Source organism: Callithrix jacchus, chromosome 7 (genome assembly GCF_049354715.1).
Source record: "Callithrix jacchus isolate 240 chromosome 7, calJac240_pri, whole genome shotgun sequence".
NCBI classification, from domain to species: Eukaryota; Metazoa; Chordata; class Mammalia; order Primates; family Cebidae; genus Callithrix; species Callithrix jacchus.
In genome coordinates, this window is record NC_133508.1 from 54,055,229 (window position 1) to 54,196,639 (window position 141,411).

General features: G+C 50.9%; 2 protein-coding genes, 1 long non-coding RNA gene and 1 pseudogene across 3 annotated transcripts; all 4 read left to right on the plus strand.

Moving 5' to 3' along the window:
* The first annotated feature begins 6,969 nt into the window (after positions 1 to 6,969).
* Positions 6,970 to 8,179, plus strand: LOC100414775 (elongation factor 1-alpha 1 pseudogene; annotated as a pseudogene).
* Positions 8,180 to 10,534: 2,355 nt separating this feature from the next.
* LOC144576941 (uncharacterized) lies at positions 10,535 to 17,089 on the plus strand. Its single transcript, XR_013519816.1, has 4 exons — positions 10,535 to 10,681; positions 13,460 to 13,647; positions 16,175 to 16,328; positions 17,004 to 17,089. It is a non-coding gene; the product is annotated as an uncharacterized LOC144576941 (long non-coding RNA).
* Positions 17,090 to 25,913: 8,824 nt separating this feature from the next.
* PADI1 (peptidyl arginine deiminase 1) lies at positions 25,914 to 72,470 on the plus strand. Its single transcript, XM_002750333.6, has 16 exons — positions 25,914 to 26,095; positions 48,748 to 48,928; positions 50,081 to 50,153; positions 50,815 to 50,876; positions 52,204 to 52,321; positions 52,421 to 52,546; positions 54,962 to 55,134; positions 55,293 to 55,396; positions 56,409 to 56,532; positions 56,903 to 57,010; positions 58,928 to 59,079; positions 63,751 to 63,895; positions 65,047 to 65,140; positions 66,117 to 66,196; positions 67,062 to 67,187; positions 70,455 to 72,470. Exons 1-16 carry the CDS (start codon positions 26,004 to 26,006, stop codon positions 70,686 to 70,688), a joined length of 1,992 nt encoding a protein of 663 aa, XP_002750379.3. The 5' UTR covers positions 25,914 to 26,003; the 3' UTR covers positions 70,689 to 72,470.
* Positions 72,471 to 74,864: 2,394 nt separating this feature from the next.
* PADI3 (peptidyl arginine deiminase 3) lies at positions 74,865 to 112,307 on the plus strand. The gene is made up of 16 exons (XM_035307918.3): positions 74,865 to 74,999; positions 85,316 to 85,496; positions 87,876 to 87,948; positions 91,348 to 91,409; positions 92,409 to 92,526; positions 93,527 to 93,652; positions 95,922 to 96,100; positions 96,681 to 96,784; positions 96,869 to 96,980; positions 99,643 to 99,750; positions 100,964 to 101,115; positions 102,377 to 102,521; positions 102,632 to 102,734; positions 106,105 to 106,184; positions 108,645 to 108,770; positions 110,940 to 112,307. The coding sequence occupies exons 1-16, from the start codon at positions 74,908 to 74,910 to the stop codon at positions 111,171 to 111,173; spliced, it is 1,995 nt and encodes a 664-aa protein (XP_035163809.3). The 5' UTR covers positions 74,865 to 74,907; the 3' UTR covers positions 111,174 to 112,307.
* The last annotated feature ends 29,104 nt before the right edge of the window (positions 112,308 to 141,411 follow it).

Here is a 141,411-nt window from a genome sequence, read left to right on the forward strand (position 1 = left end):
TAATATCCAGAATCTACAAGGATGTCAAACAAATCAGCAAGAAAAAAAACAAACAATCCCATCAAAAAACGGGCTCAAGACATGAATAAACAATTCTCAAAAGAAGATATACAAATGGCTAACAAACATGAAAAAATGCTCAACATCACTAATGATCAGGGAAATGCAGATCAAAACCACAGTGTGATATCACCTCACTCCTACAAGAATGGCCATAATCAAAAAATAAAGAAATAAAAGATGTTGGTAGGGATGTGGTGAAAAAGGAACTTTCACACTGCTGGTGGGAATGTAAACTAGTACAACCACTATGGAAAACAGTGTGGAGATTCTTTAAAGAACTGAAAGTAGAACTATCATTTGATCCAGCCAGCCCACTACTGGGTATCTACCCAGATCAATTAGTAATTTTAAAACTCATGAAAAGAAATCTCCTGACCCAGATTGTTTCCCTGGAAAGTCCTACCAAATGTTTAAAGGATTTACACCAGTTCTACACAATCTTTCCAGAAAACAGAAGAAGAGAGGTCATTTCTCAATTTATCAAACTATTATTACCCTGATATCAAAAGATATGAAGCTAAAGGTAATTGAACTCCAAGAACTGGACAAATTTACTAATAAGGTGGGAGATTTTAGCATGTCTCAATCGATAAATAAAGCAGACAAAAAATGAGTAGTCAATAGGAGATCTGATGAACACAAATAACAAGCTTCATCCAATCAATGTACAGGTGACCCTGCATGGGCAATTATACGTTTTTCTCAAGCACATGAAACATACATGAAAACTGACTTATGTGGTTATTGGCAAAAGCAAGTCTCAACAAAACTTAAAGTGCATCATCCAGGCTACATTCTCTGACTCTGATGCAACTGACTTACAACTCAGCAAGGATAATAAGAAAACCCTATTCATTTGGAAATTTTAAAAACCAGTTATTTACATATTATTCATTGATCAAAGGAGACATTATGATGGCAATTCCGAACTGAGCAGTAGAAGCGTCACATACGAAAACTCATGAACTCAACTAAAATGGTTCTTAAAAAGAAATGCATAGTCTTGAATGTTTACAGTGGGGATGAAGAAAGGCAGAAGGTTAATGAACTAAGCCCCAGACTGAAGAATTTAGAAAATAATGAAATTAACCCCCTAAAAGGAAAGATAAATGTAAACGTGGGAATTGGTGGAAAAAATAGGACTAAAAAAAAATTCCAAAAGTTGGTTCTTGGAAAAGATTAATTAAATGGATGAACTTTTGGCAAGGTTCTCTGGGAAAAAGAGGTCTTAAAAAAAAAGAGCTTAACAATATATATTCCTATATCTTTATACCACAGGAAACAGAAGGAAAGCACCTCAGTTTCTGGAGGAGACTGGTACCGTCTCAGACCTACTGGCCCTTGGAGGACCTCAAGAGAGGGGACACTCATCTCCTGCAATGTTTTGGGGAGCCATGCTTGTACCTTCAAACACACAGAGCCCAGACCTCTAGAAAAGTGCCTGCATCCTCCCCGAAGGAGCCCCCAGGGCAGCAGCCCCTTCCTGTCACATTCCCCTCCTCCCCAGAGGTAGAAGAGCTGTCAATCTAGCACAGCGCTGTAGCTACACCTGTGTTTCCCAAAGTGGCTGCACCATTTTACATTCCAACCAGCAGTATACGAGGGTTCCAACGTCTTCAACTCCTTGTCAGCACTTGCCACGGTCTGTCTTTTTGATTTTAGCCGTTGTAGTGAGTGTGAGGTGGTTTGATTTTCATTTCCTTCCAGACTAAAGGCGTGGAGTATCTTTCATGGGCTTATTGGCCATTTGTATATCTTCTTTGGAGAAACAGCAATCCAAATCATTTGTCCACTCTGTAAATTAGCTTACCTTTTCATTGTTGAGTGATAAGAGTTCTTTACATATTCTGGACACTAGAGCCTTATCACATTCACAATTTGCAAATATCTTCTCCCCGTCTGGGGCTTGTCTTTTTGTTTTCTTGATATTGTCCTTTGAAGCATTAAAGTTTTACATTTTTATGAAGTTCAATTTATGCAATTTTCCTTTAGTTGCTAAAATGAAATTTATGAGACTGACATGCTGCCTATTGAGCTGAGGAGGCAACTTAATATGAAATTTAAATTAAAAGAATGTATGTGCCCCAAATATGAAAACTTATATAAAAATGGCAAGTTTCTAGGAAAATCTGACTTATTCACACAACCAGTGCGGTGTTCTGATAAATATTTAACAATTGGCTTTCCAGACCAACCAATCCAATGCCACACAACTAAAAGCCCCTTATGTGTAGTGTTAGTTTCCATGGTGGAAATATTCCCACCATGGCCAGCGTGACATCCCTGAGTGTGGTCCTGGGAAGAGATGTGCCCGACCTGCTCTCCAGAGCTCAGCCACTGAGCCGTAGCACAAGAAATGGAGAACCCGAATTGTTCCATAACCATAAAGTAAGTGGAACCGGGGTTGAGCCCTCGGTCCTGCACCCATAAACTTCAGGGCTTGCCATGACTTTCTGCAAGAGGCACCACCAAGCCACCCTCCACCCTGGTAGACTTGCTGATGTGGCAACCAGTGAAGAATGCTATCAGCAAAGTCCCACCAGAGAGGCCCAGCCCAGGAGGTCATACCTGCTCCCCGCCCAGCTCTCTTCCCCTCCTCTGCCTTCCTGCTGAGCAAAGGTTCTGCCCGAACCTTTGGATCTAACCAGGCGCATGCAGATCCACGTATCACAGGATGTCAGTGACCAGCTCCTGGCAATGAAGGCTCAGAAAGGGCCGGCAACATGCCCAAGGTCACACAGCAGGTCATGGCAGAGTTCAGCTGGAGCCCAAGCCTCAGAACTCCCATGCCAGCCTTGGAACTGTGACACCTGAGTCTTGCCCATGAATCCTCTTCAGCTGAGCCCTTGGGCCCCCCGTGCAGGCCTGAGTGGGCCTGGGGATCTCAGTGGGCTTGAATGTGTGCCAAGGCCAGGTCTGCCTACGCCTGTCCCATCGTTTTTCCCCAGGGAGTTTAGGGAGCCCCACAGCTGGGGCTACAGCTGGGGGCACGGCCAGCTCTGAACCATGGGCAGAGGCTGTTCTGCAGGACCGGGTAAGGGGCTGAGGTGACAGGATGCTCTGGGTGCTCCCCAGAGGAGGCGGGCATCGCCTGGGGCCCTTCTGGAGGTTGCCAGGACAGTGGCAAATCAAGTGTGGGCTTTGGAAGCAGACTGAGCCAGGCTGGCATCCCAGCTCCCCACGTAGGTGCTGCATGACCTCAGGCAAAGTGTTTCAACACCTGGAATCTCCTTTTTTAACTCATAAAGATTCCTGGTCTCATAACCCTTGAGACTTGAATGAGGTAATGTTATGTTCAAGTGCTCTGCCCTGGGCTGGCACACAGGTGGTGCCCCACAAATAGCAAGTTCCACTCCTTCCCCAGTGGGAGCAGCTCAGCTGTCTCAGCAGAGCCCTTTCCCCTGCCTGGGGAATCCTGGTGGCTAGTGGGTATGGGGATGGGGAAGAGGGGTGGTACAAACCTCTACAGAGTGTGTACATTTTAAGCGTAGTGCTCTGGGTCAGATGCCATGGCCAGGCCCTGGGTTAGCCTCCTCAAGGGATACCATAGCGGTGGATACAGAGCCAGAGGGGGACAGCCTTACAAAGGGCAGCCCCCTAGGATGGAAATGGTGGCTCACACCTGTAATCTCAGCACTTTGGAAAGCCGAGGTGGGCAGATCACCTAAGGTCAGGAGTTTGAGACCAGCCTGGCCAACACGGCAAAAACCCTCTCTACAAAAAATACAAAAATTAGCTGGACATGGTGGTGGGCGCCTGTAATTCCAGCTACTTGGGAGGCTGAGGCATGAGAATTGCTTGAACCCAGGAGGCGGAATTTGCAGCGAGCTGGGATCGCGCCACCACACTCCAGCCTGGGAGGCCTTGGGATCTAATTGCTGACTAGAGCCAGAGACTCCATCTCAAAAAACAAAACAAAATAAAAACAAAGGGCAGCCCCCCAGAAACCCGAATACAGAAGACCTTTCCGACACCCTGACTGGTCCCCACAGGACAGCTGGAGGGAAGGGCTGCTCCACGCGGCTCTAGTGCTGCAGAGAGCCCTGGCAGGGGCTGGGAGCCAGTGTTGGTGACTTTGAGCAGGTCGCCACCCTTCTCTGCTCCTCACCATTCCCTTCTGTGAAAGGCAGGGGTTGGACCCACTCATCCCCATGGTCCCTTCTGGTTTTGACCTTTGGGGATTCCTAGCCCTTTCCCAGCCTTGCCTTTCAGAGAGGCCGTGGGCTGGCCAGGGCCACACTTTGGCAAGTGTTTCCCTTGGCTCACGCAGAAGCTGTGCCCCAGGCTCCCTAGTGCAGACCAATAAGCCAGGCTCATAAATGTATGGCGGGGCAGCCGGGCTCCTTCACATAAAAGTCATTATCCAAACAGGATTGAGAAAGGCCAGCTCCAGACAGGCCATCTCGGGGGCACTGGGGCAGAGGGTGCCGACTGCCTGGGTCTTCCCGGGTCAGTGTGTGGGGAACCAGCTTCCTCTGTCATCTACCTCTTCTCAGTGCCTCCCTCCCTCCCTCTTACCCTCTGAAGATAAACCTAGGCACCAGTCCTGTCTTCTGTGTGGCCTTGGTCCTGTCACCTCTCCTTCCGGGCCTCAGTTTCCCTATCTGTCAAACAGGGAGGCCCATCCCTGGCTGGTCTCACTCCTAGACTACGACGAGGCCTAAGGGAGGCAGCGTGTGAGAATGCCTTGCCAGGACTGAGCAGCGTGCTTGTGAAAAGTGGCTCTCGGCCCCTGGGTGACCCTCCCCATACCCCCTGCCTGGACCTGTCATCTCAGCTCTGGCCTCCCACCCTGGCCCAGAACCACAGGACCAGAGGGAGCCCTGCACACATGGGCAGAGAGGCCTTGGAACTTGGCTGCTGACCGCATCTGCCGGGTGTGCTACCTCCCACATCAGACAAGGAATCACACCAGAGGCTGCCCAAGGGCCAGAGCTGCAGCTGCATCTCATCCCACAGACCGACACTCTGAGGATAGAAACAGCTTCATCTCCACCCTTGGAAAGAAGTGGGTCTTGAGGGTAGGGGTGGGTCCCTGCTACCTGCAGGAAGAGTGTCCTGAGGGCTCCTCCATCAAAAGACTCCAGGGCAGGGCTGTGTCTCCCCCATTAGGTTAGAAGGTTCTCAGAGGAAGGAGGGGCATTGCCTACCCCTTAACTCTTACACGATGGGAGCTGTGTTTCCCCATCAGACTAGATGATCTGTGCGTTCCAGGGCTATGCTTCCCCATGAGACTGGAAGCTTCCAAGGGCAGGGGCCGTTCCTCCCTGATCAGAGAGGAGGCTCCTGAGGGACAGGCATTTTGTCTTCATGCTCAGTCTGGGGTCCCACTGAGCATGACCTGAGTGTCCTCTTCAGGCGGTGGGCCCCCCTGTCTTCCTTCAGAGCTGGCTCCTGGGAGGCCTGTGCTGTAGGCGGCTGCCATGGGCAGCGGGCAGGTGGGACAGCACTGGGTGTCTGGGAGAAAGGAGGATGCGTGTGGACTGAGGGGAAGTGGGGGACTGAGGGGCAGGAAGCATGTATTAAGGAACAATGTGGCTCAGAACGGGGTGCCCGCCCTGCCAGACCGTGCTGGCACCTCACGCTCCCAGGGCACAGGGCCAGGGGCCGATTGGGTAATTCAGGGCTAGATTGGAGCTGGTTTTCTCTCAGACTCAGCCCACCCCTGGCTGGCCTCACTGTGGGTTACTTGGAGGAACCCTTAGGGGGACATGGAGGCTGGGGGAACTGGGATGTTGGGGAGAAGTGGGGAGGGGCCTCAGGAGATGTAAGCCTCACCTGGTCTCACTGAGTCAGACAGGCTGACTCAGTCTGAGCATCAGCTATCCAAGCCCCTCCTTGGAGAGGGGGCAGAAGGTTGCACAGCTTGTCCCCAGGGTCTTAGGACAGGAACCTGGGGATCCTGACTCCTGGCCAGGTACCTCTTCCAAGCTGGTGACCCAGCTTGTGTTGTTAGAGAGGCCCCTCCCATATGAGTGGGGAAGAGAGAACCTCCACTTACACCTAATTGTTAGCACTGAGTCCAGATAACCCAGGGGGCAGGGCAGGGGCTGCCTGGGAGCCTTCCCGATCAGCCCCGGTCCTTTCTTTCGGCATCATCCCTCCTGCTTCCCTTGTATTCTTCTCCAGCTTTGCTAACCCATCTGTCTTAAGGTCTCACGTAAAGGGTCACTTTACATTTACATTTACAAGGTTGCAGCGGCACAGGCTGGCTGTGAACAGAGAGTCTCCCTGGAGGTTCCTGATTAATATCTGTGCACTTGTGAATTGAGTTCCCACTCCACAGTACAGGGCTGCTGGAATGGTTGGTCAGGTTGTTCACTGCACAAAGAGGAGGAGTTGGGGCTGACTCCCCATCTGAGTGCCTCTTGCCAAGCTTTGTGCCTGACGTGGGGCTGCATCTATCCCAAAGAAGGGGAATGCTTTTTTTCTACTTTGCACAAAGGTGCCTTATGGGCCAGCAGGGGCCCCGCCATGACACGGCCTTATTTGTCTTAACATTTTCAAATACGTTTTCTCTCTTAAATTGTTGGGTAAACAGATGCTGCTGCAGGGCTCTGGGCCCTGTTTCTTAGGGGCTTTGTGGCTCTAGAGCACAGCTTGAGGAGCTCAAAGTGACCTCGGATCACAACTTCCCAGATGGCAAATTCAGATGATGAGTTGGCTTTATCTGTAAATTAAAATTGGGGCTTTTAAATGTCATGTAGCGAGCCTGGCATGGTGGCTCACGCCGGTAATCCCAGCACTTTGGAAGGCTGAGGCAGGTAGATAGCTTGAGTGCAGGAGTTCAAGACCAGCCTGGGCAACATAGAAAAATCCTGTCTCTACTAAAAATACAAAAATTACCTTTTTCACGAGTTTGCTGCCAGAACACAAGTGTCATGAAAACTCCCCCTAAAAGCCAAAATGGGAAAACAAAAGACTCATATCAACTTTGTCTTCACTGGACATGTAGATTGGGCAAGTCCACCACCACTGGCCATCTGATCTACAAATGCCATGGTGTCGATAAAAGAACCATTGAAAAACTGGAGAAGGAGGCTGCTGGGATGGGAAAGGGCTCCTTCAAGTCTGCCTGGGTCTTGGTTAAACTGAAAGCTGAGTGTGAATGTGGGATCACCATTGATAACTCTGAATAAATTTGAGACCAGCAAGAGCTACATGACTATCATTGATGCCTCAGGACACAGAGACTTCATCAAAGACATGATTAGAGGGACATCTCAGGCTGACCGCGCTGTCCTGATTGTTGCCACTGGTATTGGTGAATTTGAAGCTGGTATCTCTAAGAATGGACAGGCCTGTGAGCAAGCCCTTCCGGCTTACACACTGGGTGTGAAACAGTTAATTATTGGTGGTAACAGAATGGGTTCCACTGAGCCACCCTACAGCCAGAAGAGATATGAGGAAATGGTTAAGAAAGTCAGCACTTACATTAAGAAAATTGGCTCCAACCCCGACGCAGTAGCATTTGTGCCAATTTCCAGTTGGAATGGTGACAGCATGCTGGAGCCAAGTGCTAACATGCCTTGGTTCAAGAGATGGAAAGTCACCTGTAAGGATGGCAATGCCAGTGGAGCCCGCTACTTGAGGCTCTGGACTGCATCCTGCCACCGACTCGTCCAACTGACAAGCCCTTGCACCCGCCCCTCCAGGATGCCTACAGTATTGGTGGTGTCAGCACTGTTCCTGACAGCAGAGTTGAGACTGGTGTTCTCAGAGCTAGTGTGGTGGTGGCCTTGGCTCCAATGTTACAACTAAAACAAAATCTGTCAACATGTACCATGAAGCTTTAAGTGAAGCTCTTCCTGGGGACAATGTGGGCTTCAATGTCAAGAATGTGTCTCTTGAGGATGTTCGTCATGGCAGCGTCGCTGGTAAAAAGCTGGAAGATGGCCTTAAATTCTTGAAGTCTGGTGATGCTGCCATTATTGATATGGTTCCTGGCAAACCCGTGTTTGTTGAGAGCATCTTGGACTATCCAGGTCTGGGCCGCTTTCCTGTTCATGATATGAGACAGACAGTTGCGGTGGGTGTCATCAAAGAAGTGGACAAGAAGGCTGCTGGAGCTGGCAAGGTCACCAAGTCTGCCGAGAAAGCTTGGAAGGCTAAATAAATATTCTCCCTAATACCTGCCACCCCGGTCTTAATCAGTGGTGGGAGAACGTCTCAGAACTGTTGGTTTCAATTGGCCATTAAAGTTTAGCAGTAAGACTCGTCAGTGATAATGATGCACTGTAAAATCCTCAGAAGGAAAGGAGAATGTTTTGTGGACCAACCTGGTTTTCTTTTTTTGCGTGTGGCAGTTTTAAGTTGCTAGTTTTTAAAATCAGAAATTTTAATGGAATGGACTTGACCGAAAATTTGTCACAGAATTTTGAGACCCATTAAAAAAGTTTAATGGAAAAAAAAAATACAAAAATTAGCCAGGTTTGGTGGTGCATGCCTATAGTCCCAGCCGCTTGGGAGGCTGACGTTGGGCGGATGGCTTGAGTCGGGGAGATGTAGGTTGCAGTGAGCCGAGATTGTGCCAGTGCACTCCAGCCTGGGCAATCGAGCCAGACCTTGTCTCATAAATAAAATAATAACAATAAAATAAAATGAAATAAAATAAAAATCTTGTAGTGAATGCTGTTTCTGGAAGGTTTTTGACTCTAATCCCCACCAGCTACACGTGTGGTTACCTGACAGTGCCTTTTCTGGTTTCTATCCTGATTTGGGTGTGTTTTCGCTACATGGAAAAAGAAAAGTTTAATTGCTTATTGAAGTTCCTATACATTCAGTAAAGTATATAAATTTTAAGTGTATAGTTCAATGTATGTATGTTTACATATAACTACTCAGTGTAATCACCACTCAAGTTACAAGATACAGATCAAGATACAGAACATTTCCAACACCCCAGAAAGCCTCTTCATGCCTGTTCTAAATGTACTTTCTAACCTTCATTACCATAGATTAGTTTTGCCTGTTCTTGAACTTCATATAAATGAAACCTCATAGTATTTAGTCTTTTGTGTCTGGATTCTCCTGCATATCAATATGTCTGTGAGGTTTATTCCTGTCATTGCATGGAACTGTAGGATGTTCTTTTTCATTGCTGTATAATATGCCATTTAACAAAGGTGCTACCATTTATGTATCCCTCTCTCTATTGGTGGACATTTGGGTTATTTCCAATTTGTGGTTATTGAAAGTAAAGTTTCTATGAATGTCCTTGTACATATCTTTCGGTGGGAAATGGTCTCATTCATTCTTCTAGGAGTGGAATTGCTGGGTCATATGTGTATTAGTCTGTTTTCACACTGCTATAAAGAACTACTTGAGACTGGGTAATTTATAAAGGAAAGAGGTTTAATTGACTCACAGTTCCGCATGGCTGTGGCGGCTGCAATCATGGTGGAAGGGGAAGTAAGCACCTTCTTCACAAGTCAGCAGGAGAGAGAGCTAGCACAGGGGAAACTGCCACTTTTAAACCATCAGATCTCATGAGAACTCCCTCACTATCCTGAGAACAGCATGGGGGAAACCACCCCATGATCCAATCGCCTCTCCCCAGCTTCTTCCCTTGACACATGGGGATTACGATTGGATATGAGACTTGGGTGGGGACACAGAGCCAAACCATATCACAGGGAAAGTATGTGTTGTGCTCCAACTCTAATAGATACCACCAAACAGCTTTCCAATGTGATCCTACCAGTTTCCATTCTCATGGGCAGTGTCTGAGAGTTCTATTTGTTCCATATCCTCGCCAACACTTGGTATTGTGAGGCTTTTTAACTTTGGCCAACCTGGTGGGAGTGTGGTGGAGTCTCCTTTTGGTTTTCATTTGCATTTCCCTGGTGACTAAAGAAGTCGAGCATCTTTTCCTATGTTTATTGGCCTCTTGGAATCTTTACTGTTTTTAAGTGAAGTGTCTGTTCAATTTTTTTCCTGGGCGGATCTGGGGGGGAGGGCAGCAAGGATAGAGTCTCACTTTATCACTCAGGCTGAAGTGCAGTTTTGCAGTCTTGGCTCACTGCAACCTCTGCCTGCTGGGTTCAAGCAACTCTCCTGCCTTAGCCTCTGGAGCAGCTGGGATTACAGGTGTGTACCACCATGCCTGGCTAATTTTTGTATTTTTTGTAGAGATGGGGTTTCGCCATGTTGGCCAGGTTGGTCTCGAGCTCCTCATCTCAGGTTATCCGCCCGCCTCGGCCTCCCAAAGTGCTGGGATTACAGGCGTGAGCCACTACATCTGGTGATTTGTTTTTGCTCACTAAAAAAATCACGAGGTCTGCTTTTTTCACATTTATTTGTAGGTGTTCCTTATAAATTCTGCATGGGAGCTCTTTGTCAGATATATGGATTGTGAATTACCTCCTCTATTAGCAAGTTTAGCTCATTCCAAGGGCATCCGTAAAGAATGGGCCGGGCCCAGTGCTGGGTGCTGGGTTACCAAAGTGCATATGAGGTAGCCCTCATTCATGAAGAGAGTTGGACCCTGGTGGAGGAGACAGGCATTCAGAATGATCAAGAAATAAAAGTGGCTGTTAAGGGGTCAGCTCCCTTCGCCAAAGTAACTTTTGATTTACTTACAAAAGTTTTCTTAAGATTTCTTCAGGACCCAGTTCAGGCGAAAAGCAAGGTTTCTCCGTGTTTATTTTCTGGGCTGGGCTTTTAATTCCTTGCAGTGAGTGCTGCTGTTAGAAGTGTCTCTTGACTTTTTTGCTCATCAGCTGATCGCTCCCTTGGTTTCCACCCTGTTTGGGGGAGTGTTAGGCTGGACCCACCAGGATGTGGTCAAATTCTTGGCCCTGGAATCCAGTTCCTGGTGCTCAGGGTGGGTAAGTCAGACCCAGCCAGCAGGGCGGAGGCTTTGGTGGGGAGTGGGGGTGGGGCCAGGCTGGTGAATGCTCTGGAAAACTGGGTCCAGTTTCGAAGGCTTCACCCCTTCTGGGAAAACTCGCCATGTCAGGCAGAGCCAGGCTTCCCCTCCCACCCCTCAGGCTGCCAGCCATGACGGGGATTCAGGAGGCTGTGAGTGGGACGGGGGCAGAGGCCAACGCATTGGAGTGAAGGGGCTACAATGAGGTCACAGGGGGTGAGCCAGCATGAAAGCTGGGCCCAGGACATGGGAGAAGCCCATGGCCAATCAGTGCACAAATGATGGGGACACTTTGGGAGGCTCGGGGGGCATGATGTCCTGGAGTCTGAGAACAGCACAGAAGGGCAGTGCACAGGGCGCCAGTCAGGGCATGAGCCCTGCATTCTAGCCTGGGCCCTGTTCCCAGCTCCCCATGTACCACCCAGCTTCCTTCTCCGTTCTCTGCTCCTGTGGCCCATGGGTCATTAAGGGACCAACAGCTCTGACATCTCTGTAGCTTATCTAGGAAGGAGGCACTGTGAACACCTGGGAACGGGCAGGGGTGGGCCTTGGGGAGCCCAGAGCGACCACAGGGAAGCAAGGGGTGTTCTGGGCACAGAAGCCTGACACCCAGTCCCTTCCTCATACCGCTGTTCCACTGTCACCTCCCAGGAAGGCTCCCAGCCCTGACTGAACCCAGAGCCCATGTTACTGGGGGACCTCTCTAGTTCATCTCAGATACCAAAATAGATGCCCCTACATCAACGAAGATGAACCCCAAGGTTAAGAAAAAAAGTTACCTACAGGCAGAAGTTTCAAGGCCTGGTTGGCATGGCAACTCCCTAAATTCCTACCACTGCAGGAATAGCCACACCTGGCTGGGCACAGTGGCTCACGCCTGTAATCCCAGCACCTTGGGAGACCAAGGTAGGTGGATCACTTGAGGTCAGGAGTTCGAGACCAGCTCGTCTTTACTAAAAACACAAAAATTGGCCGGGTGCGGTGGCTCAAGCCTGTAATCCCAGCACTTTGGGAGGCCGAGGCGGGTGGATCACGAGGTCAAGAGATCGAGACCATCCTGGTCAACATGGTGAAACCCTGTCTCTACTAAAAATACAAAAAATTAGCTGGGCATGGGGGCATATGCCTGTAATCCCAGCTACTCAGGAGGCTGAGGGGGGAGAATTGCCTGAACCCAGGAGGCGGAGGTTGCAGTGAGCCGAGATTGAGCCATTGCACTCCAGCCTGGGTAAAAAGAGTGAAACTCTGCCTCAAAACAAACAAACAAACAAACAAAACACACAAAAATTAGCTGGGTGATGGTGGTGCATGCCTGTAATTCTAGCTATGCGGGAGGCTGAGGCAGAAGAATCGCTTGAACCTGGGAGGTGGAGTTTGCAGTGCGCCAAGATTGCTCCACTGCACTCCAGCCCGGGCAACAGAGTGAGTGAGACTCCATCTCAAAAATAACCACACCCTTGCTAAACTCCCAGTAATAGGAAGTAGGTGTCAGGCAAGCTGTCACATTCTTCCTGCCTTGGAGTTACAACCCAGACCACTATAGCTGTGACCGGATGGAGAAACTGCCTTACAAGCATTCTCTTTTTCTTTTTTTTTTCTTTTTGGAGGGAGGGTCTCACTCTGTTGCCCAGGCTGCAGTGCAGTGGCATGAACTGCAGCGGCTCACTGCATCCTTGACCTTCCAGGCTCATGGGATCCTTCCACCTTAGCCTCCCGAGTAGCTGGGATTACAGGTGTGCACCACCATGCCTGGCTAATTTTTTTATTTTTTGTAGAGACGGGGTTTCACCATGTGACTCAGGCTGGTCTCGAACTCCTGAGCTCAAGCAATCCACCTTGCCTTGGCCTCCCAAAGTGCTGGGATTACAGGCATGAGCCACTGCGCCTGGCCTCAAACACTTTCTTCTGATATGTAACTGCAGACCTTAACCATTTCAGCAGCTTACAGAGGCTGCAAGCAAACTGTCTTTGTGTCCTACACCTTTTGCTGTAAAGAGCCAAATTCCACCTCATTTTAGTACTAGAACCCTAGCCCAATGTGAACATGGGATGTGCGTTACACTGTTGTGCCTGTGTGCATACGCTCCCCTCCCTTCATAAATATGGGTAGTCTTTCCCCCAAACCTGCTGAATATATATGACTCTATTGCGTGATCCGGGCTCTGTGAGGCACAAAACCCAACCTGCCCTTCCCTGCCCCGGGAGAGAGAACCTCCGCAGCATGCCAGAGACTGCCTCTTCCTGGTTTGCAAACTTCTGGCACCAGCAAAGCTCCTTTCTGCCATTTCGCTATCCCGGTGGGCTTTTGGGCAACACGCTTGTCTGGGAAGAGCTGTCTTGTAATCTCTGCATCTGCCTCAGACTCTGCCAGTGCCAGATTGGGAGCTCTGTGAAGACACAGGCTGTGTCCCACCTCTGCAGCAGCATGCTGGGTTGGGGATACGCTGGGATGTGTGGTGCAGCCCTGAGCAGCCTTAGGCAGACTCCCTGCACCCTTGTCCCCAATATGCTCTTTCCTTGGGTCAGGAGGCTGGGCAGGAGGCCAGGCAGATCACAGCATCTGTGCCTCCCTGACCCCCAGGAACCTCGAGTGCTGTCTCCTGAAGGTTCTGGAAGCCCGGGATCAGCCTACAAGGCGCCAGGGGCACCTTGGAGGCTGGAAATGAGGACCCCAGGCCTCAGAGGTCATGCAGGCAAGGTGAGGGTCAGGAGAGGTGAGCCTAAGGACCCTCAGAGGCCATAATGTTACCCCCTCCACCCAAATGATGCAGACAGGAAAACAGTGGCCCAGACTGGACCACCATGGCCCAGGAGGATCTCTGACTTGTCTCACAGCCAGGAAGTGTCCCTCTCTTCCCAGCCCACTGTATCCCAGGACACAGGGCGTATGTGTGGAGGGGGCGGTGGTCCACACTTTGGCTCAGGGCAGGGATGGGACCGGGACACACAGGAAGACAGTCTGGAGGTCCCGGGGAATGGCAGGAGCATGAGCTCATGCTCGGGCAGCTGTCCTGGGTGACCTGTGGGACTCTCTTCCTCTCCCAGCCATGCTTTGCTCCCTGTCCCTTCCTTGTGGGTTGCAAGAGGCCATGCCGAGCGAAGGTGTGTGCCAGGAGCTGCCACTCAGTGTGAGTCAGTGTGCTGGCCCTCCCTCCCTTTCTCCATGGGGGCGAGGACTCTGTGGGGAGCCTGAGGACATGCTTGGCTGATGTCACTGTGGGGGGTGTACAAATGGCCATCCTGCTGCCTGTTGGTTCTATGTGAGAGTCTAGGCTGGAGGGGCCTCCAGGCTGAAGGGGGTGGGGAGACACAGATGCCACCGGCGGGGGCCTGGTTCCTAGAAGAGAGGGCAAGTTTGGGCAGTTTCAGAGGTGCACTTCCGAGAAAAGAGAGCAGGAGGTGGGCATGAAGATTGTGGAGGGGCAGGCGTTGACAGCTTCTAGAGTGTTGGCCACTGCCCATCTGAGAAGACCTGGAGCCTCATTACCAAAGACTTAATGAGTTTTGCTTTGTTTTCTTAGGAGCCAGGCAAGGTGCCAGGGGAGCCGGTTACCTGCCCCAGGCTCTGCAGCTGGCTGCTGTGTGACCTGGAGCCAGGCACTGCACCTCTCTGGGCCTCTGTCTCCTTATCCATGACCTTCCTGCCTGCACCCTAACATTCAGTGTCATTGGCCGAGTCACCCGATGGCGCCCAGCCTCAGTTTCTTCACCCGCACGTTAGGGATAAGTACAGCTATCCTCCTGGGAGGTGTCAGGGGGGTGTGGCCCCAGCACCAAGCCCATACACAAGTTCAGTGATCACTACCTGTCTCCGCAAGCCCTGCCTGAGTGCCAGGAGCAGCAGGCTTGGGACAAGGGAGCCCCCAGGGAAGCAGAAAGTGGAGCGCACATGGGCTCTAGGGCTCGGTGCTCCTGGCTCTGTCCTGCCTGCCTTGGAGCTGCCTCCTGTTCTCCCTTGCAGTGTTGTCTCTCTTCGTTCTGTCCCTCTCTCTGTCCTTCAGTTTGTCCCTCTCCAACTCAGTCTCTGGCTGTCTCAGTCTCTCTGCATCTCACTGTCTCCTCCTTTCTCTGCGCCTCTCTTCCTGTCCTGGGCTCTCGCTCTCTTTTGTCTCTGTTTTGGGCCTTCTCTGTCTCTGTCTCTCTTTCTTTTTTTCTGGGACAGGGTCTCTCTCTGTCACCCAGGCTGGAGTGCAATGGCACCATCTCAGCTCTCAGCTCACTACAACCTCTGCCTCCCGGGTTGAAGTGATTCTCCTGCCTCAGCATCCCAAGGAGGTGGGACTACAGGCACATGCCAGCACACCCAGCTAATTTTTGTATTTTAGTAAAGACAGGGTTTCACTATGTTGGCCAGGATGGTCTTGATCTCTTGACCTTGTGATCTGCCCGCCTCGACCTCCCTAAGTGCTGGGATTACAAGTGTGAGCCACTGTGCCCGGCCGTCTTTCCGTCTCTGTTCATTTCTCTGTATGTCTCTGGCCCCTGCACTCCCTTTCTCCTCCAATGCTGTCCTCTCTGGAGGCCCCTCTGGCTTCACTGAGCCACAAGCCTGGGCTGGGGTAGGAAGGAGCAGGAGCTGTGTTGTCAGAGGACGCTGAGTGCCCCATTCAGGGTGATGGTGGCCAGCCAGTCTAAGAGCTCTGCTGAGGGGCTGCTGTATCCTCTTCCCAGGGGACATGGGGGCCACTGGCCAGCTGTGGGATGGGTGGCTGAGGACTCTCATACCACTGCAAATCTAGGTGGTTTTCACTTACGTGAGCTTCCTAATCCCCTTGAGCCAAAGGCATAGAGTGTCGCTGTCCCTGTCCTTCTGGAATGTGTAGTCTTACTTACCAGAGTAACAAGGGGAATGGAGTTGAAACAGGTGGTTTCCCAGTGCAGAAGCCTGTGGGGGCTGCTTAGAGAACAGAACATTCCCTGGGAGCCAGAGACATCTGGGAGGGCTCTCTGGAAGAGGCAGATCATGAAGGCTCAGGATGGGGACTGACATGTACTGAGTGCCTCCTGGTACTTTATAAACATCAGCAGATTGAGAGATAAGCACAGCCACCTCCCTGGGAGGTGTCAAGGGGCATGTGTTGTAAAGGCCCAGAGTGGTGAAGCGTCCACCATGGTCACCCAGCTGGTGAGTGGTAGCCTCAGGTGGGGCCTGCTGCTGTCCCCATGCTCTATCCACTACTAGTGTGGCCATTGTTTCTTCCCTTCCACCCCCGGTGCCACTTCCTTTCTCCCTGGTTGTAGGGGAAAGAACATGGACTGTGTGGCCTTGGGCCAATTGCTTGCCCTCTCTGGGCCTTCTTATTGGTGACCAATCAGACACTTTCTGAGAGCATCTATGCAACCTCAGGCTCCTGCGCCAGGGCTACAGGGACTTCTGGAGGGGAAAGATGAGAAGGTAGGCTTCGACACCTGCCTGCTTTGTCCTGAGTGTCTACTATTTAATCTGTTTTAAATGCAAACCTCCAGGACTTCTGAGTTACCTCTAAGCCTTCTCCTTTCCTGACTTTCTGGGAGTGTGTGTATCCTTATTCCCTCACCCCAGTCATCAGGCCCTTCTGAGAGGGGCCTCTTCCTAGCTCTGGGTGAGGCCCCCAACCCTGGCCCTTTCCAAGGCCGACAGGAACTGGAAGTTTTGCACTCATGCCATGGGAGGCTCGGCTGTAAGGGCTGCTGGAGTGATGCAGTTGGGCAACTGGTGCCCAGAGGACCTTCATGGTGTGGGGACAGGTGGAAACTGGGTGTCTCTTGAACTCTCTTGCTACCAGGCCTCTGTCCAGGAGGGCTGCTGGGGCCCAGGGGGTCAGACACCAGACAGCCACACCTTTGGCAGGGCTGAAGTCGGGGTTGTGTGACGCAGCGGGGGGTTGGTGCCTGCAGCCTACAGGCACTGACAACCCATGAGGGGACAGAGGTGCCTGCTGGCTTCATCCTCCTTGGAGCTAGTGGGATGGAACAACTAAAATACAAGCTCTGGAGCCCCATGGACTGGGGTTGCCTCTCTGCTTCCAACCTGATTAGAAGAGACCTTGGCTGCATTCCTTAAACTGACAGACTCTCCCCCTCTACAAAGCAGAGACAATAGCAGGGCTCCCATCTGGGGTCTGTTGCAAGGATTAAGGGTGATGTCTGCAAAGTGCTTAGTCAGAGCTGGCATACAGTAAGTGCTCAATAAATGCTGGCTCCCGTTATTAGCATCCCTTCCCTCCACACCCTCAGCACATCCCTTTATCACGGTGGAATAATCAACTCCCAGCTATCGACTCCCCATCAATTGTGCTCACCTATAAGGCAGGCTGCGTCTGGCTCCTCTTCATCTATTTGTTGTCTGGCCCGTGCTAGGGGCCCAAAAAATGTCTGCTGAATAAACGAGTGATTTGGGGAAAGGTAAGAGCCCTGCTGTCCTGTGAAGGTTCTTGTGAGACAGTGTCTTGCCAGCAACCTGGCTTGTGAGATCCACAGCGGATGGGCCAGATCTAGATGGTGAGCCTCCATGGGCAGAGCTGCCTTGTGAAAGAAAAAGAGAGTTTTTCAAGAACCATGACAGGTGGCCCCCAAGAATCCAAGTCTCTAACTTGGGCCAATTTTCTGTCTTTTGCCTCAGTTTGCCTCTCCCTGGCTGTGTGGTTTAAGGCAAGTCACTCTCTCCCTCTGTCTCCGTGTGTTCAAGAAAGCAGACGGGTCCGAGTTTCATCGAAGGGGATGCCGAGATGTAAGCCCTGCATTGGGGGATGCCCCACAGAGGTGCTGCCCCCACCCCCTTTCCAGGTGTGAGTGTCCTCCAGCTCTGAGTGAATCAGTAGAAGGTGCTGGACCTGGGCTGATTCTCACAGTGGGACCTCACCTCTAGCCCCAGGTTGGCTGACTTTGGAGGACTTTGGGCGGCTGCTCTGGCAGCTACAAGGAAGACCCAATGCCAGGGAGGGCAACTCCGCATTCCCTGGCACCATTCAAACAAAGGTTGGGCGAAAACAAAGAATTCTCATGGAGAAGAGTTTGAAGGACCCAAAACACGTATTTCTGTAGACGCCTCATCCCAAAATAAACCCATGGGTCAAGCCAGACCCGAATATAAGGGTGCTGTGAACCACATGGTTCAATATTTCACACTTTCTCCATCCACGAAACCCCGCCCAGCGTGGGAAGGGAATGGATTTCCCTCAGTTCTCAGGGCCTAGAAGAGCAGGGCTTTTTTCTGTCAACTGGTTTAGTTTTACTTTGTGAGCACCATGATTCATAAAACCGGTTATATTTTCTTTTTTCTCCTGGGCCACTAGGGAACTCACAGTGAAATCTAACAACCAGAGAGGATGTCCAGACCTGTCTTTTTCTTTCTTTCCTAATTCTTTGACTTGATTTCCTCACTTAAAAAAATAAAACCTTATCCAGGGCATATTTTATGGGCAGTCTTAATTTGTTTTATTAGGATGTGGGATGTAAATCCATAAAAGAAATAGCTGTGCTGAGTCTTCCAGTGGAGCGGGTGCTGGAGGGAAAAAGGTGGAGTTAGGGAAGTGAAGGGGAGAGCAGGAAGGTTGGTGATGGGCAGAGATTCATGGAGACCCCCAGGTCAGTGAGCAGTCCCCGGTGAGGGCAGCAGGAATGCTCAGAGGAATTTTGATCAGGACAGCGGTCAGGCACTGAGTGAAGAGAGGTCCCTCAGGGGTCTAATCTCAGGGGCCTTGAGTGCCAGGCAAAGCTGCTATGTCTTGAGCATCAACTATATGCCAGGCACCTTTTACATATATTGTTTCTTACTTCTAAATTATTTCAGACTTTAGGCCTAGCGTGGTGGCTCACACCTGTAATCCTAGCACTTTAGGAGGCCGAGGCAGGCAGATCATGTGAGTTCAGGTGTTCGAGACCAGCCTGGCTAACATGATGAAACACCAGCTCTACTAAAAATACAAAAATTACCTGGGTGTGGTAGTGCACACCTATAATCCCAGCTATACGGGAGGCTGAGGCAGGAGGATTGCTTGAACCTGAGAGGCAGAGGTTGCAGTGAGCTAAGATCCTGCCATTGTACTCCAGGCTGGGCAACAAAGTGAGACTCTGTTTCAAAAGAAAGTAATAATAAAATAAATGAATAAATAAATAAATAAATAAATAAATATTTCCAGGTTTTACCAATTAGGAGACTGAGCCTTGGAGAAGTTAAATCACTTGCCCAGAGCCCTGAAATCGGAGAAGCAGCTGCACCCAGATTGGAACCCTAGATCGTAGGGCCCCTTAGTCCTCCTTCATCTTGGGGGGGGTCCAGGGAAGGCTTTTCAGCCGGGGAATGATGCAATTGGATACACGTGTCAGAGGGAACGTGACTGCCTGCAGCAAGGAATGCAGTGAGCCTGGGGCCAGGGAGATCAGGAGCTGCTGAGGTCTCAGCTGAGAGGGGGTGACTGGAATCAGGATGGTGATGGGAGAGGTGAGGGTGAGGGCGAAGAGGAAGGGACGGGCCAAGAGGTGTTTGGGAGGTAGAACTGACAGTCAGCAAGGGTGAGGGAGTGGGAGGGAGAGATTGCCTGGGCTGGCTTGGCGGCTAGGGTGGAGGCAGTGCCACTTGCTGAGACGAGAAAAGCCAGCTGGGGGCAGGGAAGGGGCCGATGTGCTTGGAGGCTGCTGAGTCGGACACCCGTGGGGATGACTCGCCTGGTCACAGCCTCCCGAGGGCAGAGGACACAAGCCTGCTCAGCTAGGGCTGTGCCATGTCCCGCCCTGCCCCACGACGCTATCATTAACACTGCTGATGCGGCCACACGGAGCCTTGGATGTCCCCAGACCCAAGGAGGGAGTTGGTAATTGCTGCAGGTCCGCAGTGCCCAGCAGAACCTGGGCCTGGATTTTGGGTGCTGAGGGGACAGTGTGGATTGAGTTGGGTGACTCATGGTCCTCCCCACTTCCTGCCGTTAGCGCCTCTGGCCCATCCTCTGGCCCTGTGGGAATCGGTGGGTGCCCTATTTTCTCACAATGGCCAAGTCAGACCCACCAAAGCTTCTCCCCCACTCACCAGGAGGTCTGGGATCCTGCCCTGGGTGCCAGGACATAGAAAGAGGTTGGAGAGATCCCAGAAGGGTGGGTCAGTACAGGGCGCTGAGCAGACTCTGCAGGTGTCGAGCACTCTGACTTCTGGAACAGCACCTGTATGTAAAAAGTGCCTAATAGATGTTTGTTGAGTGAATGAAGACTTTGGATCCGAATTTGGCTTCTTGTGACTTTACTGTGTCACCTTGGGTGCATCACTGCTTCTCTCTGTGCTGTGGTTTACCCAGCTGGAAAATGAAGGAGCTGGATTGATAGTCTCTGAGGCCCTTCTAGCTTGAAGCTGGAAGGTTCTGGTGAGCAAATGGAACTATCCCTGTGGTGCCTGGGGGTGCTGGGAGGGGAGAATGGCCTCAGACAGGGGGTTCTAAGAACTGGGCTCTGCTGATCCTCCCTACCTTTCTCCATGGGGTCCTAGGTGAGCTCAGGCACAGCAGGCAGTGTGTGTGTGTGTGTGTGTGTGTGTGTGTGTGTGTGCACGTGTGTTAGAGGGAGAGGTCCCTCAGACTGGAAGATCCCACAGCTGATGTCAACAAGAGTAGCCCCAGAACCTACCCTGATTGGTCCCAAGGCTTGAGGCAGGCAATTTCCAGGCCTGGATGGTGCCAAGGCTCACTGGGGCCCAAGTTGCTTACTGAGTGAAGAGGTCCCTCAGGGGTCTAGTCTCAAGGGCCTTGAATGCCAGGCAAAGCTTCTATGTCTTGAGCATCAACTATATGCCAGGCACCTTTTACATATATTTGTAATGATTTCTCCAGCCAGACTTATTCCCTCCACCACCCTCGTTACCCACCAACACACAATAACCAATGCTGGGGGCTCAAACTTGTGGCCCAAGAGCTGGGTCTGGCCTACCGACGGGTTTTGTTTGAACTCAGTGTTCTGTTTCTGAGAAACAGACTGAATGTGTGAGCCCAGCAGGCTCTGTCCCCTCGGCCGCAGTTGCCACCCCTCCCTATTGTCTCCCAGCTGGCAACTTCACACACTTATATTATTGCCTGCCCCCTGAAAGTGTCTGAATTTGGAAACTCTGATCTAGCTCAACACCCCATTTTGTAAATAGGGAGCTGGCGGGGGTGGGGGTGGGTGTTGTGGGTGTGATCCTAGGGTTTCCGAATGAAAAAGGTCCACCTGCTTGTTCTCGTGGTCCGATGAAGACATGCAGACAGACTGAGAAAGAATGTTTATTTCTGCAACTGGTGGCAGGGAGAAGGTCGGAGTAACTCACCAGACAACTGAAAATTACAAGTTTTCTCCAGTGCTTATGTACGTTCTAAGCTCTATGCTTACGTGTGGAGTGTACACCTTAGCAGCAGATGTTTCATTCCATCTTTATCTAATCTTTAGAGTCTAGGGTCTGGGAAGCTTTGTTTGTTTTTTATACAGAGCCTCACTCTATTGCCCAGGCTGGAGTGCAATGCTGTGATCTCAGCTGACTGCTACCTCTGTCCCTGGCTTCCAGTGATTCTCATGCTTCTGCCTCCTGAGTGGCTGGGTCTACAGGCGCACACCACCACATCTGGCTAGTTTACTGTTTTAGTAGAGATGGGGTTTTGCCGCGTTGCCCAGGCTGGTGTGGAAATCCTGGCTTCAAGTGATCCATCCACCTCGGCCTCCCAAAGTGCTGGGATTACAGCCATGAGTCACTGTGCCTGGCAGAAATTTTCTTAATCTTGAAAATTACTAGGTGTATATGTAAGAATACTTTCATTATTCATCAGACTTTAGGGTCTGAGAAAACCCAGGTGGGGTCCTAACGGGTTTGTCTTCGCATTCCAGCCCTCATCCTTGAGCACCATTTCCCCTGGTTCTCTAATGTTTAATGTATGCCTTCATCAGAATGAGAGGAAAGTGTTAGCGGCTGCTCTGGCTGCTGATGGAAACCAGGCTTGCCTCACTAGGTTCAGGGAATCTTAGTCCATAGACACCTGCTTTCCTGGGTTCTGGATCTATGGGGTAAACTTAGCCCTTGCCTTGGTGACTTTAGGGGTAATGTACCTTGCAGTTGCAGATCAATAACATCTGCAATAGGAAAGATTATTTCAAAAAGATCTTCAAAATCGAAAGTAACCAGATAAATGTTTATGCCATTATCACCACGTTCTTATTTTCCTATCTTTGCTCCAATATCGTTTCTTCAGATTGGCCTTCTCTGATCACCCCACTTAAAGCAGCATCCCATCCCCTCCTCTCCTCTGTATCCGAATCACTTCCTCATATCAGTTTCTATCCCACCAGCTTCCTACCTGCCTGTCCTCCTGGATGCCCCGTGAGGGCTGGGGCTTGGTCTGTCTTTTTCACTGTGGTATTTCCAGGGCCAAGGATAACATCTGGCACATTTTAGGCACTCAAAAAAATTGTTGAAGAAGAGGGAAAAATGAGAGCCTGGCCCTCGTAGCCCCAGCACCGGACACCTTCCCTGTAGCGAATTTCTTGAGTTGCTCCAGGGACTTCCTGGGGTTGTCTTACAGTCCCATGATCCCTGGCAGCTGGCAGGCCTCTACCCTGCCCGGGGCCCTGTTTCAGGTTAAGTGGGGCTGGCCTCCCAGCTTTATGCCCTCCTCCAGAGGGGAAGGAGGCAGTGATGTCACGGAGGTCTCCCACCCCTGCTCCTCCCCAGTCTGACCGATCAAGACTGAAAATCTCAAGTTCAAAGAGACCACAGCTTGGGTGTGCAGGATGTGCTGTTTGTGGGTTGTAGGCAGGGCAGGGGCCCAGGCAGGTCATGGTGTCTTAAAAGAATGTAGTTTGAGCTGGAAGAATGAAAAGGGGAGGCGGGGAAGGAATAGCAGAGGGTGGGCAGAGAAGCCAAAAGGAGGAAATGCATCTTATTTTTCCCTGAAGAGAGAATAATGAGGGTGGCTTCATTTTTTTTTCAACAGTAAATCTGTTGTTTGCTCATGAAAATAATTCAAACAATACATAAAAGCATGAGGAAGAAATGACCTGATATTCTGCCTTCCAGGGATCTAGTCAACCATCAGCCTCCCAGGGTCAGATGCCCTGGGCTCAAGTCCTGATGGAACCAGCTTCCAACTGTGGACATGGGAGGGTCCCCAACTTGTCTGTGCCTCAGTTTCTTTTACTGTCAAATAGAGATGCCCGATCTTCCTCTCCTCCTCTCTGCCCACCCTCTGCTATTTCCTCCTTGCCCCCCCTTCTCTTTGCTCCATCTCAAAGAACATTCTTTTTTTTTTGAGGTGGAGTCTTGCTCTTTCACCCAGGTTGGAGTGCAGTGGCATGATCTTGGCTCACTGCAACCTCCCCCTCCCGGGTCTAAGCAATTCTCCTGCCTCAGCCTCCAGAGTAGCTGGGATTACAGGCATGTGCCACCATGCCCAGCTAATTTTTGTATTCTTAGTAGAGACGGAGTTTCACCATGTTGGCCAGGCTGGTCTCGAACTCTTGACCTCATGATCTGCCTGTCTCAGCCACCCAAAGTGCTGGGATTACAGGCATGAGCCACCACATCTGGCCCAAAGAACATTCTTTTAAGACACCATGACCTGCCTGGGCCCTTGCCCTGCCAACAACTGGCCAAGGAACATCCTGCACGTCCATGTGGTCAGTTTGAACTTGGGATTCCAGGCTTGATTGACACCTGCCACCCAGTATTATTGTGAGGATTAGATAAATGAATACATGGAAACGTCTTAAAACAGTGCCTGGTACATGGTGAGTGCCATATACGTGTTTGCACTGTCATTATTGTCGTCATCCTCATCATCCCCATCATCACCATCATCATCATCATCATCATCATCATCAACATCATCATCTTCAGCTCTTTGTACACCAGCCTGCCTTTCTTCCTTCCTCCTTTTTCCTATCAGTTCACCTATCCATCTGTCTGTCCATCCACCCACCTACCCATCCACCCACCCATCCATCCATCCGTTCATCCATCCATTTAATCTTCTCTAATGGGAACACACCCATGTGCTCTGCAGGAAGCTGCTTTTGCACTCCGCATTCCATTCCATGTGAAATGGACACACTTATGTCAATAATTACTGTTAAACAAAATGACTGAGGTCCTGGTAAACTGGGGTTTGGGTGATGGAAAACCATCTCTGAACACCTGTTTTCCTGGGTTCTGTAGCCATGGGGTAAAATTAGACTTTCTCCTGATGTCTTTAGGTGTAATGAACTTTGCAGATCAATAATATTTGCAATAAGAAAGATTATTTCAAAACGATCTTCAAAATCGAAAGTAACCAAGTAAATGTTTATGCCATTTTCGCATTTCCTGTCTCCCTCATCAGGCCGGGGGCTCCTGGAGGCAGGGACTGTGTGTCCCCCACATTTTCCATCAGACCGGCAGCTCCCCAGGCAAGGCTGTTTCTTCTCTCTCTCTCTCTCTCTCTCTCTCTCTCCCCGCCGCCCCTCTCTCTCGTTCTCTCGCTGTCCTACTCTCTCGCTCTTTGCTGCCCTCCCACCCCAGCCCTGTGGACACAGGAGTTCTGGTTTGTGTGCCCTTTTTTCCACTCTGTGTGAGAGCTCCCTGGAAGGAGAGGACCACATGTCTGAGGATGGGTGCCCTGTGATTCCAGAGGGAATGCCTCTTCTCATCACCCTGATGCCTGATAGGAAGGAAACACGTCACCTGCAATTTGCCAACTCTGCTCCAAGATCTAATAGACACCTCATGTTGAACCAGTCCAACACAGAATGGCCAAGACCCTGCCCAGCTTGCCTTCCTGCAGCCCTTCCCATCTCTCTGATGACAGCTCCATCCTTCTAGTTGCTCAGGCCCCAAACACTCTGGTCATCCTTGACCACTCTCTCTCTCACCCACACCCAACTCATCAGCAAACCTCATCGGCTCTACCTTCAAGATACATTCAGGATGCAACCCTTTCCCTCCACCTTCCCTGCTATCCTGGGACCAAGCCACGCAATCGCTCGCTTGGATGAGGGAAAGAACCTCAGTGCGCCATCTAATGTCATATGCACTTTACTCACGTAATCTCACCTACGGTCTCCCCCAGAAGGTATCATCAGAGCAGGAATGTCATCAGAGCAGGAATCGTGACCTCTTTGGTTCATAGTTGTAGCCACATCACCTAAATGAGTGCCTAGTACATAAAAGATGATTAACAAACACTTGTCAAATTGACGGATGGAGTTCTACAAAGAGCCTCAGAACAGGCTGAAGCTTGCTGTGCTGGAAGAAGGAGGATTTTTCAGAAATGAATCCATATTCCCAGCTTATTGCTCTGAGCTCTTTTTCAAGTTCCCTCCCCTCTGGCTCCCCAGGAATGCTTGCCTGGGGCAGCTTCTGTTGTCTGTGGAGTCTGGGCACAAGGGCCTACCCTTGCTTGTTGGGAGGTGGTATTCTGTGGTGAGCCAGGTGAACCTGCGGGTACATTACACTCTACCACTCACTAGCAGTGAGACCTGCAGTCATGATTCTCTTACCTGCAAAATGAGGATACAAGTCATCACTGTTGGCATTTTAGTGAATACCGGGTGCCAGGATCTGTGCTAATCTTACACATAACTCACGTCTTTCCCACCTCAGGACAAGGGACAGGTACTACTGTTACAGCTGCCAACTTACACATGAGGCAGCTGAGTCACAGAGAGGTTAAAAGATTTGATAAGGATTTCAGGTGGTGAGAGGCAGAGCCCACACAGTCAGGCCTCAGAAACACTGAGATCATTGCCATAGGGGTTCCGGCACCAGGAGTCTTTGGGGCGGGGACAGGGGCTGCTGGGAAGCTCTGGAGGGTCTCCTGTCAGCAACTGAGCCCTGCTCCACCTGGGGCCTCAGCTGAAGCTCCCCTTCCCCATTTCCCAGACGGCCTTGGGCATCTCCTCCCCTGACCTGGATTGACAGCCGAGTGAGGAGGGTGTGGAGCCAGGAGGTGGGGACCATGCTCAGGCAGGCTAATCAGGTCACAGGGTGAAATTAAAAGAGAGGAAGAGACACCAACCCATCAGAACTCATACTTCGTCCTGGTGAAGAGGTGTCCAAGACAGGAGCTGGGGAGCCAGAGCTGATCTAGGAGGCTGGGAGCTGGGGGACAGGATGGCCCCAAAGAGAGCTGTGCGGCTGTCCCTGAAGACACCTACCCATGCCGTGTGTGTGGTGGGAGTCGTGACACTTGTGGACGTTCACAGGTAAGAGCTGGGAGGCACTCACCTGGCTGGAGAGCTGGGTTAGAATGCAGGGCAATGGGTGGGTGCCTGGTGGACAAGTCAGGCACGTTGGAGAGGATGCAGGCAGGACACAGCAGAGAAGGTGGAGTTGGCTATGGAGTCAGGGAGGAAGGAAGTAGAGGTCTGATCAGGTCCTCCTTGGGGCTCCAGCTGGGCTCAGGACATTGGCCTCAAGCCCCTGGGTAAGAGTCAAGGTCCCCAACTTCTCTGTGCCTCAGTTTCTTTCGCCATAAAATAGAGATGCACCGATGCCAATCGTCTTCTCTCTGCCCACCTTCTGCTATTCCTTCCTTGCCCCCTTTCTCTTTCCTCCATCTCAAAGAACATTCTCATTTAACTGTCGGCCAGGCTGGAGAGCAGTGGCATGATATCGGCTCACTGCAAACTCCACCTCCCAGGTCCATGCCTACCCATGCCGTGTGTGTGGTGGGAATCACGACACTTGTGGACGTTCACAGGCTGAGGCAGGAGAATTGCTTACCAGTTACCCCTGGGTTCTGGGTGCTGGGCTCAGGACATTGGCCTCAAGTCCCTGGATGAGAGTCCTGCCTTAGGATTCTAACTCTGAGCCCTGGGGTCAGGCTTTGGGGTCTGGGCCCTGCGTTCTGACACCCAGGTGGAACTTGTGTGGAGTATCAGATTGCTCAGGACCGGGAAGAGAACTGGTCCTCCCCTCCCTCGATTTCTTGCCAAGCCCCCATCTCTCTGAGGTGAAGGGATGCACGTATAATCCTTAAAGGTCGCTGGCATCACTAATTGATTTGAATCAGGAGGGAGTGGTTAGGAAATACTCAGTGAATTAGTATGAGGAGAGAATGTGGAGCAAGAAGACCAGTGTTTGCTGTGAGATGATGGCAATGACAGTGATTATTGTGATGAACAGTGGTGATGGTGATGTTGGCAGTAATGTTGGCAGTGATGACAGCTGAAGGGGCAGCAGTAGCATTTGCTTCTCCTGTTGACCCAAATCTCCCTGTGCTGGCTCTGCCCAGACGGGGACCCAGGGACTCTTAGCCTTAGTGTTCCTTAGTTTCCCCCAAATCCTAAGGGAGTTTGATTTGGTGATCTCTGGCAGCATTTCCAACTCTGATAGGCTGTCTATGGATTCCATCCCTGCTGGCCCAGGTGGGGCTGAACCCCTTGCAGATAGGGGGCTCGTGGTAGGAGTCCCCCTCCAAGAGGAGCCGGGAGCTGGGGGCCTGTTACCAGGTGGGATCTGAGCTCCTACCTCCCTCTTAGGACTCAGCCCCTGTACCTGCTGGTCTGGTTAATGGATGCAGGGCCCAGCTGTCCACCTGGCTCCAGTGATCTCTGCCTGAAAAGCCCTTCCTGCTCCTCCGTTGGGCAGTGGTCTGTGACCCCAGTGGCAGGGCTGGGGAGGAGAGCTAGGAGCCATGGAAACCAATCCTTATCTCTAAATTGCTGCTGTGAGTCCTGGCGTGGGGGCGGCTTCTCTCGGGTCTCGGTGGCCAGTGGAGACCCCATTGTCTCCTGCCCTGTTCACATAGGCTTCCTGGATTTAGCAAATAAAAATACAGGATGCCTAGTTAAGTTTGAATTTCAGATAAATAACAAAAAGTTTTTTTTAGCATATTGTGTGAGAGACATTTCTACTAAAAAATCTGCTGTTTACTGAAACTGAAATCTTTTTTTTTTTTTTTTGAGATGGAGTCTCGCTCTGTCACCCAGGCAGGAGTGCAGTGGCGCGATCTCAGCTCACTGCAACCTCCGCCTTCCAGGTTCAAGCAATTCTTGGCCTCAGCCTCCCGAGTAACTGGGATTACAGGCGCCCATCACCACCTCTGGCTAATTATTGTATTTTTAGTAGAGATGAGGTTTCACCATCTTGGCCAGGCTGGTCTTAAATTCCTGACCTCCTGATCTACCTGCCTCGGCTTCCCAAAGTGCTGGGATTATAGGTGTGAGCCACTGCGCCCGGCTGCTGAAGCTGAAATCTAACTAGGCATCCCACACTGTAGCTGGAAATCTACATCCACACCAAGAGTAGGAAAAGGGTCCCTGGCAGGCCCCTTCTTCTTGTTTCAGGCTTCTGCTCTCCTCTGAGGGCATGGCTGATCCAGGTGATTCCAGAACCTCTGGCTTTACACGGTGCTACTGACTAAGACCAGAAGCATTTCATGGAGAGCCAGGAGACCTGGCCTTAGCTCTGCCACCGACTTCCTGCTCGAAGTGGGCCAAGTCATTTGCCTTCTCTGGGTTTAATTTCCTCATCTGAGCCCCCGTGAGATAAGCCAAGTCCCCTCTGCAGTTCACTGTGGAGGTGAGGTGCCCAGACCCTGGAGATGAACACACTCTGTTCTCAGGCTGGCTCCATGCATGCTGTGTGACCCTGGGCAAGCTGCTGCACTTCTCTGAGCCTCAGTTTCCACATCTGAAAATGAAGAAACAGTAACACCAATTATAATGGGTTCAGGGGAAGATGAATGAGGCCATGCATGTAGAAGGCCCCTTGTGCCGTGGGTGCCCTGGCAGTGTGCCCAGCCCTGGTAGCTCTGTGGGTCCCCTTTTCTCCAGCATCTATTCTTTCACTCACACTTGAGAGGGTGGGAGGAGACGAGGACAGCTCAGACTGCGTTTGCTGGGAGCATAGGGTGTCTGTAAAGCTCTTTAGCCTCCTCAAATGCAGGCCCTGGCACAACCGAGGGGTACCGGCAGGTTCCCTGGGCTATGCATAGCTGTTGTGCTCTGATTGGCTCTGGGAGGCAGCGGCTGCTCTGGGATCCCGAGTGAGCACCGGGGGCACCTCCACCCAAGTGCCCTTCAGGAATCTTCACCTGAGTGTTGGTGGTGACTATAGTCACTGCTGCTGAGAGCCTCCCATCTAGGACACAGAAGTTTATTCTGCAGCAATAGGGAAGAGCTTCCTGGCGGCCAGGTCTGTGATGGGCAGGGAAAGAGGGGCATGGAATCGTCAACCTTGGAAGGTTTTTAAGAGGAGCCTAAAGCTCACTCCAAGCTGAGCTGGCCAGGAGGAAGGGGCTACATTTGATGACAGGTGATGAACTTGGGGCCTCCCCAACCCCTTCCCCCAGTGCCTGGCTCTAGCTAAGGCCAAGTCAGGGGTTTCTAGTTGGCCTTACTTGTGGGATGGGGGAAGCCCCCAGAAGAGGAGGTGTTGCCAGTCATCTGAGCTGTTGGAAGTCTGAGCCCCCCAGGAGATGGGTGTGAAGGGATGATGTCACAGGAAGTGATTCATTCCCCCAGGGGCTGCGTGGACTGGTTATTTGGAGAAACATTTGTGTTTGGGGTAATTGTGTGCCCCAGGGTGTCCTGGCCTAGGAAACCCTTAGGAATTTTCCACTCAGCATGTGCTGAAGGTCTCAATCCTACACCCCAGTGGGCTAGCTCACTACCCTGACCCCCACACCCCAGTGGGCTAGCTCACTACCCTGACCCCCACACCCCAGCGGGCTAGCTCACTACCCTGAACCCCACACCCCAGTGGGCTAGCTCACTACCCTAATGCTCCACACCCCAGTGGGCTAGCTCACTACCCTGACCCCCACACCCCAGTGGGCTAGCTTACTACCCTAATGCCCCACACCCCAGTGAGCTAGCTCACTACCCTAATGCCCCACACCCCATTGGGGTAGCTCACCACCCCGTCCACACTCAACGCCAGTGGGATGGCTCAACACCCTGACCCCCACACCCTAGTGGGCTAGCTTACCACCCTGGCCGCCCTGTGCCCCAGCAGGCTAGCTCACTACCCTGACCCCCCACATCCCAGCAGGCTAGCTCACCTCCCTGACCCCCACGCCCCAGTGGACTAGCTCGCCACCCAGACTCCTTGGATCTGGCTAGACTACCTTGGTTGTCCTTGTCCTTGCCTGAGGACTTCAGGTGGCTCATGCCAGTAAAGACTGGTGTGGTCAGTGTGGGGAATCCATCTGCCGCCCCACGGCCTTCCTTGACTGCCCAGAGGCCAGATCCAGAGCCCCAGGCTGGAGGCCAGAAAGAACCTTTATTTTTCGGGATGCAGAAGGCGGGCCTTATGGGGACATTCTCCTGTACTTACTCCCAAGCCTTCCCCACCCCTGCAAAAGCAGCAACGCCAGATGAACTCGGGATCAGAGGGTGGTAGACTTGGAGGGGCACAGGGAGAAGGGACTCTCCTGGCCTCTCAGATGCAATTTTCTGGAATTCCCTGTATTTCAGAAAATGAAAACACCAAAACAGAGTTATAAAACTTGTGGGACACATAATGTGCACATTGAGTAAATTAATACTTTTAACTTCCACAGAAGCACAACGAGGCATAATTGTACTCCTCAGGGGAAAATGATAGGAGTGACTCGGACACTAATTTCCAGGACTGACAGGCTGCCGGCACCTGGCTGGACACAGTCTGCTCCATCCTGTCACTGTGTCACTGCGGCAGGAAGGACACTCTTCACCAGAAGAAACATAAAAGTTCAATGTTTGTCAGGGTTCCTAGAAAATATGAAGTTAGGGTCCTCTGAAAGTTCCATGGGGCCCTCATAGGCCCAGGGGTTATAGAAACTGGACTCAGAATGGTGGAGGGTGGCATTCTTGAAACATAAAATATTGGCATCAGGAAGTGCCGCAGAGGTCAGCCACCCCTTAATCCTGTGGAACTTCCTGCTCCTCTGGGTGCCAGCTGCCACTTGCCATTTTGGGACTGGCTGGGAATCTCTCCCCTTCCCTCTGGCCCCCAGGCCCTCTGCTTTCTGCCTCCTTCCCACTTCCTGGCATTTCCCTGATCCTCACTCTGAGACTTCTCTTTCCTTCTCAGCTCCCATCCCTTTTACTCCCAGCTGGTCTTTGCAGGCTGTGACCCTGGGCCAGTCACTTGGCGTCTCTGAACCTGTTTTCTTCCAGGTCACTCCCAATATGAGTGACATCCCTTATTGTTGGTACCTGTGAAGCCTGGCACCTTTATTTTTTCCATTTTATTTTATTTTTATATTTGAGATGGAGTCTCGTTCTGTTGCCCAGGCTGGAGTGCAGTGGCATGATCTTGGCTCACTGCAACCTCTGGTTCCCAGGTTCAGCCTCCCAAGTAGCTGGAACTACAGTTATGCGCCATTCCACCTGGCTGATTCTTTTTGTATTTTCAGTGGAGACAGGAGAAGTGGACCTCTGCCCAGCCTGCACCCTCAACCTGGGCTCTCTGGGTGTGCCCCTTCCCAAGCAATGATGGCATAAGGCACCCAGGAGTGTGATTTCTGGGAATGAGGAAGAAGACAGGACACAGCCACATCATGTGTGATTCTCAACTCCTGAGAAAATGCCTGAGCCTGCTGAGGGGTCTGGGACATCAGCCATTGCCCTCCCCCAACCTCCATCTGCCCCAGCCAGCCCCAGCCAGCCCCAGCCACCCCAGGGAGAGGGCCCAGGGGGAAACCTAAAGCCAGGAGATTGCAGATTGGAGCTGCCCCTCCCACTGTCTGGTACCCACACCTCCCATCTCAAGGAAGCTCCTGTGGCCTCTTCTCCAGGGCAATCTGCTCCTGGGCAACTGCTCTGTGCTGGCACTCCGTGATTATACAGCCCTATACAGCCTGTGGCCACCTGTGATGCGCTCCCATCTTAGTCGGGAGTTAAATAAATTTCAGGAAGTGGGTTTCAACAATTGTACACGAAATCCATTTTCTTAGTCAGCTAAGAGAGTGAAGGGAGGTGCGAGGGTCCTCTTAACCATGGGGCACTGTGTCCTCTCTTGCCCAGGTCTGCCCACTCCTCCATGCCTTTCAGATGCCCTCTGCCACGGTAATGACCATGATGGCAGTCCTGCTTTAAGTGCTCACTGCACTATCTCAGTTAAACCTTACAGTTAAATAAGCCTATTAAATACAGACTACTATAATCCCCATTTGCAGACACACTGAGACACAGAGAGGCTGAGAGAGTTTTCCGAAGACACACAGCCCACACATGCCAGAGCTGGGATTTGGATCCAAGTCCACCTGGTTCTAAATTCTGTGAGCCCAGCCCTGTGACTGCCTAGCCTTTTGGGCCTCTTCCATGTTGCTGGGTGAGGGGCGAAGTGGAGGTGGGGCAGCAGATGAGCTTTGGAGTCAGACCCAGGTGGGGGCCAAGCACAGCTCTGCCTCGTCACCCTCACCCTCTGTGTGACTTCTCTCCATTTCAGCTCATGTTCTGTAAAATGGGGAGAAGAATAATCACTCCCCTATTGGCAGCAGGGACCATGGGGATGGAGTCAGAGAATGAAGTAAAAACCCTCCACAGTCTCTGATGGACCTGCCCCGCGTGGATCGCACGAGGGCAGAGCCAGGGATGATTTGTTTCTGCTTTCCTCGTGCCCAGCATGGGACCTGATGCACAGCAGGTGCCCAGGGAGGTATGTGGAGGCAGAGTCACTGGCAGCACTAATGGGGGCCCTGTGTGCCCCAGGGGAGCTGCTGGCCTTTAGCCCTGGAGCCCACGGGGTGGCGGCCAGTATCCTGGGTCATCAGCCTCCAGGCAGGTCCCTAGCTCCAGGCAGAATCATCCACAGAGCTGGTCACCCCCGGGGCATTTGCTGGGCCTTGCTGGCTGACCCTATGGTGTTTCTTGTGGCTTAATTCCAAAACACCTAGAGATTGGCAACCGTTATTAGTATAATTTTCAGTGCCGCAAAAGAAGTAGCCCTCGAATATAAATTTCCTCAACAAGGCAATTTACTTGCATTGAAGGGTGCAGCTCACATGGAACAATGGCAAGCGCACGCCTGGACAAGGGAGGGGAAGGGACACTTATGCCTGACGGAGTCACCCCTACCGCGGTGTCCTTCCCCTATTGGCTGGGGTTAGACTGCACAGTCTAGACTAATCCTGATTGGCTATTTTAAAGGGAGCAAGGGGTATGGAGCCAGAGTGGTGGGGTGGGTCGTTTGGTGGGAAGGACGGTTGCTAGCAGGTCAGAGCAGGTAGTCAGGGGTCAAAGCAGGTGACCGGAGCAGGTGACCAGGACGAATCAGGACAGACCACGGGACCAGGGGAAAGGATGTGAACTACTGATTAGAACTGGTAGAAAATGTTGTTTACTGAAACTACGAGGAAATTAAACTTTAAAATAGAGAATTAAAGAATAAGAGAGCTGAACATACTGACAAACTGATTCTTTGAAGAGAAACTTGCGGTTCACAATGCCTAACACGCCTGTAGGGCTCCTGGCAGGCAGGATCCTGGCCAGGTGTGCAGGGGAGCCAGCGCTGGCTGCTCCTCAGCCTTTTCATCTGCTTCTGCCCGATTCTTCCCCTCCTGCCCTCGCCACTCACTCAGCACAGTGTCCCAGACGACCCCCAAAGGGCACACTGACCCCCACCCCCATCCACTCAATTTCTGTCCCCAGGATCTGGCCATGTCCAAACTGCAGGGTAGAACGGTCAGCAGGGAAGCACTTCTCTGTGACTGCTGTGTTCCTCTTCTCCCTAGAGACCAGGTGGCACATTTCTGAGCTGTCAACACAAGGTTTGGCCTGTGAAGCCCCAGGGGGTCGAGGCTTCCAGGAAGCAAGTTGCAGCCATGCAAAAGGAAGAGCTTTCTAATTACCTGAGCTGTCAGAGCAAAGAAGGGTGTGAGGTCATGAGCTGTCTATCCTGGGGAGTGGGCAGGGGGCTGGCCAGGATGACCTCCGAGGCCCCCCTCTAACCCATGGCCTATCCTATGCAAGAGGCTCCCTGGTCTTTTCTGTCATTTTAGGGCAGACAGGGACAAGAAGATCACAGGCACAACCCCCCTGGCCCGTGCTGACCTTGCCCCTGGAAGATGTGGGCGCATGGGTGAAGATGTGGGTGCATGGGTGGGGCTGGGGGTGGTGGCTTCCTGCCTCTGTGCCACCATCTTGCCTAGACTTCCCTGGCCTGCTGCCAAAGAGCCATGCAGAAGAGCTTGCCTGGCACACTCTCAACACATTCCTGTTCCCTTCCGACATCCTGACCGTCTCCTCTTTCCAGTCCCGGACAGGGGCATGCTTGGGGCACGCACGCACTCATTTTAATACCAGCCAGGACAGTTCCTCCCTCTGCCATCTGTACGACCTGAGCAAAATTACTTAACCTCTATGCGATTTCTTTATCTTAGAAGCAGGACAGTAATGTGGGGTCCTCATTAGGGAAAAGGAACCAGGCTGGTGGGAGCAGGAAAAAGCAAAAAAAGAAAGCCAGGCTGGGCGTGGTGGCTAACGCCTGTAATCCTAGCACTTGGAAAGCTGAGGCGGGTGGATCACGAGGTCAGGAGTTCAAGACCAGCCTGATCAACATGATGAAACTCATCTCTACTAAAAATACAAATATTGGCCGGGCATGGTGGCAGCTGTAATCCCAGCTACTCAGGAGGCTGAGGCAGGAGAATCACTTGAACCCGGTAGGCAGAAGTTGCAGTGAGCCGAGATCACGCCGCGGTACTCCAGCCTGGGTGACAGAGTGAGACTCCATCTCAAAAGGAAAAAAAAAGAAAGCAGAAACAGCTCCAAGCCCACCTTTCTTCATGGTCCAGGACACATAGCTCTCCTGAGCAAGTAACTCACAATCTTTCTGCGCCCCGCTCTCACCAGACACCTGCAAGTGCGCCCCCTGCAGCCTTGGCGTTGTCAGTGCTGCACAAAGCCCTCTTCAGCAGACAGCAGATATATCATCCTGTAAAATCCTAAGCAAGTCTTTTTCTTTGCAGTTGGCTTCCTTCTTACACCCAGAGAGAGGCTTCTTTTTCGAAGGCTGATGGCTGTGTCTCTGGCAATGTGTTTTCCTGCTTTCTGTAATCAATCTGTTTTCCTTTACATACAACTGTCCTGGTAAATTCTTTTTTATAAAATTATACTTTAAGTTCTGGGATACATGTGAAGAACGTGCAGGTTTGTTACATAGGTATACACATGCCAGGGTGCTTTGCTGTACCCATCAACCTGTCATGTATATTAGGTATTTCTTCTAATGCTCTCCCTCCCCTAGCCCCCCCGCCCTCCAACAGGCCCCGGTATGTGATGTTCCCCTCCCTGTGTCCATGTGTTCTCATTGTTCAACTCTCACTTATGACTGAGAACATGCAGTATTTGGTTTTCTGTTCCCGTGTCAGTTTGCTGAGAATGATGGTTTCCAGCTTCATCCATGCCCCTGCAAAGGACATGAACTCATCCTTTTTTATGGCTGCATAATATTCCATGGTACATATGTGCCACATTTTCTTTATCCAGTCTGTCATTGATGGGTATTTGGGTTGGTTCCAAGTCTTTGGTATTGTGAACAGTACCGCAATACACATACGTGTGCGTGTGTCCTTGTAGTAGAATGATTTATAATCCTTTGGGTATATACCCAGTAATGAGATTGCTGGGTCAAATGGTATTTCTGGTTCTCGATCCTTGAGGAGTCGCCACGCTGTCTTGCACAATGGTTGAACTAGTATGCACTCCTGCCTGGTAATTTCTTTTACTCCTGCATTACCCTGTGACAAGTAACACCTACCTTGGTCAGGAGCAGGAGTTGTAGTGAAGTTGAGAGGAGATCATGGATAGCAAAAGCTAAGCATGTGCCTGGCACATGGCAGGTGCTGGAAGATGCAGGCTCTTTCCCTGCCCCAATAGAACAGGTGGAACATGCTGCCTTACACCATACAAGTGGGTGGGTCCGCACCTTACCACAGGAGGCGGGCAGGGGTGGAGAGTAGCTGGTTTTACACTCCCCGACCCACCTCTGTGCCACCTTTTGGGAGATTCTCTAAGAATTCACCTATTCTGCTCACCTATTCTAACCTGATGCAACTGGCCCTGCTCTGGGCATGGAGGTGGCGGGCATTGCAGGGTGAGTAGGAGGACGCTGTTCTGGGAGGCACAGTTAAGATGTGAAGTGGCACCCAGGAAGGTCTGACCCAGGGCTGTGGGGACACAGAGGAAGGACACAGGTTTCTGGCTGGAGTGAGTTGGGCTATCTGGGGACTCTGAGAAGAGTCATCGTAACATGGCGACAGTATGCAACACTGAGAGGTCATCATCTCAGGGAATCCCTCCACCAGCCTTGGGAGTAGCTCTTGGGATTATGTCCATTTCACAGCAGAGGAAAATCCAGGCGGTTAAGTGACCCAATTTGAGGCCATGCTCCACACAGAACCCAGCCTTCACTACATGGAAGAGGTGGCATTTGAAGTGGGCCTTGAAGAATGCAAAAGATCCCCCCATCCAGCCCCCGCCCTGTGACTCTGCCCAGCAGAGATGGGGGAGGGGTCTGTGGAGGGGCAGGCTTATCAGCATAACAGTGGAAACCATGATAAATATGACAGTGATTACCAGGACACCTGAGGGGTGACTCCTGTAGTGGTGATGATGGTCTTTTTTATTTGGAGGGGTGCTTTCAAACATGTTACCTCACCTGACTATGCATTTGGGGACATGCCAGGACTGTATATCTGGGGCTTGGTTAGGTCTGGGGGCTGCATCATGAGACATCACCCAAGAGAAGCATCTTGGAGAAGATCGTTAGATTCAGAGGGAGCTGGGAGCAGCTCAGGAAAGCTGGCATGGCACAACCCACTGTGGGGCAGCCTGGGGCTCACCCCAAGCTCCCACCCCTGCCTGCCATGCCTCCCAAGGGCAGCCCTTCATCCACAGCCAGGCCCACAAATCTGGGCACCTGAGAGATAAGGGAAGGCTCGTGGGCCCCATCTCCTAGGCCTGGGTCAGGGGTGGGGGTAGGATGCCAAGGGAACTTGCCTGGGTGCCAGAGAGGATCAGCAGACCCTCCTCCTGCCTCTTCCTGGTGGTCTTCAAAGCTCCTGCTGGGGTATCTGCCATTCTTCTGTAGCTGAAGCTGACCTGATGTTGGGGGATAGGAGCCATGTCTTGAAGGTAGTGGGTCTGGGACTAGAACAAGCCTCTCCCCATACCTGCAGGAGTGGCCGTGGGCCTCAGACCTGCCTAGCACATGTCTTCTACAGAAAGCCACCATTCCCCCAAGGCCCAGCCAACCCCTCTAGGCACTGGCCACTCATCTGGCACTCACAGGGGCGTGAGATACTGAGACCGGGAGCCTGGAACGCCAGAGAGAGCTCAAGGCAGATGTGAGCTACGGAGCAAGTCTGGGGAAGGAGCAGGTCTAGACTGCAGGAAGCTGGGCTGGGCTTGGAGGGTCTCAATAGCCCCAGAAGAATCTTACCTGCCATTTTTTCCCCTTCTTTCATCATCATCTTCATCATCATTATTTTCTATCAAGACTCCAAATAGGGGGAGTCCTGGAGTTGACTTGGAGATGTTAACTTTTGCCCAAAGCTGGGGACTGGCTTCATAGAGTCCTGCTTCTCTTGAAAGGGCTGTGTCTGGCACCAGTGGTCCCTGAGCGGGGTGGAGCAGGGGTCCCTGTGAGCTACACACCCTTCTGCTGCCAGCTGGGTGCCCTGGGCTGGTGGCTACCTGCTCTTGGAATTTATGGGCCAGGCCGACTGGATTCCAGCATGGCTCAGCCACCTCCCATCTGGGAGTCCTGAGTTCCTGTGTCCTTGTCCAGAATGAGTTGACTGTGTTCCTGGTTCATGCCGGGGACTAAGCTGGATGTGGAGATGACAGCAGTGAGGCGGACAGCATAAAACAGAAAACAATCTCTGCACTTTAGAGGGAGAGATGGCAATGAGCAGACACGTACTCTGTCAGGTGGCTGGGAGGTGGCCTGTGCCATGTGCTGGAGTGAGGCTGGGGTTAGAGAGCACCAAGCTCATGGTGTCATTCATGTCACAACCTTTGCAACAGGCAAGAAGGTCTCATATGCTACCCAAGGGAAGGAAGTGAGGGGCTGGGCGGACCACAGGGATCTGTGGCAGGAACATTCTGGAGAGAGAGAGCTGCAGCCCTGGCATGCTCGAGGAAGGGCAGGGAACCCAGCAAGAGACCGTGAGGAGGGAAGGCAAGGGGTCAGGGAGGCCTGGGAGGCCACACAGCCTCTGAGCAGGAGGGATGCGATGGGACTTCTGGGTTTTTTTTTTTAGATGGATCTCACTCTGTTGCCCAAACTGGAATGCAGTGGCATGGTCTCAGCTCACTGCAACCCCTGCCTCCCAGATTCAAGCAATTCTCCTGCCTCAGCCTCCCAAGTAGCTAGGATTACAGGTGTGCACCACCACACCCAGCTAACTTCTGTATTTTTAGTAGAGATGGGGTTTCACTATGTTGCCCAGCCTGGTCTTGAACCCCTGACTTGGGATCTGCCTGCCTCAGCCTCCCAAAGTGCTGGCATTGCAGGCGTGAGCCACTGTGCCTGACCTGGGACTTCCATTTAAAAAGGTCCCTCGGGCTGCTGTGTTGAAGACGGATTGTGGGGAGAGAAGGCAAGCGGGGGACTGGCCTATGGGAAAAATCTACGTGGAAGCAACTGGTGGCTTTGACGGGCATGAGCCCAGAGGTGAGAGTGGGCAGAGTCTGCCTGCAGCTGCTGTGAAGGTGGAGCTGATGGATTTGCTGAGGGACTGGCTGTGAGTGTCAGGAAACGAGAGGAGGCGAGGCTGGACTGGAAGGTGGAGCCGATATCAACTGGGCAGGGGCAGGTTTGAAAGGAGTGGGGTGTGGGGGTCCGGCACATCTGCCGGGGGGCTTCTGACCAGCAGAGAGCCTCAGCCCCACTCTAGTGTTCTCAACCTGGAAGAGGGAGTCCGTGGAAGAAAAGACAGACAGTGGGGTCTGGAGGACTGCCAGGCAATGCCAGAGCAGCGAGTTTATTTGTGCACACCATAGGTTATATACTTTTCAGTGTTTAAAGAGTGGCATACATTCCATTGTATCTTGAAATAAAATCAAGAACAAAAATCACAAGAAAAGGGGTACAGAAAGTATGACTCTTAATCATAGGGTGTACAGCAAAGGGACAATAAAGTTTGCAAAAGGGGGTCATAAATCTAAACATGTTTATCTAAAATCAGTCAAGCAAGCAAGTAAGATCATTAACAAGGTACAGCTGGACCTTTCCAAATGTCATTCTAACCTTGCCTATTCATATAGGATCATATGCAAACAATATGATTGAGTTAGCAGAGGTAAACAAAGTCATACAGTTACTGTGCAGAGAAGGAACTAGGAGGCACACAATGTCTAACCACACAATGTCTCGTTAGACCACAAAGCCTGAGCTCACCATCCTGTTGCAAATGTCAGAGGCAAAAATAAATGATTAAAGAATCAGTGCAACCAGAATTCCTCCTTTCCCTTAGCTCAACAGCCTCCAGGAGAGGAGAAATGTGTATGGGCTCAAGCTCAAGATGGTGAGGGTCCTGTCAAGGGCCCTTCGCAGGAGCGATCCCCATAGTGGGGAAGGAGCTGGGGAAGGAGTGGGCATAGGGAGGCAGGCGTTTGGCTTTGGACTTGTGAAATTTAAAATGTGCCTGTAATCCCAGCACATTGGGAGGCCGAGGCGGTGGATCACAAGGTCAAGAGATCGAGACCATCTGGTCAACATGGTGAAATCCCGTCTCTACTATAAATACAAAAAATTAGCTGGGCATGGTGGCGCATGCCTGTAATCCCAGCTACTCAGGAGGCTGAGGCAGGAGAATTGCCTGAACCCAGGAGGTGGAGGTTGTGCTGAACCGAGATCCTGCCATTGCACTCCAGCCTGGGTAACAAGAGCGAAACTCTGTCTCAAAAAAAAAAAAAAAAATGCCTGGGAGGGCTGGGCGCAGTGGCTCATGCCTGTAATCCCAGCACTTTAGGAGGCCGAGGCCAGTGGATCACTTGAGGTCAGGAGTTCGAGATCAGCCTGGCTAACATGGTGAGACCCTGTCTCTACCAAAAATACAAAAATTAGCTGGGCGTGGTGGTGCACACTTGTAATCCCAGCTACTCAGGAGGCTAAGGCAGGGGAATCTCTTGAACCCAGGAGGCAGAGGTTGCAGTGAGCTGAGATTGTGCCATTGCACTCTAGCCTGGGCAACAGAGTAAGACTTTGTCTCAAAAAATAAAAAATAAAATAAAATAAAATATCTGGGAGGAACAATCCAAGATGGCTGATTGCTAACATCTCGGGATTGCAGCTCCCAGTGAAAGCTCAGAGAACAAGAGGACACCACACTTTCAGACAAATTTTGGTTGCTCACAGAGCAGAAGATTCCCAGTGGAGGAGCTCCATGGGTCGCCAGCGCAACTCTTGTGGCCGGCGCAGCAGTTTCGCCAGCACCTTGGCGCGGCAGCTCTCGGTGCAGAGTAAACAGGACTGGTTCCCCTTCTGACTGAGGTTTGGAGCTCTGGGAAGGCAGAGTTGCCTATTATGTACTCAAGAAGGAAGCCAGACTGGAGATTCCCGGGCAGAAAAGCACCATCAGTCTTAACGCTGCTGTTTTGGCCGGCGCAGTGGGTTGCTCATATTTCGGCCTTGGGAATTAACAACTTGGACTTCCACTCAGAGACCTAATTTGAAAGTTGGTAATTACAAAGACGACAGGTGGATAAATTTACAATGATGGAAGAAACCAGCGTAAAAAGGCTGAAAATACTCAAAATCAGAACTCCTCTCCCTCTAAAGAGGATCACTGTTCCTCATCAACAAGGGAACAAGGCTTGATGGAGAATGAGCGCATCCTATTAACAGAATCAGGCTTCAGAAGGTGGATAATAAGAAACTTCTGTGAGTTAAAAGAACATGTTGTAGCTCAATGTAAAGAAACTAAGAACTTTGAAAAAAGGTTTGACGAAATCCTAATGAGAATAGACAACTTAGAGAGGAATATAAGTGAATTAATGGAACTGAAGGATACAATGCAGGAACTCCGAGAATAATGCACAGGTTTAAACACTCGAATTGTTCAAGCAGAAGAAAGGATATCAGAGGTTGAAGTCCAACTTAATGAAATAAAACGAGAAGACAAGATTAGAGAAAAAAGGATAAAAAGGAATGAGCAAAGTCTCCAAGAAATGTGGGACTGTGTGAAAAGACCAAATTTATGTTTGATAGGTGTACCTGAATGTGATGGAGAGAATGAATCCAAGCTGGAAAATATTCTTCAGGATATTATTCAGGAAAATTTTCCTAAACTAGCAAAGCAGGACAATATTCAACCCCAGGTAATACAGAGAACACCACAAAGATATTTCTCAAGAAGAGCAACCCCAAGGCACATAATCGTTAGATTCACCAGGGTTGAAATGAAGGAGAAAATACTAAAGGCAGCCAGAGAGAAAGGTCAAGTTACCCACAAAGGCAAGCCTATCAGACTTACAGCAGATCTCTCAGCAGAAACTCTACAAGCCAGAAGAGAGTGGGGGCCAATATTCAACATCCTTAAAGAACAGAACTTTCAGCCCAGAATTTCATATCCAGTCAAACAAAGCTTCACAACTGAAGGAAAAATAAAATCTTTTATGAACAAGCAAGAACTCAGAGATTTTATTACCACCAGGCCTGCTTTACAAGAGCTTCTGAAAGAAGCATTACACACAGAAAGAAAGAACCAGTATTAGCCTTTCTAAAAATATACCAGAAAGTAAAGAGCATCCAACATAAAGAAGAATTTACATCAACGAGTGGATAAAACAGCCAGTTAACATCAAACGGCAGTAACCCTAAATTTAAATCGACTAAATCCCCCAATCAAAAGACACAGCCAAAACCCAACGGCATGTTATATCCAGACCTGTTTCACATGCAAGGATACACAAAGACTCAAAACAAAGGGATGGAGAAGATTTACCAATGAAATGGAGAGCAAAAATAAATAAATAAATAAAAAGGAGTTGCAATTCTTGTATGTGATAAAATAGATTTTAAAGCAACAAAGATATAGTGGTAAAAGGATCAATGCAACAAGAGCTAATGATCCTAACACCCAGATACATAGAGACTTAGACTCAATGAGACAGAAGATTAATAAGGATATCAAGGACTCGAACTCAGATCCAGAACAAGTAAACTTAATAAATATTTATAGAGCTCTCCACTTCAAATACATAAAATATACATTCTTGTCAATACCATATCACACCTACTCATAGGTTTAAATGAAACATTGATTGGCCATCATTAATACCCATTTTTTTTTTTTTAGAATAAAGCAACATTTCCGTTCTCTCTCCCTCTTTTTCTTCCTCTTTCTTCCTCTCCTTCACTCCTTTTTTTCTTTCCTTCTCTCAAAAAAAAAAAACAAAACAAAAAACCTGGTAGATTCCCAGGGAGATACTCAAAAAATAAGAGGTCTGGGAGTTCTAACCATATTGATGTGGAAAGTGGAGAAAACCAAGGGAGTGGGTGTAGATGGAAGAGAGGAGGGGAGGAGAGGAGAGGAGAAGGGAGGGGAGAGAGGGGAGGAGTGGAGAAGGGAAGGGAGGGGAGGGAGGGGAGGAGAGGAGAAGGGAGGGGAGGAGAGGAGAAGGGAGGGGAGGAGAGGAGAAGGGAAGGGAGGTGAGGAGAGGAGAAGGGAGGGGAGGAGAGGAAAGGAGAAGGGGAGGAGAGGAGAGGAGAGGAGAAGGGAAGGGAGGGGAGAGAGGGGAGAAGAGGAGGGGAGAAGGAGAGGGAAGGGAGGGAGGGGAGGGAGGGGAGAAGTGGAGAAGGGAAGGGAGGAGAGGGAGGAGAGGAGAGGAGAGGAGAGGAGGGGAGGGGAGGGGAGGGGAGGGGAGGGGAGGCTGAACTCGAAGCCAGGTGTGCTGGGATCAGCCCCACTCTGAAGAGTACCAGTGTGGGGATTCTGCCCGTTGCTGATGCTGTCTATTCCAATTACACATTTTGGAACTTGTTGTGGGGTGGGGTGGGGGAAACACAGATGGGCTCAGGGGCCCACTGGATCCATTGTGAGATGAACCTGAGCTGAAACTCGGTGGATCACATGGCCTCCATGAGCCCCTGTTCGGCTGGGTCTCATAGGTTAGTGCGCAGGAAAACCGGGAACTGTTACTTCCTTTCCCCAGTGCACAGTCACCCCGGTAAAAAGCTGTACGTCCTCTTGGGGAAGGCTGGGAGAAAGATGAACAGTGTTAAGTTTTTGACAATGTACCCGGATTCTTCCTCAAAGAGATCTGATTGTTTATTTTTTAGGAAGGTTACAAGCCCCTCGTTAAACACAGCCATTATTTAATATTAAGCTACACACACTTACAATTAAACAAATTATATTAAAACCAAAGGCAGTAATACTGAAAACTCATCACCGCCTAGTTATTTTAGTGCATTCTACCATTGTCTGTATGTCGTGGAAACAGTGACGTAGTGAGGGGCTACTATGCATCTCTTTGAAACTCTGAGTCCAACGATGTTGGGCTGGTAACTTGAAACTGACCGTAGTGGGAGTATTTACACCACAGAAATTGGTGAAGACTACAGACCCGGGCTGTGTTCATGGTTTTGTTGAATGTCTAGACTTCAGGAAGTGATGGAGAAAGGTTAACAGTGCCGACCAAACTTAAAAGTGTATCGTGCCTATCGCCGTGACCCTGTGGTTAGCACCAGAAATGGAAGTATTCATTCCTTTTGGATTATCTCTTTCCGCAAAGAAGTTGCTTTCATCCTAGAGGAATGAATGAAGGGTGACGTGCATCTTCATTGTTTTTCTTTCATCTTATTCGTAACCACAAACAAAAATATCAACCAACGTTTGTGTCCCACATCAGATTTAAAGACAATAAACTTACGGAGGAAAGAATTAGCAGATTCAAATGCAATTGCATTGGTCAAATCATGATAAAATTGGTAACCCCAGGTTGACTGCAGTTAAAAGAGAGGGCATCGGGAAGAATCAATGGACTATATAGAATTTACAACACATTTGACAATAAAGAATAATACATATTATAGGCTGGGCGCGGTGGCTCACGCCTGTAATCCCAACACTTTGGGAAGCCAAGGTGGGCGGATCACGAGGTCAAGAGGTTGAGACCATCCTGGCCAACATGGTGAAACCCGTCTCTAATAAAAATACAAAAATTAGCCGGGCATGGTGTCACACGCCTGTGGTCCCAGCTGCTTGGGAGGTTCAGGTGGAAGAATTGCTTGAACCCAGGAGGCGGAGGTTGTGGTCAGCCGAGATTGTGCCACTGCACTCCAGCCTGCTGACAGAGCAAGACTCTGTCTCAAAAAAAAAAAAAAAAAAAATATGTATTTTGTTATTTTTACATTATGTGCTACACATTATTTACATCACTGAAACTTATAATAAACTTATATATATGCATAAGACCCCCCGACTCTGGAGAGCAGGTTGTTAAATACTTGCCAGCACACCACTGCCTGGAGTTACGGGGTCAGGAAAGTGACACAGCAAAGGCATCAGAGGAAAGGCCAGAAAGTCAGGGGAGAGGAAGCAGAGCCCGTGTCCCGGCTGCCAGGTGGGAAAGTGTTTCAAAGACAGGTGATCATCTGGGCCAAGTGCCTCCGACAGGTCAACGAGGGGAAGAAGAGAAAGACCCATGGGCTTGGCAGTAGAGGGGTTTCCCTGGTGTAGTGGGGAGGAAAGGTGATTAGAGGCAACCTGCAGAGGCAAAGAGAAGAAATAATTGGAGGGGTCTTGGGAGCAGAAGAAATGAGGGGGTCAAGGCAGAATAAGTTTGGGATGGGCGATATTCACCATGCCTGTGCTGGGTGCAAGGAAGGGAGAAGGGGAAAGGTGGGTGATGCCCTTGAGTAGGGGATGTGCTCCCCTTGAGTAGGGGCTGGTCTTGGGCAAGAGCCCAGGTAGCTAACCCCTTGACCCAGGAGGGCAGGCATGGCCGTGGGAGATGAGGTGGTGGGAGGAGGGAGGTTGCGGCCCTGAGTGATGAGCAGGAGGAGGGGGAGGCTCCCGGAGGTAGGAGAAGATAAGAAATAGTTCACCAGGGCGCTGAAAGAGAAAAGAGCCTGGAGAAATTCTGTAGGATCACTGGATGTGTCTCACATCCCTCGAGGTCAGCAGTCACAAATCCAATGAACCACAGTCGGCTGTGTGGTGCAGGTGCGTGTGGTGCAGGTGCATGTGGTGCAGGTGCGGAGGGTGGAGAGTTGGGTCTGATTGTAGCTGGAGCTCTGCCAGGCAGCTGGAGGGAGGGAAAGATGAGCAAAAGATTAGGGTGCGGGGCAAGGGAGTGGCTGCAAGGGTGGACTGGGATCTGTGCTGATGAAGGGAAGAGGGAACGTGAGGGGTGAGGGACAGCAGTGGGAGGCGGGTAGAGAGGACTCAGGCTTCAAAGGTCGTGCGTCCTGGTGGGCTGAAGGCCGGTGGTGTTGGTGTGTTAGGAGTGAGCTGCAGTGCTGGGAAGTGGTGTCGGAGTGGGTTGCTCACAGGGGAGCTTGTAGTGGGTGCAGTTTTTTGGTAATGACATTCTACAGGGCCTGCCCTGGGAAGGAGGGGATGAGGCCAGGTGGAGAATAGGAGCATTGGAAGAGGTCAAGGGACCGAGGGACCAAGGCGCAGCACACTATCTACATCACTGTTGAAGTATAAATCAGTGATGGCAGAAGGTTGAGGACATGGCAGGAACTGGCACCCTTAAGATGAGGACAGAGCGATAGTGTGCAGGGGTGTCCCTGCAGATGGGCGCTGTAGTCTGCAAAGCTGGGGGTTTATAGAGTAAAGAAAGATGCGCCAGGTGTGGTGGCTCACGCCTGTAATCCCAGCACTTTGGAGGCCAAGGCGGGTGGATCACGAGGTCAGAAGATCAAGACCATCTGGCTAACACAGAGAAACCCCCTCTCTACTAAAACCACACACAAAAAATTAGCTGGGTGTGGTGGCACATGCCTGTAGTCCCAGCTACACAGGAGGCTGAGGCAGCAGAATCACTTGAACCTGGGAGGCGGAGGTCGTGTTGAGCTGAGATCTCACCACTGCACTCCAGCCAGACTCAAAGAAAGATGATGATCTGGAAGGGACATTGAGGAGCATGGAGGACCCTTGCCCATCTCCAGGCCCAGGGGCTGGAGGGAGTAAGGGGGAAGCAGTCACCATGAAAATGGCCGCAGGGGAGGCCACACCCACTGTTTGAGCAGGCTTCCTTTAGAGCACAAGTCAAGGAAACTCTCTGGGACAGGACTGAGGATATCATGGAGATGATGATGGCTGGGATTGAAAGGGAGTTGGGGAGAATGGGGAATGGGGTCAGAACAGAGGATGAGGGTCCAGGAGACTTGTGGTTTCCATGGTAACTGATGTAAACGATGAGGAAGAGCAGGCAAGATGGGAGGACCCGTGGAAATAGTGATTGTAAGGTCAGGAGTGGGGGATGGGGGAGGTGGGTCTTGCCAGCAGCCTGTGCGGGCTCTGGGGCCCCTGTCCACTCCTACCTCATCTGTAAAATGGGGATAATAGTCTTGGCTTTGAGGGGTTGTGATGCGCATTAGAGAGTACCAAGTAGGACTTGGGATTGTTGGGATTAGGACCGTCTGTCACCACAGTCAATGGAGTAATGTTTTGATGGCCAAGTGGCCACGGCAGAGGTTGGGGAGGGGGTCTGATTTCTCCAGAAGGCTGAATATTTGGGTGGGTTTTTAGGGGTCTAGGGAAGGATGAAGGCAAGAGAATATGCAGAACACAAAATTCCTCCAGCAGCATCTTTGCGGACAGGTGGATGTCTGTAAGTGGACTTGACCTTGGTGATGTCCTGGTGGCTGATGGCTCTGCTGCGGGGGATGATGTCAGAGAGCCCTGACGTGCAAAGGAAGAACAAGCAGCAATGTGTAGTTCTGTGGTTTGGCCTTCCCTCTAGGGTGTGTGTGCCATGGGCCCGGAACTCCTGGAACTCTGGGGATTGCTGCAGTGCCTGGCACACAGAGGCCACAGTTCACGCTTACACAGGGGATGAAGAAGAATGGGATGCCACCCCCAGAGGCCCTGTAGTCTGAGTTTGCAGGGCACTCCCTCTGAAGCTGTGGGCCAGGAGTGCTGGCCCCGACCAGGTGTGGCTGGGAGCAGCTGGTGATATGAGGAGTAGGATAGGAGCCTGGCAGATGAGTGCCCCAGGTTGGGGCCAAGGCAGATGGGAGGCTCCTCAACACCCATTTCTTAATCCCAGAGCTCTGGTGTATCAGGTGAATGTGGTGTATTGGGTGATGGAAAGAAGTGGCGCTGGGTACTGGTGTTAGTCAACTTCTAGATCTCGCTCAAGTTCAGGGGCTTGAGAACCCCCCTGCAGGTTTGCAGAAAGTAGGATCTGTCCATTCATTAACAAGTGTTTATGGATCACCTGCCATGTACCGGCCACTGTTACAGGTGCTGTATTTGTATTTTATTGTTTATTTGTTTATTTTTTAAGACAGAGTCTTGCTCTGTTGCCCAAGCTGGAGTTCAGTGGCCTTGGCTCATTGCAACCTCCGCCTTCTGGGTTCAAGCGATTCTCCTGCCTCAGCCTCCTGAGTAGTTGGGATTATAGGCTTTCACCACCATGCCCAGCTTATTTTTGTATTTTTAGTAGAGACAGGGTTTCACCATGAGGGTCAGGCCAGTCTTGAACCCCTGACTTCGTGATCCACCCGCCTTGGCCTCCCAAAGTGCTACCATTACAGGTGTGAGCCACCCTGTCTGGCCTAATTTTTGTATTTTTAATAGAGACGGGGTTTCACTATGTTGGCCAGGCTGGTCTTGAACTCCTGACCTCAGTTGATCCACCTGCCTCTGCTTCCCAAAGTGCTGGGATTACAGATGTGAGCCATTGTGCCCAGCCTTGGCCATATTTTTAAAAGCCACGACTGATTAATAAGAACTGCTGGAAAAGTTGGGTTCTGGAGGCAGGGGCAGGGAACAAAACAGATAAAATTCCTGCCCTCCTGGAGCTGACCTTCTCGCAAGAGAGATGGACAGTTGACTGGCATTGAGATGGGAGAACTGCTTAAACCTGGGAGATGGAGGTTGCAGTGAGCCAAGTGCACCACCGCACTCCAACCTAGGTGACAGAGTGAGCTTCCATGTAAAAAAAAAAGAAATGAGGGGAAGGGAGATGGGGGGTGACGAGGGGAAAGACAGCCCAGGTGCAGCATTAAATGGAGAGATGTTGGAGCGCTTGCTGAGAAGGTGACATTTAAGCAGAGCCCTGAAGAGGGTGAGGGAGGGAGCCTTGTGGCATCTCAAGGAGGAACAGTCGATGTGGCAGGAGCAGCCAGTGCCAAGGCCCTGAGGCAGGACAACCTGGCATATTCCTGGCACAACGGGAAGTCCAGCATGGCTGGAAAGGACTGAGCCGGGGGAAGTGTAGGAGGGAGGAGGAGGTCAGCGATGTGTCAGGCGCATGTCAGAAGGGCCTTGTGTGCAGCTCGGTGAAAGGACGATTCTGCCTTTTACTGAATTAAAGCAAAGAAACAAGCTCTGCTCTGTGCAGAACAGACTGCAGGGGTCCTGGTTGGACCCCAGTCCAACAAGAAAGCTGCTTGGCGATCCAGCCGAGGAGTGAAGGTGGCTTGGGCCGAAGTGACGCCAGTGGAGGTGGTGAGAGGTTGTGGGTTAGTGGCTTTCCTGTTGAGCTGGAGAGTTTGAAAATGTCAGATCTGGAAGAGACTTGGGTGTGGGCTGGGTTGTCCAAGGGTTTGCCATTTATGCCCTGGTGCCCTGATGCCCAGCCCTGATTGGTCTCCTGGCCAGTAGTGCTGCCCTGTGTCTTCCTGGCCTGGCTATTGAGGGGTGCTGTTTGAATGGCCTGGCAGCCCAGGCCCCCACCCCACTGTGGCCACTCTCCTGAGCGCCGGGTCTCTTCCCCTCTCTCTTCTCTGCCAGTGATGTGCCCAAGGGTGCCAGCAGCTTCGGGGTCTCTGGGAGCTCTGGTGTGGAAGTCTTCATGGTCTACAACGGCACACACGTGACAAAGCCCATAGGCAAGGCCAGCTGGCCCCTGGACACTGATGCAGACATGGCCGTATCTGTGGGCACAGCCAGTAAGGAATTAAAGGACTTCAAGGTAAGAGGCCACTTTCTCATAGAAAAGGGTGAGATCTCCCCACGCCATCCAAGGTAAGACCCCCACCGTGGCAACTCCCATTCCAAAGCTCCCCACTTAACCAAAGCTCACAAAGCTTCTCACATGACGTACACAAAACATAGCCTGATACAACTCCACAGATGCCCAAAACACGCAAACCTCCACCACCGCCCCCATATCACACGTGTACACACGAGTACTCCCACAAAACACACACTCTCCTAGTCACCCCCTCAGATTCACTGACAACCTCATATTAATCGCTGTATTCAACCGACACACAGACCCTGCAGGCAGCCCCGCTCCTCTTGTGTGGACAGGACTGCACAGCAAGAACCCATGCACGTGCACACACCCGTGTCCACACCTTTGGGTGCATGGATTTCCCATGCCCAGCCAACCTCTCTCATCGCCTGCCCGAAGCTCAGACGATTCCCTCCTCACTCGCCCCAGCCCCGGGCACCCACGACACATAGTGACCCACCAAATCCTAGACATGGCCCTTTCTCCCCCACAGGGAAAAGGTGGGGACGGGGCAGCTGCTGAGAGAGGGGCTCAGATCCCACCTCCTCTGCTTGCTTGCTGAGGGACTGCTGGGACTGCAGGCAGGGCCTGGACCATCTCATCCCAGGGGCTCCCTGGGATGGTCCGGGTGGAAGCCTTGGCGTGGAGTCTGGACCATGCTATAAGCTCTGTGACAACAGTCTGTGATGATGGAGGGGGCTCTCGTTCCCATTTTATACAGGAAGCACCCGAGGTGTAGAGGGGCTGAAAGACTTGCCTAAGTCGATGGAGCCAGCTGCTCCTTCCTCATCTGCCAGCTGCTCCTCCTGGGAGCTGCCCCGCCCCTCCCATCCCTCCACCCCGCCCCTCCCATCCCTCTACCCTGCCCCCACCCTCCTTGCTCCTAACACCTGCTCCAGGAGCCAGGGTGTCCTCCACAGCCTCTTGCTGGAGAAGACAGCTCTGAATATCCCAGCTGGGCACCTTTGAGTCTTGGGACTGCAGAGACTGGGGGTCTCCATGCCTCCCATGCCTCTAAGCAAGGCTGTCAGGATGTGTCCCCCACTGCCTCTGCTGTCGCCATCTCTGAAGGTGGTGGCCGTGTGGGCTGAGGACTGTGTTCTGCAGGTGAAGGTCTCCTACTTTGGGGAGCAGGAGGGCAGAGCCCTGGGCCACAGCGTGCTTTACCTCACTGGTGTTGGTAAGTAGCACCTCCCGGGGGCCCACATATCCCCTCGACCCCCCAGGTTGGCTCTTTGAGGGTCTCAGTGGGTTCCTTGGAATGGAAGACCCATAGCCACTTCCACCACTGAGGGACTTGGATTCACTCTGGATCCACAGGGCTTGAGAGCCGGCAGTCCTTAGGACCACAAGGATCTAGAAACTTCACTTCCAGTGAACAACAGCTAGACCCACACTAGGCCTCCTTCATCTGGAGTCCCATGCAGACCCTTGTTAGATCTCCAAGACCCAGCATGGAACTGTGGAGAGCCACGTGCCCCTTCAGCCAGGGCCCAGGGAGATGGAAGGGCAGCCCCCAGAACCTCAGGACATGTCCCCAGTTGCCAGAGTTTGGGGTCATCAGCATATGATCTAGAACCCCAAGGCCACCTAGAGCTAGCAGGTGGACATGAACAGGCAAGGAAGTGACTCAAGAGCCGAAGGCCTGGGTCCCTCCAACTCCCAGAACCACAGGGCAAGCCACAAGGGCCCCCCAAGTGTTAGGTCTGGAGCCCGGGGCAGGGCAGGGCATCCTGGTCCTCACGGGCTTGGGAGGGGTAGGAGTTTACCCAGCCTGGACTTCAGGGGTGTGAGGATGGGGCTGGATGAGCCCCTGGCAGCCCCTCTCTATCCCTTTGCAGATATTTCCCTTGATGTTGACACAGGCCGCACAGGCAAGGTGGAGAGAAGCCGAGGGGACAAGGTGAGACCCTCTCGGGAACCCAGGACTGCAGGGTTGAAAGGCAAACTTAGAGTGGTCCTGGGTGGATCATGGCCTTCCTCCAGAAGAGTGATGGATCCTCAGTGTCTGTAGTATCCAAATGTGTAGAGAACCCATCCGAGGACAGCCGAATTGGCGAGTGGACATTAATCTACACCCTGTAACCGACATGTTGTGCGACGGCTGGAAAACAGCTTACCCTCTCTGGATGTCTCTTGTGCCACCTTGAAACTTGGATTGGTTCTTTTGCTTGCTGCCTTTTTTAAATTTTGAGGGCTGTATTTGGAGCCCTAAACTTTCAGGAGTGCTTCCTAGAAGGCTGAGTGACTGAAGGCAAGGAGAAGGCGTCTTCGGGTGGGGAAGGCTATGGAGGTCAGCCCCAGGTAAAGCCTGGAGAGTAAAGAGGAGGACAGGGTGGGCTCAGGGCATCACCCCACAGGAAGTACCTGGAAGCTGTCCTGGGAGGGGTAGAAGGTACAATTTGAAGGGAAAGACTCCAGAGAGTCTCCACCTGGATCACAAGGCTTTGAGGATAAGGTGGGCAGGGCTGCCGTGGATGGCTGAGTGGGTTGTTTACTGCACAAACGTGCTTGGGCACGGTGGCAACTATGATACAAATCATGTCTGGGGCCCTGTTTCAGAGTGGCATCTACCCAGAGGTGTGGACAAGAGTGCCATAAAGGCTAACAGTGGCCCTGTGCAATCCTAGGGACCTGGATTTGAAGGCCCGCTATGACACTTGGGACTCACCTCCCAGAACCTCCCTGCCCTCTTCTGTGAAATGGGGAAAGTGAGCCCTGCCCTGTGGGTCTAGTGGGGACCATGTTGGGGAGAGTGGCAACCGCAGAGGCAGGGAGGGCTCCAGATATCTTTCCCACCCCGGCTCAGACCTCAGCTTGCAGAGCCTGCACGACTGCAGGTAGATGCCTGAGATGTGGTCTCCCATAAATTCTCCAGATCCTGCCCCTCACCAAGGTCGTGGCATGCCCGCCATGACTTTAGCAGAGCTAAAGCTCAGCCAGCTTTCGAAGGCCATTCTGGTTGTGGTAACAACACCTTTGCTTCTCCAGCATGGTGGCTGGGTAGAGCCACTGTACATAGTTGTGCATGTTGTTCACTGCACAAGGATGAGGTGGGTCTAGAGCCTTCCCTGGAACTCCATTCCCCAAATAATCCTTCTTAAAATCTTTAAGCAAACCCAGAGTATGGAAGTCTACAGTCTAACAAAGCAGCCCCCCCGGCCACGTCCAGAACCTCTCCCTGGAGCCTCCTGCTCCCACTGATCGCAAGCCATCTTGTTTTGCTGCAGTCAACCTGGCGCTGGGGCCCTGAGGGCTACGGGGCTATCTTGATGGTGAACTGTGACCGGGACAATCACAGATCCACAGAGCCTGACCTCACCCACAGCCAGCTGACATCGCTGGCTGGTGAGTGACCCAAGGTGTTGTCTGGGCAGTAAGGATGGGGGATGGGGGGATCCTGTTGGGGTGGAGAAAGCGCTATCTCCAGGGAGCCACTCTCTCCAGACCTGCAGGACATGTCCCCAATGCTGCTGAGCTGCAATGGCCCCGACAAGCTCTTCGACAGCCACAAGCTTGTCTTGAATGTGTCCTTTTCTGATTCCAAAAGAGTGAGAGTCTTCTGTGCTCGGGGTGAGTGGCCTGATGGGGCCTTGTCTTCCCAGCTCTATCCATGTCTCTCCTCTCCTCCCCCCATCTCTCTCTCTTTTTCTCCATCACCTTTTTGTAACTCTCATGAAGCTCACACACAACTACTCCATCAGTACAAAATACAGTCCCCAAGGAGGAGATTCAACAATGGGTTTCATTTTCCGGAGAGGAAAACGGAGGCTGTGATGCAGGAATTCACGGTTGTACAACCATCTGGGGGGAGCAGGCATTCCAACCCAGGTGTCTTGGGTGTGCCAAAGCTCTTCCTTTTACCATTGCCCTGCCCCTGCTCCCTCCTCTGGTCAATCAGTGTGGACTGAACTGCCTGCCAAGCACTGTCCAGGAAGGGAGGGGGTGAGGACCAGCGAGGCTGAGGCCCAGGCCCTGCCCCTGCCTCCAGAACCCAACTTTTCCACCAGTTTTTATTAATCAGTCTGTGGCTTTTAAAAATATGGCCAAGGCTGGGCACAATGGCTCACGTCTGTAATCCCAGCACTTTGGAAGCAGAGGCAGGTGGATCAACTGAGGTCAGGAGTTCAAGACCAGCCTGGCCAACATAGTGAAACCCCGTCTCTATTAAAAATACAAAAATTAGACCAGGCAGGGTGGCTTACACCTGTAATCCTAGCACTTTGGGAGGCCAAGGCGGGCAGAGCACAAAGTCAGGGGTTCAAGACTGGCCTGACCCTCATGGTGAAACCCTGTCTCTACTAAAAATACAAAAATTAGCTGGGCATGGTGGCAAGAACCTATAATCCCAGCTACTCAGGAGGTTGAGGCAGGAGAATCACTTGAACCCAGAAGGCGGAGGTTGCAGTGAGCCGAGGCCACTGAACTCAGCCTGGGCAACAGAGCAAGACTCTGTCTCAAAAAATAAATAATAAAGTAAAAATACAAAAATTAGCTGGGTGTGGTAACTCATGCCTATAGTTCCAGCTACTTGGGAGGCTGAGGCAGGAGAATCACTTGAACCCAGGAGGCAGACAGAGGTGGCAGTGAGCTGAGATCGCTCCACTGCACTCCAGCTTGGGCAACAGAGTGACACCTCATTTCAAAAAAAAAAGGCTGGGGACAGTGGCTTATGCCTGTAATTCCAGCACTTTGGGAGGCCAAGGTGGAAGGATCATTTGAGCCCAAGAGTTTGAGACCAGCTTGGGCAACATGGCAAAACCTTGTCTCTACAGAACATACAAAAAAATTAGCCTATAGTCCCAGCTACTCTGGAGGCTGAGGTGGGAGGATCATTTGAGCTGAGGAAGTCAAGGCTGCAGGGAGCCGTGTTCATGCCACTGCACTCCAGCCTGGGAGACAGAGTGAGTCCCCATCTCAAATAAATAAAAGAATGAAATAAAATAATAAAAAACCTACCACTTCTTAGCCCCAGAGTGCTCTTCCTTCTTTCTACAAACGGCAACAGGCGTCTCCTTCCCCTTCCTGTTTCCCCTTCACCCTGCTCTGTTCAAACTGACCCAGAACTTGTTGTTCCAGCTAAATGAGCCTGGCAGGAGCCAGAATGTTCCCTCCCGTGCACCAGTGGTGGACATCTAGGGAGATAACTCAGCTTGAAAGCACTTAGTGTGTGTGACACTGGGACATGAGCAAAGTCTCAAGTGGACCGCCTCTCCTGCTGTGTGCAGCCACTGCTCTGCTTTCAGCATCTATGGAATTCCCTGTCTGGACCTTTCATATACATGGAACCATACTATACGGTTTTCTTTTAGGTAGCAGAATGTCTTCAGTGTTCATCCATAATGACATGAATCAATGCTTCATTACTCTTCTTAGGTTTTAGAGACAAGGTCTCACTCTGTTGCCCAGGCTGGCGTGCAGTGATGCTATCACAGCTCTCTGCAGCCTTGAACTCCTGGGCTCAAGTGACACTCCCACCTCAGCCTCCCGAGTAGCTGGGGCTACAGACATGTGTCACCATGCCTGGCCGTTTTTCGAAATTTTCTGTAAAGATGGGGTCCGCTATGATGCCCAGGCTGGTCTCAAGCGATCCTCCCGCCTTAGCCTCCCAAAGTGCTGGGATTGCAGACGTGAGCCACCATGGCTGGCTGGTCCTTCCTGTTTATGAATTAAAAGCATTCCATCTTATGAATGTATCACATTTTGCACGTTTTGCATATCTACTTATCCATGGGTAGATTTCACCTTTTGATCTCTTTATTTGGTTTAAAGTTTATATTGGTTTCATGAGAAATGTAGTGTTAGCCGTTTTACAGATGAGAAACTGAGGCTCAGAGAGGTTGAGCCAAGGCCACGCAGCTTGCACGTGGCAGAGCTGCAGAGGAACCCAAGCAGCTCTAACCACAAAGGGTGCTGTGTCCTGGATTCCTGGGCTTGCAGCCCCTCACCCCTGTCCCCGTGCTAAACCCTGACTCTTGTTCTTTCTAGGTGGGAATTCTCTCTCTGACTACAAGGAGGTACTGGGGCCCCAGCGTCGGTCCTACAAAGTTGAGCGGCAGCCGGGGGAGCAGGAGATCAGGTTCTACGTGGAGGGGCTGACCTTCCCCGATGACGACTTCCTGGGGCTGGTTTCCCTCAGTGTCAGCCTGGTGGACGCGAGGGTGTGTACAGCACTGGATGGTGGGTGTGGGGGCTGAGGGGCTTGGGGGCCCAGTGTGGAGGCTCCAGGGCTGGGCAGGCTGGGGGCTGGGGGGCTTGATGGGGCTTGGGCAGGCTAGGGGTCCCTGCAGGGCCCACCAAGTCCTCATTCTCCCCTTAGGCCCTGCTCGAAGTGACCCTCTTCACAGACACTGTGGTCTTCCGAATGGCCCCCTGGATCATGACACCGAACACTCAGCCTCCCGAGGAGCTGTATGTGTGCAGGTGAGGCTCCCTTCCCCAGCCCTACCCGAGTCTGGAGTGCAGAGGTAGGGACAGAAGCTGTGTCAGACCAATGGATTCATGGTGGGCACCCATTCGGGCAGAGCTGGTGGTGGGACAGCAGCAGGTGGGCTGGGCCCACCCTGCCCCACCCTGCCCTGTGCAGCAAAGACCCTGCACAGGTCATTAGTTCAAGCTCTGGCCGCCCTGCTCCTGTCCTGTCCTCTTCCTGCAGCCCTGGAGCATCTCCGATTTAGTCTGGGCAGCAGGGCCAGGCCCTGCACAGGCTGCTAGTGGCCATAGGAGACCTACCCTCGCTGTGACACGGGTACGATCCCCTGCCTGCTGAGGACATGGGAACCCATGTCCTGGGCCCACAGCAAGCCCCATTTCAGCCAGCTCTCTGGTCCTTCTGCCATCTCTCAGAACCACATCATGCCCTCGAGGGGAGTATCAGCCTTGATTGGCAAAGCCCTTCCAGGCCTCTGTGCCAGAGGTCAGACCACTGGAAAGAACCACCGTTGAGCTGGACATAAGTTAAAAGGCTGGGAAGGGTGTGGTCAAACAGGTTTGCTCTGCTTCCCTGGGTCTAGGTGTGTACAGGTATTAACAAGAAGCTCTCCTCCTGCCTGCTAACCCTCCCCTGACCCCTTGGCTTAGACCAATTGGCTGGAACAGGAGTACACAGGACTACCTGCCCCTCACTGCTACCTTAACCCATAAGATTCAGCCCCAGGTCACCTCCGTGGCTACTCTCCTGACTCCCTGTGCTGGGTTAGGTGCCCCGCCTCTGGGGTCCCCAGCCCGAGCTTAGGCCTCACCTTGCACCTGCCACCTGATATGATCTGCAGACTTTATCCATCTTCCCCATGGGCCTATAAGCCTCTCAAGGTCATGAACTGGAGCCCCTGTACCCCAGAGGCTGCAGAGGCCCAGCACAGACTGAAGAAGGCCACCCACACCTCAGCCACAGTCAGAGGTCTTTAGCATGCTCCCCTCTCCCTGTCTTTTACAGTGTGGTGGATGAGCACGGCTCCAATGAGAAATTCCTGGAGGACATGTCTTACCTGACGCTGAAAGCCAGCTGCAAGCTGGTCATCTGCCCTTGGGTTGAAAATCGAAATGACCGCTGGATCCAGGTGGGAGCAGAAGCTGACTCCGGAAGAGAGTTTGGGCAGCCCGGGAAGCCTGCAGCCTGGCTTGGGGAAGGGGAAGCCGCACGGGCTCCTGCTGGACCTCAGTGTGGCTGGACAAGCTGGGCAGCCTGGGCCAGGCCTCTGGGGCGAGGGCTCTTCTGCTACCTGCATCAGCCCAGCCCCCACTGCTTCCCTCCACATGCTCTGGTCCCAGACAAGAGTCCTCTCCTGGCTGGGGTCCTAAGAGGCCTCACTTCTACCTCTGCCTCCCTGCCAGGTCTTAGGGAAGACCTGCTCTCCTGCCCTGCCCCAGGCCTGGTGGAGACCACCCTGCTTTGCAAACCACCTGACTTTTTCATTTCTCCCCTCCCAGGACGAGATGGAGTTTGGCTACATCGAGGCCCCTCACAAATCCTTCCCTGTGGTCTTTGACTCTCCCCGGAACAGAGGCCTGAGGGATTTCCCCTATAAGAGGGTCCTGGTATGTGGCGACAGGCAGAGTGCGGAAACGCTGGGTGGGTCCTCCTGGAGGAGCAATAGTGAAGTCTCATCTGGGCCTGGTCCTGTAGGGCCCAGAGAACAGGAAGAGGGGGCAGACGGATACAGGAGGTGGGATATCAGCGAACTGGGGAACCAGTGGCGAGGTTGGGCAAGAGATGGAAATGATATGCAAATCACATGCAAATAGGCAGCAGCCTGATTGTTCCTGTGCTGGGGAAATTAGCATCGTCGAGACCAAACTGCCTTTTGGAGGGAATGCACCCTTAGTGAACCTGCCTGGGTCCTGTTCTTGAGCTAGGACCTCTCTTTAGGTGTCAAATGTTTTCTGAACACCTACTATGTGCCAGGCACTATGCTACCTCCTGTGCACAAGATGGCAACCACAGCACCCACCATTATATATTGCGTTCCAGGCGCTGTCTCTTAGTTTTCCATGGCTTACCTCATTTATTCCATGGGGCACGTCTATGGATAAGTGCTTTCATTATTCCCTCTTTATGGATGAAGAAATCAAGGCTCAGGGAGGTTAAGCAACTTGCCCAAGGCCATGCAGCAAGTTAATGGTGGCACCAAGATGCAAAGCTAAAGGGGCTGTCCCCAAAGTCCTGCACTCAGCCTTAAGGCTGCACTACCCCTCGAGGTGAGCCCACAGTCTCTGTCTGTTTCCCGGTTCCTACTCCCCCGCTGCTGGGACAGTGCCGGTCCAGGTGGGAGCTGTGATGAGATGCAGTCTGTGGGCACACACAGCAGGGACATTCATCCCAGCCTGGAGGGATCTGGTGACAATGAACCCTGCAGGTGAATGCACCCACGAAAGCCAGTGTGCTGGAGGGGGACCCACCTGACCTGCCCCAGCCTTGGCCTACACGCCAGGGGATTTTTTACTGATTTTATCTCTCATGTTTTTTTTTTTTTGAGACAGAGTCTTGCTCTGTTGCCCAGGCTGGAGTGCCGAGGCATGAATTTGGCTCACTGCAACCTCTGCCTCCTGGATTCAAGCGATTCTCCTGCCTCAGCCTCCCAAGTAGCTGGGACTACAGGTGTGTGTCACCATGCCCAGCTAATTTTTGTATTTTTAGTAGAAACTGGGTTTCACCATCTTGTCCAGGATGGTCTTGATCTCCTGACCTTGTGATCCGTCCGCCTGGGCCTCCCAAAGTGCTGGGATGACGGGGGTGAGCCACTGCCTCTGGCCCTGCTCTCATTTTAAGCATTTTCATTTTCTACTTTCTTTGTGTTTAGTTTGCTGTGCTTTTTCTAGCTTGAAATGGAAACTAAGATTTTTCAGCCTTTTCTCTTCCCCAAAAAATACACGTGTTTTTTAAATTTTATTTTATGAGACAGGGTCTTGCTCTGTCGCCCAGGCTAGAGTGCAGTTGTACAATCCTAGCTCACTGCAGCCTCAACCTCCTGAGCCTAAGCTGTCATCCCACTTCAGCCTTCTGAGGAGCTGGGATCACAGGCGTGCGCCGCCACGCTCGGTTTAGACACGTGTCTAGAGAGCTGAAACTCCCCAGCCATGCTGTGTCACCATCCTCCCGTGACTTTTACTGTACTGTCAAAAGACAGTAGATTTTCATGAACTTTCACTTTAAAATCTTGTCTAATTTCCACTTTGATTTCTTCTTTGATCACTGGATTCTTTAGGTGTGTATTGCTTAATTTCCAAACATTTGCAGGAATTTCTAGTTACCTTTTGGATATTGATTTGACTTTAACTGCATGGTTCTGGGAGCCCAGGGGAGATTTGTAAACAGTGGATAGAGGTCGTTTTTCAGGCACCAAGAGCCAGGGACTGGGAGTCGCTCAGCATCTTCCCCCTGTTCCAAGAACCGTCTTGTCCTGGCCTCACTGACCTCTCCTTCTTGGGGTGGGGGTCTCGCTGCTCCTTCCATAGGGTCCTGACTTTGGATACGTGACCCGGGAGATCCCATCTGCTGCTCCCTCCAGCCTTGACTCCTTTGGCAACCTGGACGTCAGCCCACCTGTCACGGTGGGCGGCATGGAGTACCCCCTGGGCCGGATCCTCATCGGGAGCAGCTTCCCCAAGTGAGGGAGCAGGGAGGGAGGCGGGGCATGAGGGGTGGACAGCAGCATCCATCCTTCTGTGCCCCCATCACAAACACAATTCCCCAGTCTGAGAAGTGGTCTTAACTTCCTGTGTGGAATCCTAGAATCAAAGACTCAGTGACCTAGGATCTCAGATATAAAAGATCACAGAATCTTAGGAGGAAACAGACACTTGTGGCCTGCCATCTTTTGGCCTTCATTTTATGAGCTTAATGAGTCACCAACATTAAATAGATATATCAGGGGACCTCCTATAAAAGGCCAGGTTTCTGGCTGCTCATGAAAAATTGGAGAAGCTGGGGATGTGAGATATTGTCCAGCACAGAGACAGAGGAATAGACTCACTGACTTCTCCCATTAGGAAGTCAGAATAGCGTCTGTCCTAACCATGGCTTAAAAGGGCCCTGCAGTCACGAAGTGCCCAGGGCAGGTGGCTGCAGGTGAGCAAGTGATTGGCCAGGATACCCTGATGACAGAGGCGAGTTGGTGGATCTCACCCTGGACAGAAGTGATAAGGCAGGAAATAAAGTATTTAGGTTTTAGCACTCAAACAGGTGACAGTGTCTGCCAAGTCCTGCTGAATGGATCCACACCTTCCCTGCAGGTAACCAAAGAATAGGGGGTAAAGTGTAGGGTCCCGGTGGGTGCCCCTGCTTCCTCCCTGGAGATGACACCCACTGCAAGCCCTGGAGATCACCTTCCTATTTGTGGGTTTTTTGCATGGCAGGGGTGCCCCCATTTGCCCCCCCAAGCCCTGGCTGACCATCTGGTCTCCAGCCCAGAGGAGCTGGGCGGTGTTGAGAAGGTCACAGCCTCACATGGTGAGCCTGGCAGCCTCAGGGCTCTGGTTCAGGTGAGGCGAGGCTTCCTGGCACCTACCCAGTCACATAACTGGGTGCCCAGGCTAGATGCCTGGGGCTGAGGCTGGCCAGGGTGAGAGGTATGTGCTCACCCTGCTGGTGACTCATGCCCAGACACTATTGTGTGGACTGTTCTGCCCACACCCTTGAGGGCAGAAGCGCCTTGAAGCCTCAGGATAGTTCCTAACTCAGGGAGGGCCCATGAGGAAGGAGGTATCAGGCTTTGGAATCAGATGGACTTGGGTTCGAGTCCTGGCCCTGCCACTTGCCAGCCATATGATTTAGGCTGTGTCCCCTAAACCAGTGTTTACCACAGTGCCTGGCACATAGTAGGTGCTCAATTAATTCATTTAAAAAAGATTTTGTGTGCCAAGCACAGTTAAAGGTACTGGGGATATATCAGTGGACAAAACAGATGCATTTTAAACGAGCAAATTATTTTATAGTCCGTGCCTCCATTTCCGTATCTTTAACATGGGCCTGATAAAAATTCCAGTCCCAGCTATAGAATCAGCATTACTGGGGATAAAGAATTTGTGTCAACCACCTCTTGAATGTTTAGGTATTTTTCAGTCGGCCCCAGTAACAGGGCTGTTTCAAAGCACTTTGGAACTAATTGACCACCACACCTACTGTGTGTCACGCCCATAGTGCTTTCCCCAGGCTACCTCATTTAATTTCTACAAGAACCGTGTGAGGCTGAGACCATCATTATCCCATTTTACAGATAAGGAAGCTGAGCTTAGAAAAGTTAAGTTATGTGCTTTCTTTCATACTTTCATTTACCAATTCGGCAAATATTTATGGAGACTTCCGATATGTCAAGCCCAAGATCCAATGCTGAGGATACAGAAATGGCTGAGAAGCTAGCCCTTGAGATTTATAGTGTAATGAGGGAGACAGGCAAGCAATGGCTCAGAGAGGGGATCACATATAATCCCATGTGCAGTGTCTCAGAAGGCTTCCTAGCGGCAGCAATGATATTGACCCGTAATGATAAAGGGAAAACAGACTTCAGGCTGGTAATGAAAGAAGCAAAGTAGGTTGGGCGAGGTGGCTCATGCCTATCATGCCAGCACTTTGGGAGGCCGAGGTGGGTGGATCACCCGAGGCCAGGAGTTTGAGACCAGCCTGGCCAACATAGTGAAATCTTGTCTCTACTAAAAATACAAAAATTAGCTGGGCGTGGTGGTGCACTCCTGTGATCCCAGCTACTAGGGAGGCTGAGGCAGGAGAATTGCTTGAACCCGGGAGGTGGAGGTTGCGTTGAGCCGAGATCACGTGACTGCACTCCAGCCTGGGCAACAGAGCAAGACTCCATCTAAATAAACAAAGTACCGTGGAGTGGACCAGTGTTGCAGAAAGAGGGAACCACATAGGCAGAAGCCTGGAAGCCAGAGAAGGTACAGCTCAAAGGAAGAGCTGAAAGAACTTGGTATGATTGGCATGTAGAAGGGCAGGGATGGACTGGTAGAACCTCAGGCAGGAGTGGGCTCTGTAGGTCCAGCTGGGGAAAGAGTTGAGATGCCTCAAGGGGCGGTTCTGGCCTCCAGGATCCCTGGGACCCCGGCTCAGGGGCAAAGAGCTCAGAGAATGCAGGCTCAGGAAGGGGAAGGGGCTCCTTTGTGTTCTCCAAGGACTTTGCTCCATCCTGTGTCCCAGGCTCCTGCCCCAGTCTCTACATCACACTGCAACACATGTATGTCCTGACCTGTCTGCTCCCACAGGCCTCACTGGCCAGTGAGCCAAGCCAGGAGCCTTCTCTCAAGGGTGCAGGGGTCTTTTCTGGGAGCTCCCAGGCACAGAACAAGGACCCCAGATGGGAACATGGGGGGTCTCCAGTGTGGACGTGCCCCCATTCCATTGGCTGCTGGATTGAAAACCAGGAATGGGGCCCTTGGTGGACAGACGGGACCTGAGGTTTGAAAAGGGTTAGCTATGTGCTGAGGACCACATGGCAAGTTAGCAGTTTGCTCAGAACCCAGGTCTCCTTCTACTTGGGCCCCAAACTAAAATTTAGCCCCTCAGGTTGCTGTCCTGTGATCCTGCTTTGGCTTCTGACCTTAGCAATGGACCAAACAACCAAACATTCTAGCAGAGAGAAACAGACAATCCGTGAATAAAACAAACAAGCACATCCTGTCATATGTACGAATATAGTATGAACGCACAAACAAATGCATATAACTTTACTTTTCTGGGCCTCAATTTCCTCATCTGTAAAATGGGGACAGTAATAGTCCTAACCCCACAGGGCTGCTATAAGGATTAAATGAGGTGGCTTGGGCGGGGCACGGTGGCACAGGCCTGTAATCCCAGCACTTTGGGAGGCTGAGACGGGTGGATCACCTGAAGTCAGGAGTTCGAGACCACCCTGACCAACATGGCAAAACCTCATCTCTACTGAAAAACACAAAACTTAGCTGGGCATGGTGGCAGGCGCCTGTAATCCCAGATACTCGGGAGGCTGAGGCAGGAGAATGGCTTGAACTTGGGAGGTGGAGGTTTCAGTGAGCCAAGATTGTGCCATTACACTCTAGCCTGGGAGACAGAGCAAGACTCCATCTCAAAAAAAGAGATAAATAAATAAATGAGGTCGCTTGGGTAAAGCATGTGTGTGGCACATGTCAATGAATATTTGTCTCAGTGAGGCTGATGTTGAAACAAAGCCTTTGATGTTGAAACAAAGGAAAAGAGGCAGTGAGGCCAGGCACAGTGGTCCTCACTGGTAAGCCCAGTGCTGTGGGAGGCCGAGGTGGGTGGGCTGCTTGAATCCAGGGGTTTAAGACTAGCCTGGGTGACATGGCGAAACAAAAAATACAAAAATTAGCCATGTGTGGTGGCATACACCTGTAGTCCCTGCTACTCGGGAGGCTGAGGTGAGAGGATTGCTTGAGCATGGGAGGTTGAGGCTGCAGTGAGCCATGATTGCAACACAATTCTCCAGCCTGGGCAACAGAGTGAGACCCTGCCTCAAAAAAAAAAAAAAAAAAGCAAGCAAGAAAAAAAGAGGCATTTAAAAATGTGGCTATTTAGAATATTCCAATATTCCAGGGAGTAGAAACAGCCCATCCAGGCTGGGTGCAGTGGCTCATGCCTGTAATCCCAGCACTTTGGGAGGCCCAAGTGGGTGGAGCGCGAGATCAGGAGATCAAGACCATCCTGGCCAACATGGTGAAACCCCATCTCTACTAATATACAAAAAATTGGCCAGGCATGGTGGCATGCACCTGTAGTCCCAGCTACTTGGGAGGCTGAGGCAGGAGAATTGCTTCAACCCAGTAGGTGGAGGTTATAGTGAGCCGAGATGGTGCCAGTGCACTCCAGCCTGGTGACAGAGCAACACTCCGTCTCAAAAAATAAAAAAAAGGAACAGCCCGTGCGAAGGCCCTGAGGCAGGAAGAGGCTGGAGATAGCAGAACAGCAGGGAGGCCGGTGGGTCTGGAGCCAGGTGAGCAAGGAGGGGAACAAGGTGGGAGTGAGGCCAGAGAGCTTGGCAGAGCGCGCTCCAGATGTAACCAGGAGCTGGTATTTGTAAGTATATGATAGGGTCTTCAGGAGGATTAAACAAGACACTTAGTGTGAGGACCCTAAGGCCAGCACACAGTAGGTGCTCAACAAATGCGCAATCCATTCTCTGCTGTCTTGGCTTCTCCAACCTCTGCCACCCATATTTAAAATGTTCTTTGAGCAATTCCGCCCCCTGGTGGCAGATCTGATGATGACTCAGAGGCAAGGTCTGATGCCTCTCAGGCACAAGGTGACTGCCCGCACTGTCCCTCCTGGCCAGGTCCGGCGGGCGGCAGATGGCCAGGGTGGTGCGGAACTTCCTGAAGGCCCAGAAGGTGCAGGCGCCCGTGGAGCTCTACTCAGACTGGCTCGCCGTGGGCCATGTGGACGAGTTCCTGACCTTTGTGCCTACTTCTGACCAAAAGGTGTGTCCTTTCCCTCCCCGCCTGAGCCACCTGTGCCCCCGTCTGACCTGAGGGGATGAGTCAGGGCAAAGCCATCTGAAACTAGCTTAACCCTGTGGCCTGAGTAAGCTCTGGATTGGGACATCCTCGGGGTCAGGGAACCCTGACACACTCATCCTCACATTTCCTGGACCCAAATCCCTTAGCCAAGAGCCAGGAATGATATTGATAATAATTGGCAATATTTACTGAGCACCTACTATGTGCCAAATACTCACATGTTTTAATTTATTTAATCTTCCACAAGCCTATCACGTGGGTGTGATTATTATTGCCCCATTTTACAGGTGAGGAAATGGAGGCTCAGAAGGGCCATTAACGCATCCAAACTCACCCAGCCTAAAGGTGTCAGGATAGGATTTAAATCCGGGTTCTGGGCCTCTACAGTAAGCCTTGCAGAGGTGGCTGGGGAAGGCACGGCCAGGGAGCCAGCAGCCTAGAAGGGGAGGCCTCCCAGTGACCAGAGGTTACAGCCCAATGTGGCTCTGCTAGGGACAGCTCTGACAGCAAAGGAGGAGACCTTTGCATTGTTTTTTTTTTTAAATTTTAATTATTATTATTATTTTTAGATGGAGTCTTGCTCTGTCACCCAGGCTGGAGTGCAATAGCGCTATCTTGGCTCACTGCAACCTCTGCCTGCTAGGTTCAAGTGATTCTTCTGCCTCAGTCTCCCGAGTAGCTGGGATTACAGGTGCCCGCCACCATGCCTGGCTAATTTTTTGTATTTTTAGTAGAGACGGGGTTTTGTCATGTTGGCCAGGCAGGTCTCAAACTCCTGACCTCAGGCGATCCACCGACCTCAGGTCATCCACCCACCTCAGCCTCCCAAAGTACTACAGGCGTGAACCACCGCACTCAGGCCCTGAATTGGGCCTTGAAGGAAGAAATCAGAATGCCCTGGTGGGCAAACCGCAAAGGGCCTCCAGGGAGGGAGAAGAGCACAAACAAAGTCCTGGAGGTGGGAACCAGCCTGGAGGCCTGGGAGAGTTGCAGACAGTGCTTTGTGGCTGGTGTGCAGATTGAGTGGGAGGAGGGAGTCCCAAGCACTCTCAGGCCCTCCTGTGTCTAGGGGGAACCTGTCCACTGAGCCCTTGTCCCTCCCTCTGTGTCAGCGCTTCCGGCTGCTCCTGGCCAGCCCCAGAGCTTGCCTCAAACTCTTCGAAGAGAAGATGGAAGAGGGCTACGGGGAGGCGGCCCAGTTTGATGGTGAGTGCCAATGACCCAGTCACCCTCGGGGACCCTACCCTTTCATCACCAGCCCTGGGTCCAGCCCCTGATCCTGCAGATCTTTCAGCTGAGCTCAGAGCCTGACATCCACCCTCCCTTTCTTAGGTCCCCAGGTCATCTGCTGGGTGGGAAGTACCTGGGCCACGCTCCAGGAGAGGAAAGGCACAGGAAGCCTGAGTGCCCCAGGTGCCAATCTATGCCAGGCCTGTTCTTGTTCTTGCTCCCATCTGATCTCTCCTCCCCCTTCCTCATCCCTGTTCACAGGAGTGGAAACTGAGGCTCAGAGAGGAGAACTGGCCGGGCCAGGGCTGTGCAGCCAGGGAGCAGCAGGGCTGCGGGCTCGAGAGAGGAAGGAGGAGAAGCCAGGCTTGGTCAGGGCCCCTCTGCAGAGCTCCCTGCAGGAGCTGAAGACCCTCTAGGGCTTGGATGGCCTGCCTCCCCTCCTTACCACAGCCTCCGTGTTCTCACCTGGGGAACGGAGCATTGGAATGGATGTGGTGTCGCTGTCCACAAGGATAGCCCTGGATGAAAATCCTGGTCTCACCATTTGCTGGCTGTGGTATCAAGGGTGTGTTCTGAACCTCTCAGTGCCTCAGTTTCCTCTTCTCTGCATTGGAGGTGATAATTAATGCCGCCTATAATTGCTATAAAGATTAATAATAAATTAAGTAGGATGCCCAGAGTGTGGCGGACATTCAATAATGGTAGCTGTACTGTAATTATTAGGCTCCTAGTCTAGAGTCACTTCCTTAGGGGTTTCTCATCCATCACCAGGTTTCCTTGCAGCCAGGGCCTGTTCCCATCAGGGTTCTTAGTCCCTGGCTTTTTCTATCCTGGCTTCTGACCCTGGCACTGAGGTAGGAGAGAAATCCTGGCCTGGATTATGTAGCCCCAAGCCCAAGAGGGCCTCCAGGCAGTGCTCCCTGAGCTATGTACTGTCTTTCTCTTCTTGCAGGGTTAAAGTACAAGGCAAAAATAAGCATTAATGAGATGCTGGCAGACAGACGCCTCCAGAGAGACAGTCTTCATGCACAGGTGAGGGGCAGGACCACTGGGTGCTCTAAGAGGTCCTTTCCCTTCCAGGGAGAAGCAGCCCCAGGAACTGCTGGGGTGGGTGGCAGGGTGGGGAGGTGGGGGATTCGGCTCTGGAGCTCTGATGGTCCTGGGGGCTGCTAGGGCCTGTGGGTAGGATAGAGCTTCTCCTTTCAGAAACCCACAGTCTAATGGAAGAGACAGAGCCATGCCCTCAGGGAGCTCCCACCCTAGTGAGGGAGACCTGGCCCTGCTCTGGGGCAGTGACCTATTTCCACAGAAGCAAATCTGAGTTATCATCTGAGAAGTCTGGTGAAGTGAGAGAGATGTGGTGGGGAGATAGGACCTTGCGGGGCCCAGAGGTGGGGTAGGGAAGAGTCAGGGGGACTCTGTGAGTCGAAACCAGAGGTCAGGAAAGGCAGGGCTTGCCCTAAGGATAGAAAGTGCCTGCCCCATGCAGGGTGAAGGGGCTAGCACAGAGTCGGTGCTTTGTAAATGGAAGAAGTCCCCTTACCCCTCCCCAGCGGTGCCCACACTTTCTCCTAAGCTGCTGAGAAGGGACAGGAGCATCAGCCACGCTGTGGCTGTGGCTGCATCAGTGTGTTGTACTGACAAGGACGTTTGCAACCAGAAACTGCCTGAGTTTGAACCCCGGCTCTGCCACTTCCTAGCCATGCACATTTGGGCAGGTTGCCTGAGCCTCAGTTTCCTCCGGATAGCAATGGCTTCTATTGCAGAAAGCTGTTGTGAGGCTCCAAGGAGCTAGCAGGCCCAGAGGGCTTTACATAGTAGTCCCGGCACACAGTAGGTGTTTGGCCAGTGTTTTGTTTTTCCTGGTCCCGGGCTGCCCAGCTGCCTCCTTCCCCAGAGATGCATTGACTGGAACCGTGACGTGCTGAAGCGGGAGCTGGGCCTGGCAGAGAGCGACATCGTGGACATTCCCCAGCTCTTCTTCCGGAACGGCTTGTATGCGGAAGCCTTCTTCCCAGACATGGTGAGAACCCCAGGCAGGGTCCTGCTGGGGGGTGTCGCTGGGGTCTGAGAAGAAGCTGCCCCTGGCCTGGAGCAGGTGGGTGCAGAGGCTGGAGGGCCCTGCGGACCTCTCCAGGGTCTGTTTTTGTGCATATAGAGAACATTTCCATCAGTGGCTCTCAACCAGGGCAATTTTGCCCCCAGGGGATTTTTATTGCCACAGTGAGGTGGGTGGCCCTGGCATCTGGTGGGTGGAAGACAGGGATTTCACTAAACATCCTACAGGGCTTTTTTTCCCTCTTGCCCAAATGGAAAAAGAAAGCGTGGTTTGGTTCCAAATGTTTCAGGCTTCTGTCTCTGGGTCTCAGCTGCCTGTTGTATTCCCCACCACGGCCCCTCACCTGCTGCTCCCCAGTGGGGGTCCTGTGTCACGAGGTGGGGCAGGTGGGGTGGGCGGTGGCCTCACTGACTCTCATTAACTGGGCAGCTGACAAGGAGGTGAGCAGATGTGATCTCACCTGGGAGGGGCCTGAGCGATGCTATCAGGGCAGGCCTGGCCCAAGTGCCTATTAACCTCTTGGGAAAGGATGTTGGGCTATTGGAAGCTGGGAGGGGTAGTCCCCCAGGACGAGGATAGACTTTCTTTCTTCAGACTGCAGGCTTTATCTTGGATCCCTCTCATGGGACAAACTGAGGGCTGGAAGTGCATGTTGGGATCAGGATGCAGGTTGCAGGAGGTCAGAAGGACCCGTGTGCGTTCCTGATCCTCAAGGTGGGATTCCAGCCTCTAGGTCCTGGCAGACACCCCCAGGCAGGATTTCTTGACTCTGTAGCTCTGTTGCCGTTTTAGGCTGAGTAAGCCTTTGCTGTAGATGCTGGGCTGTGCCTAGCAGGATGTCTAGTGGCCTCCCTGGTCTACAGCCACTAGATGCCAATAGCACTCGCCTCGTTGTGACAACCAAAAATGTCCTCGTGGACAAAATAGGCCCTGATCGAGAACCGCTGCTTGAAGGCAGTGCTGTCTGTTACAACATTCTGTGATGATGAAAATGTTCCACATCTGCCCGTCCAGTAGCCACTCAGCTGCACGTGGCTTCGGGGCACTTGAAATGTGCCTAGTGTCAGTGAAGGAGAGAAATTGTAACTTTATGGCTGGGTGCGGTGGCTCACGCCTGTAATCCCAACACGCTGGGAGGCTGAGGCGGGTGGATCATGAGGTCAAGAGGTTGAGGCCATCCTGGCCAATGTGTTGAAATCCCATCTCTACTAAAAAGACAAAAATTAGCTGGGTGTGGTGGCGCACGCCTGTGGTCCCAGGTACTCGGGAGGCTGAGGCAGGAGAATTGGTTGAATCTGGGAGGTGGAGGTTGCAGTGAGCCAAGATGGTGCCACTGCACTCCAGACTGGTGTCAGAACAAAACTCCGTCTCAAAAAAAGAAAAATCATAACTTTATGCAAGTTTAATTTTAATTTAAACAACCGCATGTGTCCGGTGGCTGTTGTGGTGGACGGCAAAGCGCTAAGGGGCTGTTAGGCTCTGGTTCTGGCTGAGGGGTGGGGGAGGGCCTAGTCTGGAGCCCATGACCCCTTGGTCAGTCCTCAGGGCTGTGGCCTGGCCTCTGTCTGCTGGAAGCCCCCTGCCTATTGGTCACCCTGTGGGGATTCCCTAGCTTCAGTCCAGGCTCCGTGGAAGGATCCCAGCTTGTCTTCACTGGAGGGTCCCATAGGAAACACCCAGTTAACCCCCTTGGTTTGTCAGGTGGAGAAACTAAGGCTTAGAAGGAGAGCAGGTAATTTGTCTGAGGTCACACAGTGAGCAAGTGGCGGAGCTGGGACCAGCACCCAATCCCCTGACTCTTCACTCAGGAGGAAGCAGAGGCCGGTTGGCCCTGGGCCTGGCTCCTTGCTCCTCTTTCTGCTCTTTGCCCCCTGCATGCCTAACCTCACTCGCCCCAGCATGTTCTGGCCCATTAGTGGGCAAAGAGGTAGTTCAGGGCCAAGGCCAGGGGACTGACCTCACAGGACCCTCCAGCTGTGTGTTGGTCCTGGCCATGGATGAGGGTGGGGCAGACTTGAGGGCGATGGGCAGAGCACGGAGAGTTTGAGGGCAGAGTCGAGGACAGCCCCAGCTCCAACCCAAAACAGCCCAGAACTGCCCTCTAGAGAGCACACCCAGAGTCCCCTTTGAACACCAAGGGTTGCCCCTTATGACCTCTTGCCATCAACCTGAGCTGAGGTTTCCTCTAAGAAACCCCTATACCGTTGCATGGGGGAGACTTCCCATCCCCAGGATTAGGGCCCCAAGCCAGGTCCACAACCAAGGGAAGCAGAGGTGCCCCCAGAGATAAACTCAATTGTCCCCAAAGGCTTTCAGCCCCTTCCCTCAACTCCTCAGTCCCACAGGGGGCTACAGCACCACATTCTGGCAAGATACAAAGAGCGTGGGTTGGCATCAGTCAGATCCAAGTCCAAAGGTCAGTCTCACCATTCTCTGGCTGTGTATGGACTTGATGTGACTTAACCTGTTTGAGCCACAGCTTCAGAGCGAGGCTGTGAGATTTTGTGATGATATATCTGGCACATAGAAGATGCTCAATAAACCGTAACAATGATCAGGGCTGCCAAAGACAGTTGAGCAAGCTATGCACTGCAAAAGCACACCACACTTTGGAAGACATTCATTCCATAGACCTTGTAGGTGTGTATATTTGTTGTACAAGTTTCTGGCAGATGACACGAACATCTCTTGTTCTAACAAAGTTGCTATAATATGGCAATTTTATCATAGATGGAAGAAAGTGTTGGAGAAGTGGCTCCTTTTTAATGTACAGAGTTCCTGGTAGCCCTGGCTGTTATTCAACCTCATTTTCAATCCTGAATCTTTTTCTCCTCTGCATTCATAGACCCTAGCTCTTGAGCAAGCCCCAGTCCTAGAGCCCATTCTCGGCTTAGGTATGGTCAACCCATTCCCCAGGGCCTGTCCCATTCTGGCAAGTACAGCTTGGTGCCCGACCCACATTGAGCACCCAGGAACTGTACTGGCAAGTCTGCCCTTTGTACTGGGTTAGGGTTAGGGTTATGGTTAGGGTTAGGGTTGGGGTTAGGGGTCATAGCAAGGATGGAACAGATCCTGGGGATTGGGGTTAGGGTTAGGGTTAGGGTTAGGGGTTCTGGGAAGGGTGGGACAGGTCGTGGGGAATGGGTTGGCCATAGCCAGAGCCCAGAAGGGGTCCCAGTTCTACAGCAGTCACAGCCAGGCAGCCTTCCTCTTGCCTCTTCTCTTTTGCAGGTTAACATGGTGGTCTTAGGCAAGTACCTGGGCATCCCTAAGCCCTACGGGCCCATCATCGATGGCCGCTGCTGCCTGGAGGAGAGGGTGCGGTCCCTGCTGGAGCCGCTGGGCCTGCACTGCATCTTCATCGATGACTACTTGTCCTACCACGAGCTGCTTGGGGAGATCCACTGTGGCACCAACGTGCGCAGGAAGCCCTTTCCCTTTAAATGGTGGAACATGGTGCCCTGAGGCTGCCCCCACTAGCCATCCTCTCTGCCCTCTTGCTGGGGGACCCCGCCAGGGTGAGGGCAAGGAACAACCACCTGGCCTCCATTCTCTTGGGGGAGGCTTGGCACCTTGCAAACATCCTAGCCACCGTGGGCACCAGGACACAGGGATGGGTACCACTCACCCTTGCCTCTGGAGTGGCCCACCCAACCCGAGAAGCACGCTCCTCATTCTTCCCGCACCTCTTCCCCACCCACAGCCTCCAGAGGCTCTGGATCAACAATGTGAGTGTGTTGGAGAACGCTGTGGGTGGCCTGGGCAGATGGGCCCCACTTTGGATTGCTTCCCCTCCGTTCTGATGCCTCCCTGGGGAACAAGGATAATGACTTTGTGTCTGCGCCAGGAATGGGGCCTGGACGACCTGGGGTCTGGTGTGCCAGGCACCAGGCTGCCTCTGCTCTTGGAACACTAGGAAAGGAGGTCAGAAACATCCTCTTCCCCTCCAGCTTTCTTCTCCCAAAAGGGACTCAAGACTGTGACACTTACCTCCACCCTCATCCAGCACCCTTCAGCTGTGTGTGGACAAATAAGAACAGAAAAACCCTGTGTCCAAGGGCTGATTTTAAAAAGAAAAAAAAAAAAAAGACAACAAAATTTTAATGACTGACTCCGACCTCAGAAGAGTGCTTGTTACCTTTCTGGAAAGCCTTTAATTACCAGACTGGGCTTCTCCCAGCTCAGAAATGCTGAGAGGCCAACGTGAGGCCAGAGGATACACAAAGGAAGAAGGGGCAGGAGGGGACGAGGTCAAGATGGCAGGGAAGGCAGAGCGTGTGACAATGGATCTTGGGCCCAGAGGTGTCCGTGGCCTGGGGTTCCTGGGCTGGGATTTTGGACTCTGGATTCGAAGGGAGCTGGCACTTCCAGATGTAGCAGGGGTGGGGGCCCAGATGTTAGAAGAGGGTGTCTGTATGTGTTGGGGAAATTAGGATACCTCTGAAGGTGGAGTTTAATTTCCTTTAATGGCCTTTAATGATTCCCTTTCATTCTGCAGGCAGTGGGAGGGGAAGGCTGGCCCGGTCTCTCAGCAACCCAGGGACCCTGCACACAGCTTGGGGTTCACCCCCCTGAATAAACCGCTGTGGCAGCCCCGCGTCCCCTCCCACAGTAGGGAAGACAGCTGCCACGGAGGTTAATAGCCCTGGGTGAGGTCACTGAGACATGCACAGGCAAGCTGGCTCAGCTGGGCTGCAGGGCCCAGGCAGGAGGAAGCCAGTCTATCCTCTTCCCCTGATGCCAGTGAGGCTGGTGTAGGGCAGTTGGCCCTAGGGCCTCTGCCCATCTAGGTTTTTGGTGGCCCCTGGTGAGACCTCATACTGAGCCAACTGTCACTCTTTTCACCAATAAAAGCTAGCCTGGAACTGTTGTGGTTAAAGTGGGTGAGCGGGAACCTGAAAATCCCCTTCTGGAAGGTTCTATAGAACCCCATTTGTAAGCTCCTGCTTCAACCTGAGCACCCTCTGCTCAGGCTCATTACCCCAGCCTGTGCTGAGTCAAGAAGGAGGAGGAGGCTCTGCAGGGGCCGAGGTGTGAGCAGGGGCTGGGATTCCCCTGAGAAAGAGCTAAGGGTAGGACGGGAGTGGGCATTGCAGAGATGGGACTGGGGGTCGGGGCCACACTGAGTGTGGGAAGCTCTGGAGTTGCTGCTGAGCCACCGAGGGGCCCTGGTGTTGGCTCTGAGAATGTTCTGAGTGATCAGTTACCTTCATTCTGATCAATAAAACTGTCGACATGCATTTCTTACAGGGCTGTCTCCTGGTCTGTTTGTTGGGTTGGGGAAGAGGGGAGGAAAGTGGAGAAGCCTGTTTCCAATTCCACCCACCATGCCTCCAGCTGCGTGGCTCAGCGTCTGCTGTCACAGGCAGCCCGTGCTCAGCTGGGAGACCCCGCAGTGCCAGGCAGGCTGATTCAGCGGCATGACTGGCACATGCCTCTTGCCCTGGGTCTGATGGAGATCAGATCAGGCAAGGGATGGATCCTGCCTCTTCCTCTGTCCTCTCTTCCTTTGGCATCTCCTCCATCTCTCAGGGAGGACAGGTCAGGGGAGGCAGACTGGGCCCTACTAACATAGGTGGGAGTTCCGGTTCCCATGGCCACAGGCCACTGTGATTCTCCTTCTGTTTTGTTTTGAGACAGAGTCTTGCTCTGTCACTCAGGCTGGAGTGCAGTGGTATGATCACAGCTCACTAAAGCCTTGAATTCTTGTGCTCAAGCGATCCTCCCACCTCAGCCTCCTGAGTAGCTAGGACCTCAGGCACAGGCCCCAATGCCCAGCTAATTGCTAATTTACTTTTTGTAGAGGTGGGGTCTTGCTATGTTACCCAGGTTGGTCTCAAACTCCTGGGCTCAAGTGATCCTCCCACCTTGGCCTCCCAAAGTGCTGAGATTACAGGTGTGAGCTACTGTGCCTGGCCCAGTTCCTTTCCATTTTTGCCTCTGAAGCTTCTAAGTTACCCAGCTTTAGTGGTCGGATTTTGAATGCCTGAAAATATCACCCTCTCATCCTACACATTTTACATCTTCTGATACTCGCTCACTTTATTTTAGCTTTTGTGCAAAAAGTTGCTGCCTATTAGTCATTGACACTTCAGTCCAAGTTAGCCACAGACCTGTTTCTAAAAGCTGGTGTTACCCGGGGAGGAGTGAAGTCAAGAGTCTCCTTCCAAAGACACGGTCAGTTCCCTGAGAAGGAGGTAGGTAGTGGGCCAGCAACCCAGGGAAAGCCCCCACTTTCTGCATCTCTTCCCCATCTGTGCTCACAAGAAGGCTAGTAGACTGAGGCTTCCTCCTGAGCTTGAACTCTTACCCAGGGCTGAGTCAGCCATCAAACCATTTCACAGCTGAAAAAAGTGAAGCTGTCACTTGACCCAGCAGCCCAGCAGCTCTCCTTGAAAAGAACGTCCTTCCCAGAAACTGGAACATGGGAATGATAATGATAATCTTAGGGTCCTGTTGAGGTCCTTGAAATGGTGCAGATGTCCCAGCTGGGGATGCTGGGGAGTGCGTCCTGGTCCCCATCCTGCCTCAGGCTGTCAGCCCTGCCAGGGAGAAGGGAGGAAACCTCTATTCAGCACCTCTTGAGCCTCCACCAGGCAGGGTGCGTCTTCCCTATTATCTCCGCCAGGGCCCGTGGTTAGCTGCATTTTCTACAGATGAGGAAATCGAGGCTCCAAGAGAGGGGACACTGACACCCAAGGGCCTATTTTGGGTGCACGGTGGAGCCTGCATTGATCCCAGGACTCCTCTCCCCAGAGCCCTTGTTCGGCTCTTCCAGGAGGCTGAATGCCCCTCTGACTTCAGTTTCCACACCTGACAACTGAGCCTTCTTACTCTGACATGCCAAGCTCCCCTCTCCCCGCTGGGGAGAGTTCTCACCCTCATCATTTACCTCTTTTAGAGGTTTTTGGGACCTAATAACAACAACAGGAGTAATACAAACTCCCTACCAGAGATCTACCAAGGTTGGCCCGTTGAGGCCTCGCTGCAACCATTTTTCAGATGAGAAAAGTGAGGCACGAACAATTAAGAAACTTGCCCAAGGTCACCCATCCAGGAAGAGGCTGAGGCAGGGCTGAAACCCAGGCCTACATCTAAAAATCCATGCTCAAAAAAAAAGGGGGGGGCTGGTGTTTCTCAAAGGGCACCAAAATGCTTTGGGGGTGCTTATAAAAAAAATCCAGAGACCAGGCTGCACCCTTAACCTGCTGTGTCGGACTGGAAAACAGACCTGGGAATTCGCATTTTCACCAGCTTCCCCAGCAGAGTAAGGAAGCTCCCCATTAAACCACATTGTCTCAGAATATGAAGGCGACATTGTCTCAGAATATGGAGGTGACAGGGCAAGAAGCATCCAAGATCAATATCATATATCTCTGCATCCCCTCAAAAGCGCCTGCCCCCAACAGCTCCTGGTGCCTAGCCAGTTACCTGCGGGGACTTGCTTCCCAAGAAATCAACTCCCTGAGTGCCGGGGTCAGGACAACAGGTTCATATGCAAATATTGGGTCCCTTCCAGTCAATCCTGAGCGCTCAGTTCTGGGAAGGGGCGGGCTTTCATGACTGGAGCCAATGAATTGGCACCCTGGGCTGGAGGGGTGGGGCTAGGGGCTTTTAAACCTCATCCCAAGGGACCTCAGAGGCAGCGTTGGGGTTGGCGGCCACAGCCAAGTCCGAGACCAGCATGCCGCTGCAGAGAATCGTGCGTGTGTGCCTGGAGCATCCCACCAGCGTGGTGTGTGTGGCTGGCGTGGAGACCCTCGTGGACATTTATGGGTAAGAGTCAGAGGCCTAGTGGTTTGCAGGCCATTGGTGCTGATGGCCTTGGACCTTCCTCCCTGCAGGCTGGATAGGGCTTCTTCAGGGGCCACTCCCCAGGCTTGGCCTTGGAACAGCAGCCAATCAGGGAAGCTTGGGTCCTCCTCTTGGTCAGCTGGGTTTCCTGAAGACCCCAGCCAGGGAATTTGAAGTTCGGGAGGCTGAACCGGGTAGGAGAGGCTTCAGTGGCTGAGCTCCAGACCAGGGGCGTGGAGGGGTCTGGTACCACGAAGAGATGGCACTTTTCTATGTCCAAGGGATCCTGCAGGTTGGGCTGAGGATCTCTGTGGGGCACATGAGAATAGAAACGGCAGAAATCCCGGCCCCATCCTGAGCCTATAAGCCCATAAACAGAGTGTGAATGATTAAAAAAAATAATTTAATACATAGCACTTGTGCCAGGCAGTATTCTAAGAGCTTCACAAGACTCTTGAGTTAACTTCAAACTGTAATCTTGAATTTAACCCTTACAACAACCCTGTGAGCTAGGTTTACTATCAGCATTATCTCATCAGACAAATGAGAAGCGGAGGCAGAGAGGGCAAGCCATTCGCTCAAGTCACACAGTTACTAAGTGGCTAGTCAGGGTTTAAACCTGCTTGTGGTCCCACTCAAGAGTCTTACACTTCTAGTTGCTCTTACACTTGGAAAATAGAGATGTCTGATGTGGTTTCCTCCAGACACTCAATGCCCATGCATCATGCCTCTGCCGTGTGCCGGATCATGCCTCTAAGGCCCATGGTGGAGGGAGGTGAAGCCCCGTCTTCTCTCTCTTAGGAAGAAAAAAAGGGTTAGGGTAGGGTTTTAGGAGCTGGGCTCTGGGGACCACCAGGTGGCTTTTGGGGGAGGCTCCAGGTTCTCAGCTTCGAGGTAATCAGGATGCTGGGAGGGGAGGGTGCTGTGGGACAGCTCCTACCTCTCAAGTCTCCCAGCCTCTCTTCGGGCCAGGTTTCTCAACCTCAGCACTGCTGACACGGTACCTCCTTGTCATGGGCCGCTCTGTGCGCTATAGGATGGAGAGCAGCATTCCGGGCCTCTCTTTCCTGGGTACCAGCAGCACATTCCCCAGTGGTAACAACCAAAAATGTCCCCAGACATTGCCAAATGTGCCCTAGTTTGGGGAGCAAAATATCCCCCCCATTGAGAACTAGTCTCCGAGACTAAGACTCTAAAACTCGGGGTGAACTTAGTCGGGAGCAGCAATGGGACTGATCCAGGGCATTGGATGAGAGGGGGTGAGGAGCTGGTCACAGGAGGGAACCAAGTCTGGAGCAGAGCCAGCCCAGCTAGGCACCGGGAATTAAAGCCTAGTATTGGGTGGGTGGGCAGTGAGGAGGAGGAAGGGGATTCGGTGGTTTTTGAAGGAAGGTGCATTCACGGAGGCTGAGCTCCAGGATAATGAGGAAGGAGGGGTAACTGCCGCTTGACACCACTGCCTGCCTGCCATGGGGTAACTGGGCTGCGTGCCATAGAGTGACTCACCTGCCCCTGCTGCCTCATGCCCTTTGGGCAGATGTGTCTCTAGTTTGACCTGCCCCAGGAGGCCTGGGGCTGGCGCCTCCCCCACAGGGCTTCCTTAGAGGATAGAGGATGGATTGAGGCAATGAGAGCAAAGGCACAGCTTCCTGGGGTTACCTAGGCAACACTGGAGGTTTGCAGAGAAGGCCATGGGTGGGACAGCCACAAGGTGGGGGACACAAGCTCTGATATCTTCAAATGAGGGATCCTTGGGCCCTGATGGCCAAACCCCCCAGGAGTGGGGGTGGAGAGCTCCTAGTTCATGCATTCACACATTCTTCAAGTATTCTTTTGGGTCTAGTGTGTGCACCAGTTGGAGCCTTGGAGGATGAGCGCAGGCTCTCGGGATACACACAGGGGTGCACAAGCAGCCCCTCCCCTCGGAGAAGCCATGGAGGCCGGACAACCTTCTTGCAGGGGCACTGCAGCAAGAGCTCCTTGCTGGGAAGGCCGGCAGGACCGAGTTAGCTCTGAGGTCCCTCCTGGCTTGGAGATGCTGTGACGTAACAATCTCGGGTGCTCAGACTATGGGCCAAGAAAAGAAAGGGAAGTAGGTGTGGTGGCTCAGTCCTGGCTCTGTGACTTCCTAGCTCTCTGCCCATGGGAAAGTCCTTTAACTTCTCTGAGTCCCTGTTTTCTCACCTGTCACCTGGGGATGATAACAATATCAGCAATGACACTTAATGCCACTCCCCAGCAGTGCCTGTCCTAAGCACTTTGCATAGGTTAACTAATTATCACAAAATTCAAAAGTGCGCACTGTCATCATCATCATTTTATAGGTGAGAAAACAGAGGCACAGAGAGGTTAAACAACTCACCCAAGGTCACACAGCCAGTGAGTGGCAGAGCCCAGATGCACCCAGTTTGGCCTTACTTCAAAGGGCAGTTGGGGGGTTGAATGAAATGGTGTGTGCAAAGCATGTAACTAATACTGATTCATGGTGAACATTCAGTTATGGTAACTGTCACCATTATCATCAGCAGCAGTGTAAGGGTTTGTCCTGGGCGTGTGGGCAGCCTCGAGCATCCCCAAACCTGCCATATGCAAGATGTCTGGGGAACAGCCTCTGGACTGTACTGGGAGAAGGAGCTGAGAAAATGAGCATAGCTGAGTCAGGGTAGGCTTCCTGGAGGAGGGGCACTAATCAGAGCCTTGAAGGATGAGCACAAGCAAGTCTGTTGGGCCTTTCCATCTGTGGCAGTGGATTCAACTTTATCTTCTTGCCTTCCCAGGAATTGGAGATGACCCAGGTGTGGTATGGGGGCTTTTCTTTCCTGAGCAGTGAGTCGTAGAATGGGGAAAGGGAAGGAAGGGTACCCTGGTGCCTTGAGCCATGCACTGGGTGTCTGGTGGCTCGTTAACTCCTCCCTGCAACTGGAGGCAGGCTCAGATGGATGGTGGCCTGACAAGTGCTATCCCACGGGGCTGTAGGACTTGAACCCAGATCCCATCAAGTTCCACTGCCCAGGTTTGCTTGGTTCCACACAGCTCTTTCTCGAGGCTCAAGCATCAGCGCAAACCTTAGCACAGGGTCTTAGTGCAGGAAGAAAGCTGCTTTCTTTTTTCTTTCTTTCTTTTTTTTTGAGACAGGGTCTCACTCTGTTGCCCAGGCTGGAACACAGTGGTGCAATCTTGGCTCACTGCAGCCTGGACCTCCCCAGGCTCAAGTGATCCTCCCACATTCTTCACATTCACACATTCTTCAAGTATTCTTCAGCCTCCCGTGTGGCTGGGACTACAGGTATGCACCACTGTGCCCGACTAACTTTTGTATTTTTTGTAGAGATGGAGTTTTGCCATGTTGGCCAGGCTCGAACTCCTAGGGTCTAGTGATCTGCCTGTGTCAGCCTCCTGAAGTGTTGGTATTACAGGTGAGAGTCACTGCATCTGGCTCGGTTTTCTTCTTCTTCTTCTTTTCTTTTCTTTTTTTTTTTTTTTGAGGAGTTTCGCTCTTGTTGCCTAGGCTAGAGTGCAGTAGTGCAATCTTGGCTCTCCATAACCTCTGGCTCCTGGGTTCAAGTGATTCTCCTGCCTCAGCCTCCTGAATAGCTGGGATTACAGGCATGCAGCAACATTCCCGGCTAATTTTTTTTATTGTATTTTTAGTAGAGACGGGGTTTCTCTGTGTTGATCAGGCTGGTCTTGAACTCCCGACCTCAGGTGATCTACCTGCCTCCCAAAGTGCTGTGATTACAGGCATGAACCACCGTGCCCAGCCAGTTTCATTCTTAACGAGCAAAATCAAAATCCCAGGATGACCTCTGGTGGGGAGGGCCACCCCCAGGGCCTCCATCATTGGCCCAATGGTGAGAACGGACTGGACCCATTCCCTCTGGGCCTTCCTGTAACATGTGGAGATGCTTCCTAGAGTCTGTTGGGTTGTGGCTGCTCATGTGGCTGAGCACCCGTGAAGGGTCCACCTTTGGGATTCGTCACAGGTGGGCCTAGAGAGCAGTCCCCAGGCTGGTTCAGTGACACATCTCTGGGGTCTTACTCACCACTTTATTTTTTAGTTGGGGAAACTGAGGCCCGGAGTTTGAAATGATTTGCTCAGGGTTACATAGCAAGTTAGGGACGGAGCTAAAACAAGAAACCAGATCTTCCCACTCAAATGGAGGATCTCTGAGTATTGGTGAAGGAGAAGCTGAATCACAGAGGTGCTGAGACTCGTCTGGATTGGGGGTCCTGGTGCGGCTTGTGGTGCCTTTGTGTTGGCAGACTTGGCTCTGAGGGCCCCAAAGCTCCAGGTATTCCCAGATCCATGGCTGTGTAGGCCCCAAAGTCAGAAGACCCCAGAAGGGTCAGGTCCCATCTACATGGCAGCAGAGGGGCAGGACACACACAGCAGCCTGGAGGGCAGCAGAGTCTGTTCTGATGGCAACCCAGACACCTCTAAGAGGGGGCATCCTTGACCTGAGGGGGTCCACAGCTCCCGCACCTCAGAATGACCTCAAGTAGCAGCACATGAAAAAGACAGGAGGCAGGGAATCCACTACTAAGGTACCCCGGGCAGGGTTCCTGCAGTGAGGCCCCTCTTTCCATTACCAGGTGTCTTCTAAGGGAGCACACCTGGCGATGAGCCATCCAGCTCCTCTTTTCTCCAGCTCGGAGGCTTTCAACCCTGGCAGTGGGTTTCAATCACCTGGGGACCCATAAAATAACTGATATCCAGGCCCCACCTTGGGAAACCTGATTCAGCTCATCTGTTAAGGGCCCCAGCACCCTAGGCTTTTCAGGATCTGCTGGGGATGGATGTCAGCTGGTGCTGCAAGCCGCTGCCGTCGTGGGGAGGACAAACAGCTCACATCACCCCTTTCTTGGCAGAGGCTGCCTCATGGAGCCAGGCCATTGTGGCTGTGATTACTACATGATGACTACTATTTCATCTTGAGCAACTTTCTGCTTAACCCCGGGCCTCAGTTTCTCCATATGGACCCTGAAGGGGTTGGCATAGAACAGCAGGTTTCAAGTTCCACGCATGGAGGCCTCTGAGTCCCCTTCCTGATTTGACAAAGCAGCTTCTACTTCGTCAACATTGGATTTTGTTCGATGCAGGTGCTCTGAACTGCCTGTGCAGAGAGCTGGGTCCTGGAGGGCTGGTGCATTTCTACTCTAAAATGCGGGGATTTGGGGAAAGGGTGTATGTGGCTGCCACTTTCCAGGGGTGGGGTGGGGCAGGGCCACCCAGGATTGTGGTGGGACTGTGATTTCCTGAACCCGGTTCTATTGATGAGGATGGCAGGGTCTGGGATCCTCGCTGACTGGGGAGGGGCAGCCGGAACTGCCACTCAGAATCCCAGCCTCCTGGGTCTTGGTCTCCTCTGCCTCCGCAGTCCAGCTAGGTGGACATCTTGTTGGTCATCTCGTCAACCCTTCTGTGTTCAGACAGGGGGACCTTTCCCATCAGTTTCTCAGCTCCTAAAATGTCTGGTTTTATTATCCCAGAAGTCCAGGCCCTGAGTCCATGGAGGGAGAGGGTGGGTTTGGGTTTGCAGGGGAGTGGGGACAGAGCTGGCTGTGAGTCCTGGCTCTGTCACTTACTGGCTATGTGACTTTGGGCAAATCACCTGCTATCTCTGAGGCTCAGTAGTCTCATCTGTAAAGTGGGGGTAACAGCACACATGTCCTATGGCTGTGGGGGATGCCTTCATCACCAAGGTCCCATCCTCCTCCTCACCATTGAAGGGGTAATGCAAGAGCACAAAGGAAGACCCGACTTGGTTCCCATGAGGGGGAGGGCTCACACTGAGTCAACTCTATACTCGCTGGAGGGACCAGGCCCCAGCATTTTTGAGACAACCCTCTAAGCTGCGATTCTCAGATGTCAGCGAGCATCAGAAAGGCTTAAAATGCCTGTTCCAGGGTCCTGCCTGCAGCACTTCTAAGAATCTGCATTTTCAGCAAGGTGGGTCTGAGGCTGGCCACTTTTAGGGAGGCCGCCTGTTCCTGTTTGCCTGGGACCTTGCAGGCTTTAGCTCAGCAAATTCTATATCAGGAACAGCCTTAGTCCCAGCAAACGGATGCTCTTGGCCACCCTACCATATTTTGCCCCCCACTCACCATCTTAGGCTGGCTGTGCCATGGGAGCAGCTGAGTTCTCAGGCTGGCTGGGAGGGTGTGGGGCTGGGAGAGCCCTGGACAGCCTCATCAGGGGAGGGTCCAAGGCCCTGAGCCCAGGGCTGGACCAGGAGCACTGCCTAGAGCAGTCCAGAAGCCAGCATGTGACAACTCAGCCATGCTGGCAGCTCGGGTGGCCTGATCAGAGGAAGAACTTTGTCTGAGTGAGGCTCCAAGTTCTTCCCCTGTTCTCTAGGAAATGGGAAACTGGATCCTCCCGTACCTGACGCAGGCAGGATCTCCTCCTAGGAGCCGCCCCTTTTGTTTTCCTAACACAGCTTTCTTGACAGGCATGAGCACTGGACTGGGAGTCAGCAGCCCTACCTTCTAGTCACTTCTCTTCTGGGTCTCAGTTTCCCCAGCAGTGAAATGAGGGCATAACATTTGCTCATCCTGAGAGTTTTACCCACACTGGATCCTTCAATCTTCTCCTCATCCACACCAGGTAGATGTAGATGCTGCCACTGAGGCAGGCAGTTGGTCAAAGTCGCACACCTAGTGAGCGGTGGGACTGGGATTTGAACCCAGCTGCCTGGCCCCAGAGACCACAGGCTCGAGTACCTCACCACGGCTCCAACATGTGGCCCCTCCTGATCAAGAACCATTGCTGGATCCCCATGACACAGGGATGAAATGAAAACAAGCCTGTTACAGCCTGCATCTAAACTAGACCTCCGAAGGCTCCATGCTGAAAACGTCTTCACTTATGTCTCCTCTTTGTGTCTTCCCCCGGGAACCTGCCCCAGCCGCCCGGTGCACTCTCTCACCTCACCCTGCCTCCATCCACCCGTTTCCTGCACCCTCATTTACTTTATTTAATAACCCCTTTCCTGCCCTCAGCCAATGGTGTTCCAAGCCTTTCCTATCTATCATCACACTTGAGTTTCATGATTGCCTATGAGGTTGGCCAAGTAGGTGTCATTATCCCACTTTATAGGTGAGGTTAATGTGCCCGGAGAGACTAAGTGATTTACTCAAGCTCAGCTGGCTGATGTGTGACCCAGCCTGGTCTAGAAACTAATTCTTGACTCTGGTCCCAGCACCACCCGAGCCTTCGGCTTCTGCGGCCCCTCCCTTCCCAACCTCAGATGTAGCTTGTTCACCTTCTGTGCGAAGCCCTCATTCAGACCGTGGCCCTGGGGACCCTCCTGGGCGGGGTGCTTCAGTCTTCATTGGGAATCCCCCAGTATCTTACACATGGGGGTGGGTGCAGGAGTGCCGGGCTGAGATACCCTATGCTCAGGGGCTGGGGCCTGGGGACTGAGTGGGGTTTTCATACCAGAAGGACCATCAAAGGTGCTCAGCCCTCACCCTTGGACGCTTATGTCCCAGGGAACAGCGTTGGGGTTGAGGGAGGTCCATAAAACGTTTACAGGCTTCTGCTGGGAACGGTGGCTCACGCCTGTAATCCCAGCACTTTGGGATTGCTGAGGCAAGTGGATCACCTGAGGTCAGGAGTTCAAGACCAGTCTGGTTAATATGGTGAAACCCCTCTCTACCAAAAATACAAAAATTAGCTGGCTGTGGTGGTGGGCTGTGTAGTCCCAGCTCCTTGGGAGGCTGAAGCATGAGAATTGCTTAAACCTGGGAGCTGGAGGTTGCAGTGAGCCAAGATTGCACCACTGCACTCCAACCTGGGTGGCAGAGCTACACTCTATCTCAAGAAAAAAAAAAAAAGGCTTCCTGGGTGGTGCAAGTCAGGTGCCTTGGGAGTGGGGATGAGGGAGGAGCTGAGGGTGTTCCCAGGAGTTTGAGAGGCTGCTCTTCCTTCCTGGGTCTGTCTTCCTCTGTCTGTCTTTCTGACTCCCTCTCTCTGAGTCTCCATCTCACTGGGTCTCTCCAAGTCTCTCTGTCCCTATTTCTCTGTCTCTGTGTCTTCATGCCTCTCTATCTGGTTTTGCCATTTTCCCTGTCTGGGGCTGCCCAAGGCTGAACACTCAGGGCAGAACACGTCAGTGGGCTCCATTAGCCCTGGAAATTACAGGCTTTGTGAGTCCGGTTGCCAGATAAAACAAAAGATGCCTGGTTAAAATTGAATTTCAGATAAATAATTAATAATTTTTTTAGTGTAAGTATATCCCAAATACTTCATGGATTACCAAACAATAATTGGTTGTTTATTTGAAATTCAAGTCCAAAACTGGGTGTGCTGTATTTTTATTTGCCAAATCTGGCAGCCCTGGTTAGGAGGAGAAATAGGTGTGTTGGTCAGGAGCCCAGTCACCAGAGTGGGACCCGCCTGATGGAGAGCAGCTTGGGCTTGGTTTATTTCCCTTTTGATAAAAAAGCTGCTTTGAGATACATGAGAATCATGCTGGCGGAAGAGTGAGGAGGGTGTTTTAGGGGAGGTCTGCCTTACTCAGAGGGGACATGGAAAGGGGGGGGATGTGTCCAGCTGTGCAAACTTGGGGGAGTCCCCTGCATATCCTGAGCCTCAGTTCCCCACGTGTAGACAGGAGTGATAATCTCATCCTGGGGCTGCAGGGAGGATCCGATGAGCTAAGGTACGAAAAGGCTTAGCCAGGCCTGCCATGGTAAGGGTGCAGAGGCTAGGGGCTTTGGGTTTTAGGAAACTGTTGTTATTATGGCTCCTGGGAGGTGGTGGGCAAGAGTGTGGACTGAGGAGCCAGATGGCCTGGGTTTGGATCCCAGCCCCACAACAAACCTTGGGCAAATTACTTAACCTCGGTTTTCCCATCTGTATAATGGAAGACAATGATAGGTAGAGCCCCGCTTCTATGGTTATTGAGAGGATTGCATGATGGGCTGGGACAGAGCATGAGCTTAACAAGTGTCAGCCACTGTTATCCCCCGGGGGCGTGTGTGCCACTTCCTCCAGGAAACCCTCCAGCTCACAGTGGCCTCTCCCTACATGGGTTCTCACTGAGCTGTGATCCTGTGGCCCTGAGCCCCATCTGGTTGCCCTGGGCACTGTTGGTCCTCAGCCGGGGAGGGCCATGGGTGGATCTGCCCAGCCAGGCAGCACCTGAGGGCACATTGGGCACCCACAGTCAAAGGAGGTCCGGGCTGGTTTCCAAGGAGGACCCCAGACTATATCAGGAATGAGAGGAATGCGATCTCAGGGCCAGATAACATCGCAGATATTTTAAACCTGTGATTAATGCCTGGTTGTTTGACCAAATCTGGTCAAATGTCCTGGGTAACACTGCAGAGCTGTGGGACAGCATGGGCTTGGAGTCAGACCCGGGCGTACACCTGGCTCTGCAGTTTGATGCTGTGTAACCTCAGCCTTGTCACTAGCCCTCCCCGAGCCTCAGTTGCTCGTGTGTCAAATGGGGATGATATTACTCACCTTACAGCTTGTGAGAGTGGAGGGAGCTGCCTGTGCCAGGTGCCTGGCATGCAGCGGACACTCCACCAGATGGAATTCCCTTTCCAGGGAAGACCAGGGATATTTTCCCACCGCTAAGGAGACGTGTGCTGGGATTTGGGGTGAGAATGGCTCTTTTTAAAGCTCTCAGAACTGTAAGGGGCTCCACCCCCCACTGGCTGGTGTTCGCTGGGCTCTTCATGACCAGTCCTGCACTGGGGATTTATCTAGCACATGGCTGGGTCCTGACTTCTGAGGAGCTCACCATTCTGGTGGGTGGTGAAGAAACTCACAAGGGCGATGTTAATGAACACGTGCCTTAGAACGTGAGGCTGTGTATATGTTTGTTTGTTTTTTGAGACAGGGTCTTGCTGTGTCACCCAGGCTGGAGTGCAGTGGCGCCATCTTGGCTCACTGCCACCTCTGTCTCCTGGATTCAAGCGATTCTCAGCCTCAGACTCCCCAGTAGCTGGGATTACAGACGCATGCCACCACACCCAGCTAATTTTTTGTATTTTTAGTAAAGACTGAGTTTTACCATGTTGGCCAAACTGGTCTCGACCTCCTGACCTCAAGTGATCCTCCCACCTCAGCCTCCCAAAGTACTAGGATTACAGAAGTGAGTCACTGTGCCCAGCCGACTGTGTATATGTTTGTGTGGGCTCCAGGCTTGACTCCTTGAGGATCCGAGGGATCTGTGTAGCCAAGAAGGCTTCCTGGAGGAAGCAAGGCTTGAGCCAAAACTCAAACATCTGAACAAAAGATATCTCCTTCAGCACTGCCCATGGCTCTCTGTCCTGCCCAGGTCAGTGCCTGAGGGCACAGAGATGTTCGAGGTTTACGGGACGCCTGGCGTGGACATCTATATCTCTCCCAACATGGAGCGGGGCCGGGAGCGCGCAGACACCAGGCGGTGGCACTTTGACTCGAGTTTGGAGATCATCGTGGTCATGAACTCTCCCAGCAATGACCTCAACGACAGCCATGTGAGCTGGTCCCGGTGGGGTGGGGAGAGGTTGCGGGGAGGCAGCTGTCTAGTTCCTGGAGGGCCCAACAGCCTCTTTCTCTAGAGCACTGGGCAGCACAGTGGCCTGGGAACCAGACTGCTAGTTTTGAATCCCAGTTCTGCAAGCTCCGGACAAATACCCCGTGTCCTTGGAGAGCCGTATCACCCCCCAGGGCCTCTGTCTGCCATCTGTGAAATGGGGATAACCATAACCCCTGCTTCCTATCATTGCTGTGGGCACCACACGGGCCAGCGTTACTCCTTCTCTTCCTTCCCAAGACCCCCTATAGAGAGAGTTGTCCCAGTTCTGCTGAGTTGGGTCTGTTTCCCCATATGTAGGCTGAGGGTTGACTAGGGAATCTGCCACTTTGAATGAAAGAGCGAAATCAGGACAGTGGAGGGACACCGCTGCCTGGGAGACCCCCTTCCTAGGTGACAATGTTTCCCCAAGGTGCTTTGCTGTCCTTAATCCACTCTCTTCCTGACCCTATTTGCAGGGTAGGGGACATTTAAAACATGGGAGAAATGGGTGGCCTTTAAGCTTGGCAGAGGTGATGTTCACCTTGAGGGCTGGCGGGGACCAGGACTTGGAGGGTGGGAGTAGTGGGGTTTCCACTCCATGTCAGGAGCAATGTTTCAGAAACTGGCCCTTTAAGGAGCACTGACCACATGCCAGACACTGGGCAGCTATGACCTCATCCGGCCCTCACAGCAGCCCCAAGAGGCAGCGGACTGATGTCCATTTCACAGATGGGACAACTGAGGTTCAGAGTAACTGTCCCAGGACTGCACCCTAATGGTCAGGAGAGCTAGAATTCAGTGCAGACCCACCTGACCCCTGGGGGCAGTTTCCCTCCACCACCACCACTTCTATTCCCAGCCACGTGTCTGAATTGAGCCTCTTCAATGAGCTCCATGAGGCACGTGGGGCAGGACCCAATGAAGCCATTTAACAAACAAGGAAACAGACAGAGAAGGGGCGTGGCTTTCCTGAAGTCATATGATATAGCGAGTGACAGAGTTGGTGAGTCAGGACAGAGTCCCAGGGGCAGTGCAAGAGGAACTGCCAGTCTGTGAGGGGCCCCTCCTGGCTGCTGATTGAACTGAGAACGGTGTGGGTACCTCCCGCCTTGAGTTCCTTGGCCACAATGGCTGTTTGAATGGAGGAAGCTCACAGTTTCTCTCACTCTTCCCGCTGCCCGCTCTATATCCCTACACCCAATCCAGCCTTTGGCCAGGATCCCAGTGATTATCTGTTTGAGGCAAGCATCACTGCTGGTGATTGACACATGGGGGTCAGTAATTGCAGGATTTAGGGGCTCCCAGGACTACGGAGGTGAGTGGACTCCGCAAGGTCCTCCCTTTCTGGCTGGGATTTGGACATCAGAAGCAGATAGCTGAGAGATCCACGTTAAGAGGGAATACCCAAGGGGAGGGTCATGTATCAAAGAGAGCTTGGATGCCTTGAATTCACCCGACTCCAACCAAATATCATCCTCACCATCTTCATCCTCACCCTGTAACAGTTCTTGGGTGCTCGCTGTGGGCCAGGAACCAAGCTGCACATGCCCCATACGTCCTTTCATCTTCACAGCCTCTAATTAGTCCTAAGGGGCAGGAACTATTATTATCCCCACTTTATGGTTGAGGAAATTGAGGCCCAGAGAAGATCAGTAACTTTTCCCGGGACATTCAAAAGTGGGGCACCCAGAATCCGGGTCCAGGCCATCTGACCCCAGAACCCTGCATTTAACCACCCCCACCCAAGATGCCACCTGCCCACTGATAACAATAGCTGGTACTTCTTGGGCACTGCCTGTGGGCTCAGTCCTTTACAGGTATTGTTTCCAAGCTGCACTACAAGCCTCTGAGGTAGAGACCTGTAGAGGTAGAAACCTTTTCCCATTTTGCAGATGGAAACACTGAGGTGGCTCAGAGAGGTAAGAGGCCTTGGCCAAGGTCATAGGGTGGCCAGAGGTGCCAGGCTCAAGCCCAGGCCTGTCTGAGTCCCACAGACAAAAATGTTGGCTTGGAGAGTGTCCCAAAACCCTGCCCATTCCAAACCCTTTATTTTACAAATGGCCACACTAAGACCCAAAGAGGAGCGGGAGCTTGTCAAAAATCACAGAGTAGGTTATTGGAGGGACTGGGACCCAAGTCTCTGGAGAAGCCCTTACAGATAGCTCCCATTTTACAGATGTGCCAACCAAGACACAGAAAAATAAATGGCACAGGAAGGTTAAAGAAAGAGCAAGGTCCCTGGGGCCCCTTCCCTTCCTTACCAGACCCCCGAGAGCTGTCTTTTGGGTCAGGAGCTCTTGGCTTCTGCTGGCATCACTCTGCACCCAACTCTCCACAGGTTCAGATTTCCTACCACTCCAGCCGTGAGCCTCTGCCCCTGGCCTACGCAGTGCTCTACCTCACCTGTGTTGGTAAGTTGGGGCCATGCTGATGGTGTGGCCAAGGGCACATTTAAAAAAGTCAAAGAGTATACATTGAAAATGAAACCTCCTTCCCTCCAACTCAAGACTTCTAGTTCCCCAAACCCAGCATTTTTTCTAGAGATATGCTGTGCTTGTGTATGAAGGCAAATACATACCTGTACATCTCCCCTATTTTGTAAGCAAATTGAAGCATACTATAGACATGGAACTGGCCTTGCTTTTGCCAGCTTAAAGCTTTTCTGCTAAGCCACCACAAATGGATGCATAAACTCCACACAAGATGACTCAGATGTTGGAGCTATCTGAAAGGGCATGCAAAGTAATTGTGATTAATATGTTAAGGGTTCTAGTAGACAAGGTGGGCAACATGCATGAACAGACAGGGAATTTCAACAAAGAAGAAAATTGATAAGAAAGAGTCAAATGGAAATTGTAGAAATAAAAACCATAGAAATAGAGATTTAAAAAAGGCTTTTGAAGGTTTCATCAGTAGACTTGATATAGCTGAGGAAAGAATCAGTGAACTTGAAGATAAGTGAATAAAAGTTACCAAAACTGAAAGCCAAAGAGAAAAAAGAATAAAATAAGCAAATGAAAAAACATAACAGATCTAAGAACTCTGGGACAGTATCAAACAGTCTAAATTCAATGAAATTCCCATAGACATCCCAACATGGCTTTTTAATATAACTTTACAGAGCTGATCCTAAAATTTGTGTGGAAGAGCAAAAGTCAGGAATAGCCAAGACAATTTTGATGAAGAACAAGGTGGATGGATTCACAATTCCAAATAGTAAGACTTTCTTTTTCAAGCCGTAGTACTTGAGGCATTGTGAAATTGGTATAGAGCAATGCAGCAAATAGAGAACTCAGAGACAGACCTGTGCTCGTGTGGTTATCATGTGGCAATAAATGAACTTGGAGCCCTACCTCACACCATATGCAAAAATAAACTTCAAGTGAGTTTAAAATCTTAAGGTGAAAATCAAAATAGAAAGTTTTTAGAAAAGAACATCTTTGTAACCTCAAGATAGTAAAGATTTTCTTTAACAAAGCAAAACAAAAGTGCAAAAACCATAAGGAAAAGATTGCTAAATGAGACTTATTAAAATAAAAAATTTTTATGCAGCAGAGGACAAGTAAAAAGTCAAACTATGAACTAGGAGAAGAAATTTGCAATACATATGGCTGACTTGATGCATATAGAATATGAAGAACTCCAATCAATAAGAAAAGGACAAAAATAATAGACATGGGCAAAAATATGAATAAGCAATTAACAGAAGAGAAAGCCCCAGTGATCAAAACCTAGATCAAAAGATGCTTAACTGAGCATTGCTAAGGTTGTGGAACTGGAAAACTCCTTACAAAGGAGTGGGTGGGAGTTTGCTTTGGCTCACACACTTGAGAAGCAATTAGCAAAGAAGTTGAATCTGTAGGAGGCATTTTTTAGAAGCAGAACTTCTAGGTTACAGAGAATCTATATTTTTGAAGTTGATAGATATTGCCAAATTGCTCTCCAAAAACACTGTATCAGTATGCATGTCTGCCAACTGCATATATGCTTTGCCAACACTGTGTTATCAACTTTTTCCCTTTTTGCCAGTCGGGTAGGTTGGAATCTCACTGTTGTTTTACTTGGCCTTTCTTTAGTTAGGAGTGAGGCTGGGCATTCACATCCACAGCCCAAATATATACACACATATGGTCATTGGAAAATAACATAGACAAAAAAGTACATGAAGCTTTATTTTACATACATATGTGTGTAAAACATGTACACACACACACACACACACACACACAAATGAATCATTACAAAGCAAACCTGAGTAGCCCAGGAAATAAAACACAACCAGCACCTCAAAGTCCCCCACAATGTCCCTCTCTGATCGTAACTCCTTCCTTCCCCTACAGGTAACCACTATCTTGTGATAAGTATTTTCTTGCTTTTCCTTATGATTTTATTCCCTAAATATGCATACCCAGATAACACAGTCTAATTTTGCCATCTGATTTTCCACGGATGGAGTCATATTGTGCATATTCTTTTGTGTTGGGCTTCTTTTGCCGCATATCATGGTTATGCGATGTATCCACTTGTTGCGCGGTGGTTGGGTATCTTTTCACTTGTTTAAAAATCACTTCGAGCCAAGCATGGTGGCTTCCACTTGTAATCCCAGCACTTTGGCAGGCTGGGGTGGGTGGATCACTTGAGCCCAGGAGTTCAAGACCAGCCTGGGCAACATGGTGAAATCCTGCCTCGACAAAAGATACAAAAATTAGTTGGGCATAATGGCACGCACCTGTAGTCCCAGCACTCAGGAGGCTGAAGTTGGAGGATCACTTGAGCCCAGGAGGCAGAAGTTGCAGTGAGCCATGATCATGCCACTGCACTCTGGCCTGGGCAACAGAGACCCTGTCTTGTCTCAAAAAAAAAAAAAATTATTTCAAATGTATTCTTTCTTCTCTCCCTCCTTGCTCCTCACTATTTCTTCTTTAAGAACTGAGATGACTGGGCCAGGCGCGGTGGCTCACGCCTGTAATCCCAGCACTTTGGGAGGCCGAGGCAGGTGGATCACGAGGTCAAGAGATTGAGACTATCCTTGTCAACATGGTGAAACCCTGTCTCAACTAAAAATACAAAAAATTAGCCGGGCATGCTGGCGCGTGCCTGTAATCCCAGCTAATTGGGAAGCTGAGGCAGGAGAATTGCTTGAACCCAGGAGGCGGAGGTTGCGGTGAGCCGAGATCATGCCATTGCACTCCAGCCTGGGTAACAAGAGTGAAACTCCGTCTCAAAAAAAAAAAAAAAGAACTGAGACAACTACTTTTTTTCAGAGCAGGAAGGTTGATTCAGACCTCACGAATGCTCCATGTGTGTTGTGAAATCTCCCCCAGTGTCTAGGCAGAAATGTTAAGAAGGTGGGATGGGGTGGGATTTGGGGATTGTGAGTTGCTCAGAGAGGACACACCGCCAGTAGGTGGCAGAGCCTGGGTTCATGTTCACTTCGGTTTGACACCAAAGTCCAGGCTTGCTCCGCCATCCCAAGGAGATGAGGCGGCCTTATATAGATAAGAATGTTTCAGGAGACCTGGGTTCGGTGCAGGGTGTGCCTGGGAGTACAAGGGCTGCAGGGATGCAGATAGGGAGCCGTCAGGGAAGGTTTCCTAGAGGCCCAGCATTTGTCCTGGGCCTTTGCTGTGACCCTGCTTCTTTCCTCAGGCCTCTTTCCCCAGCCCACAGGGCGCAGATGACTTCACCCCTGGATGGTGTCTCCTTGGAAATGACTTGCCTTTGCCCAGCCCTGGACAAGCCCCAAGGTTAAGGCCTGCCTTGGGCTCCTGGGAGCCTTGTAGTGACTTACCCTGTGCCTCCTCTTGCAGACATCTCTCTGGATTGTGATCTGAACTGTGAGGGAAGGCAGGATGGGAACTTTGTGGACAAGGTAGGCATCTCTGCCTGGGCCAAGGAACGGGGAGTGCAGTTTGGAGCTTGCTCTAGGTTGGTTTAAGAAGGGTGAGACCATTACAGGTATCCCCCTGCCTCCCAGCTGATGCTGAGGCCAGAGGAACCAAAAACAAACCAGGTATGGCTCGGGATCTTCTTTGACCAGGAGAAAAATCAACACCAGGAATTATCAGGCATGGAGGTACCAGCCCTGTGCTAGCCCTTGGTCTCTGGGATCAAGACCTTCTGGACTCATAATCTAGGTCAGGAGTGGGCTAACTTTTTCTGTGAAAGTCACATAGTAAGGATTTCAGGCTTTGCGGGCCATATGGTCTCAATTCTGCCATTATAGTGCCAAAGCAGCCACAGTTAATACAGAAACTGATGGATATGACTGTGTGTCGATAAAACTTTATTTACACAAACTGGCAATGGGCCAGATTTGGTCCACAGTTCATAATGTGCTGACCTTGATCTAGGCAAGAAGAGAAACCAGATATGAAACTGTTGAAGAACCTGGGACTGAATTATGGTGGAACTTGGTGCACCGGGAGTTTAGAGAAGGTCGAGGTGGGCTGGGTGGGCGAGGAAGGCTTCCTGCAGGGACATAGCCTTGAGCTGGGCTCTGAAAGGCTGCAGGAGGGAGGACGTTTCAGGTGCAGGGAATGGCAGGAGCAAAAGCAAGGAGGGTGAAATGGAGAAATAGCACAGTGTGAGGCGTGATCCTATAATCAGGAGGTTGCTTATTGAGAAAGAGGATGTTGGCTGAAGGCCCGTCACAGACAGCCATGAAAGCCAGCTTTGTGCTTTGGGCTGGATGGTGTGGGCCATAGAGAGCCCTTGCCATTGCCATTTCTTGAGAAGGAGCTGTTTTGAGAACGTGGACCTAGCCTCACAGGGTGAGGTGGTCAGGGGGCAGGCCAGGCTGGGGTTCCTGGGCAGGGAGGCACAGGTCTCATCTGAGCTCCCATCATTGGCTATGTTTTGCCCTTGGCAGCGGCAGTGGGTCTGGGGGCCCAGTGGGTATGGTGCCATCTTGCTGGTGAACTGTGACCGTGATGATCCGAGCTGTGGCATCCAGGACAACGACGACCAGCACGTGCACTCCCTGCAAGGTGAGGCTGGGCAGGTCCCAGGTCACTGCTCAGTTACCCCACGAGGGTTCCACCACACAGGTGGGACTCTGAGGGCAGTGTCCAGGGGACAGTGCCGGCCTCCAGACACACCTTGATGTTCCTCAAAACCCATCTCGGGCTGGCAGCTGCCCCTCCCTAGTTCCCTGGTGCCAGCGAGCAGTCACATGCCGGGGCAGAAGCTCTGGAAATGAGCCACCTCGCCATTCTCTTCCTGCAGGGGAGCAGAGGATGCTAGCACTGTTTCAGTACCTACTGTGTGCCAGGCCTTTTCCCCAAATTCTCATTGAATCATCCAAGTGAGCAGTATCATCACCCCAATTTAGAGACAAGGATGCTGAGGCTCAGAAGTCAGGAGACTCCCTGAAGTCTGTATCTTGTCCAGGCCTCCCCTCTCAACCCCAAATCTGTGCCTCCTCCCCCTGCACCTCTGGCCTGTATTTCTGTGGCACTCACATCCTAAGTACATCTGCCCTGCATCCCAGCCCCATGGAGAATGAGCTGCAGTATCCTGGGGTGTGCTAGGTGCTATCTGAGGGAGATGCCCATGGCTGCCTTCCAAAGTGGGCATCATTGGAGATGGTGGGTCTGGGGGCCCAGTAGGTCTCCAGTGGCCTCTCTGGAAGGGAGGGACTCATCCAGCATCACAGTGTCGTGATGTTGGGATGGAGACCAGAGCCCTCACCTGCCTGATGACCACGTGGTCTCACCATCCTCACTTCTCTGGAGCACCTGCTGTGTGTCAGACACTGGCTGGCTATGCCACACTTCATGCTTCTCTGGGCAGTTCAGGAAACATGAGTCCAATAGAGCATGGACGTCTTCACGGCTTGCTCTAGATGGCTTCCAGGGTTTTCACAAAGCTGGGGATGGGAGACCCAGGTCTTGACACCCACTGACCTGGGGAGGGAGCCGGGCAGCAGAGGAAGGTGCCAGCGTCCAGGACTCCCCTGAGTCACCACTACTCTTTCTGGCTTCATAGACCTGGAAGACATGTCTGTCATGGTCCTGCGGACGCAGGGCCCTGCTGCCCTCTTTGATGACCACAAACTTGTCCTCCACACCTCCAGCTATGATGCTGAACGGGCACGGGTCTTCCACGTCTGCGGTGAGTTTGTGCCACTCCCCCTCACCATCTGTGCCCCGTTGCCCGGTTGCCTGCCAGGGAACCTCATCTTCCTGCCTTGGGCCATGGGCAGGTCCTGCTCACACTCCAGGAGATGCCCTGGTTGGGTGGCTGGGCACAGTAAGAACAGTCAGAAGTGGGGGCTTTGGAACTGATGAACTGGTGTCCCAGCACAACACCTGGCCTGAGGTCATTTTACTGGATGAATGAACTTTCCAAATACATTTTAAGCACATGTCAAAATTCTTATCAAAAATTTCAAATGTACACATAAGCAAGGCGATGAACCCCCATGTGCCCGTCACTCAGATTCAACGGTTATCAGTGTTTTGTCTGTCTCGCTGAAGTTTTGTAAAGCCAGCCCCAAACACCATAGATTTTGCCCCTACTTAATTCCGTTTGCATCCTCCCAAATAGATGGCTGTTGTTTTACATAGTCACAGTGCCCAAATCACAAGAAATACAAGTAGGAATCTAAATACCTTTGAGAAAGTAAAAATGTATACAAGCAATAGATGCTTTTTTTTTTTTTTTGAGATGGTGTCTTGCCCTGTCGCCCAGACTGCAGTGCAGTGGCATGATCTCGGCTCACTGAAACCTCCCCTTCCCAGGTTCAAGTGATTCTCCTGCCTCCCGAGTAGCTGGGACTACAGGCACATGCTACCATGCCTGGCTAACTTTTATATTTTTAGTAGAGATGGGGTTTCACTGAGTTAGCCAAGATGGTCTCAATCTCCTGACCTCATGATCCCCCTGCCTCAGTCTCCCAAAGTGCTGGGATTACAGGTGTGAGCCACCAAACCCCCCCACCCCCACTTATTTTTAAAATCATCAGACAATATGGAAGTATAGAAAGTGAAATCTGAGAGTTCTCTACCCCTGTCTCTAAATCTGACTCTTTGTTTATTTATTTATTTGTTTGTTTGTTTGTTTATTTATCTGAGTCAAGGTCTTGCTCTGTCTCCCAGGCTGGAGTGCAGTGGCGTGATCTCAGCTCACTGCCACCTCCATCTTTCAGAATCAAGCAATCCTTCCACCTCAGCCTCCCAAGTAGCTGGGACTACAGGCATGTGCCACCACACCTTGCTAAGTTTTGTATTTTTTTTTTTTTTTTGTAAAGACAGGGTTTTACCATGTTGCCCAGGCTGGTCTTTAACTCCTGGGCTCAAGCAATCCACCTGCTTTGGCCTTCCAAAGTGTCAGGATTATAGGCATGAGCCACCGTACCTGGCCTAAATCTGACTCACACTGTTAACAAGTTGGGATGTGCTCTGCCCAGCTTTGTTCTGCATGCACTCCAGCGTGTGTCCATATGCTGCTTCCAATCAGTTTCCTTCATTGAGTAATAATTCCACCACTTTCCTGGTATTTATTGAGCTCTATTTTATTCTTTTCCTCTGCTATGTAATATTCCGAAGCATAGAGATGCTATGACTTACACAGTTCTCTGAACTGTGGTGGTTTACAGAGTTTTGATTTTATAACAGTGCAGGTTGCTTGAGGTGAGGGGCTTTGTTCATGGCCATGTCCCAAGTCCAGAACCACACCCCGTGGGTGCACTGTAGTTGCACAGTAAATATTTAATGAATGAATGAATAGCGAGCACTCCTGTACAGAAATATATGAATTTGTACCTTTTTTTTTTTTGTTTTTTTTTGAGATGAAGTCTTATTCTGTACTCAGGCTGGAGTGCAGTGGTGTGATCTCAGCTCACTGCAACCTCTGCCTCCTGGACTCAAGTGGTTCTCCTACCTCAGCCTCATGAGTAGCTGGGACTACAGGTGTGCACCATGACCGCCTGGCTAATTTTTGTATTTTTAATAGAGACAGGGTTTCACCGTGATGACCAGGCTGGGATTGAACTCCTAACTTCAGGTGATCCCCCCCGCCTCAGCCTCTCAAAGTGCTGTGATTATAGGCATGAGCCACTGCGCCTAGCCTGTAGGTGTATTTCTGCAGGAAAGATACCTAGTAGTGGAATTGCTGAGCTAGGGGTGAATATTACTTTGTTGGTTGCTGTCAAATTGCGCTCCAAAAAGACATGAGCACCAATCTTAGAAAGGAAAACACTTCCCCAAGCTGTGCCGCCGCTGTGTATTACCTGCCTCTCCTTTGCCAGTGGAGGTGAAAGGAGGGAGTTGTTGTAGGACTTGCAATTTTTGATGAGGCTACAGACCCCTTCCTGTGTCTCTCATGCTCATGCTCCCTGGGCCCACAGGGAGTCATAGCCATCCCTTCCCTCCCGTCCCAGGTCCTGAGGATACATGTGAGGCCTATAGGCACGTGCTGGGCCAAGACAAGGTGTCCTATGAGGTACCCCGCTTTCATGGGGATGAGGAGCGCTTCTTCGTGGAAGGCCTCTCCTTCCCTGATGCCGGCTTCACAGGACTCATCTCCTTCCATGTCACTCTGCTGGACGACTCCAATGAGGTAGGGGCAGAGTGGGTTCAAGAGGGGCTTCACTCGGGACCAGCCTGGGCAACATGGTGAAACCCCATCTCTACAAAAAAAAATACAAATATTAGTGAGACAAATATTAGCAGTGTGCACCTATAGTCCCAGCTACTTGGGAGGCTGAGGTGGGAGGATCACCTGAACCCAGGGAGGCTGAGGTTGCAGTGAGCTGTGATCACCTCACTGCACTCCACAGCCTGGGCAACAAAGGAAGACTCTGTCTCCAAAAAAACTTAATAATAATAAAGGGTGATGGGGAGGGCTCCATTCCTGGTAAGTCTACAAGGCACCACTGGTGTGAAAGAACCCAGACTTCTTGACCATCTCCTGGTTCATTTCCATCTTTCAGAGAGGCAATGGGCTTTCTTCTGGACCACAGTCGTGGAATCCACTCACAATGAGTCAAGATCTTGCTCCATCACCCAGGCTGGAGTGCAGGGGCATGATCTCAGCTCACTGCAGCCTCCACCTTTCAGACTTAGCAATCCTTCCAGAGGCCTGGGGGGCCTCTGGACTCCAAGTCTAGTGCTCTTTCTCTCCTGGTCTGCCCCTGTAGGCTTTCTCAGCATCCCCTATCTTCACTGACACTGTCGTGTTCCGAGTGGCACCCTGGATCATGACGCCCAGCACCCTGCTGCCCCTAGAGGTGTATGTGTGCCGGTGAGTCTCGGGGCAGTGGGTGGTCCCTCTGGCCCCCAGGACCCGGCTCCATCCCAAGCCCCTCTTCCTTGGGTTTGTCCATAGTGTGAGGAACAACACGTGTTTTGTGGATGCGGTGGCAGAGCTTGCCAGGAAGGCCGGCTGCAAGCTGACCATCTGCCCACAGGATGAGAACCGCAATGACCGCTGGATCCAGGTAACCACGGCCACTGGGCAGGGCCTGGCCACGATGCCCTCCTGGAGGGAGAGGCCCTCATCTGGGGTGCTCCCCAGGGAACTTGGTGCCCTTTCTAATATGTGAGACCTAGAGGCCTCTCTCCAGAACTTTCTGGAGACCCAGACACACACTGAATGCTGGATTCAATACCCATTCACCCACCAGATCTGGGCTAGGCACCACGCTAGGCCCCCGGGGTGGCACAGGTAAGAGACACACACTCCCTGCCCTCAACAGCTGAGACCAGTGGTTCTTATCAAGAGGCAATTTGTCCCCAGGAAATGTTTGGCAGACAGTGCTGAGAATCTGCAGACAGTGCTCAGGACAAGCCCCTGCAATAACATATTATCCAGTCCCACGCTTCAGTAGTGTTGAGGCTAAGAAGGCCTGACGTGCAGGATGATTGCTCCAAACTATAAAATACCTACTCCTACAATCTAGGGTGCAGACATGGTGAAACCCTGTCTCTACAAAAAAGTTAAAAAATTAGCAGGGCATGGCTGGGCACAGTGGCTCACACCTGTAATCCCAGCACTTTGGGAGGCCAAGACGGAAAGATCGCCTGAGGTCAGGAGTTCAAGACCAGCCTGGCCAACATGGTGAAACTCCATCTCTACTAATAACAAAAATTAGCCCGACGTTTTAGTGCACACCTGTAATCCCAGTTACTCAGGAGGCTGAGGGAGGAGAATTGCTTGAATCTGGGAGGTGGGGGTTGCAGTGAGCTGAGATCTTGCTACTGCACTCCAGCCTGGGCAACAAGGGAGAAACACTGTCTCAAAAAAAAAAAAAAAAAATTAGCAGGGCATGGTGGGGCATGTCTGTAGTCCCAGCTATTCTAAAGGCTGAGGTCAGAGGATCACCTGAGCCTGGGGAGATCAAGGCTGCAGTGAGCTGTGATTGTGCCACTATACTCCAGCCTGGGCAACAGAATGAAACCTTGTCTCAAAAAGAAAAGAGAGAGAGAGAAGGAGAAAGAAAGAAGGAAAAAGAAAGGAAGGAAGGAAGAAAGATCTAGGGTACAAGAAAGAGAGAGAGAGAAAGAAAAAGAGAAAGAAAGAAAAAGAAGGAAGGAAGAAAAGAAGGAAGGAAGGAAGGAAGGAAGGAAAGAAGGAAGGAAGGAAGGAAGGAGGGAAGGAAGGAGGGAAGATCTAGGGTGCAGAGGCTGCAGCAGCAAAGCACCAGCAGGGTTTGGGGGATGCAGCATCACCTCTGCCTAGGAAATCAGTGAAGACCTCTGAGAGGGAGAGCATCTGAGCTGGACCAGATTTGGCAGATGGGTGCACATGATGTCTGCCATTTCTGCAGCATTTACTGCAGGCTAGGCATAGCATCCTTTCATCTTCTTGACAACCCCCTGTAAATCCCCCATAATTCAGGAGATCTCAGGGGAGCACGACTGGGCCACAGAGCTGATAAAGGCAGTGCTGAGACTTAGGCTGCCAAGCACCAGGCTGTGCAGGATGGTGGTCCTGGCAGAGGCCAAGCATGTGCAAAGGCCCAGGGGTGGGAGGTGCAAAAGAGAACCTTGTGTGTTCTCCTCAGTCAGGGCACCAGTTCTGGGAAAGGCAAGAGTTGAGGTGGGAGACCTCGAATGCCATGTTAAGGAGCTTTTCTCTTGGCTGGAGGTCAGTCTGGTGAGGGGGTTTGGGACAGGACTCTGGGGCAAGATGGACTGGGTTTAGAGCCTGGCTGTGCCACCAACCAGCTGTGAGTTTTGGGACAAATTTTTTTATTTTTTATTTATTTATTTTTTGAATTTATTTTATTTATTTCTTTTTGGAGACAGTGTCTCTCTCTGTCACCCTGGCTAGAGTGCCATGGCATGATCACAGCTCACTGGCAGCTGTAAGCCCCTGGGATCAAGTGATCCTCCTGCCTCGGTCTCCCTGGTAGCTGAGACTACAGGTGCCACCACCAGGCTCAGCTCATTTTTTGTGGACATGGGGTCTTGTTATGTTGCCCAGGCTTGTCTCAAACTCCTGGCCTCAAGCAATCCTCCTGCCTGGGCCTCCCAAAATGCTGGGATTATAGGTGTGAGTGACCACGCCCAGACTGGATAAATAATTAGACCTCTGTTCCTTACTTTCCTCATCTGTCACATGGGGTAATTATGGTGCCCATGCCTAGGCCTGTCATGAGGATGAATGGAGTTAATATTTATGAAGAGTTCAGGATACGTTATGGATATGTCCTTCATTCACACTGGGCCATTTTTTCCTCCAGAACAAGAGGCGTCAGGGCTGACCTGGCACATTTGTGGGTCTGAGGAGGAGGCGTATTTGTATCTCATCAGGACCCCTCAGCCCTGTCCAACTCGGGCCACGTGGGAGCTTCTCTGTGTCCACCTGCCTTGGCCCAGCACTCACGGGGATACCCCCAAGGTCATGTCCATGTTCTTGTTCACCTCTGGCCTCGGTCTTGCTGTGTGACCTTAGGCAAGTGTACCTTCTCTTCGAGCCTCCAGCCCCTCCTCCAGTCAGCAGGCACCCTGACCTCGGTCCTCTCCACCTCCAAGCACAAAGCAGGTTTGGGACAGGGGACACAGTGAGCAGTCTGCCCCACAGGGCTCAGAGCCAAGCCAGCAGCGGCAGCTGTTGATGGTCACAGCTATGCATGTCTGGCCTCTCCTCACTTGCAGGACGAGATGGAGCTGGGCTACATTCAGGCGCCACACAAGACTCTCCCAGTGGTCTTTGATTCCCCAAGGAATGGGGAACTGCAGGATTTCCCTTACAAAAGAATCCTGGTGAGTGGTCCCCGGCTGGATGCAGCCCACCCCTGAAAGCTGAGAGGCCTTACCCCAAGGGTCACACCAGGCTGTGGGGTACAGAGGGCAGCAGTGGGAACTGTGCTCTTGAGGAATGAGGGTAGGGTTGCCAGATAAAATGCAGGAGATGCCCAATCAAATGTGAATTTCAGGCAAGCCACAGGTAACTTTTTGGTGTAAGTATGTCCCAAATATGGCATGGGATGTACTTATGCTAAAAAAAGTGTTGTGTATCTAAAATTCAAACTCAGTTGGGCATCCTGTATTTCTATGGATTAAATCTGACAGGGCTAAATGGGGAGGCACGATGGTGCACCTGCTTAGAACACAAGCTTTAGAGTCAGAGCAACCCTGCTCCATTACGTACATGCTGTGTGATATTGCATGAGTTACTACCCCTCTCTGAGCCTCAGTTACCTCATCAGTAAAAATGATATTTTGACTCTGGCCTCACAGGCGTTTGCGAAGCTTCTCATAATCACAGTATCTGCATGGAGGAAGGTAGCTGGTATCATTATTGTCATAAAAAGGGTAACGGAGGAGGTGATGGTTGCTAACCGGGACCTCCTGAGAAAAGAGGGGTGACTTGCTTGGTGCCATAAAGAATAGGAGGCCCCTCCAACCCCTTCACGAATCACACAGGCGTTAGGAGCTCTCTCCTGGCCCTTGATGTTGTTGAAGTTCCTTGTGAGAGATGGCCCTGGGGAGGTCTCCCCTTCTCTAGAGTTCAAAGGCAGGTTCTGGGAGGGCCATCAGCAGCCCCTTGGTTCCCAGGACTGGCCACTTGGGCTGCTCCTTGCCCTCGGGCTAGACCTGGCAGGAAGGCTATGCAGGCAAGGGGGTGGGGTGGCCATGGGGAGTGCAGGAGCAACCAGAGCACCCCCTGCTGTCTTGTCATGACGGTGACTGTGACTGTGACCGCGACCATGGCGATAATGCTGCAGACCACGATAATGCTGCCCTGATAAGGCGGCACAGCCAGAGAATGCAAGCACTTTCCAACTTTGCCTGCTATGCGTGCGTGAAATATTGACCGGATCAGATGCCCCACCCACTGTTGATAACTCTGTATTTCCATCTGAAGAATGGATGGCCTCTCCCACCCTGTCTTTAAGAAGCTCAGAGCCCAGCAAGTTGGTTCAGGCTCTTCCTGGTACCTTCCACCCCCACCTGACTTGGTTTCCCTCTCCAGGGTCCAGATTTTGGTTATGTGACTCGGGAACCCCGCGACAGGTCTGTGAGTGGCCTGGACTCCTTTGGGAACCTGGAGGTCAGCCCCCCGGTGGTGGCCAATGGGAAAGAGTACCCGCTGGGGAGGATCCTCATTGGGGGCAACCTGCCTGGGTGAGAGGCCGGGAGTGGCGTTCCAAGGGCGGGGCTGAGGGTTCGGGGCGGTGATGGTGGTGGAGCAGGGGTCATTCCACTCCTTGAAGAGAACCAGAAACAAGGAGTGGTGAAATTCTACCCCTGATGTGGTGGGGGTGCTGGGTGTTCACCACACATGGTCCACCTTGTGGACTTTGAAACCAGAGAGAGCAGAGACCTAAGAGATCATTCAGTCCAACACTTTGAGTTTTTCAAGTGGGCCCAGAGAGGGTAAGTGAGTCACATAGAAAGCAAAGTTATAATGATACTAGTACTAGTCAATCAATAGTAACAGAAAAGTTTCTATTCCCAGCAGTCCTGGGAGAAAATGCATTTAAGTCAAAGCTTGTTCATACTAGCATGTAAATGACTAATATCAGATCTTTTTCTGAGCAAGAGAAGTGAGGTACAAGACATGCTAAGTGAGATGATAATAACATACAGAGAGAGTAACAAATTATGGGCCAGGCGAGGTGGCTCACACCTGTAATCCCAGCACTTTGGGAGGCCGAGGTGGGTGGATCAGGAGGTCAGGAGTTTGAGACCAACCTGACTGACATGGTGAAACCTCATCTCTACTAAAAACACAAAAAATTAGCTGGGCATGGTGGCAGGTGCCTGTAATCCCAGCTACTTGGGAGGCTGAGGCAGGAGAAGCATATGAACCCGGGAGGTGGAGGTGGCAGTGAGCCAAGATTGTGCCACTACACTCCAGCCTAGGCGAGAGGGCGAGACTCCATCTCAAAAACAAACAAAGAAACAAAGAAACAAATTTTGTGTTCAGTCGTGACAGAAAAGGAATTCTATCATAATGGTTACTTGCTGTGGATTAGGCCAAGACACTGAGCTAACCAAATGCAAATAGATGGAGTCTTGCTCTGTTGCCCAGGCTGGAGTGCAGCAGCGCAATCTTGGCTCACTGCAACCTCTGCCTCCCGGGTTCAAGCTATTCTCCTGCCTCAGCCTCCCGAGTAGCTGGGATTACAGGTATGTGCCACCATGCCCAGCTAATTTTGTATTTTTAGTACATGTTAGTCAGGCTGGTCTCAAACTCCCCACCTCAAGGTGATCTGCCCGTGTCGGCCTCCCAAAGTGCTGGGATTACAGGCATGAGCCACCGCTCCGGAGTTTTTTGTTTTTTAAAAAGTCAGAGATTGCAGAAATGCTAAACTCTTGTCATTTTATTTCTGCATGGAGTCTTTTTAGTTAAGTGACTTTTTTTTAACCTCTTGGGTCCCAGGTCAAGTGGCCGCAGGGTCACCCAGGTGGTGCGGGACTTCCTCCATGCCCAGAAGGTGCAGCCCCCCGTGGAGCTCTTTGTGGATTGGCTGGCCGTGGGCCACGTGGATGAGTTTCTGAGCTTCGTCCCTGCCCCCGATGGGAAGGTAAGGGCTTTGTGCATGACATGTCTTTCCCCGGTATCTGGGGCAAGAACTGAGTTCCAGGGCATCATGCCAAGGCAGGAGGCTCAACTGAATCTGTTCTCTGCACACAGGGCTTCCGGATGCTCCTGGCCAGTCCCGGGGCCTGCTTCAAGCTCTTCCAGGAGAAGCGGAAGTGTGGCCACGGGAGGGCCCTCCTGTTCCAGGGGGTTGTTGGTGGGTAACAGCGCCGTGTCCCTCCCCGCTCGCAGCTTGCTTGCCTCTCACCCAAATTAAGACACTTTATGGCTTGAGAGGGGGAGGGCACATTTTAAAGTAGGGCTGTGTCCCCAGATTCAGGGCTTCTCACTCCTGTCCCTGCATACCTTACTTGGGCCGGGGATCGGGGTGATAGATGGTGGACAGGGACAGAGTGGGGACCTAGTGGCTTCCCAGGGGTGTGACCAGCGCAGTCATGCCATGGAGCTTTAATGTTCTGCAGTCACTGTCCTGAAATCTGAATTATATTTTGTAAGGATCAATGGAGCATCTGTGGGACTTGGAGCCTCTGCTCAGGCATAGTCCCATCTCCCAGCCTCTCTGCCCCTTGGCACAGATTCTCTGCTGCCCACTCCTGTGCTCCCTGGAGCCTTGGCACCAAGCCTCCCCCCTCTGTCACTGTCCTGAGATGCTGCAGCACTCTGCCCCCAGGAGGAGCCTGGCATGTGGAGGATTGGGTTGGGCATGTGTGCCACTCAGCATCTTCATGACATCAGTCGTCCCTGTCCTGCAAGGGCATTTGGTGGGCAACTTGGGAGGGGTAACTGTCTCACCCAGCCTTGCTCAGGTACCCGGCACATATCCAGAGGCCACAATACTCTGGAGGTTGCCTATTTGCCTTGACTTGGGGTGGCGGGCCTGTAGGAAGGAGATGCCTGGCTGGACTTGCCAGCCCCATGCCAGGGCACAGCATGTGGGTCTCATAGCAGAGATATGCCCAGGCACAGCCCACTGGTAGCTAGGCCTCTGCTGTGAGGCCCAAGGCTGTGCCCTGACACCAGCAAGGGTCTGCCCCACTCGTGTCCCTGGCAAACTGCAATATGAAATAGCAAATAAAAACTACCGTGAGAGGTTGAGAGAGAGACCTGGGGAGAAGGAAACCGCTTTATACTGCAGCACCTTTAATGGTTCTTTTCCCAGCTCTTTAAACACGGGGCTGGCATTTGCTTTTTCTTTTTTGAGACAGGGTCTATCAGCTAGACTGGAGTGCAGTGGCATGATCTCAGCTCACCACAGTCTCCACCTCGTAACTTAAGCGATTCTCCCACTGCAGCCTCCCGAGTAACTGGGACCACAGGCATGCACCACCATGCCTGGCTAATTTTTTGTATTTTTTGTAGAGGTGGAGTCTCGCCATGTTGCCCAGGCTTGTCTTGAACTCCTGAGCTCAAGTGATCTATCGGTCTTGGCCTCCCAAAGTGCTGGGATTACAGGTGTGAACCACTGTGTCTGACCAGGGCCCACTTTTTCTTTTTTTTCCACTGGAGGAATTTTGAGAGAGGGAGATGTCTGGACTGGAGTCATCTGGCAAGCTTGCTGGAAGGGCTCTCAAATTCACTCCCTTACCAGCCCCACAGAGACTGCATGAATCCCAGAGGATCCTCCCTTTCTCAGTGACCCCAGGGGTCACAGGGCAAAGACCTTTTGGCACAAAGGATCGTAGACTTTCTTGGTCCCATGGCCTCAGGGGAGGCAGATAGCATCCTGGACCAAACAGCTCAGAGAGTAAAAAGCTTCTGTAGAACTCAGATGCTCCCAAGTAGAATAGCTTCCGAAGCCCCCTGGCTCTCTGTGTGCCAGTGTTAATGTTTTCCGACACTACCCTGGAGTCCCAGCAGTAAAGTGGAAGAGATATAGTCTTTCTTCACCCTGTCACTCCCTAAGGGACCATGACTAGACTCTGTTGAACCTAGAGTAAGTCTTAGAAATCCTCAAATCCAAAATATGGACCAGGCAGGGAGACATGCCACCTTCATCTTTCCAGGGAGAACCATGTTTATGGTGAGCAAGACCCAGGAATGGGTTGAGCAGTTATTTCAACCTGCCCAGCTGGGAGGGAGAGTGGGAGAATTCACAGGTGGCAGGCCACAAGCAGTCACCCCACAGGCTGGAGTGCAGTGGCATGATCTCAGCTCACTGCAGCCTCCACCTCCCAGACTTAAGCGATTCTCCCACTGCAGCCTCCCGAGTAACTGGGACCACAGGCATGCACCACCATGCCTGGCTAATTTTTTGTATTTTTTGTAGAGATGGAGTCTCACCATGTTGCCCAGGCTGGTTTTGAACTCCTGAGCTCAAGTGATCTGTCTGTCTTGGCCTCCCAAAGTGCTGGGATTACAGGTGTGAACCATTGTGTCTGGCCTGGACCCACTTTTTTTTTGCACTGGAGGAATTTTGAGAGAGGGAGCTGGCCGACACTCAGGCAGCGGCCATGGTCTTACACAGACACAAAGGCCAGAGCACTTATTAGGCGCCTCAGTGCTCCAGGCCTCATGCTGTGTGCATCACATCACACGTGTTATCTCATTTGATCTCACGAGAGCCTGTGGGATGACTATCACCCACATTTATACCCAAGAATGTGAGGCTCAGGGAGGGGAAGTCACTGGCCCAGAGGCCTCGGTAAGATTGCAGTGGAGCTGGGACTGGAGCCCAGCTGCCTGCCTTTAACTGGGGTGAAGCGAGTGTTGGACCTGCAGGTGTGCAGGTGGGTCGGGGAGCCCTCTCATGCCCCTTGGTCAAGACTCGAGGCCCTTTTGCGAGCCCTGGACTTGGGTTTGAATCATAAGCCCCACATATCCTACCTGTGTTACCTTGGGCAAGTCTTCTGACCTCTCTGAGTCTCAGTTTTCTCATCTGTAAGTGGGGATCATAATGCATACCTTGTGGGGGTCACCATGGGGGTTAAATGAGATGCTGAATGCAGGCACTCCCCTTGGGGCCTGCCCATGGTAAACGCTTACTAAGTGGCAGCCATGAGGATTGTGTGCCATTGACTCTAGCCTCCGATTCCCCGTCCAGTCTCATCTCCACGGGCATCTCATCAGGCTGAGAAAAGCTGGGCCCCTAGGAGGTCCCCATTTCATGCAGTCACTTCCTGGAGGGCAGGGTTGGGGACTGGTGGTGTCCAAATCCCAGGACTGGCTGGTTCGCTGGTCAGTGAACCTGTAAAACCTGACTCTGATGGTGGGTGAGTGGGCGCGCAGCAAGTGACCCAGCTCCCTGCTAAGCCAAAGCAAGAGGAACCCTCATCCAGTGCCCTGGGGCAGTTGTAAGTTTCCAGCGAAAGGCGTTCCCGCTGCCAGTGAACTCAAATAAAGGTCTAAAGTTCATTTCGCAATGGCAGTCAGACCTTCCTGCTCCTTACACCTCCAGATGTGCACAGTGGCCAAGGCAAGCTCAGACAGGTGGTGCCCACCGAGACCCGGGAAAGTCAGAGGCTGCTGAGTCGGCAAGACGAGTAGCTGTGAACTGTCTGCTTCCCTGAGCAGGTGGCCCTCACGTGGGTGCTGTGCCTGCCCTTCCCTTTCATTTCTCTCCTTCACAGATAATGAGCAAGTCAAGACCATCTCCATCAACCAGGTGCTCTCCAATGAAGGCCTCATCAGTTACAACAAATTTGTGCAGGTACAGGGGCTGTGGTGACCCTGCAGGCTGTGACTTGGGAGTAGGCAGGGCTGGAGGCAAGAATGGGATACGTACATCTGAGGCTCACTCTTCATGAAAGCTCAGCTTAAAACAGGCCCAGACAGAGGGGCCCCAACCCTCCTTTGACCCAGGAGAAGTGAGGGGAGCAAGGGGTGTGCATGGGAGGAGGACAGGCATTCCAGGCAGAGGGAATAGGACAGGTGATGGCCCTGAGGTGGAATGAACAGGACTGGAGTATTTTAGGACAAGCCAAGAGGCTGACGTGGAGCAAGAAGAGGCCGAGTCACATCACGGGAGGCCTCGTAGGACATCGCTAGAACTTTGGCTGTGACTCTGAGTGAGATTCAAGGCCATTAGGGGATTGCAGCAGAGGAGAAACCAATCTGACTTACGTATTAGAAGATCTCTTGGCTGGGCGCAGTGGCTCACGCCTGTAATCCCAGCACTTTGGGAGGCCAAGGCAGGTGGATCACAGGTCAGGAGTTTGAGACTAGCCAGCTGGGGACCAGCCTGGCCAACATGGCAAAACCCCATCTGTACTAAAAATACAAAAATTAGCCAGGCATGGTGGTGTGCACCTGTAATCCCAGCTACTCTGGAGGCTGAGGCAGGAGAATTGCTCAAACATGGGAGGCAGAGGTTGCAGTGAGCCTAGATTGTGCCACTGCACTCCAGCCTGGGCGACAGAGCAGGAAAAAGAATATCTCTCTGCTGCTGTGTTGAAAGCATATTAATATTCTGTGGAGGTAAGGGGTGACAGTCGATTCCAGCAGGAACACATGGCACCTGGAGCTGGATAACTGGAGAAGAGGTTGATAAAGTGGATATTTACAAAGGCACAGCCAGGCTCAAGGAAACTAACAAGGAACTGTGCAGTGTCCCAGGCTAGGACGAGTAGGAAGGGTTACCACCCCTGCACCTGAAGGAATGAGGGAGAGGAACTGTTACTGGAACCTGGAAAAGCCACCAGGAGACAGGAGATGTGACAGCCCACCCACAGTGACCTGGGTGGTGGGGGGAGCTGCAGGGACAAATACCTCAGCTGTATTCTCCTCCTTCTCAGCTGTATTCTCTCCTCCTTCTCTGCCCCCATTTGCTGAGCACAATCAGGAGCCAGAGGGCACTGAGTCCTTCATTCCTAGGGATCAGCCTCCCCCAGCACAGAGCAGAGATGGGTGTCCAGTGTTCCAGAAGGGGAAGCAGAATTTCCCACACAGGGACTGCATGAGTTGAAATCCTCCAAGAATGTCAAGACGAGGTTAAATATGTAAGGGTTTTATTAGTAAAAATGCCTGTGTGAGGTCATAGAGCGGGAGCCAGAGAAGATTGGGAGGTCCTGAGTAAAGAAGAGGGAAGGTGGGGTACACACACCCTGTACTGCATGCAGCCTGAGGAACCTTCAGCAAAGTCATGGGGGACTCCACCAGCTGTGGTTGGCCACTAGAGGAGTCCCTCATCTCTCAGAAACGGGTCTGCATGAGTGTACCCATCACCCTCAGCCACTGGCTAGGAGCAGCTGGTGAGAGGTGTGACCTCAAACCCAGGAAAGACTTCAGAGCCGGGCACCAAGCACCTCGGTCAGTTCCACTCCTAAGTTGGGGGTGCGCAAGAGGAGTTATGCCACATGGGGCAAGAGCAGAGACCCGAGAGGAAGGCATCGCAGTCCACCAGGCTGGCCTTCAGACCAGGTGGGAAGGGGACAGCACCCACAGGACTTGCTGATGGATTGGATATGGAGGAGGGGACTGGAGACATCAAGAAAAACAGCAAGGCTTGTGGTCCTAACAGCCGAGTGAACAGCGGCAACCTTTACAAAGCTGAAGAACCCTGGGGGACGAGCAGGGTAGTGGGGGTAGGAATGAGGTTTCTCTTCAGACACATCATGTTTGGAGAGCCTGTTCGATGCCCAGGTGAAGATGCTAAAGAGGTGGCCATGCCCACACACCTGAGCTCAGGAAAGAGCTGGGCTTTATAAAGAGGTTGGGATTAGCTGGGCATGGTGGTGGGTACCTGTAATCCCAGCTACTCAGGAGGCAGACGCAGGAGAATCACTTGAACCCGGGAGGCAGAGGTTGCACTGAGCCGAGATCACACCATTGTGCTCCAGCCTGGGTGACAGAGCAAGACTCTGTCTCAAAAAAAAAAAAAAAAAAACCCATGAGACAGAATGAGATCCTCTAAGGCATGAGGGAATTGAAGAAGAGGGTCAAGGGAAGAGCACTCTGAGACACTCATTTTTAACCTTACTGTGGTAGGACTGTGAGAGGGTGGACACAGGATAGGTATATTTTGACAAAGGGGCACAAAGTTAAGATCTGTGTGGACAGTTGACCTGTGGGCAATTGGGTATCCTCCCTCTTCTCAACCAGACATGATGCCTTGGGTGCCCCCAACATACACTGGCAAGGTGTCCCCAACTGTGGCCCTTCCCCCCACCAGAGCTGCATTGACTGGAACCGCGAGGTGCTGAAGCGGGAGCTGGGCCTGGCGGAGTGTGACATCATCGACGTCCCACAGCTCTTCAAGACCGAGAGGAAAAAAGCGGTGGCCTTCTTCCCTGACTTGGTGAGGCCACCACCCGTGACTTCAAGTTTTGTCAGATCAGGCTGCAAACCTCTAAGCCCCAGAGGGGAAAAGTGGTCACAGTCATATTTAGGATTGTGGTGGTCAGTCGGGGTGGCAGGGAGAATCAGGGGTTCCATGGTGCTTCTCAGAAGAACTAGCTGGCTGACCTCCATGATCCCTGTGGAATGCTTGTTGGTCAAGCCTTGGCCTAAGTGACATCAGGGAAGGGGACCACTTGACATTTGTGGAGTGAATGAATGATTGCATGAGGTCTGTGTGCAAAGCACATGGCATCAGCTGGAAACTCAGATGCTCATTCTGCTCTATTCCTCCCAGCTTGAGGCTCTTCATCCACCCACACGTATTTAGGGTGTCCTGTGGCAGATGCAGAGATGATTAAAAATGCCCCCTGCTCTCAGGGGACTTTCAGTCTAATTTATCAAGAGGGATACTTTCCAAGCAAGTCAGGCTTGGTGGCTCACACCTGTAATCCCAGCACTTTGGGAGGCCAGGTAGGTAGATCACTGGAGGTCAGGAGTTCAAGACTAGCCTGGCCAACATGGCAAAACCCTGTTTCTACTAAAAATACAAAAATTAGCCAGGCATGGTGGTACACACCTGTAATCCCAGCTAGTTGGGAGGCTGAGCTACTCAGGAGGCTGAGGCAGGAGAATTGCTTGAACCCAATTCTCTGAGGACATGTCCCAGTGATCTATATTGTATCATAAGGTGATGTGGCAGTTGAGACAAAGCACTTCCAGCCTGAGAGGTAGAACTGGAGATCCAAGAAGGCTTTATGGAAGAAGTGGCCTTTGACTGAGCCTTGAGGGTTTTGACTCTGATGCTTCTAAATCTTTTTTTTTTTTGAGATGGAGTCTTGCTCTGTTGCCCAGGCTGGAGTGCAGTGGCACGATCTCAGCTCACTACAACCTCCGCCTCCAGTGTTCAAGCAATTCTCCTGCCTCAGCCTCCTGAGGAGCTGGGATTACAGGCATGCACTAGCACATCCGGCTAAGCTTTGTATTTTTTGTAGAGACGGGGTTTAACCATGTTGGCCAGGCTGGTCTCCAACTCCTGACCTCCAGTGATCTACCTGCCTTGGCCTCTCAAAATGCTAGGATTACAGGTGTGAGCCGCTGCACCTGGCCTGCTTCTAAATCTTGAGCTTGCATTTGAAACACCTGGACAGGTGGGGCCCCACCCAGGTGGTGCCGATGCTGCCCTTTAGAGGAATATGGTTTGAGTAGCACTGCCATAGGTCACCCAGCTCCCCTCTCCACCCCTCCCCTCCTCCATCCCCTAGAAGGACTCAACTGTCCCATTGTCAGAGCCTTGTGGGGAACCTGTCCACACCACTATTGCTTCATGCCCCCCTTTTTCCTTCCTCTTTTCAGGCAACTTTTTGCCCTCCACTTGCAAAGCCTCTTGTCACTCCCCTTCCTTCCTGAATGTTCGAGGCTATCTTGAAATTACATGTGTACCCCCAGAAGTTTGTGCAATGATCCAGGTTCTTATGTTCACAAGAGACAAAGTCCTACTCAAGCCAGCTTCAGCCAGAGGGAGTCTTAATACAAAGACACCAGAAACCTGAGGGCAGGATAGCTACAGCAGAGCCTGGAACCATCTCTCGTCTCTGAGTCTACATCATTCATTCTCTTTCTCTCTTCCTCTCCACCTCCTCTTTCCTATTCCTCTTCTTTCAGCTTGACTTCCTTTGCTGCTCTGTCCCTGGGGACAAAGATGAGTATGGCCAGGCACAGAGACACTGACATGGGCAGAGACCGCTAGACTCTCCCTTTGTCAATTTCAAATTCCTGGGAGAGGGACTCTGATTGGTCCATTTTGGGCCAGCTGTTCTCCCTGGCCCAATCAGCTATGGCCTAGAAGGTTGGGATTCTGTAGCACAAACATGGCAGCTGGCAAAACCAACAATTCCAAATTCACATTGGGGCAGTTTCCAGAGAACGTTGCCATAATGAGCTCTGTAGATGCTCCCAAAGGCACCTGGCTAAAGGGTTCTTCCCAGCCCCAGTTACCCTGTCAGTGCACAGGAAACTGTGAGTAGCTATTGTCAAGGCTGCCTGAAAGACAAACCTAGGTCCTGCAGGTAGACTTGAGGTGTGGGGTGGGAGCCCAGTGATGAAGTGCTGCCTCCCCTTCGGACTGCAGGTGAACATGCTGGTGCTGGGGAAGTACCTGGGCATCCCTAAGCCCTTTGGTCCCATCATCAACGGCCGCTGCTGCCTGGAGGAGAAGGTGCGGTCCCTGCTGGAGCCGCTGGGCCTGCACTGCACCTTCATCGACGACTTTACTCCATACCACATGCTGCACGGGGAGGTGCACTGTGGCACCAACGTGCGCAGAAAGCCCTTCTCCTTCAAGTGGTGGAACATGGTGCCCTGAGCCAGCCCCCACCCACCATCCTGTCCCCCTTGGGTGGGCCTTGGCCCAGGTGGTGGAGACAGAGACAGTCCCCTGAATGATAAGCACCAAGAGACCCCCAAAGCTCCGGATGAAACACTGAGGGTGACTGTGCCTCTCAGAAGCCTTTTCCCTGGAAGTGTCCATTGCCTCACCTGCAACCCATTTGGTTCTCAGACTTGAATCTTCTTGGCCTCCCATAAAGAAGGATCTCATTTCTTACAGCCTATCCCGTGCGACCCATGGAGATGTCCCCTCTCCACCCTGAAATCCTCCATCTGGGGACACATCCACATTGGGGTCTAGAAATTGCCACACATCTCATCAGCCATCTTGTCCTGTGCATCCTAACAGAGGAAGGATCCATGATTCTGCTTTGGTCCAATTGCTTATCTCTGCAGAGGAACAGCCCTAAAACCAGGTCACAGGACAGGCAGGAGAGATTCTTCCTCGAGCCCCCCCACCCCATAAAAAGGGAGTTTTGCATCCACTTAGATCAGGGCAGGATCATCATTCACCATGCCAAGCCTCTGCCCAGGTGTTGAACCTCACCTAGCATGAGCTGTCACATAGTAGGAGCTTCTAGAAGCATGTGGAAGGAATGACAGTTGCCCCTTAGCCTTATAAACTCCCCATCATCTGACATGCAGAAATCAGCTTTGTCCAGAATCCTCCTGGAATTTCTTGGAGATGAAAGTATCTGGGGGATTTTTGGGTACTGGGAAGACTGAGTACAAGGGTGAAAAGGATGTCCCATAATACACATGGTTGACTGTGGTGATCCACCTTGTGAAGGTTAATATTAGGTGTCTGGAGAAGCATGCTTCATTGGCTCTGGGACCTCTCTCTGCAGGAGAAGAGACCCCTTCCTCTCCTCTGGATTGGTCCCAAGCTCTGTGTTGGCATTGGGTCAGCATTTCCACCCTGCTGCAGGAGTGGGGCTAAAGAGGCTAGATCCACCAAGACAGCTCACAGCAGGAAACCTCTGGGAATGAACCACTGAATTCAGGGGGTGGAGGTTGGGGGGTTTCTCAAGATATGTGCCAGCTACATGTGTGTTCTGTATGGGTCCAGCTGCGTTTTTGTCCCTGGCTAATAAATCAACAGAAATACAAATGGCTTGGTTCTCATGCTGACCCTTCTTTGAGCTTAGAATGAGACAGCGAGGAGAGAGGAATTTCTTGCAGCTGAAGCATTTGCTTTCTTGACTCCCAAGAATTTGGGGCTGATATTCCAAATTCTGATAAGACTGAGATTGCCTTCTCTTGGTCAGAGGACAAGTTAGGGCTGCCATGGACAGTTTCGATGATATGGACATATAAAAGCAAGCCTGGGGGTAAAATACCAGACTCCCAGGACCAAGCGAGCATGGTAGGGATAGGGGCTGGGCTATGGCCAGAGGTTGCATTGTGGAAAGAGGGGCAGTGGGAAGCATGTGGAGGCCTATTGCATGCCCTTAGCAGCATCCTCCTTCCACCTGCAAGAGGCTGCAGGAAGCCTTACGCAGAGCACTGGGGCACTGGCCCTCTGCCCTCCCCCTCCCAACCCCCTTGTTCTCCCTCAAGGTGCAAAACACAGAAACCCACTCCAGCTCTCTGCGGACTGGGTGGCTAGAGGTGTGTAGGTTTCTCCAGCGCTGCCTCCTGGCCATGGCTTACTTACATTCTAGAACAGACTCCCAGTGCTCCCTCACATGCCTGGATTTTGACTCATTAAGCTCCTTCCCCACCTTCCCCAGCAAGGGAAGCTGAGACAGATGAAGATGCTGAGAACATCCTGTTTTCTGAAAGGGAAATGGGACTCTCTAGAGGGTAAGTGCCTAAAATTAGCAGAATAGGGATTGAGTTTCCAAAAGGCTTTTCTCACCCCCAAGACTGGCCACAGATCTCTGGGTGGACCGAGCATTAAGCCCTGGAAACTTCTTGCCTCTAAGTTGCTCCCTGTGCTCTAGGTTGGTGTGGGCAGGGCAACTGAGCAGTGAAAAACCTAACCCCAAAACGGACGAGAAGCAAAACGCATTTGAACATGGCATTCACCTGTCCACACAGCAAAGGACAGGGTCAGTGCATTACTGTTCGAAGGCTGTTCTCACAAATTACCATAAACGAAGTGGCTTAAAACAACACAGAGGTCAGAAGTCTGACATGGTGTCGTGCTGGACCTCTACTGACTTCAGTCGAAGCTGGGCATGGTGGTACATGCCTGCAGTCCTAGCTGTTCGGGAGGCTGAGGCAGGCAGATTGCTTGAGACTAGGGGTTTGAGGTTACAGTGAGCAAAGATCACTGTACTCCAAGCTGGGTGACAGAGTAAGACTCTGTCTCAAAAAGAAAAAAAAAGACAAGACAGGGATGGCGCCATGTTTGAGAGACCGCAGAAGAGACCTGAAGCCAGTGTCCGAGACGAAGCATTTTTTGTTTGTTTGTTTGGTTTTTGTTTTGTTTTGTTTTGTTTTCTTGAGACAGAGTTTTGCTCTTGTTACCCAGGCTGGAGGGCAATGGCACAATCTCGGCTCACTGCAACCTCTGCCTCCCGGGTTCAAGCAATTCTCCTGCTTCAGCCTCCCAGGTAGCTGGGATTACAGGCATGCACCACCATACCTGGCTAATTTTGTATTTTTAGTAGAGAAGGGGTTTTTCCATGTTGGTCAGGCTGGTCTTGAACTCCCGACCTCAGGTGATCTGCCCACCTCGGCCTCCCAAAGTGCTGGAATTACAGGTGTGAGCCACCGAGCCCAACCAACATTAGGTTTATTGAGGGGATTTATATACAGGGCAGTCCAGTGGTGGCAGGCTGGACAGGAGAGCCGCCTTTGCTTGTAAAGAGCACGCAGTTCATTGAGCATATTCACTTAGCACTCTAGCCCTAATGACCTCCTCCTGGCAATCTTCATTTAACCCGTAACAAAGAGCCTCAATCCCCTGTACAGCCTGCATTCCACGAGTTAAGCGGGGGGGTCCAGTGTTCCTCGCAGATAAGAAATGAATCTTGCTGGGCGCAGTGGCTCAAGCTTGTAATCCCAGTACTTTGGGAGGCCGAGGTGGGTGGATCACCAGGTCAACAGATCAAGACCATCCTGGTCAACATGGTGAAACACCGTCTCTACTAAAAATACAAAAAATTAGCTGGGCATGGTGGCATGTGCCTGTAATCCCAGCTACTCAGGAGGCTGAGGCAGGAGAATTGCCTGAACCCAGGAGGCGGAGGTTGCGGTGAGCCGAGAACGCGCCATTGCACTCCAGCCTGGGTGACAACAGCGAAACTCGTCTTAAAAAAAAAAAAATGAATCTCCGGGTTGGCCACTTTCCATAGCTGGGAACCCCACTGCACATTCATCATATACTGTAAGATTATTCTCAGGGTATGCTCCAGTTAAACTGTCGCTGTCAGTGTGTCTGCCATACACATGGGACTCACTGAGTTAAAGTCAGCATCTCAGAAGGACTGGTTCCTTCTGGGCTCCAGGGGAGAATCCTTTTTCTTGCCTTTTCCAGCTCCTAGAGGCTGTCTACCCCCCTCAGCTGGTGGGCTTTTCCTCCATCTTCAAAGCTAGCAACATAGTAACATGAAATGGAGTCTTACTCTGTTGCCCAGGCTGGAGTACAATGGTGCAATCTTGGCTCACTGCAACTTCTGCTTCCTGGGTTCAAGTGATTCTCCTGCCTCAGCCTCTTGAGTAGCTGGGACTATAGGCGACCATCACCATGCCCAGCAAATTTTTGTATTTTTAGTAGAGACAAGGTTTCATCATAATGGTCAGGCTGGTCTTGAACTCCTGACCTCATGATCTGCCCGCCTTGGCCTCCCAAAATGCTGGGATTATAGGCATGAGCCACCGCGACCAGCCAACATTTTTGTATCTTCCTCTGATGGGTTCTTCTGCTTCCTTCTTCCACTTGTAAGAATGCTTGCAATGACATGGGCTCGTCTGGATGAGCAAGGCTTGCCCACCATCTCTAGGTCGGCTGATGAGCAACCTTCATTCTATCTGCAACCTTCATTCTCTTTTACCAAGAAGGTCAGATACTCACGAGTTTTGCCGATTCGAATGTGGAAATTTTGGACGGTCGTTTTTCTGCTGACCATAGGCAGCCAGGCCCCAACTGGCCTTTCTGGCCTCCAAGAGTGAGACCATACAAGGTTCCCTCTGAAATCCACAGAAGCAGCAGCAAAAAGATGTGGTCAGTGAGCCCTCACTCTGGGACTGATGTTCAGTTCTGGACCCTCAGCGGGGCTGAGACCTGGGATCCTGGGGATGCAGGCTGGGGGATTGGAAAAGCACTGGGAGCTGCCCCTATCAGTCCTGGAGTCAGGGGACACCTCCGCTGGCCACTGCCTTCCCAGACAGCTGCCCATGCCACCCTGCCTGGTCCCTTCTGGGGCCTGGTTCTCAGGCCTGGATATACCAGGGAGACTAGGATGAGGCTTGTGGTTCCTCTAACACAGCGGGCAACCTTGACCAGGCCTGAGAATAAGCAAAGATACTCAACCGGCTCACCTACTCCCAGCTGGCTGCCTGGAACCCCTCGGAGTTGGACCATAAGATGCTGAACTGGTACCCTCTAGCTGAGCACTTAACCTGTGTGAGCCTCAGTTTCCCCCTCCACAAAATGGGCAAAAAAAGACTTCCTGCCTCATAGAGCTTGCCTGGGGATGAAGTAGGGTAACTCACAAGACATACTCAGAGTTAACAGCACAGTACATGGTGCATAGTAAGTGCTCAGTAAATGATGACTCTTGTTACGTATCACCCCCCAGGCCTTCCTCAAGCATCTGCTGCTAATCCTCACTCTTTCATGGATCCCAAAGACCCTTTGAGACCCAGAGGTGAGACGAGGGAGGTAGGGAAGGGACAGCTGTCCTGGCTACTCTCATATCATACCCTGCTTGTCTCAGCTGGATGGGACTGGTCCACGTGGAGGCTCCTGCCCAGACAGGAAGCTGACAAGAAACCCTGTTTTGCTCTACAGGCTCTGGGGGGCCCTGACTTGTGCTTTCTTCAGAATTTGGAATTAGTAGCTGTAAGGCTTTGCCCAACCCTGTGGCCTCCTGTGGCTTCCAGCTGCCTAGGAAGGAGGGCCCTGGGTCCCTGGGTGAGGATGGCTGGAAAGGAATTCTGGATGGTTGGACTGAGTCCGTGGGACCTGTCACTTCCTACAAAGTCACCGTCATCCCAAGTCCCCTCAGGCATAATGACGGTGAGTGCAAGCATTGTGCCAGCAGGCACTGAACGCTCCCTGAGCACCGTCTGATATACCCTCACAGCATGCCAGCAGGAAGCTATTGTTATTGCGCTCACTTCATAGACAGGGAAACTGAGGCACAGCCATGTGAAAGAGCTTGCCCCGGTCACAGAGCTTGTAAGTGGAGGAGATGAATTTGAGCGTGATCTCTGCACCCTGGGTTCTTAACAGTCACACCAGTGATTCTCAACCCATCTACACGTTAGAATCACCTGGAAGTCTGCTACAAACTAGCAGGGCCAGGCCCCCACCCTCAGACATTCTGTCTGGACATGGGGATGTTACACAGAGTGACTCGGTGACTCAGGTGTCTAGCCAGGACTCAGCAACAGTGACTTTCGTGGGAAGATTCATCTTGTCCTTCTAAGCATCTCTGGCTGCTCTTCCATGGCTCAATCCCCAACCTCTTAGCATCAGCAATTTCCAGGGGCTGTGGTCTCCTTTTTCTGGTAGTCACTTTGACTTTGGTGGCACCTCCAACAACCGGACGGTTCTTGCTACGTTCAAATTTTCTTGATGGACCAGTGGTTCTTAAACACAGCACACACAAGACTTCCCCTAAGAGCACATTGAAAAAAATGCAGATACCTGGGTTCCTCTTCAGCCAGGCCTCCTGAGGCCAAATCCCCAAGCCAGGCATCTGTATGTGGTAAAGCTTCCCGGATGGTTCTGGTGCATGCCTCAGCTAAGCGGCCCAACTATTTCTTATTCATTGTTGGGGAAAAAAGTCTAGAAATAGTGAATGTTTATTGAGGGTGTATATTTATTATATTATGTTCCACACCTTGGACTGTTATTCCATCATTTAAAAAGAATTGAACAGTAGATAACCCAGTTGACCTGGAGGGATTTTTATACCTTTTTTTTTGAGATTGCGTCTCACTCTGTTGCCCAGGCTGGAGTGTAGTGGCACCATCTCGGCTCACTGCAACCTCTGTCTCCTAGGCTCAAACAATTCTCCTGTCTCAATGTCCTGAGTAGCTGGGATTACAGGTACGCACCACCACGCCTGGCTAATTTTTGTATTTTTAGTAGAGATGCGGTTTTACTATGCTGGCCAGGCTGGTCTTGAGCTCCTGACCTCATGATCTGCTGGGATTACAGGTATGAGCCACCACACCCGGCCCTAGAAGGGTACATTTTGTAAAGCAATGGTCCTCAACATTTTTGGCACCAGGGACCAGTTTTGTGGAAGACAATTTTTCCATGGACCAGGAATGGGTGGGGAAAGACAAGATGCCAAATGATGTCAGGATCAGAATGATGTTGAAGTGGTCATAGTGACCTCAAAGCCACTCCCGTGTGTGTGTGTGTGTGTGTGAATTTATAATTATATGTCAAAGTGGTCGTGACCTCAAAGCCACTCCTGTGTGTGTGTGTGTGTGTGTGTGAATTTATGATTATATGTCGAAGTGGTCATCGTGACCTCAAAGCCACTCCCGTGTGTGTGTGTGTGTGTGTGTGTGTGTGTGAATTTATAATTATATGTCGAAGTGGTCGTGACCTCAAAGCCACTCCTGTGTGTGTGTGTGTGTGTGTGAATTTATGATTATATGTCGAAGTGGTCATCGTGACCTCAAAGCCACTCCCGTGTGTGTGTGTGTGTGTGTGTGTGTGTGAATTTATAATTATATGTCGAAGTGGTCGTGACCTCAAAGCCACTCCCGTGTGTGTGTGTGTGTGTGTGTGTGTGCTCGCGTGTGTGTGAATTTATGATTGTATGTCGAAGTGGTCATCGTGACCTCAAAGCCACTCCCGTGTGTGTGTGTGTGTGTGTGTGTGTGTGAATTTATAATTATATGTCGAAGTGGTCGTGACCTCAAAGCCACTCCTGTGTGTGTGTGTGTGTGTGTGTGAATTTATGATTATATGTCGAAGTGGTCATCGTGACCTCAAAGCCACTCCTGTGTGTGTGTGTGTGTGTGTGTGAATTTATGATTATATGTCGAAGTGGTCATCGTGACCTCAAAGCCACTCCCGTGTGTGTGTGTGTGTGTGTGAATTTATAATTATATGTCAAAGTGGTCGTGACCTCAAAGCCACTCCTGTGTGTGTGTGTGTGTGTGTGTGAATTTATGATTATATGTCGAAGTGGTCATCGTGACCTCAAAGCCACTCCCGTGTGTGTGTGTGTGTGTGTGTGTGTGTGTGAATTTATAATTATATGTCGAAGTGGTCGTGACCTCAAAGCCACTCCTGTGTGTGTGTGTGTGTGTGAATTTATGATTATATGTCGAAGTGGTCATCGTGACCTCAAAGCCACTCCCGTGTGTGTGTGTGTGTGTGTGTGTGAATTTATAATTATATGTCGAAGTGGTCGTGACCTCAAAGCCACTCCCGTGTGTGTGTGTGTGTGTGTGTGTGTGTGCTCGCGTGTGTGTGAATTTATGATTGTATGTCGAAGTGGTCATCGTGACCTCAAAGCCACTCCCGTGTGTGTGTGTGTGTGTGTGTGTGAATTTATAATTATATGTCGAAGTGGTCGTGACCTCAAAGCCACTCCTGTGTGTGTGTGTGTGTGTGTGTGAATTTATGATTATATGTCGAAGTGGTCATCGTGACCTCAAAGCCACTCCTGTGTGTGTGTGTGTGTGTGTGTGAATTTATGATTATATGTCGAAGTGGTCATCGTGACCTCAAAGCCACTCCCGTGTGTGTGTGTGTGTGTGTGAATTTATGATTATATGTCGAAGTGGTCATCGTGACCTCAAAGCCACTCCCGTGTGTGTGTGTGTGTGTGTGTGTGTGTGTGAATTTATAATTATATGTCGAAGTGGTCGTGACCTCAAAGCCACTCCTGTGTGTGTGTGTGTGTGTGTGAATTTATGATTATATGTCGAAGTGGTCATCGTGACCTCAAAGCCACTCCCGTGTGTGTGTGTGTGTGTGTGTGTGAATTTATAATTATATGTCGAAGTGGTCGTTACCTCAAAGCCACTCCCGTGTGTGTGTGTGTGTGTGTGTGTGTGCTCGCGTGTGTGTGAATTTATGATTGTATGTCGAAGTGGTCATCGTGACCTCAAAGCCACTCCCGTGTGTGTGTGTGTGTGTGTGTGTGTGTGTGAATTTATAATTATATGTCGAAGTGGTCGTGACCTCAAAGCCACTCCTGTGTGTGTGTGTGTGTGTGTGTGTGTGAATTTATGATTATATGTCGAAGTGGTCATCGTGACCTCAAAGCCACTCCCGTGTGTGTGTGTGTGTGTGTGTGAATTTATGATTATATGTCGAAGTGGTCATCGTGACCTCAAAGCCACTCCCGTGTGTGTGTGTGTGTGTGTGTGAATTTATGATTATATGTCGAAGTGGTCATCGTGACCTCAAAGCCACTCCCGTGTGTGTGTGTGTGTGTGTGTGTGTGTGAATTTATAATTATATGTCGAAGTGGTCGTGACCTCAAAGCCACTCCTGTGTGTGTGTGTGTGTGTGTGTGTGTGTGAATTTATGATTATATGTCGAAGTGGTCATCGTGACCTCAAAGCCACTCCCGTGTGTGTGTGTGTGTGTGTGTGTGAATTTATAATTATATGTCGAAGTGGTCGTGACCTCAAAGCCACTCCCGTGTGTGTGTGTGTGTGTGTGTGTGTGCTCGCGTGTGTGTGAATTTATGATTGTATGTCGAAGTGGTCATCGTGACCTCAAAGCCACTCCCGTGTGTGTGTGTGTGTGTGTGTGTGAATTTATAATTATATGTCGAAGTGGTCGTGACCTCAAAGCCACTCCTGTGTGTGTGTGTGTGTGTGTGTGTGTGAATTTATGATTATATGTCGAAGTGGTCATCGTGACCTCAAAGCCACTCCTGTGTGTGTGTGTGTGTGTGTGTGTGTGTGTGTGTGAATTTGTGATTATATGTCGAAGTGGTCATCGTGACCTCAAAGCCACTCCCGTGTGTGTGTGTGTGTGCTCGCGTGTGTGTGAATTTGTGATTATATGTCGAAGTGGTCATCGTGACCTCAAAGCCACTCCTGTGTGTGTGTGTGTGTGTGAATTTATGATTATATGTCAAAGTGGTCATCGTGACCTCAAAGCCACTCCCGTGTGTGTGTGTGTGTGTGTGTGTGCTCGCGTGTGTGTGAATTTATGATTGTATGTCGAAGTGGTCATCATGACCTCAAAGCCACTCCTGTGTGTGTGTGTGTGTGTGAATTTATGATTATATGACCATGGAGAGAAATACGGGCAGATGCACCGTCAATTGTGAACACGGGCGTGGCAGGGAGGGTTTCATTTGGTCACATTATCATAATTACATATGGTATGTATATAAATGTAAGCTTTTTAAAAAAATAAAAACGACCTGTGTTTTGGGTCAAAGGCTGTAGCCACCCTTAGAGATCAAAGAACAGGTACAAGTCGAAGTTCTATAGAGTAAAGTCCAGAACAGCACTTATAACAGAGACCACCAGAGAGGCCCCTCCTCCATGGAGCTTGAGGACGAGTGCATGAAACAGACGGTAAGTAACCAGCATCATGTAGTACTCGGATCGCGCTCTTACCAGGCAGGAAACAAAAGGCAGGTGTGGCCAAGACCCCCGGGGCACCTGCCTTAGAAGTGGCCAGGGATGGCCGGGGGTGGTGACTCATGCATGTAATCCCAGCACTTTGGGAGGCCTGGTGGGCAGAACACCTGAGGTCAGGAGTTCGAGACCAGCCTGGCCAACATGGCAAAACCCCATCTCTACTAAAAATACAAAAATTAACCAGGTGTGGTGGTTACTTGGGAGGTTGAGGCAGGAGAATCACTTAAATCCGGGAGGCAGAGGTTTCAGTGAGCAGAGATCACAGCATTGCGCTCCAGCCTGGGTGACAAGTGCAAAACTCTGTCTCAAAAAATAAAAGAAAAAAGAAAAACAAAGAAATGGCCAGGGAGGCCTTCAGGGGAGGTGGCATCTCAGGGTGGGTGTGAAGGATGGGAAGGATCCGAGGAGGAGAGGGTAGGTCAGGCTAAGCCCTGAGTGGGGACTGACTCCGGGTGCTCCGGATGCTGGCTGAAGGCCTCTGGGGTAGGGGTGTAGGCTCAAGGGGCATGACATTGGACAGCGGTGGAATGGAGAGCAGGTCCCTGTCTCTGGGGTCTGGTAGGCCCCAGTGATTGAGCGTGGCTGCATTTGAAGCAGTGGAAGCCGTCTAAGCAGGCTGTGACATGAGGGAGGTCTACATTTTTTAAAGCAACAGTCCCCAACAATTTTGGCACCAGGGTCCGGTTTTGTGGAAGACAATTTTTCCACGGACATGGGGAAGGCGGGGATGATTACGGTTTTGGGCTGAAACTATTCCACCTTGGATCATTAGGCATTAGTTAGATTCTCATAAAGAGGGTGTAACCTGGATCCCTGGCATGTGCAGTTTACAATAGGGTTGGGGCTCCTAGAGAATCTAATGCTGCACCTGATCTGACAGGAGGCCGTAAAGCCCCACTCACCTGCCGCTCACCTCCTGCTGTGCCACCCACTTCTTAACAGGCCACAGAGGAGTACCAGTTCCCAGCCCTGTTGTAAAGAATGCTCTGGGCTGGGCACGGTGGCTCAGGCCTGTAATCCCGGCACTTTGGGAGGCCGAGGAGGGCAGATCACCTGAGGTCGAGTTCAAGACCAGCCTGGCCAATATGGTGAAACCCTGTCTCTAACAAAAATACAAAAAATTAGCTGGGCATGGTGGCAGGTGCCTGTATCCCAGCTTTCCCGGACTGTGGCAAGAGGATCGCTTGAACCCAGGAGGCAGAGGTTGCAGTGAGCCGAGATCACACCACTGCACTCCAGCCTGGGTGCAACAGAGCAAGACTCCATCTCAAAAAATAATAATAATAATAAAGAAAGCTCTGCATGGGGAAAAGCTTAGCATGAAATTTTGGGGTGAGAGATTGGACGGGAGTGGAGAGACAAATCAGAAGGTGGCAGCTAGTTCAGCTGAAGAGAAGCCACTGCATTCAATTCTCTATTTGTGGGGAAACCAGAAGTGACAGGCTTGCTGGATAGGACGTGGGGAACAGGGAAAGGGTGGGGACAGACAGGGGTGCCTCCCAGATTTGGAGATTTATTTACTTACTGAATTATTATGAAGTAAATCACCAATACAAAACAAGGTTTTTATAATGTTTCTGAATGATTGAAAGAATAATGATGGAATGAAAACCTGTGTACTCAGAATCTTCTCTTCAACAAAGGGAACATCCCAAACTCCTCTGCAACGCTATGGGTGATGCTTCCCTCTTCCTCCCATACCCAGGATTCTCACTCATCTCAAATTTTTGTTTACCATTCCTTTGCCCCTCTTTATAATTTCCCCACATGTGTGAGTATCCCTGTTTTCCAAATGTGACTTCCAAGATTACCCTGGATGGTGACCTTAAGCCAGCAGAAAGGAGAAGAAAGAAGACAGAGAAAGCAAACCTGCTTCTTAATCACCTCAGGCCAGAAGAGACACACATGACTTCCCTTTACAGTCCATCGGCAAGGACAGCTCAGTGACCACATCTGGCTGCAAGGGGCTCTGAGTAACATGGTCCTCGGTTGGGCAGCCGCCTCCCAGAGTCAAATGCATGCCACAGAAGAGGGGGAAGGAGTTCTTTGCTGACTCAGAAGAGAAAAAGAATGGGCCGGGAGAAAAAAAAAAAAACACCTCAGCCAGTCATGGTGACTTATGCCTGTAATTCCAGCACTTTGGGAGGCCGAGGTGGGTGGAACACTTGAGGTCAGGAGTTAAAGACTGGCCTGACCAACATGGTGAAAACTCGTCTCTCCTAAAAATACAAAATTAGCCAAGCATGGTGGCACACACCTGTAATCTCAGCTACTCGGGAGGCTGAGGCAGGAGAATCCCTTGAATCTGGGAGGTGGAGGTTGCAGTGAGCTGAGATCACCCCATTGCACTCCAGCCTGGGCAACAAGAACGAAACTCTGACTCAAAAAAAAAAAAAAATCTCTCCCCCACAGAGACATCCCAGGTCCTTCAGTCTGCAGCTCCAGTTTCACTGCTGCTCACTTCGTGGTATCCTATCCTTAGGGATCGAGGGTCAGCCTTCTTCTCCTAGCTGTGGCCATACAAAGCTGGGCTGAGCCCCTGTAGGCTTCCCTCTGCCTGCCCTCTCACCCCACCCCTTGACCATTCGTCCTGGAGTCCTGTGTCTCCACAGGATGATGATGGTTATTATTATTTTTTAATTCTCTTATTCATTTTTTTCTGATGATGATGATTATTATTATTATTTTGAGATGGAATCTTGCTCTGTCACACCCCGGCTGGAGTGCAAGACACCTGCTTGAACCCGGGAGGCACAGGATCGCCTGCTGTGGTGATCATCCGCTGATCATCAGCCACAGAGAGTAGTTTGAACTGGAGAGAGATGAACAGGTCAGCGTAAGCAGGAAAAAAGGGCTCATCAAGGGTGAGTGATGTGTTTGGAGAAGTGTCTCTTTCCATCTTTCCTGCTTCTCTGTCGGTGGTGATGAAGTAATGGAGGTGCCAGTGTGGAAGCAGGGTGAGGCTGACTTGCCAGCCTGCACCTGCCCACTGCCCACAAACGACAGCTTGACAGATGGGAGGTGGAACCAGGAGCCGACTCTCAAGTGCACGCCCATTTAATTCATTAGATGTTTATTGAGCACGTACTGTGTGCCCAGACAATAAGTGACAATGGCTGCAATGGATTCTGAGGTCAGACTGCCAGTGGGGGCTTCCTGGCTTTGCCACTTGTCAGCTGTGTGACCTTGGGGAGGTTACTTAACCTCTTTGAACTTTGCTGTCCTTGTTGGTAAGATGGGGCTAGTAATGGTACCTACCTCGGGAAGCTGTTGTGAGCAGCGTTAAGAGGTGGTCCAGGGAGGAGCCTGGCCTCGTGCCTGGCAGGCAGCAAACTGCAGCTATCTGACAGAGAAGGACATGACTTGCAGCAACTTGCCCAAGTAAGCGAAAAAGACAGGTGTGCTGGGCTCGACTTTTCCACCCAAGCAGTCTCTTACCCCTTTTTCCTGGTGACAAACATGTTTTTAGAAAGTTCCAGCTGGACACATAAAAAGTCTGGCTACCGAAAAGCTTTGATCACCAAAGCAGGTAAGTGTATCACCCGTTTGCCCACCATGATGGGCCACTGGCCACTCCCCCAGGACTCACAGGTGAGTCAAGCGGTGGGCAAGTTTTTATGAGTCTTGGGGCAGGAAAAGGGCTGGGATCCCTGCTCCCCCAAGTGTGTCCCCCCCCAATTCTGGGCCCCAGACCTGGGTCTCCTAGTTCACAGCATTTTATTGTTATGTTGGTGGTAAGGATTTGAGGGGGTTCCTGATAGGATGTCAGGGGGAAAGGGTCACTCTCCGAGTTCCTGGAAAGGAATGCACACTCAGAAACCCAGGCTGAGCACTGGCCACGTGGGTGCTGGGTGGAGGTGTCTGTCCTGAACTAGCAACGGAAAGAAACCACCGCTCAGCTGCTCTCTGAAGCAATGCTGTCTTTAAGAGCTGGAGGCCAGCACTAAAGTTAGCTCCATCGCTTCTTTTTTGAACCCTTCTTGGGTCTTTAAATAAGTCTTGGCATTCTGAGAACTGCATCTTGATGCCAGTTATCTGAATCCGAAACAGCTCAGTCACAGAAATTACGGCTGCCTCAGGCAGTTCCCAGTGCTCCAGCAAGCTGGGACCTGAGCAGGGCTGGGCAGGGCATTGGAAGTTAAGTGCTTATATGAGTAACGCTTCCCAAGAAGCTACTGGACAGCTCAATCAGCATATCTACTTACTTTCTGTTTTTTTTTTTTCTTTTTTTCCCTTGACACATTCCTCTAGGGATTTGAGGCAACTTACATCAAGAGTACATTCAATGAACTGATGATTAAACTTTTTTAAAATTAAGACACTAAGGTCAGGCACGTGGCTCATGCCTGTCAACCCAGCACTTTGGGAGGCTGCGGCAGGTGGATTAGCTGAGGTCAGGAGTCTGAGACCAGCCTGGCCAACATGGTGAAAACCCACCTCTACTAAAAATACAAAAATTAGCTGGTTGTGGTGGCGGGTTTCTGTAATCCCAACTACTCAGGAGGCTGAGGCAGAAGAAGCGCTTGAAGCCAGGAGGTGGAGATTGCAGTGAGCGAAGATTGTCCCACTGCACTGCAGCCTGGGCAACACAGCCAGACTCCATCTAAAAAAAAAAAAAAAAAAAAAAAGCTGCAACTACAATAGTGATTCTCAAAGTGTGGTCCCCAGATCAGCAGCAGCAACATTGTCAGCATTTCTAGGGAACGTGTCCAAAATGGAAGTCCTTAGGCCCACCCGGAGAACTACTGATCTGTAAACCCACATCAAAAAATATTCTATAAAGTATTAAAACCATTCCTTCTAGGATCAGAATAAGACAAGAATACCCATATAAAGAGACTTAGACTCTCACACAATAATAGTGGGAGACTTTAACATCACATTGTCAATATTAGACAGATCAACGAGACAGAAAATTAACAAGGATATCCAGGACTTGAACTCAGACCTGGAACAAGTAAACTCAATAAACATTTACAGAACTCTCCACCCCAAATCCACAAAACATACCTTCTTATCAGTACCACATCACACCTACTCTAAAAGTGACCACATAATGGAAGTAAATCACTCCTCAGCAATTGCATAGCATTTCACAGGTTTAAATGAAATATTGGTTGGCTGCTTGTTTGTTATTTTCCTCCCTTACTCCTTCCTGTCTCCATTGTTAAGCACGTTTATTGGCATAAAAGAGGTTTTTAATACCCATTTTTAGACTGCATTCTAGCCTGGGCAATAGAGCAATACTCTCATTCTCTCTCCCTCTTCCTCTTTCTTTCTCTCTTTCATTCTTTTTTTTTTAGTTCTTTTTTTCTTTCTCTCTCTCTTTCTTTTTTCTTTTTTTCTCTCTTAAAAAAGAAAAAAGAAAGAAAGTAAACATTCCAAAACCGCAGCACATCCTAGAGCAAGCTCTCAAGGTTCCAGGTACTGATTATCCAGTTTCCTTTATTCTCTTTTCTGTGGACCGTGTACTCGGATGTTTACACTAGTCAGTAGCTCTATAAAATGTCTAAAAAAAAATTTTTTTGTTTCTTACACCTTGGAGGTTGGGAGGCTCAAAGTCAAGGGAGCACATCTGATGGGAACTTCCTTGCTGGTGGGGATACGGCAGAGTCCCGAGGCAGCCCAGGCATCCCATGGTGAGGGGACTGAGTGTGCGAACTTGCCAGCTCAAGTCTCTTTTCCTCTTCTTACAGAGCCACCAATTCCCTCCCATGATAACCCATTAAAAAAAAAGAATACCCATTCATCAGCATTGAACAGAAGGTTCTTGCCAGTGAGTTTTAAGATTAGAAAGGAATTATTATATATGCAGAAGATCCAAAAGAATCTACGAACTATAAGAATTCATAAGAGGGTTTAAATAAGGCCATCACTATAAAACCAATATAAAAAAATCAATTGTTTTTTTTCTTGTGGGACAGGGTCTTGCTCTGTTGCCTAGGCTGGAATGAAATGGCTCAGTCCCAATGCACTGTGGCCTTGACCTCTTAGGCTCAAGCGATTATCCCACCTCAGTCTCCCAAGTAGCTGGGACTACAGGTATATGCCATCATGCCTGGCTTTTTTTTTTTTTTTTTTTTGTAGAGATAGGATATTGCATGTTACCCCAGCTGATTGTGAGCTCCTGGCCTCAAGCAATCCTCCTGCCTTGGCTTCCCAGAGTGCTGGGATTATAGGTATGAACCACCACACCTGGCTCAACTGCATTTCCATATACTAAAAAGAAATAGAAAATGGCAAATTTTAAATATACCATTTACAGTAGCATCAGAAAGTGAAAATCAAAGCGTATCTTTTGATATGCAAAAACAGCCTGGGCTGACAGCTCACGCCTATAATCACAGCACTTTGGGAGGGAGGCAGGCAGATCACCTGAGGGCGGGAGTTCAAGACCAGCCTGACCAACATGGAGAAGCCCTGTCTCCACTAAAAACACAAAAAATTAGCCAGGCATGGTGGCACATGCCTGTAATCCAAGCTACTGAGGAGGCTGAGGCAGGAGAATTGCCAGAACCTGGAAGGTGGTGGCTGTGGTGAGCTGATACATCTTTGCACTCCAGCCTGGACAACAAGAGTGAAACTCCATCTAAAAAAAAAAAAAACAACAGTTGTGCAAAAACCTATAGAATATACTCTACAGCTGTATTGTAGAAACATTAGAGGAAATAGAATTAATGGAGAGATATACCATGTTCATACATTGAAAGGCTCAATATTAAAATAATGTTAATTTTCTGGAAGTTTAAATCCAATCAGAATCTCTACAGGGTGTGTGTACATGTGTGTGTGCATGTGACAGCATGCACTCCAGAGAGAGGGAAGGGAAGAGGAACGGAGGGGAGGGGAGCGGAGGGAAGAGGGAAACATTTATAAAGTGATTCTAAAATTTACATAGAAGAGCCAAGAGCCAAGAATAGCAAAGTGGCCCTTGAAGATGAAAAGATGAGAGAACTTGCTCTACCAGGTATCGAAACTTATTAAAAAGCTACAGTCATTAAGACAATATAGAACTTTTGCAGAGAAAATAGACCAGTTACACAAAACAGAGGGCAAGGCATTTTATTATTGAACGATAGGAGTTGTTTATAAATCCTATATACTGATCAGTCATCGTTTGCATGTGTTACAAGTATATTTTCTCCCAGTTTGTGGTTTATATTTCTACTCTGTTAACCTGACTGTTCTAGAGGCCGGGTGTGGTGGCTCACACCTGTAATCCAAGCACTTTGGAGGCCAAGGCGGGCGGATCACCTGAGTTCGGGAGTTCAAGACCAGCCTGACCAACATGGTGAAACCCCGTCTTTAAAAACAAAAGCAAAAACAAAGTTCTTACTTTTAACATATTAATTATATTACATATTCTTAATCATATATTAAAATAATTAAATTTATCATTCTTTCCTTTTTATCATTTTGCTTTTTGTGAACCAGTATCTAAGACGTACAAACAACTCCTACCATTCAATAAACATAAGAAAAAGAAGAAGATACACAATCCAACAGAAGAGGTATTCAACCTAATTAGCTGTCAGGGAAATTCAAATGAAAACCTCAGGGGTATACTATTACATGCTCACCACTCAGGAAAATTAGAAATATACAAAGGAGAACTGGGAGCAAGGATGTGAAGCAACTAGACCCCTCACAATTGCTGATGGGGATGAAATTGGTCTGAAAAACAGTTTGTGCTGTTCAGTGAATTTGAAAATGCCTATACCCAATGCCAGAAATTCAACTCCTAGGTAATATCTAGAGAAACCCTTGCAGTTATACCCCAGGAGACGTGAGTATCTATAGCAACATGGGTCATGGTGTCCTAAAACTAGAAACAATGCTCATCACCAGTAGAACAAATAACTAAATTGTTGTATATTCATACAATGGAATATTAGAGAGTGATCAAGATGAACAATTTATGACTCAAACATCACCATGGATGAATTTCACAAACACAATGTTGATTGAAAGAAGCAAGTCACAAAGGAATAAAGCGTGCTTTCATTCACATAAAGATGAAAACAGGCAAAACTAAACAGTAATCACCGCACTTGACCTATAATCTCAGTGCTTTGGGAGGCCAAAGTGGGAGGATCATGGAGGCCAGGAGTTTGAGAGCAGTGTGGGCAACATAGTGAGACCCTGTCTCTACGAAGAATAAAATAAAATAGATTAGCGGCAGAGATGCTGTGTACCTGTAGTCCCAGCTACTCAGGAGGCTGAGTTGGGAGGATGAGCCCAGGAATGCAAGGCTGCAGTGAGCTGTGATTCCACTACTACTGCACTGCAGCCTGGGCAACAGAGCAAGATCCTGTCCCTAAAACAGCAGCAGCAAAAACCGTAAATTACAAACCATAAATGCAAGGGAAGAATGATCACAAAATTTAGCGTTGTTAGTTCTGGGTGCTGGGGGATGTAGTCAGGGAGATGTCCTCAAAGAGCTTCAAGAGTACTAAAGACTTGGCCGGGTAAGGTGGCTCATGCCTCTAATCCCAGCACTGTGGGAGGCCAAGGTGGGTGCATCACCTGAGGTCAGGAGTTCGAGACCAGCCTGGCCAACATGGTGAAACCCCGTCTCTACTAAAAATACAAAAATTAGCCAGGCGTGGTTGGGGGGGGGGCGCCTGTAGTCCCAGGTATTAAGGAGGCTGAGGCAAGAGACTCCCTTGAAACCGGAAGGCGGAGTTTACAGTAAGCCGAGATTGCACCACTGCGCTCCAGCCTGGGAGACAGAGCAAGACTCCATCTATTAAAAAAAGGTGGGGGGGAGGGTACTGAAGACTTTCTATTTCTTAACCTGGGTGGTGTTTACACAGTATTTTGCAATTTAAAAAGATACACACAGACACAAAGGCAATCATGAATGCATATGTAGGTGAATTAATCCAGTTACTCCACACTGCTCACACTGGCGGGACAAAGAGGAGGCCTGGCCACCAGTGGGCAGATTGCAGAGACTACACAACCCACAGTGGGGCGGTGGGGGTGGGCTGGCAGGGGACAAGCTGCTGGAGGCTTGGGGGAGAGCAGGGTGTTGCCCAGTGCAACCACAGCAGAATGCCATCACAGAGCCGCCTCTCTCTGGAAAAGTCCCTGGGCACATGTGGGTGGATGGCAGCTGTGTCAATGAAGTCTTGCCTATTTCCTGGGGAGTACAGGTGTGTGGGTGTGGAGGGAGGAGGAAGGACCAGTCACCAGAGGAAGATTCAAGCCAAGAATCTTTAACTTGGGTCCCCAGGTGGGCTCCAGGGGTCTATAAATCCATCAAACTGCACAAAAAAATTCCATGTGCATCTTTCAGGGGAGTGTGTCCCCAGCTGTCTTCTTCTTGAAGGTGTGTTAACCCTCCCCTCGCCTGTAGAAGATGCCATGTGTGCCCACACACTCCTCCTACAAGCCTTCCTTCAGCTCAGAGAGACCCAGCCTCCAAGTACCAGTACCTGCACTCTTTGCCTGAGGCCTTCCCTGGCCACTGGAGCCTGTTGACCAAAGGACCAGGTAACTAGTCCCGTCCAGAGCAGCCCTTGGCCAATGACAGAAGGAAGTGGGAGTATAAATGCCCCAGTTCCCTTGCTCCTTGAGCTAACTCTGAGGCATGGGCTTCACCCTACTTTCCAGCACTCCTCAGGGGGTTGATCTTCAGTTACCCACAGGTGGTAACCAGCTCATGAACAGACCTTTTACCGGCTGCTTCTCTTCCCTGACTCATTTCCCCACTTTCTACCTCCCAAATAAACCAGTTGCACACAAATCCTTGGCTCAGAGTCGCCTTCTGGGGGAACTCAAACTAAAACTCCCAGATGAAGAAGGATAACCTAAGTCAGAATAGGAAGCCCCTGCCTTTATTCTGCATCCAATTGCCTGTGGCTGTAGGCAAGCTACAGCTTTTCCCCAGCCTCATTCTCCCCATGTGCAAGAAAAGAAACGCTGAGCTCATCTTGGTTGCCTCCTTTAAATGTTCCAAAGGCTAAATGACCCCATCAGACTAGGACCCTGCCTTAAACTATGTGATCCATGCTGCTTCATTTTTTTGTGTCAACTTAGCCAGGCCACCAGTTCCCAGATATTTGGTCAAACACCAGTCTGGATATTGCTGTGAAGGTGGGTTTTAGCTGAGACTCACATTTAAATCAACAGACTTCCGGCAAAGCAGATGACTTCCGTATTGTGGTGGGCCTCATCCAATTGGCCGAAAGCCTCCAGAGAACAAAGGACTGACAACTTGCCAAGGAAGAGGGAGTTGGAGTTCTACGCCTGTAGGCTCAAGCGGCAGTATCAGCTCTTCCCTCGTCTCCAGCCTGCTGCCTACCTAACAGATTTTGGATTTGCCAGCCTCCACAATCATGTGAGCTCAGCCAATTCCTTAAAATCTCTCTCTCCCCGCTCCGTATATACGAACATATAGATATAGACGTGGATATCTATCTGTGTATTTGTACATCTATATGTTCTATTGGTTCGGGTTTCTCTGTGCCCCCAATGCCTAGGACAAAGGCGTGCTCAGCAGGTGTCTGTTGAATGAATCTAAATCAGAAGATCGGAAAGTCTGGGATCTTTTATTTCCCCTTGTATTTGACCAGCAAAACCTTGTGGTTAAGGCTTTGCAATCAGCTAGATCTGGGTTCAGTCCTGATATCTTTTACTAACTGTGGTGTGATCTTGGTCGAGTCATTCCACTTCTCTGAGTGTTTCCTTGTCTACAGAATAGGATCCATAATACCTTCCTCATGGGATGAGATGAGAATTATGTGAGGCCTGCGAGGTGGCTCACACCTATAATCCCAGCACTCTGGGAGGCTGAGGCAGGTGGATCACCTGAGGTCAGGAGTTCAAGACCAGCCTGGCCAACATAGTGAAACCCCATCTCTACTAAAAATATAAAAGTTAGCCAGGCATGGTAGCACATGCCTGTAATCCCAACTACCTGGGGGGCTAAGGCAGGAAGTGTAGCCTGCAGTGAGCCGAGATCACGCCACTGCACTCCAGCCTGGGCAACAGAGTAAGACTCTGTCTCAAAAGAAAGAAAGAAAGGAAGAAAGAAAGAAATAGAAGGAAAAAAAGAGAAAGAGAGAAAAAGAAAGAAAAGAAAGGAAGGAAGGAAGGAAGGAAGGAAGGAAGGAAGGAAGGAAGGAAGGAAGGAAGGAAGGAAGGAAAGATAATTACTTGAGGTGGTTCATGTCAGCAGCTCAGCCTGGAGCCTGCAGAGGGATCAGCTACATTGACCATAGTCAATGTCACTGGCTAGGAAGATGAACATCAGGACCTAACATTCTCTGCACAAAGGTATCTGAGGAAATATTATTTGGGGGTGGTATATTTGAGATCTGAACATTCCGGAAAACTCGAGGACTGAATTTCTTGAGACCTGGAAAGAGGGCCTGACACATGAGTGTCAAAGACACTGAGTGGAGAAAGTGTGCACAGATAGGACGCTGCAGCTGTTTGGAGCCCTGACTAGTGAAAAATAGGACGAAAGCACTAAAGTCGGAGGATATATGGCAGCCCCATGCCTAACTCATCTCCATCATGGCTTCACAGGGCCAAGAGGCACGTTCATTCTAAACCCACAGGCTCTTGAGTGGCAGCTGAAGATGCCTGGGAAACACTGCTTAGCAAGAAGGAAAGCTTGGTGAGGTCTGGAGCACCTGGGAAGAGAAGAACCAGCAAGCAGCTCTGCCAACACCCCTGGGACAGCTTGACCCAGCCCCGCCTCGTGACTTGTGCTGGGTGTGAATCATAGAACAAATATATTTTTGAAAAAGAGAATCACCCAAGCCTGACAGAGGAGAATGTGAGGCATCAGAATTATTTTAAACCAGCCCGAGGTACAAGTTTTATGGCAACGGTACATTAACACAGCTCCAGGTTCAACCTTCAAGCTGCTGTTGGAAGAGTGCGATCACGGTCCTAACTAGAAATAGTAAAGGGATGAATTTGTGAGGCTGCAAGCTGCCTGCAGGGCTCCAGCTTCCCGGCTTTGGCACCTCCAGCCCCTCACCACTGCCCCAGCCCTGCCAACATCTCTCCTGGCCAATATTGCTCTAATATAACATAAAGAACTACAAAAACATCGACTTGATGACAAACAACGGGAACATTTGTTAAGCTCATTAGGCACTAAATAAACATAAAATGCCAGCATCAAAATTGCAGAAACAAAAACAGAAGTTTCTGGACAGGCCAGAGTGAAGTGAGCAGCCTTGTGTATTAAATATAAAGGTGGGATTTGAATCATCCTTTGGAAAACAATTTCAAATACCAGGAATTCAATCTCTGGAAAAATAAAGAAGTCATCCTAATCAGACACGAATGTTTGTTAGGGATTCATAATAGCAAACAATCAGAATCAAGCTGGTCAAAATATAGAAACCGACGGGAATGAGTGGGAAAACTGTGGTACCTCCATCTGATCCAATATATGAAAACTCTGAGGCCTTTATGGTAAAAAAGAAAATACCATAAATAACAAAATTCCTTTCATGTCAAGTGAAAAAATATAACTATGAAGGAAAATGATCTGTGGAATGGCGAAGAGCTAACCAAGAAAGGGAAAGTAGTCTTAGTGATGGTGTTTGGAGCAATCATTACCTGTGGAAATTGATTAAATTGGGCATGATTTGCTTTGACTGCATCTTTTACATTTTAAAGTAGAGAAAAAGAGGGAAGGTCAGGTGCGGTGGCTCATGCCTGTAATCCCAGCACTTTGGGAGGCCCCAGTGGGCAGATCACCCGGGGTTAGGAGTTCGAGACTATCCTGGCCAACATAGTGAAACCCCTGTCTCTACTAAAAATACAAAAATTAGCCAGGCATATCGGCAGGCGCCTATAAGCCTAGCTACTCAGGAGGCTGAGGCGGGAGAATCGCTTGAACTTGGGAGGCAGAGATTACAATGAGCCGAGATGTCACTACCGCACTCTAGCCTGGGTGACAGAGCAAGACTCTATATCAAAAAAAAAAAAAAAAGAAAAGAAAAAAGAAGGAAAGCAGATTTATATATACAATATAGAAAGTTATCTGAGACCTATAAAATGAAAAAGGTTGTGAAACAGTAAGTAGGTTTTGACATAATCCCATCATCTATAATGACCTAGAAGAAATTCCTAGGCTATATATTTAATTAGTAACAGAAGTTACCAGTGGGGAATGAAATGAGGGGTATGGGAGGGTATGAGTTTATCTTTCTATTTGAAAAAGTAATATTTGTTTTGCAAAAAGTCTGGTTAAAATATGGGCAGGCTGGGCGCCATGCCTCATGCCCGTAATCCCAGCACTTTGGGAGGCTGAGGCGGGTGGATCACCTGAGGTCAGGAGTTTGAGACCAGCCTGGCCAACGTTGCAAAACCCCGTCTCTACTAAATGTATAAAAATTAGCTGGGTGTGGTGGGAGGTGCCTGTAATCCCAGCTACTTAGGAGGCTGAGGCAGGAGAATCTCTTGAACCTGAAAGGTGGAGGTTGCAGTGATCCGAGATTGTGCCATTGCACTCCAGCCTGGGTGACATGAGTGAGATTCCGTTAGCTCTTTGTATTTCATGGATCATGGGCAAAGGACCTGAATAGACATTTATTCAAGGAAGACATACAAGTGGCCACCAGCTGTATGAAAAGATGCTCAGTGTCACTAATGATCACAGAAATGCAAATCAAACCCACATGAGATACCACCATATACCTACCAGGATGGCTATTATCAGAAGGGCAAAAGATAACAAGTGCTGGTGAGGGTGTGGAGAAACAGGACCGTTGAACCCTGTTGGTGGGAATATAAATTGGTACAGCTACCATGAAAAGCAGTACGGAGGTTCTTAAACAAATTGAAAATGGAACTACTAAATGATCTAGCAATCACGCCTCTAGGTATATATCCACAGGAAAGAAAATCACGATGTCAAGGAGACATCAGCACACTTCCACTCATTGTAGCATTATTACCAGTAACCAAGACAGGGAAATAACCTACGTGTCTATCAACAGATGATTGAATAAAGAAAATGTGATACACACACAGACACACACAGAGGAATATTATTCAGCCTTTGAAACAAGGAGAAAACTCTGCCATTTGAGACAGCATGGATGAACCTGGAAGGACATTATCCAGGTGAAATAAGCGAGGCACATAAAAACAAACACTGCAGATGCTCACTTATAACTGGCATCTTTCAAAAGTTGAACTCACAGCAACAGAGAAGAGAATGGTGGTTACCAGGGCTGGGGGTAGGAGAAGATGGGAGATGTTAGTCCAAAGCCTCATACACTTTAAATGTATATAATTTTTATTTGTCAATCGTACCTCAAGAAAGCTGGAAAAAATAAATCAGTATTGCTACTATTAATAATAATAATAGTTTTGAAACAGTAATTGGAAAAAGTTAAAATAAAAACTACATAAAAGGCAAGGCACAGTGGCTCACACCTGCGATCCCAGCACTTTGGGAGGCTGAGGTGGGCAGATCACCTTAGGTCAGGAGTTCAAAATCAGACTGGCCAAAATGGTGAAACTCTGTCACTACTAAAAACACAAAAATTACTGGGCTGTGGTGGTGGGTGCCACCTCCCCTACTTGGGAGGCTGAGGCAGGAGAATCACTTGAACCCAGGAGGCAGAGGTTGCAGTGAGCCGAGATTGCAACACTGCACTCCAGCCTGGGCAACAGAGTGAGAGTCCGTCTCAAAAAAAAAAAAAAAAAATATATATATATATATATATATGCAAAAACTAATCTGTAAGATATAAGATAAAAAATTCTATTAACAATGGAAGGAAATAAAATTATATGCTAGAAATGACAGTTTGCTTGGAACCAGGCGATATGTTTATTCTGCATTTCCTTCAACCCATATCCCCCTCCACCTTCATTTTTCATATCATTCACTTATAGTAAGGAGGGGGAAATGGGTTATAAACTTTTTTAAAGGAAACTATGGAACTCACTAATTCTACCATGCAAAATATGAGGTCTCCTCTGTGGGGTTTCCATCAACAGGAAGCAAAATTTCAAAACTGGTGGCATTTTGAGTCTCCCTCCAGTGGGTAGGGTAAGAACCTTGAACATCATCAGGGAGAGGTGTCTTCTTCAAAATCTCAAATAATGAGCTGATTGTTTCCCCCAAATATAGAAGAAATTGATCCTTTGCCTTAGCCTCTTCAAAGCTGGGAAGCCTCCTTTCCCCAGGAAAGGAAGCAGGTCTGGGGCCTATTCTCCACTAGCTGGGCCAGATACTAGTTGTCGCCAGCACCAAGAAAGCCTCTCTCACATGGTTGCTACGGGCCCTTCACATCCAACAGGCCAATAGTGGAGGAAAAGTCTTGGACATCAAGACTGCTTGGGTCGAAAAATTCCTATTAAAATCCCTGGCGGCCAACACGGGGAAACCCCGTCTCTACCAAAAATACAAAAATTAGCCAGGCGTGCTGGCAGGTGCCTGTAATCCCAGCTACTTGGGAGGTTAAGACAGGAAAATCACTCGAACCCAGGAGGTGGAGGTTGCAGTGACCCGAGATCGCGTCATTGCACTCCAGCCTGGGTAACAAGAGTGGAACTCTGTCTCAAAAAAAAAAAATTAGCCAGGTGTGGTGGCAGGTGCCTGTAATCCCACGAGGCAGAGGTTACAGTGAGCCAACATCGGGCCACTGCACTCCAGCCTGGGTGACAAGAGTGAGACTCTGTTTCAAAAAAAAAAAAAAGAAAGAAAGAAATTAAAAATACAATACTGTTTATAATCACTTCAAAAAAAATTAAATAGTTAGGTGTAAATCTAACAAAACATGTAAGAGACTTACATGCTGAAAGCTACAAAAGATTGGTGAAAGAAATCTAAGAAGCATCTAAATAAATAGAGACACATACCATGTTCATGAATTGGAAGATGCAACATAGTAAGGATCTTCCCCAAATTGATATCTAGATTTAAGGCAATGATATTAAAATCTTAGCAAGATTTATTTGAAGATATAGGCAGGTTTATTCTAACATTATATGGAAAGGCAAATTAACTACAATAGCTAAGACAATTTTGATGAAGAATAAAGTAGAAGCAATTTGTCTACCTGATATAGTTGGGATATTTGTCCCTGCCCAGATCTGTTGAACTGTAATCCATGATGCTGAATGCGGGGCCTGGTGAGAGGTGTTTGGGTCTTGGGGGCAGATCCCTCATGGCCTGGTGCTGTTTGTGATAGTCAGTGAGTTCTCATGAGATCTGGCCATGTAAAAGCGTGTGGCACCTCCACAGGCTCTCTCTCTCTTGCTGCTGCTTTTGCCATGTGAAGTGCCTGCTCCCTGCTTCACCTTCCAGCATGACTGAAAGCTCCCTGAGGCTTTACTGGAAGCCAAGCAGATGCCAGCACGATGCTTCCTGTACAGCCTACAGAACCATGAGCCAATTAAACCTCTTTTCTTTATTAGTTACCCAGTCTCAAGTATTTCTTTATAGCAAGACAGGAATAGCCTGACACACTACCCAGTTTTAAGATGTATCATATAGCTACAGTAATCAAGATCGTATTGTATTATTGGAGGAACAGACACAGATCAATGGAACTGAATATAGAACCTGGAAATAGCCCCACATGTATGCCCAGCATGTACAATTTTTGACAAAGATGCGAAAGCAATTCAATTTCGATTTGTTGAAAGAGAGTCTTTTTAACACACGATGCTAGAGCAAGGAATGTATCTTAAAATAGTGTCATAAATTCAGTAAAATACAGTATTTCTTGTGCACCTACTATGTGCCAGGGCCTGTTCTAAGCACTAGGGAGATAGCAGTGAGCAAAGCAAAGTCCCTGCTTTCATGTCACTCACATTCTTGTGGTCACGGTCCCCAGGAGAAATCCTGGGTGCTGGAGAAGGAATGTGAGCATTTGGTGTCAAGGACTGGGTAGGTGCTAGTTCCAGAGAGGGAATGCAGAGACAGTGGCCTTCATCTGACTGGTCCCTTCCTTTTCTCAAAGGTGGCAGAATGGAAGGTTGCAGGCTTTCAAAGCAGATAGATTTGTGCTCCATCTTCCATCGCTGCCCCTAATGGGCTGCTCATGTGTCAACGAATGACGCTCACCGGGCTGGTGTATTGTTCACGTGAATGGGCTCCAGTGCAGGGCAGGGCCTGGCACATGTTTGAGTCGTGATTTTGCCCTTGTGTGCCCAGGAATACTTCCAGAACCTAGAAGGATTCTGCAAAGGAGAGAAAGGAGAGATACTGGGGGCCGAGAAGAGCTGCGTGAACAGAGAGGAGAAAAGTCTGCCCCTGCAGTACACACAGCAGGCAGGGGCTCTGGGAGGAATGCTTCACAGGAGGAGGGATTTTCTAGTTTCAGCCGGTCTGGCTGACCTAGACATGCTCCAGGGTTCTGCTAGAAGTCATGAATTCAGAGAGGCCGAGAGACCAGGGTTCTCTGTGCTGGAAGGGACTTCAGAACTCATCAACCGAGTGACCTGGCCTGGGGGCAGCTGCTCAGCCCTCAGGGTGGACAAGGATGCCTGGGCTCGAGAGTCAGGCCATGCAAAATTAAACGCAAGTGTCACCATTTCCTTCCGCGTAACCCCGAGTGGTTACCTAACTCCTCTGAGACTCGGTTTCCTTATCTGGAAAATGGAGAGAGATGCTACGGTTGCTGTGAGGATTAGAGATGCTGCATGTTAGGGCTGGTGTAGGTTAGGGCTACACCAGGGCACAGCATGTTGGACGAAGCCAAATTTGAAACCCTCCTAGAGGCCGTGTGACCTTGAACCTGGTGTTTCACTCTTCTGTAGAAATGAGATTCTACTTATTGCCTCACTTAATGGTGAGAATTAGAAATAATACAGCCTGCCAGTGTGGTGGCTCACGCCTGTAATCCCAGCACTTTGGGAGGCCAAGGCAGGTGGATCACCTGAGGTCGGGAGTTCAAGACCAGCCTGATCAACGTGGAGAAACCCTGTCACTACTAAAAATACAAAATTAGCTGGGTGTGGTGGCGCACACCTGTAATCCCAGCTACTTGGGAGGCTGAGGCAGGAAAATCACTTGAACTCGGGAGGCGGAGGTTGCGGTGAGCCGAGATAGCACCATTGCACTCCAGCCTGGGCAACAACAGCCAAACTTCATCTCAGAAAAAGAAAAGAAATAATATAGCCCAAGGACCTGCTGACAGATAAACACGTAGCAGGTGTTAATAGATGGTGGTCTCTGTTACCACCCTGGGTGCTTCTACGTTTTTGTTAAATAAAGCCAAAGTTAGCTTCTAAGAGAGAGTCAGACACTTAGGAGGCACTTTATGAATATTTGCGGAATGAACAGCTCAGTGTTGTGAATGAACTGTTCTTATGAATGAATAATGCTGAAGTAAGAGCTAGGCCATCTGCTGCAAAGAACACCACTGCATAGTACCCAGACCCAGAGCCACTGGGAGAGTCCCCTGACCCTGATTCTTTCCCCAGAATGATGCCATCGCAATCACCTGGAACAGGCTAGCCAGCCAGTCTCTGGGACAGGTGCTCAGGTACCCAGCAATCTGGGCCGCAAATGCCTGGAGGGTATTGGGCAACTCTCAGAACACCCTTGCTTCCTCTACGTGAGCTGGGCTGGTGTCTGCCTTTCAGCAGGAAGAAAGGCCTCTTCCTCCGGGGTTTGTGGCCTAGATTCTGAGCCAGTCACCTTCATGTGTAGGAAAGTTTGCTCCCCCAACCCCAAAAGCCTCCTTTGGGCTCTGAAAGGGTTAATGCCATCGGCAAAATAAACAGCCAGGCCAAGTTCTTAGGGATCTTCACGGGACCCTGTCTGGGTCAAGTACTGAGCTGGGTGCTGGGGACACAAACAGCGGCGGTGTTAAGCCACCTACTACGAGTCTAGGCACTGGCCTTGCTCTCAGACTAGTTGGGGGACGGGTATTTAAACACAAGGTGTGGCAAATCTCGGGTAAAGAATGAAACACTGCCAGAAAAATAAAGAGGGGCAAAGACGAATCTCCAACTTCCCCGCAAATAACCACAGACACGGGCACAAGTGATGCGTCACAGCATGGTTTATGACACTGAAAACTTGCAAACAGCCCCCGTGTCCAACAGCAGGGGAGCAGCCATGTCAGGATGCAGCCAGAGCTGCAGGCGCAGGTGGGGCACGTGCCAGCCCCAGGTCTGCTGGCCTGTCATTCCACTGCCCTCAGCCTCTGCCCTCAGCCCTGCCCAGCACAGAGCCCATGGCCCTTGTTCTGCTGTGAGTGACCAAGTGTGCTTCTACAAAGAAGCTTTGCTTCCGAAGTGCAGCTGCTTTCCCTGGGTGTGAGTGTGAGTATGTGTGAGTGTGTGAGTGTGTGTGTGTGTTACAAACCCAGTTTTGTATTGCTCCCTGTGAAATTGCAAATAACATGTGCTCTCTTTTGCGTCTCCCCTTGCTCATTGCTCCGCTGGGTCTCTGGAGTCCCCGGGGCTCATCCCTTGGCCTTCTCTCTTCTTCATCCACACTCATTCCCCAGAGCAGCTGGAGATGTTGACATCTCACAGTTTTATCCTTCCCCGCCTGGTCCTGTTTCTTAAGCTCCGGAATCATGTGTTCAAACGCCCTACAGGGCATCATCACGGCAAACCACACTTGGCTCAGCCAGGACAAAACTCCTGATCTCCACCGTGCCTATCCCCAACCCCTCCCTCAGCCTTTCCTGCCCAGCTGCGGGCACCACCATCCCTCCAGGGGTTCAGGCTCCAAACTGTGGCATCCTCCTCGATTCCTCTCTCTTTCTTAACACCCCTCATCCAGTCCATCTGCAAATCCTGTCGGCTGCATTCCATCACAGAATGTCCAGAATCTGAACTGTCCTCCCCTCCTCCACCACCACCACGCTGGCCTGAGCCCCATCATCTGTCATCAGCCTGTCTGCAGTGGCCATCTCACAGGTCTCCCGGCCCCCTCCCTGGTCCCCTACAGTCTATTCTCACATCACAGCCAGTGTGATCACATTTAAGCAAGTCAGTTCACAATCCTCCTCTGCTCAAAATGACCGCAGGCTCCCCACGTTACTTGGAGCAGAAGCCAAAGCTCTTAGGATGCCCCAAAGGCCCTATACGATCTCACCCCCACCCCAGGCTGCTCTCCTCATCCTTCACTGCAGTTCAGCCACACTGGCCTCTTTGTTCTTTCTGGAACCCTCCAGCCACGTCCCTGCCTCAGGGCCTTTGCACTGATTGCACTGATTGTTCTCTTGACCTGGAACATTCTCCCTCCAGTTTTCCACATTGTCACTCAAGCCTTTGCTCAAATGTCACCTTCTCTGGCCACCCAATAAAAAATTGCAATTGGCCCCGGCCCTGTGTTCCTGGTGGCGCTTATCCTGTCCCTTTTCCTTTTTCTGCCCCCCTAACATATGACAGGATTCACTTACGGCATGTATTGCTTACTGGCTGGCTCTCCCAACTTAAAGTAAAAGAAAAGGCTCCGCGAAGGCAGGACTTTTGTCCATTTTGTTCACCGCATATCCGCCGTG

What these genes read in the sequence shown, in the direction of transcription:
- PADI1 (XM_002750333.6), top strand. Translation starts at nt 26,004, where the DNA reads ATGGCCCCAAAGAGAGCTGTGCGGCTGTCCCTGAAGACACCTACCCAT. An exon ending in GAGGAGCTGTATGTGTGCAG is followed by an intron (nt 55,397 to 56,408) that starts GTGAGGCTCCCT and finishes TGTCTTTTACAG; the next exon opens with TGTGGTGGATGAGCACGGCT. An exon ending in TGCCTACTTCTGACCAAAAG is followed by an intron (nt 63,896 to 65,046) that starts GTGTGTCCTTTC and finishes CCTCTGTGTCAG; the next exon opens with CGCTTCCGGCTGCTCCTGGC.
- PADI3 (XM_035307918.3), top strand. Translation starts at nt 74,908, where the DNA reads ATGCCGCTGCAGAGAATCGTGCGTGTGTGCCTGGAGCATCCCACCAGC. An exon ending in ATGGGAACTTTGTGGACAAG is followed by an intron (nt 91,410 to 92,408) that starts GTAGGCATCTCT and finishes TGCCCTTGGCAG; the next exon opens with CGGCAGTGGGTCTGGGGGCC. An exon ending in ATTGGGGGCAACCTGCCTGG is followed by an intron (nt 101,116 to 102,376) that starts GTGAGAGGCCGG and finishes CTTGGGTCCCAG; the next exon opens with GTCAAGTGGCCGCAGGGTCA.